This window comes from Coregonus lavaretus (genome assembly GCF_964263955.1).
Source record: "Coregonus lavaretus genome assembly, chromosome: 17".
Taxonomy (NCBI): domain Eukaryota; kingdom Metazoa; phylum Chordata; class Actinopteri; order Salmoniformes; family Salmonidae; genus Coregonus; species Coregonus lavaretus.
In genome coordinates, this window is record NC_140004.1 from 21073959 (window position 1) to 21186049 (window position 112091).

The window sequence follows — 112091 nt, forward strand, 5'->3', positions numbered from 1 at the left end:
AATAAGGATAGAGAGAGAATGAAGGGGGGAGGAGGGAGAGAGAGTAGGGGAGAGTGAGGGTGGGGTAGAGATGGGAGAGAGAGGGAGGGGTGAAGGTGGGAGGGGGAAAGAGGAGGGAGGGGAGAGAGAGAGTCAACAGACAGACAGAGGTAGGAGAGAGAGGAGAGAGAGGGAGAAAGATAAGAGGAGGAAGGAGTAGGGAGGGAGGGAGAGAAGAGAGTGAGAGGGGGGATTAGTAAATAGAGAGAGAGACATGTCTATCTGCCTGTCTGTTTGTCTGTGTAAGTATTTCACCAATTTACCCATTGGAATTTTATCACCATCTTTTCCAATTGACTTGAAATGTATTGTCATAAGCGTCAATTAGTTGACTTTCATATTTTCCCATTGACTGCAAATGTATTGACATAAGCGTCAATATGTTGTCCAGATAAATAAAAAAGCAGGTTGAAAAAAAAAGCCAACTCTTCTTGCTAATGCAGCAAACTTTGCACTTCTCAAAATGAGGTCCACTGTCAGAAAAGGGAGCAAATAGAAAACGATCAAGTCTCAGAAGGACAAAGACTGTTATTCTTGCCGAGAACAAAGACAAGCCAGAATGTTGGCAGCCTTGGATAGAGTCTTTCAGTCGAATTTAAGACTGAGAGAATCCGATTCTTCTCTCTTGATGATAGCCGTTATGCACTGTCAATGAATATTTCTCAGAGGGTAAAGAATAATTGGGAAATAAATGCTTCTGGTTCTATGTAGGCTACTGTGAGCATGCCACCGGTATGAGCTCAATCAGTGTATTTGATTGCTTTATAATGTCAATAAATCCTCTTCAATACCATGTGCTTTCAGTCTCTGAGTTTGAGTATGATTTGGAAAGGTGTCTCCTGTGGAGACACTTCTTCACTATGCACGCAGAAATCTCACAATTTACAAAAGCAAACAATACTGTTTAAAGATGTGATGATTACTCGAAGTATATGATGTTGCATCAGTTAATAATGACTTTACTTTGTTACAATCATTCATCAATTCCTCAGATCTGTGGTGCTTTGATGCAGAAAATGAAAAACAACAAAGTTATCATTCAGCACTATATTACTGGTGGTCAACATTATCCCAGAACACCACACTCCCAGACAAATAATAAGCAGTATAATTTCATAGTATGAAAAGAAAAACAAAATCCCAGTAAACAAATGAAAAAGCAATTTTAATGTTCAAAGTCATTTCTTCTTCAATGAGCATAAAAAACAGTTGATCGGAAAATCAATTGAAAAATAATTTTATCCTGTGATGACAGTTAAAGCTGATATTTTACATGGATTAATCTGGAATCTGGATAACACCTTGTTCAAACAGCAAGCCAATATTGCAAGTCGCCCGACTTCACATAATGTCAGACACACTCTCATACCCAGTCTACACCCCCAAATCAGGTAATGTTCAAGATCATCTGACCTTCAGATAAGGCTCCTCCTCTTCATGAAAAAGCAGAGACACTTTATTTGACACCTATTCATACTATTGAACAAGTTCATTGGGAATTGTTATTTACATATGTGTCCTTGAAGTGGCGTATGAGTATGAACCACATCCAAAAGAGGCTGCTTGATGAATACTGTAACATTCATAGTAGACTTGGGGGAAGAGGGGATACATCAAAGATGGTTACTGTAACAGTCACAGTAAACATGGGAGAAGAGGGGATACATCAAAGATGGTTGATCTACTGCGCCACAGCTGCGGAGAGCAGACAGGCACCAATATTGGAAAGTCTGGCTCAAACTGTTAAACAGTACTGAGTCTCAGTCAAAACCATCCTGTACAAAGTTATCTCCACTCTGCACTCTTAGAAAAAAGGGTTATTCGGCTGTCCCCATAGGAGAACCCTTTTTGGTTCCAGGTAGAACCCTTTTTGGTTCCAGGTAGTACTCTTCTGGGTTCCATGTAGAACCATCTGTGGAAAGGGTTCTACATGGAACTCAAAAGGGTTCTACCTGGAACCAAAAAGGGTTCTTCAAAGGGTTCTCCTATGGGGACAGCCGAAGAACCCTTTTAGGTTCTAGATAGCACCTTTTTTTCTAAGCGTGTGAGTTCACTGCTGATGTCTTGGTGAATGCCATGATCTGAGGTCACATTAAAAGGTTTCCCTTTCAGTAAGTATACATGGTATGTGAGAGACAGAGATGATCTTACAATCAGAATGAGGATTGGCATGTTTTAAAAACATAAATATAAAATAAATTGTCATTAATCATGAAAATGCGATGGATGATCATGATGAATATAAACAATATCAACACAATACTGTACAAACAATGCATTTCTGACAAAATATGTCAGCTGTAGCCTACACTTGACATGAAAACAATGTGTATATTACTCATCAACGTTCTACTTCTCATCTTGTACTAAATAAATAAAACAAAATTGCATTATAGTATAATGAACATAAAAATCACTAACATAATACAAATCTCCATTAAAATACATACTTCTGGCAAAGAAATGTCAGCTGTACACTTGACATGAAAACGGTGTGCCCATTACTTACCAAGTTTTCTCTTCTAATTGTGAATATTTTAATTTGAGCGTCTCACTTATTGAGATGAAATCTCTACGGGGGACTTGAAAATGCATAAGATCTCTGACTAGCAGTGTTATTTGAAAAAGCAGCACAAAACCTTTCAGCTCTGTTAGTTTTTAATTTGTTCTGCTATTCCATTGCTCACCCTGCTGTTTCCCCAGTAAAATGTATTGCATTTTGTATTTAACTTAACACAGGGAAGGTGCCAAAACGGTGAGCAGCTGAGTCAATAAGTTCAATGAGAGTAATGAATCATGTAATTATTTCAATTTCTCCCCATGATGCTGGACAACATTTCAGTAGCAGAAGGAATGTGATACTGTAATTTGACTATTTTCAGTAATATTGGACATTAAACGGTCATATACAGAAGTTTACATACACTTACGTTGGAGTCATTAAAACTCGTTTTTCAACCACTCCACAAATTTGTTGTTAACTAACAACTAGTAATGACACAAGTCATTTTTCCAACAATTGTTTACAGACTTATAATTCACTGTCTCACTATTCCAGTGGGTCAGAGGTTTACATACACTAAGTTGACTGTTCCTTTAAACAGCTTGGAAAATTCCAGAAAATGATGTCATGGCTTTAGAAGCTTCTGATAGGCTAATTGACATCATTTGAATCAATTGGAGGTATACCTGTGGATATATTTCAAGGCCTACCTTCAAACTCAGTGCCTCTCAGTGCCTCAGAACAACAGCAAAGGACCTTGTGAAGATGCTGGAGGAAACAGGCACAAAAGTATCTATTTCCACAGTAAAACAAGTCCTATATTAACATAACCTGAAAGGCCGCTCAGCAAGGAAGAAGCCACTGCTCCAAAACCGCCATAAAAAAACCAGACTACGGTTTGCAACTGCACATGGGGACAAAGATCATACTTTTTGGAGAAATGTCCTCTGGTCTGATGAAACAAAAATAGAACTGTTTGGCCTTAATGACCATTGTTATGTTTGGAGGAAAAAGGGGGTGGCTTGCAAGCCGAAGAACACAATCCCAACCGTGAAGCACAGGGGGTGGCAGCATCATGCTGTGGGGGTGCTTTGCTGCAGGAGGGACTGGTGCACTTCACAAAATAGATGGCATCACGAGGAAGGAAAATTATGTGGATATATTGAAGCAACATCTCAAGACATCAGTCAGGAAGTTAAAGCTTGGTCGCAAATGGTTCTTCCAAATGGACAATGACCCCAAGCATACTTCCAAAGTTGTGGCAAAATGGCTTAAGGACAACAAAGTCAAGGTATTGGAGTGGCCATCACAAAGCCCTGACCTCAATCCTATAGAAAATTTGTGGGCAGAACTGAAAAAGCGTGTGCGAGCAAGGTGGCCTACAAACCTGACTCAGTTACACCAACTCTGTCAGGAGGAATGGGCCAAAATTCACCCAACGTATTGTGGGAAGCTTGTGGAAGGCTACCCGAAACGTTTGACCCAAGTGAAACAATTTAAAGGCAATGCTACCAAATACTAATTGAGTGTATGTAAACTTCTGACCCACTGGGAATGTGATGAAATAAATAAAAGCTGAAATTAATCATTCTCTCTACTATTATTCTGACATTTAACATTCTTAAAATAATGTGGTGATCCTAACTGACCTAAGACAGGGAAGTTTTACGAAGATTAAATGTCAGGAATTGTGAAAAACTGAGTTTAAATGTATTTGGCTCAGGTGTATGTAAACTTCCGACTTCAACTGTACACTCTGCTATCTTGTAACAGTGCTCTCTAATTTCCATTAATGAATATTTTCATTTTCATAAGTGAAGGTATAAATGAATTCTCCCTATGAATAACAGGTTCTCCAGTCAGAATGTTATTCCTCAGTGCAGATTTGCAGCTGTTCTCCCTCACGATCTGCAGCAGTATACAGTACTGTAGCAACACCATGCTCAGTAGCCTAGATGGAGAGGGGAGTGCTGGTATGGTCTCCCTGTCTGCACAGGTCACTGTTGGGGGGACTGGGGTTCCGTGCGCATGAGTGATGCGGTGGGCGTAGAGGGGAGACCAGCTGTATGACCTGTACTGCAGCCCGGTGGCCTCAGACAGCCCTGTGGCTGGAAGGGGGGCTCAAAGCCCATGTTGAGGTGCAGCGCCCCACGGGCCTGGCAGTAGTCCACTATGGGCTGTTCATACCTGTACAACGTCAGAGCACTCAACTGCTGTGGTACCTGAGAGAACAAAGGAAAAGGATAGGGGGACGGAAAGAGAGAGTAAGATAGAAAGAGAGGTTTAAAAACTAGAGGATTTCTTTTTACGTTAGGGTGCAAAGTGAAATAGGCTGGAGGTTTACAGATAAATTGCATGCAAAAATCTCATAATGAGAGCAATCCAAAAATGTTAGGCTAGTTTACAGTAGTATAAGGTCCCAATTCAAACAATCACAGATAAAGGGAAAACCGCACTGCAGATTCACTGAAACAATGTTTACGGTGTATTTGAGGGACAGGTGTGGTTTTGCGTCAACACCCAATGAAACTGTCTGTGAGAGGAACAGCGTGCAGGGTGTGTCAGTTTTAATGCAGTTAACACCGCCTACACAGTGTTTCCTTTATCTGCTAGTCATTGACCATTGAAATGAATATCAGATTTTCTGGCAAACCTAGAAAATCGGATTATTGCATGCAATAATTGTGCTCTACTGCATAAAACACATTAACATTACCTAGCTCATTTGTGCAAGGTCATAACTGATTTATCTCAATCTAAACACTAAAATAACATATGTACTGTATGTACCACATTGCAAAATGCACTAACAGTAGTATGTAGGACCAACAACTTGCATCAATAGTAATAGGGCACCCACTCAGCTAAACTGATCTACAGTATATGCAAGATGAAAGCCTTAAGCAAGAGTGCATACATACTTGCTTTTACTCTTTTAAATGGAGTCTTGACTCCATTAAGCAGGGGGCTCTTGTTAAATTACAAGCACTTTGCTGATTCAATTATGTTCAATTAAAACAGATCAAACGGTATAAATGTGGCATTAAATATTGAAACTAATATCACAATATTTAAATGATTCTGTTAGTAGTGCACACACACACACACACACACCATAACATAAACAAAACAAAATCTTCACTGCTTTATATTTTATAAGTTTTTACTTCTGAGCTGGTCAACCTTCCTTTTCAAAGAAGGAAACTAAACAGTCTCGCAATGGCCCCAAAAACGGAATGAATCACATTTTTATAGCATTGATTTTCGCTTCCCCAGCTCTCAAAACTATTTATTTACAAATCCGGATGTCTATTGAATGTAAATAGAATATGATCTCGATTGCAATAAGATTTCCTCTCTAAGTTGATGCACTATGGTGAGGGCTTGAGATCTCTGTTCCCAGAATTAGCTTATGTGGATTAAGCCGTACCTTCTTCAACTAGAAGTAAAATATCTAATATATGGACATACACTTTACAATGTTGTTGTGGAGAGATTATTGATCATTTGATAACCGCCTAAATTGGTCTTCAAGCATTTTCAGTCTTCAAGCTCCTCAACCTACAGTGGGGAAAAAAAGTATTTAGCCACCAATTGTGCAAGTTCTCCCACTTAAAAAGATGAGAGAGGCCTGTAATTTTCATCATAGGTACACGTCAACTATGACAGACAAATTGAGGAAAAAAAATCCAGAAAATCACATTGTAGGATTTTTTATGAATTTATTTGCAAATTATGGTGGAAAATAAGTATTTGGTCACCTATAAACAAGCAAGATTTCTGTCTCTCACAGACCTGTAACTTCTTCTTTAAGAGGCTCCTCTGTCCTCCACTCGTTACCTGTATTAATGGCACCTGTTTGAACTTGTTATCAGTATAAAAGACACCTGTCCACAACGTCAAACAGTCACACTCCAAACTCCACTATGGCCAAGACCAAAGAGCTGTCAAAGGTCACCAGAAACAAATGAATGGGGCCATGTATCGTGAGATTTTGAGTGAAAACCTCTTTCCATCAGCAAGGGCATTGAAGATGAAACGTGGCTGGGTCTTTCAGCATGACAATGATCCCAAACACACCGCCCGGGCAACGAAGGAGTGGCTTCGTAAGAAGCATTTCAAGGTCCTGGAGTGGCCTAGCCAGTCTCCAGATCTCAACCCCATAGAAAATCTTTGGAGGGAGTTGAAAGTCCGTGTTGCCCAGCGACAGCCCCAAAACATCACTGCTCTAGAGGAGATCTGCATGGAGGAATGGGCCAAAATACCAGCAACAGTGTGTGAAAACCTTGTGAAGACTTACAGAAAACGTTTGACCTGTGTCATTGCCAACAAAGGGTATATAACAAAGTATTGAGAAACTTTTGTTATTGACCAAATACTTATTTTCCACCATAATTTGCAAATAAATTCATTAAAAATCCTACAATGTGATTTTCTGGATTATTTTTTCTCATTTTGTCTGTCATAGTTGACGTGTACCTATGATGAAAATTACAGGCCTCTCTCATCTTTTTAAGTGGGAGAACTTGCACAATTGGTGGCTGACTAAATACTTTTTTTCCCCACTGTAGCTTGATCTTTGGGGAACTTAATATTCACAACCATGCCCAGAATGTTAATGTATTCAGTAGGGGGTCTGTATCTATGAAGGATTCACACAAATTGTCAGCAGAATGACTAGTTTTAGGAAAAAGTTTCCTAATTAGTGTAATGGGAAGACGCAAATGTCTGTGTTTAAGCCTTTAAATTAGCTTATGGCCCTATAGTGTTGAGAAAATTGCCCCCTTTCTCTGTTAACAACAGCACAAGACAGGAAGGGGGCCAAAGCTTAAAACAGCTCTTTAAAAACATGCCTGGTCTCCGGTAATTTTCTAAATGTGCAAATCCCAGTATGTGAAGTTGCCACGATACTATTCTGGCAGCTCAGCAACTTGGATTTCCCAACAGGACTGTGAACTTTTTTAGAGTGTTGATTAGACCTACATTTCAATGCATCTGGTCAATGTTCATGTTGCTTTGTGAGAATAGATACTGTACTCCACACTGTAACAGTTGAGAGGCAACTATCAGGGAAGAGCACTAAAGTGTGGGGGAGCACAAGTAAACATACTTTGGCAACAAGGCCTTAAACCTGTTGTGATTAACCTAACTGATCAGAAGTCCTACATGTGTTCTGTGTCAAACTCTGTTTACAACCATAATGTGCTCGCACTACGCACTAATGCAGAAAAAAATGTGGCAATGACATTTAGCTAAATGCGATTTAAGTTGAACCACTTGACTGTCCTCAAACACAAAAACACTGGGACCTCAGCTCTAGGATCTATTCGAGAAAAAATCAAGACAACACTGACCAGACAGTCTTTTTTCTTTTACTTCGTAATGGATTGAGCGATTTGATGTTGTCTTATGAAAACATCCTCCAGTGTGGTACTCAGTTTGAGTATCCCCTTCCCTGCGCCCCTTTCTGAAAATAGGATTAAATCCAGGTCTGAGTGATGAATATTTAAAAAATAAAAGGGTTTTTGGCTCGCCGGTGAGAGTGTCCATCCTGGTTTAATCAGGTATATTGGGAAGAAGCTGGCTGTTATGGTGGGAGCTTTTAAAGGCATGACTCGTAGGGCTAGCATAGCCTGGGCAGCAGCCAACACCATGCATTAAAGGCTAAACAGTGCAGACAGAGGAGTGTGCGTTAGGCCTCCTTGACGTCTTCCCTCAACAGAACATGGCTGAAAAATTATTCTCCTATTCACATTATAACACAGCAAAAACATAAATAGCCCTACATAAAGGAACACCCTGGAAAACTATTCTCTCTATTAATAGCTATATCTAAGCCTGAGCCTCTCCTTTTCTTTTAAATTCAAATAATTTACTTTTTAACCATTTTATTTGAGTGGGGTAGCCCAAATGTGTCTCCTTACACTGACAACTAGGCTACTCTGGTCCCTAGTACACTGACTAGTATATTCACCTGGTCTATCATCAAGATAGGTCCTATATGATCATAACAAACCATATCAAATAACTCAATCCAAGCACTCCAAGATGCATACTGTAGGTAGGATATAGCAAGATTTGTTCACCAAGATTCAAACATCTTGCAGAAAAGCTGAAAGAGGAAAAGTTAAAAAATGTAGAAAATTAGGAGTTCTTCATAATTAAAAGTAATAACAGTTAAAAATCCTAGTTATGTAGCTCCATCAATGGACTTATACAAAAACCTGAAGGCCACTTCTCTGTCACTCTCTCCCTTAGTCCCTTTTTGAAAAGCCAGACAAACTTAAGTAAGAAGACGAGTGCTGAGGATACCAAAGAGAACAGGCTATCAACCCTTATGTCAACGTGCACCACAATTAATTCAATTTTCCAAGCTATTAGGTTTGGATTGCTTATCAAAGTATTCACTCAAGTTGTTCCCCCTTTGCACTGCTCTGAATTGGGGTCAGGCTGCAAAGGAATGATTTCCCATTAGGATACAGACAGCTGCAGTGTGCCAGCATGGCCCAGCGTCAATCTCAGACTGCCGTGGATAGCATGAGCCCACGTTGGCATATTAACAACATCGTCAGGCTGGGCCTTCTCCCCGTCAGCTGGATAATTCACTCAGTGATTTATGTGACCCAAACATAGAGCATGGACAGGCTGCTATTATGTTCATTACATTGGCCCTGAATGGCATGCTAATGACCCAAGGGCCTGTGCTTCACTGCTTGCTTTCCATAGATAAACAGCATAATGAAATGAAGGTAGTCTAATTAGAAAGTTTATGATACATTTTGACTCAGTGTAGGACAGGTAAGACCACAGACGTTGTAACTTCACTAATTATCACAGGATATCATGGTTCTGCTAACAATTCAGATTATAGTTTGATAATAATCAGTTAGGGCTGAATCCTATGAACATAATTAAAATTATCTGCACAAAAAGCATGCATGCATTGACATCTAAGATACACACAAGTAAGTAAGAATTTGGCCTTTAAAGTTAATCAATTGAGTATTTCAAAACTACAAATAGACATTCCATTTTACATAAATGTGCATAACTAAATACTGTAGTTGTTTTTGTCTGACATCTATCCAGTTGTTAAACTGCCTTACCATAAGAAAAAATAAAAGCAAAGCCAAATCAGTACAGCAACTTTTACATCATAATACTGCAAGCTCTGAAGTTTCTGAAAAATCCTCTTTTTTTTAACTTGAAATTCACCATGTAATTACATTTTTATTTGAGAAGCGTTTTACGTACATAATCCTTCAGATGTAGGGATTTATCTTCCCCTAATGCTGCTCATCCCATTTGCAGCTCATCAATGTTGGCAATGCATGCTCAGATGATCTGGAGCTGACCATCGATGCTATACTGGTTCATTATGGGTACATTTCTGATGTCTGAAGCCGGACATGTCAAGAGAGATAAATGTGCTGATTTAATCCAGGTACATTGCATGCTTCTTGCATACATAGAAACACACTAATACACACACCTAACCCGGACCACTGAACATACCTATACACGCACGCACGCACGCACTCACAAACACTCACTCTCAATATATCTGCTGTCTTTTTATCAAATAGTAATGAAAATAGTCAAAACCCTGATAAATATTTCATTAAGCAGGTCATGGCAGCTATCATTGTTATAGTTTAAAAGGGTCCCAGTCAAATAATTCCAAAGGGTGTTCTGTGGGAATGAACTCTCTCTAATGCTGCTCATCTTATTTCCAGCTGACCAACGATGCTTACAGGACGGATGTCTTCGCTTCATTATGTGTACTTTTCTGATGTCTGTCATCAATATACTGTAAGATTTGAAGCCAGTTGCTATAAGTGTTTTGAATTAATCCAAATACATATTGCATGTTGTCTTTCTTTCTCTGTTACACACGCTCACACACACACGCTCACACACACACACACACACACACACACACGCTACTAGAAGACCAATGCTGACCAACAAGACCTAAATAAGCAAATTGTTATTAAAATAGCCTCAATCCTCAAAACCCTGATGAATATGTTATTAAGCAGGTCATGTTGGCTATTGTTATGGTGCAACAATAATTCAAAAGGGTGTCAGTGAGTATTCTGTGGGAATTAACTTTTGGATTGATTGCAACTGGAAGGAGGATTGCCATTGATTAATATAGTGGGGAATGAGCTGGGAACTACTGAATAAAAATATAAACGCAACATGTAAAGTGTTGGTCCCATGTTTCATGAGCCGAAATAAAAGATCCCAGACATTTTCCATACGCACAAAAAGCGTATTTCTCTAAATTGTTGTGCACAAATTTCTTTAAATCCCTGTTAGTGAGTATTCCTCCTTTGCCAAGATAATCCATCCACCTGACAGGTTTGGCATATCAAGAAGCTGATTAAACAGCATGATCATTACACAGGTGAACCTTGTGCTGGGGACAATAAAAGGCCACTCTAAAATGTACAGTTTTGTCACACAACACAATGCCACAGATGTCTCATGTTTTGAGGGAGCGTGCAATTAGCATGCTGACTGCAGGAATGTCCACCAGAACTGTTGACAGAGAATATAATATTAATTTCTCTACCATAAGCCGCCTCCAACGTCGTTATAGAGAATTTGGCAGTACGTCCAACCGGCCTCACAACCGCAGAGCACTTGTAACTATTCCAGCCCAGGACCTCCACATCCGGCTTCTTTACCTGCGGGATAGTCTGTGAGCAGCCACCCAGACAGCTGATAAAACAGAGAAGTATTTCTGTCTTTAATAAAGCCCTTTTGTGGGGGGAAAAATCATTCAGATTGGCTGAGCCTGGCTCCCAAGTGGGTGGGCCTATGCCCTCTCAGGCCCACCCTTGGCTGCGCCTCTGCCCAGTCATGTGAAATCCATAGATTAGGTCCTAATTTATTTATTTAAATTGACCAATTTCCTTATGAACTGTAACTCAGTAAAATTGTTTAAATTGTTGCATGTTGCGTTTATATTTTTGTTCAGTATAAAAATCAATACGAACATGGCCAATATATCAAGTAGACTGTACGTTTTAAACAGGTGCATAGCACACCTTCCTAAGCACCTATGCATTATTAAAACTCACAACAAATAGATAAGTAAGAAAGCTGGGATATCCCTGTGGACATCAATGACAGATACTATTTAGCCTAGATACAGTATAGCCTGTATCTTTAAAGCTGTTTTCCATGAAAACAAACATGATGCACCATGTGGACAATGATGATAGCAGAACATATACTCAGTACTGAGAAGTGAATGCCAATAGAAGGGTTCATACACATTTGCCAGCCTTGTTGCAATTCCAACAAGCTATGACAAAATTCATTATATTTCCCCTCTAATTATTTTTCATGTCCAAACATAGGGCAGAGAGGCATGCTGTGCTTGCCCTACCCTCTCACTGTCTGAAATTGAGCACTAACAGAGAGTGAGAAATTACAGTGTGCCATTCAGAAATTATGCAAGCACATGCTGTTATTCTATTCTCGGCTTATTGCTGTAACAGCATGAGCCAACCATTCTTGAGTTGTGTTAATGTGATATTACAAAATGTTGAACGACATAAGTAAAATCCTTTGACATGAATATAAATGTTATTAATATTATTAATATCCTGAATAGCGGGTGATATTTCAGTTCATCATACCAAAAAAACACACAATGAAATGATACAAATCATGTAAAACAGATCATCTGTTTTACATTATTTGATACAGACCTTATTTCAAATACTATTTCAGGTATCTCAATTACTTTTCAATACATTTCAAAACAAGTATTCGGATAACCTTAATTAAAAAAAAAAAAAGTAGTTGAATATTGGAATGTATTTGGAAATAGACTTGTATTTGAAAATACACAAATACACTGACTCAAATACACTCCCATGCATTTAACCCAGGTATTTGAAAATAGTATTTGAAATTAGTATTTGAAAATACTTTCAAACACAATTTGGTTGACTATTTGGTTTTCACAAATAACCATTCAAATGCTCAAATAAAGGTACTTGTTTTGGAGACACTGATATTACAATATTACAGTACATGGTTAGAGAATAGCTTTGTTTTACATTCTCCAGAAATTATACTCCTTCACCCGCTCTCAGTAAGAAATAGAGTAGGATTCAATACTTTCGGAGGAAACAAGGGGTGAAGGTCTGTAGTGTATGCATGGAGAGAAAAAAAGCTTAATGCACGTTAGTGTGCCAGGAACATACCATTTCATTTCCTAATGTATTTATTTGATTTATCAGGCTGGCTGTCTCTGGATGGGATATCAAGCTAATGTTGCAAAACAGAGATACTTTAGTAAGTGCAAAAAGATAAGTAAATAACCAGTAGAAAAATTAACTTCTAAGGAATAATATTAATGCAATCACCTCTGTTCTGGCTGAAATACCACTGGTTGTGGTTGACTATGATCTGTACTTGTTCAAAGAAACGAGGCAATATCTCTCATATGATAGAAGCTTCTCTAATACAGTATACAGATATAACCCGGATCTGCAGCTCGTCACAGATGAAAGATGCACTGTCAATAATCACCCTCTGGATAAACCTTAGAAAGGCTCTATGATTGGTCAGTAGGCAAGGTTCATGAACATGTCTGTGTCTAAACACATGGGTCAGAATATCTTGGGGAAATCAACATGAACATCACTGTCCTCTGAGACAAGAAAGGCTGTTGATTGAAAAGAGAGAACAGTGAAAAGATAAGATTAACTACAAGTCATTGAGTGCTAGAAATTAATTTGAAAACAGTGGTGCCCACACATGACTTCTTTAGAAAATAATCCCTTTCAGCTGCAGAGGATAGGGAATGACTCTCTGGGTGACTCACCAGCACTAAACATATAGCTACAATACCAGTGCTCTCGCAGTGTGACAGGCTCAGGCAATTCCTCAGCCTCATCACATATTATTTACTGAGCGCAAAGGGGTAAGCAAGCTAAACTCCCATGCTCTAGGATTAATCTAGGATAAGGCATGCACACACAAAAAATTGAATGAACAGTTAAAGAGATTCTCCGGTACTTTTGTATACTTTTTAGCCAGTACATCTGAAAGTAGCACTCATGAGCCAAAAGTGGTCCCCAACAATTGCGTACTATGTCGCATACAGTGGGGAGAACAAGTATTTGATACACTGCCGATTTTGCAGGTTTTCCTACTTACAAAGCATGTAGAGGTCTGTAATTTTTATCATAGGTACACTTCAACTGTGAGAGACAGAATCTAAAACAGAAATCCAGAAAATCACATTGTATAATTTTTAAGTAAATCATTTGCATTTTATTGCATGACATAAGTATTTGATACATCAGAAAAGCAGAAATTAATATTTGGTACAGAAACCTTTGTTTGCAATTACAGAGATCATACGTTTCCTGTAGGTCTTGACCAGGTTTGCACACACTGCAGCAGGGATTTTTGCCCACTTTTTTGCAATACGGACTTTCAGCTCCCTCCAAAGATTTTCTATTGGGTTCAGGTCTGGAGACTGGCTAGGCCACTCCAGGACCTTGAGATGCTTCTTACGGAGCCACTCCTTAGTTGCCCTGGCTGTGTGTTTCGGGTCGTTGTCATGCTGGAAGACCCAGCCACGACCCATCTTCAATGCTCTTACTGAGGGAAGGAAGTTGTTGGCCAAGATCTCGCGATACATGGCCCCATCCATCCTCCCCTCAATACGGTGCAGCCGTCCTGTCCCCTTTGCAGAAAAGCATCCCCAAAGAATGATGTTTTCACCTCCATGCTTCACGGTTGGGATGGTGTTCTTGGGGTTGTACTCATCCTTCTTCTTCCTCCAAACACGGCGAGTGGAGTTTAGACCAAAAAGCTCTATTTTTGTCTCATCAGACCACATGACCTTCTCCCATTCCTCCTCTGGATCATCCAGATGGTCATTGGCAAACTTCAGACGGGCCTGGACATGCGCTGGCTTGAGTAGGGTGACCTTGCGTGCGCTGCAGGATTTTAATCCATGACGGCGTAGTGTGTTACTAATGGTTTTCTTTGAGACTGTGGTCCCAGCTCTCTTCAGGTCATTGACCAGGTGCTGCCGTGTAGTTCTGGGCTGATCCCTCACCTTCCTCATGATCATTGATGCCCCACAAGGTGAGATCTTACATGGAGCCCCAGACCGAGGGTGATTGACCGTCATCTTCAACTTCTTCCATTTTCTAATAATTGCGCCAACAGTTGTTGCCTTCTCACCAAGCTGCTTGCCTATTGTTCTGTAGCCCATCCCAGCCTTGTGCAGGTCTACAATTTTATCCCTGGTGTCCTTACACAGCTCTCTGGTCTTGGCCATTGTGGAGAGGTTGGAGTCTGTTTGATTGAGTGTGTGGACAGGTGTCTTTTATACAGGTAACGAGTTCAAACAGGTGGAGTTAATACAGGTAATGAGTGGAGAACACGAGGGCTTCTTAAAGAAAAACTAACAGGTCTGTGAGAGCCTGAATTCTTACTGGTTGGTAGGTGATCAAATGCAATAAAATGCAAATTAATTACTTAAAAATCAAACAATGTGATTTTCTGGATTTTTGTTTTAGATTCCGTCTCTCACAGTTGAAGTGTACCTATGATAAAAATTACAGACCTCTACATGCTTTGTAAGTAGGAAAACCTGCAAAATCGGCAGTGTATCAAATACTTGTTCTCCCCACTGTATGTGCAGATATGTGCACCACGTCATTGCTTTCTCTCTCGTTCTGCTGTGTGTGCATCTTGCTAGCTGTCACTCAAATGGCAAGGGGCTGAAGCTCATTGGCTAGAACTCAAAGCACAGCTTTGTGAAAAACAGTTGCTTTCAAACAAGGGAACAGTACTTTTGCTTATAGATTATGCATGTATGAACTACACATTGACACATCCAGCCCAAAGCGGGAGGTTTGAAAAATACTTAGTAGTCGCCAAAGTTCTCAGAGTCTCTAAGGCATGCACACAGAAAACTTCCACTACCAACTAACCAACTACCATTGATACTGAGTGGAACGGACTCAGTGATATACAAAGTGATATTTATAGGTGTTAGAACTTATTTTTACCAGTTTCTCACAGCAGGAAAATTATCCTGCAACATCAGGAAATGTGAATTATTGTGTGCATTATAATGAATGGACATTTTTGTCGAGGTTGATACATTTTTAGTTAAGGCAAATCAAGTCTGAAATGTTAAAGTGGAAATTACAAATGTCAAAAGCCTTTTTAAACCTTGAATACACTACAAGTTTTTAAATTTCCTGCAACAACAGGGTAATCAAATTAAGATCCTACATCTGTAAAGTATTTATAATCACTGCAAACTTGTTTAACAGATTAAATAAAACTAGCTTTTTCAAGAGGGCACAAACACATTGCTTTTTCAATTTTGGTTGATTCAATCTGGCCCGAAGTACAATGACTCTAGTCGATAACTCTCTTGTAGAGTACATTCTCTAGCCAGCCTGCCACTATGTTGAGAGAATAGCTATTACAGAAAAATCATTTGTTGCTGCATTTTTGTGTTTTATAACCACCTGCCCTGCAGTGGAGATACATTTAGAAGAACGGCTGGTTTGGGCCATTTCCATGGATCAGTGAATATTCTGTAATCTAAAAGTGGCAGTATCATGACATGCTGAAAAAGTGTTCGATAGGGCAGAATGGGCATATTTGGTTGCTTTCTTAAAAGAGTTTGGTTTTGGTCTGGTATTTATTTCCTAGATTGAGCTATTGTATAACTCCCCCAAAGCAGCTACAGTGCCTTCAAAAAGTATTTATTCCACATTTTGTTGTGTTACAGCCTCAATTTAAAATGGATTAAATATGTCTTTTCTCTAACCATCTACCCATAATACACCCTAATGACAAAGTACAAACATGTTTTTAGAAATATTTGCAAATTTATTGAAAATGAAATACAGAAATATATAATTTACATAAGTATTCACACCACTGAGTCAATACATGTTAGAATCACCTTTGGCAGCGATTACAGCTAAGAGTCTTTCTGGGTAAGTCTCTAAGAGCTTTGCACACCTGGATTGTACAATATTTGCACATTATTATTTTTAATTCTTCAGGCTCTGTCAAGTTGGTTGTTGATCATTGCTAGACAGACATTTTCAAGTCTTGCCATAGATTTTCAAGCCAATTTAAGTCAAAACTGTAACTAGGCCACTCAGGAACATTCAATGACATCTTGGTAAGAAACTCCAGTGTATATTTGGCCTTGTGTTTTAGGTTTTTGTCCTGCTGAAAGGTGAATTTATCTCCCAGTGTCTGTTGGAAAGCAGACTGAACCAGGTTTTCCTCTAGGATTTTGCCTGTGCTTAGCTCTATTCCATTTCCTTTTATCCAAAAAAATTCCCTAGTCCTTGCCGATGACAAGCATACCCATAACATGATGCAGCCACCACCATGCTTGAAAATATGAAGAGTGGTACTCAGTGATGTGTTGTGCTGGATTTGCCCCAAACACTTTGTATCCAGGACATAAAGTTAATTTCTGTGCCACATTTTTTGCAGTTTTACTTTAGTGCCTTATTGCAAACAGGATGCATGTTTTGGGATATTTTTTTATTCTGTACACTTTCCACTCTGTCAATTAGGTTAGTATTGTGTAGTAACTACAATGTTGTTTATCCATCCTCAGTTTTCTCCTTTCACAGCCATTAAAACTCTGTAACTGTTTTAAAGTCACCATTGGCCTCATGGTGAAATCTCTGAGCGGTTTCCTTCCTCTCTGGCAACTGAGTTAGGGAGGATGCCTGCATCTTTGTAGTGACTGGGTGTATTGACACACCATCCAAAGTGTAATTAATAACTTCACCATGCTCAAAGGGATATTCAATGTCTGCTTTTTTTTTTTTTTTACCTACCTACCAATAGATGCCCTTCTTTGCGAAGCATTGGAAAACCTCCCTGGTCTTTGTTGTTGAATCTGTGTTTGAAATTCACTCCTCGACTGAGGGACCTTACAGATAATTGTATGTGTGGGGTACAGAGATGAGGTAGTCATTCAAAGATCATGTTAAACACTATTATTGCACACAGAGTGAGTCCATACAACTTATGTGACTTGTTAAGCACATTTTTACTCCTGAACTTATTTAGGCTTGCTATAACAAAGGGGTTGAATACTTATTGACTCAAGACATTCATTTTTTATTAATTTGTAAACATTTCTAAAAACATAATTCCACTTTGACATTATGGGGTATTGTGTGTAGGCCAGTGACACAAAATCTCAAATAAATCAATTTTAAATTCAGGCTGTAACACAACAAAATGTGGAAAAAGTTAAGGGGTGTTAATACTTTTTGAAGGCACGGTATAAGAACAAATGAACAAATCTCATTGAAGTTATCAACATGGACAAGACAGGGATGCCCTCTGTCCAGATATTTATTTTCTCTAGCCACGGAACCCTTAGCATCAATAATTAGAACTCATGGCTCAATCCGGGGAATAGAGATTGGTGGAGAACAACGTGATATCATTGTATGCAGATTACATTTTGAAGTGGCTATGTTGAACGTAAAAGTGATCCTTTGAAACAGGTTCTATACACTAGATTTAGAGTTATTTGGCAACTTTAGTTGTGAATGATACAAACCTTAGAATTTCTAAGAAATCAAAACATACAGTATATGCCTGCATGATGCGACTATAGGCTATTGATGATTGGAGAAAGTCGCAAAAAAAAGCTTGCACTCGGTTCCATGCCTCAGGTTGCACAGCTGTTCTCTTCAGTGATCATATTTTCACCCATCAGACTATTCTCAATTTAATCTTGTCTTTACTAATATGTAAAATTAGTTTAGATTTAGAATGGCACATTATCAAATGTGCAGCAACACTGGCAAGAGGAAAAATACATGTCATCCTTATGCACTCGAATAGCGAATGGAGGCCGCAAGCTTTTCCACAGGTCAATGTTTCAATGATGCAGGGTAGGCTACTTCGGTTTTATAGCCGACCTGTACTTACTTAATATGAGCAGCTGAGAAAATAAATATAATAATACTTATTTCACTCCACACATCAACCACTGTTTGAGGAGCATGCTCTTGCTGCGCGACAGGTGATATTCCACCCAAACTCTGTATGTCATGGGCTCTCCAACCCTGTTCCTGCAGCTACCCAGTGCTTCATTTGGGAAACCAAGTGAAATCTGTTCGGGAACATCTGTAGTAACATGTTTTCTTAACAAAACATATTTCACTAAACTGTTGGCAGCCGCTCTGCATGCTCGGAAAAGGAACAAATGAGAGAGGAGGAGATGGAAACACATGGTGGTGAGATATTCTGTATAGCTAAAGGTAATGTGTCACCCAATTAAATATGAAAATTAAAAAAAAATCCCTATTATTAGGCTATTCAAACTCAAATACTAATTGTAGGCTAAATGTAAGCCGCCCAGCAAAATCAATGAACCAACAGCATCACCTAGGGCTATGCGTTCTCTCCCAGACATTTTTGAGCATAAGGTAAAACATGCAATCTAGCATGCATAATAATACAGTCCACACTCAAAGGCAACTACTCAAATTTGTTTCAAATGAGTATAGGCTAGACCAATTAAGTACCAAATACATTTTAAATCAGTTTTGTTTTATGTTTTTCTTCTATGCATAATATGCAGTAAGCTATGTATTGTATAACAGCACAATCATCATTTTAATTCAGTTATTTTTTCGGCCTTGGCCTTGCGTATGGGTGTTTGGAATTAATCATGACCATAGAAAGCGCTGTCCATTTTGTTGTGTTTGGTGATTTAACGGTTACATGGAATTTTACTGTGGTAATGACTCATGACTGCCGGTGTGGCGGTAATACGGTGTGGCCTGGCACCTACTACCATACCCTGTTCAAAGGCACTTACATCTTTTGTCTTGCCCATTCACCCTCTGAATGGAATAAATACACAGTTCATGTCTCAATTGTCTCAAGGCTTCTTCTTTAACCTGTCTCCTCCACTTCATCTACACTGATTGAAGTGGATTTAACAAGTTACATCAATAAGGGATCATAGCTTTCACCTGTATTCACCTGGTCAGTCTATGTCATGGAAAGAGCAGGTGTCCTTAATGTTTTGTACACTCAGTGTATGTGTATTGAAAGGCGGAGCTACTATGTATTTTTGTGTGTTCATGGACAAGTGTGGGGGTATGTATCAGGTATGGTGGTTGTGTTGTTTTTGTGTTTCTGATTATTTGAGGTTTTGTTTTGCTTTGTTGTTTATACTTATATTTTCAACAACTAACAAATATTAAAAGAACAAACAAAAAAACTAAGCTACATAACTGTAAAGAACAAATAATACAATATTTTATATTAAGAGAGAGTTGGGAGAAAAGTTTGTGTGTTGAACAAATCCCTCTTTCATCTTTCTGTGATGCCATTGTCAGCTCCCCAACACTACCAGGTCTTTCACTATGCTTCAGTTTCCATGCTGATAACAGCACAGGACTATACATCTTACTCCGAGGCTGTAGAAAATTGTATGTGTGACAGGGGATGAGGGTTAGATGGGCTTCTAACATTCTCTTAAATTATCCTCAGGTTCTGAACACAGATGAACTGAGCTTTACCTAAAATATTCAGAAAGGATGATGGTTCTTTCGGAGAAAACTGCCATAATTGCTATGTAAAACATGCTACTGGTTCACATTGTAGGGTGTCATTCATTCTGTCATCATCTGTTTCTCTGTTATCTCATACAGAATACAATTTGCAGCAGAGACCATGTGTGAAAATGAATCACTCAGTCAGATCAGATTTTGTTGATCCTGAGGCAACTTATTTGTGCTTGTTTCTTGGAGCAAGAGCAGGAGGCCAAACAACTGTGTAAGTGCTATGAGACGGGCCCTGGACTTGAGCACACTCGTTCAATATTGATGTGGTTGAAAATGTGAGCAGACAGGAGATGAGGCAGCAAGCTGTTGGCCTGATAAAATGTTACCACAGAAGAATGGTCTGACGCTGATATAAGGAGGCTCCCACTGACAGCAGGCTACATCAGCAGTGATGGCTGTTGAAATGAGTAACCTGCCAGGCTACTGTGGAAGCTCACTTTAAGCAGTATAAGGACAACACCCAGATAACATGCTACAAACCAGTAATAACGCTGTTCTTAGAAACATAGCAGGGTTTTGGCGAGAGTGAAACTTCTCACTTCGAGAGGTTTCTCTGGTGTGGGGCAGACACAGAGAGGGAGAGGGAGAGAAGAGATGGAATAACACGCGATTGAGAGACATAGGGAGCAGTTGCTTTGCGAGGTATCTCTACCTGAAAATATATGATTTAATCTAAGTGATTGATAGTTGGTATTCAGCAGTCATAAAAGTATGCCTTATTTACTTTGAAGAACTACTAAAAAAGTGATTTTATCAGACAGCATAGGTAGCAGCTCTATAGAGATGAGATGATGACTTGGAATTTAATAATAGTCATCAAATAAAACAAATGTAATATACACAAAAACGTACATATCTTATTAAGGTATGTAATGTGAATAAATGATGGTTAATAAGTGATAAGCAGTAATGGGCAGTCACTACCATCATGGGACTTTTATTAATTGTTTTATTCTATGTTGTTACAGCATTCATTCCACATAATGCATAGTGCATTTAATGTTATTTTATTTTTATTGAAACCGATTATTTTTTAAATAATAGAACCGAAACTGAACTGACCTCAAAAAGCACTAATTGCTCTGCACTACAGGGGACTACAGCCCAATAGAAAGCTCAACAAAGACAGCTTTTAGAGCTGTGACTGCCCCTGTTGTAACCATTGACACAGACAGAAGACAACTTATGGGGTTCTCTGACTAGCACACAGGACTGGGTGAAGAGGGAAGGCGGGAGGGGAAAGCAAGAGAATTACATGCTGACTTTACAAGAATGTTGGTAGGAGTCAGGGTTGGGGTCAATTCTATTTCAGTTCCAGTTAATTCAGAAAGTAAACCAAATTCCAATTCCACATTTTCCTAATTGAAAAGCATGGAAGACAATTAGAATTTCAGTGTACTTCCTGAATTGACTGGAATTGAATGGAATTGAGCACAACCCTGGTAGGAGTCACAGAATATTGGACTTTGTTAGCCTGCATGATGGCTGTGGAAAATACTTCCTCCTGCCTAGCCATGGCCTGGGTATCAATAATATATAGGAGTTATAAGGGAAGGATGAGAATAGCTATCTTTTGAACAAGTAATTTCCTATAAATCAAACCACATGACATTTGAATGAGGATAATTATACACAAATCACTGGCAATGTATAGTGGGTATCATAAGTATTCACCCCCCTAGGATTTTCTCACATTTTGTTGCATTACAAAGTGGGGTTGAAATCTATTTAACTGTGATTTTTTAAACTGTTATTGTTCTACACAAAATACTCAGTGAATGTCAGTGAAAAGAAATGTGATTTTTTTAAACAAATGTATTTAAAAAACTAAATAAATAATAATATAAGTATTCACCCCCTTTGTTTAGGCAAGCCTAAATTAATTCAGGAGTAAAATTAGCCTTAACAAATCACATAAGCTACATGGACTCACTCTGTGACTACCCCTTCTTCTGTCCCCCATACATACATCTGTAATGCACAGATTCAACTACAAACACCAAGGACATTTTCGAAAGCCTCATAAAGAAGGGCAGTGATTGGTAGATTGGTAATAATAACAAATCAGACATTGAATATCACTTTAAGCATGGTCAAGTTAATATTTATGCTGTGTGTGCTGTATTAAACCACCTAGACACATCAAAGATACAGTCATCCTTCTGAACTGAGCTGCAGGACAGGAAGGAAACTGCTCAGGGATGTCACCATGAGGCCATTGGTGATTTTAAAACAGCTATGGAGTTCAATGGCTGTGATTGGGGAAAACTGAGGATGGATCAACAACATTGTAGTGACTTCAAAATAATGACCTGTGAAAAGTAGAATAAAACTACACAGGTTAAAAAATATGCCAAATGCTGTATGCAACAAGGCACAAAAGTAATACTGCAAAAAACAAGGCAAATTAATATACCTTTTGGCCTAAATGCAAAGCCTTATGTTTAGGGCAAATCCAACACAACACATCACTGAGTTACTGCCTCCTTATTTTCAAATGTGGTGGCTGCATCATGGTATGGGTATGCTTGATATCAGCAAAGACTGGGAAGTTTTTCAGGATATAAAGAAATGGGATGGAGCTAAACATAGGCTAAACACGGGCAGAATCCTAGAGGAAAACCTGCTTCAGTCTGCTTTACACCAGAAGCTGGGAGAGGAATTCACCTTTCAGCATGACAATAACCTAAAACACAAGGCCAAATCTACAATGAAGACAGTGAATGTTCCTGAGTGGCCAAGTTACAGATTGAATTTAAATCTGCTTGAAAATCTATGGCAAGACTTTAAAATTGCTGTCTAGCCATGATCCCCAACATCTTGACAGAGCTTGAAGAATTATGAAAATAATAATGGGCCGATATTGCACAATCCAGGTGTGCAAAGCTCTTAGAGACTTACCCAAGAATACTCACAGCTGTAATTGCTGCCAAAAGTGTTTCTAACATGTATTGACTCAAGGGGGTTAATACTTATTAAATCAAGGTATATTAGTGTTTTATTTTTCATTAATCTTTAAAAAATGTGAGGATGTTTCTTCCACTTTTACATTATAGAGTGTTTTGTGTAGATGGTTGACAAAAAAAAGGCAATTAAATCCATTTGAATCCCACTTTGTGACACAATAAAATGTGAAGAAATCAAAGGGGCGGTTAATATTTATGATACCCAGTGTATGTAATTTAGCTGTCAAATAGGAAGGGATGTAGAGGATGTCACAGCCACCAATAAATCAGATGACAAAGGGAGGGCTTTATAGCTTTATGGTGAGGAGAAGAGAAGGGAACAGAGAGGGCCTATAGCTAGCACCTGGCAATCATCTTCAAAAAGATCCCTTTGAACATGCTTATTCAGGAGCTGTGTATTCTGGTGTGGCAGTAGTGGTGAGGCTCAGGCTGGTGACTGGCGTTTGGGTGAAACACTGCTCTACATCAGTTCTTTCAGCCATGCAGGATTGGGGGCACTAAATGTAATTGATTACAAGGTTGAATGGATCCATTTTGCCACAGTTTGATTATCCAACAGGGCTTTCAGAAATAAATAACACAAGCAGATTAGGGATTGACCGTTAATCTCCTCTCCTCAAATTGACATTTTCTCTATCACACCCACACACACAGAAGCCCCCGTCATTATCCTAGCCTATATAGACAAAGAAATATCCCAACATTATACTGACATTTCAAAAAGTTTAGGAATACCACTCCCTGGCATAGCTATTGGTTGTTAGCATTGTGTCCATACTGTAGCGAGGCAGAAAGGATTTGAATGGGTCTATTGAAGAGATCACTACAATTGAACATGTGATCAGGACTGAAGATCCATTTCACCATATCATAGCTAAGCGAACCCCCTACCCCCCCCCCCCCCCACCCCACACACACACACACACATTACTATTCTGATGCAGCCTCCCCCAAGCAGTAGCCGGTGCCAGCAACTTAATTTGTAATTTATTGCTGCGTGACAACTGAAGTAATTGAACTTCTTGCCCACGGAACACCTCTGCCAGCCTGGTGGACTTTTTCCTCATTGTGGCCGAGGCAGTGTTGAGACGACCTCTGTGAAAATAAGGACACAAATCAAATTTTCCTCACCCAACATTACATCAGACCACCGTTGAGGACACATTTACAATTGTAGCATTCATGTTGTCAAAATAACCAAGCCAATGCAGTACAAGTAAATTCAAGCAAAGGAAATGGAGCCAAAGCAACTAAAAGAGTCCTAAACAACACATTGCTGGTTTGTATTCAGGTGCTGCTTCATTTCAGTGTCTTGTTTGAGAGCAACAGTGACATGGAGGTCCAAGTATCAAATATCAGTGCAAGTGCACATTTTGAAGTGCAAGTACAAAAACAATCCAAAACAAATTTAGCATCATTACTCTTTTATGTCAGGCTCTCTGAAACACAATCCAATGTCAAAAAGCACAATGTTTGCTCAGCTTTCAGCCTGTTTGAACTCCCTCTGTTTGTCTGACACATAGTATTTATGAACCACGGTGTAAGCCATGAACTTAACATCTCCCCAGAGCCAGCTACAGGCCCCCGTTTGTAGAGCTGCACTCTGGGTCCTGTCTGCTGATTCACAAGGAGAGAGAGAGAGGAGGAGAGAGAGAGCGAGAGAGAGAGAGAGAGAGAGAGAGAGAGAGAGAGAGAGGAGAGAGAGAGAGAGAGAGAGAGAGAGCGAGAGAGAGAGAGAGAGAGAGAGAGAGAGAGAGAGAGAGAGAGAGAGAGAGAGAGAGAGAGAGAGAGAGAGAGAGAGAGAGAGAGAGAGAGAGAGAGAGAGAGAGAGAGAGAGAGAGAGAGAGAGAGAGAGAGAGAGAGAGAGAGAGAGAGAGAGAGAGAGAGAGAGAGAGAGAGAGAGAGAGAGAGAGAGAGAGAGAGAGAGAGAGAGAGAGAGAGAGAGAGAGAGAGAGAGAGAGCGAGAGAGGAGAGAGCTGTATAACTCGGTCTCTCCTGAGGAAGTTACAGTCGTACCCAGGCAGGTTGTCAATTCTAAGGCTAGTCTCAACTCAGTCGGCTGGTTTCATTAGGTCCCAGTGTCTGGGCCACCAGCCATTAACTCTTGACACTACCTCACCAATATTTAGCTCCAAATCTTTCCTCCATACTATGTACTGTAGGTTTCAGATTTAGAACCTCAAAATTCTGTAATGGGTGCTAGCTGATGTGTATTCAGTAATGCATACTCATAATTATATTATAAAACAACAGGCCTACAACATTATGGTTGAGATGCTTTAATTCAACTATAGACAACCTCACCTCTCCCACTTCAGTATGTTTTGATCAAAATAATTGAGAACGAGGTTGCCATGAGCACCTGTCTACGAGGGCGGCATACCCAAAAAGTCAAAAGTCCCTCCATGAATCAGCCTCATGGGATCTGACAGCATTTTGAGTGGCATCTTGTGTCTCGCTTCTCCCAAAGCAATTCTGTATAAGCTTCAAGGCTACCCCCTGTCTCATGAGCCATTACCCAACCTCTCGCCGTGGGCACTGCTAATTTGGCATGTCCAGACAACCTTGACATCAATCACTGGAGAACGACCAATTAGCCTTTTAGCCTTGGCTCTCACAGGGCTCCATTACGTCTCTGCGGTGGCACACTCTGCCAATCTGCAACAATACATTTCAATCAAATAGTTTCTAAGAATATCAGAACAAGGTATGTTCAAGAATTGGCCTCCAACTGTGAATGAAATCAGACTCAATATCAAGATGACACAATAAAGACTTTTGCATAGGCAGAGCCTCGATTCCATAGACAACCATATATATATATATACACTACCAGTCAAAGGTTTGGACACACCTACTCATTCAAGGGTTTTTCTTTATTTTTACATTGTAGAATGACAGTGAAGACATCAACACTATGAAATAACACATATGGAATCATGTAGTAACCAAAAAAGTGTTAAACAAATCCAAATATATTTTATATTTGAGATTCTTCAAATAGCCACCCTTTGCCTTGATGACAGCTTTGCACACCCTTGGCATTCTCTCAACCAGCTTCATGAGGTAGTCACCTGGAATGCATTTCAATTAACAGGTGTGCCTTCTTAAAAGTGTATTTGTGGAATGTCTTTCCTTCTTAATGCGTTTGAGCCAATCAGTTGTGCTGTGACAAGGTATAGAGAAGATAGCCCTATTTGGTAAAATACCAAGTCCATATTATGGCAAGAACAGCTCAAATAAGCAAAGAGAAATGACAGTCCATCATTACTTTAAGACATGAAGGTCAGTCAATACGGAACATTTCAAGAACTGTGAAAGTTTCTTCAAGTGCAGTCGCAAAAACCATCAAGTGCTATGATGAAATTGGCTCTCATGAGGATCGCCACAGGAATGGAAGACCCAGAGATACCTCTGCTGCAGAGGATAAGTTCATTAGAGTTACCAGCCTCCGAAATTGCAGCCCAAATAAATGCTTCACAGACACATCTCAACATCAACTGTTAAGAGGGGACTGTGTGAATCAGGCCTTCATGGTCGAATTGCTGCAAGGAAACCACTACTAAAGGACACCAATAAGAAGAAGATTTCTGCTTGGGCCAAGAAACACGAGCAATGGACATTAGACCGGTGTAAATTTGTTCTTTGGTCTGGAGTCCAAATTGGAGATTTTTGGGCCCAACCGCCGTGTCTTTGTGAGACGCAGTGTGGTTGAACGGATGATCTCCACATGTGTAGTTCCCACCGTAAAGCATGGAGGAGGAGGTGTTATGGTGTGGGGGTGCTTTGCTGGTGACACTGTCTGTGATTTATTTAGAATTCAAGGCACACTTAACCAGCATGGCTACCACAGCATTCTGCAGCAATATGCCATCCCATCTGGTTTGGGCTTAGTGGGACTATCATTTGTTTTTCAACAGGACAATGACCCAACACACCTCCAGGCTGTGTACGGGCTATTTTACCAAGAAGGAGAGTGATAGAGTGCTGCATCAGATGACCTGGCCTCCACAATCCCCCGACGTCAACCCAATTGAGATGGTTTGGGATGAGTCGGACGGCAGAGTGAAGGAAAAGCAGCCAACAAGTGCTCAGCATATGTGGGAACTCCTTCAACACTGTTGGAAAAGCATTCCAGGTGAAGCTGGTTGAGAGAATGCCAAGAGTGTGCCAAGCTGTCATCAAGGCAAAGGGTGGCTATTTGAAGAATCTCTAATATAAAATATATTTTGATTTGTTTAACACTTTTTTGGTTACTACATGATTCCATATGTGTTATTTTATAGTTTTGATGTATTCACTATTATTCTACAATGTAGAAAATAGTAAAAAATAAAGAAGAACCCTTGAATGAGTAGGTGTGTCCAAAGTTTTGACTGGTACTGCATATATATATATATATATATATATATATATATATATATATATATATATATATATATATATATATATATATATATACAGTGAGGGGAAAAAGTATTTGATCCCCTGCTGATTTTGTACGTTTGCCCACTGACAAAGACATGATCAGTTTGTTTGGAGGAGGAGGAATGCTGCCTATGACGCCAAGAACACCATCCCCACCGTCAAACATGGAGGTGGAAACATTATGCTTTGGGGGTGTTTTTCTGCTAAGGGGACAGGACAACTTCACCGCATCAAAGGGACGATGGACGGGGCCATGTACCGTCAAATCTTGGGTGAGAACCTCCTTCCCTCAGCCAGGGCATTGAAAATGGGTTGTGGATGGGTATTCCAGCATGACAATGACCCAAAACACACGGCCAAGGCAACAAAGGAGTGGCTCAAGAAGAAGCACATTAAGGTCCTGGAGTGGCCTAGCCAGTCTCCAGACCTTAATCCCATAGAAAATCTGTGGAGGGAGCTGAAGGTTCGAGTTGCCAAACGTCAGCCTCGAAACCTTAATGACTTGGAGAAGATCTGCAAAGAGGAGTGGGACAAAATCCCTCCTGAGATGTGTGCAAACCTGGTGGCCAACTACAAGAAACGTCTGACCTCTGTGATTGCCAACAAGGGTTTTGCCACCAAGTACTAAGTCATGTTTTGCAGAGGGGTCAAATACTTATTTCCCTCATTAAAATACAAATCAATTTATTAAATTTTTTACATGCGTTTTTCTGGATTCTTTTGTTGTTATTCTGTCTCTCACTGTTCAAATAAACCTACCATTAAAATTATAGACTGATCATTTCTTTGTCAGTGGGCAAACGTACAAAATCAACAGGGGATCAAATACTTCTTTCCCTCACTGTATATATAATGTCAAATTCAGTTCAATCTCTAAGCAATTTAATTTAGTTATGAAAGAGCCTTTGTTTGTTCTATTTCACACACACACACACACACACACAGAAAACAGCTTGTCTCTTGCTCATCTCATTCTTGATCATTAGTACACAGATGGTCGCACTGTATTTCATTACGCCTGTTTATTTGTGTGCAAATGTATTTATTTTAACAACTTAACTTCTTCTTTAACTCTCATGTGAACACTGGATAGTCTACCATTCTCTTGCTAAGCATGCCCTCCATACTTCCTGGATGCTGGCCTTCAATCACCACAGAAAGAGATGGGGATTGACTGAGATCCAAAATAATTGCCAGAAACAGGGAGTTCAATAATGTCAAACATGCATAGGGAGAGAGATCGATGCAAAGTTCTGATCTCCAATTGATTAAATGCTTCTGTTCTCAGGTCCAAGGATAATCTCACCCACTGATTTATTTGTGCGGAGAATGTTTTACAGAACATGCAATATTGATCTCTCTCACTTTCCTCCTTATCCACCTCCATCCACTCTCACAATGGCTGCGTTAAGACAGGCAGTCCAGTTCTGATCTTTTTTTCACTAATAGGTCTTTTGACCAATCAGATCAGCTCTGAAAAATATCTGATGTGAAAAGATCTGATGTGATTGGTCAAAAGACCAATTAGTGTAAAAACAATCAGAATTGGGCTGCCTGTGTAAATGCAGCCCTTGTGTCAGTACAAAACGTAATGTAACAACAAAACTAAATGGAGCACATGACAACGACATGGATGCAGCGCAGAAGAGCAATAATGTCACATGAGGTACTTGAATGCCACAAAAAGCTGAAGATGTCAGCACCACTGATGTACAAAACCTTATCAAACTAAATTATAATGTGAATGAGTGACAACAGGTTTACTGGTACCCATAATTAAAGTTCTGGTTCCGATTCTGATTCTTCCTTACAAAAAGAGTTGTAAATATAACATTTTCCATTGACAAAAATGTGATCTATTGATATACTATAGGCTGTAAGAAGCTGTAACAGTGAGGTTAAATTAGGTAAGAATGCTAGACAACAATGTGTACCTGTAAACAATTGGTGCCTAATTATCAGTCAAATAGATTTCCTTTCAAGAAAAGTGGTCAGTATCTAGGACTGGGTGATGACATCTCCATTCAGATTAAAAGAGTAATCTGAATAACAGTATCATGAACTAGTCATCGAGTTCTGTTGAGGAATATTTGGAGGATGCTGTCCATCTGTTTTACCAAGGAGATCACTCTGTGTCTGATTCAGCCATACTCATAGTCTAACCAAATTTCTATAAATAGAATCAACGTCTACAATACAGAAACACTTTCCTTGATTGCAAAGTGATACTTGAGATAGAAAAAGACCAGGGGAGCCAAAGAGGATGGAGAAATTCTGGCCTTTTCTCTATCATTAAATCTCCCTCTGTACTGAATTACTCCCCAATCCTTGAGTTAGCATCTTGAAAACACTAACTGCCAGCTTTTACATTACATAGCCAGATGGAGGGCAAAAGTAGAATGTAGCGACAAGAAAGTAGGGCTATTGGGGCTTGAAATGTTTCCACCAGGAAATGGAATGTGCCCAACATGTCATTAAAATCTTAATTGTCTCATATTAATAGGACATGTCTCCTATGTTTAAACTCACTCACTCTGCATAGTGATGTTTGGCATATAAGATAACTACAAAAATCCTATTACATTTCCAACTGCTCTGGCTGCCCCTTGAGGAGAGAGGACAAGCGATAAAAATGAGGAAAAACCTCTGCTCTTTTCATCTGCAGGGCTATTAGTTATTCTAGTCAGCAGAAACCCTGAGTAAGTCTTCCATTTAGTGTTCCCATACCACATTCTCATATGAAAGCTAGATTGTGAGGAAGTCCTCCTGACTAGAAACTGTTATGCACCTGTGCACTTAATAATGGATGACATTACTTTTAACATGCCAGAGGTGGCACCAGAGGTCCCAGAGTGGTGGGGCAAATTGAATTCTCTGGTAATCTAACCAGGTAAAACTCTGGGCTGTGGCGGTCATGACAGTCGGTTATTGTCATGCAAAAGACTGCAGATCTCATGGTAAATGACAGTTAATTAACATAAACAAGTTTAGCATCTCCACGCCTCCATGCATAGGCTTACAAGCTGCTGATGCGCGCCTTTGGAACGTCTACATTTCAAAAAGTATAATAAATCATATTAATATGTGGTCCTCTGTAGCTCAATTGGTAGAGCATGACGCTTGTAACGCCAGGGTAGTGGGTTCGATCCCCGGGACCACCCATACGTAAAAATGTATGCACACATGACTGTAAGTCGTTTTGGATAAAAGCGTCTGCTAAATGGCATATTATTATAATATCCACCATTAGAGAATATCGCAAAAAAAGCTTGAGCTCTGTTCATGCCTCAGACCGCAGAGCAGTTCTCTCATCAAGTGATCATAATGTAAAACTTGTTTCAATTTAGAATAGCCCATTATCAAACAGGGGCAGGGGAAAAAGACATGTCATCCGTAAGCACTAGAATAGCGAATGGAGGCCGTGCGCTTTCCACTCGGTTCGTTTTTCAATGATGCCCTTTGTTTTTAAAGCGGGGCTGTGCTTAATATGAGCAGCTGAAAAATCAGTGGCAGGTAGCTTAGTGGGTAAGAGTGTTGTGCCAGTAACCAAAAGGTCACTGGTTCTAATCCCTGAGCCGACTAGGTGAAAAATCTGTCGATGTGCCCTTAAGCAAGGCACTTAACCCTAATTGCTCCTGTAAATTGCTCTGGATAAGAGCGTCTGGTAAATGTAGGCTAAATTATTGAGGGGTGTCCCATCCCTGTTCTTTGTTTATGTGGTCTAAGGCTGTGCCACTAGAGATCCTGGTTCGAATCCAGGCTCTGTCGTAGCAGGCCGCGACCGGGAGACCCATGGGGCGGCGCACAATTGGCCCAGCGTCGTCCAGGGTAGGGGAGGGAATGGCCGGCAGGGGTGTAGCTCAGATGGTAGAGCATGGCGTTTGCAACGACAGGGTTGTGGGTTCGATTCCCACGGGGGGCCAGTATGAATTTTTTTTATGTATGCACTCACTAACTGTAAGTCGCTCTGGATAAGAGCGTCTGCTAAATGACTAAAATATAAATATAAGAACACTTATTTCACTCCATGCATCAACCACTGTTTGAGGAGCATGCTCTCGCTGCGCAACAGATGATATTCCGCCCAAACTCTGTATGCGATGGGCTCTCCAACCCTGTTCCTGCAGCTACCCAGTGCTTAATTTGGGAAGCCAAGTGAAATCTGTTCGGGAACATCGATAGCAACATGTTTTTCTGCAATGAAGCATAAAACTGTTGACAGACCCTCTGCACGCTCGAGTAAGGAATAGAGGAGGAGGTGGATGGTGAGATATTCTGTATAGCTAAAGGTCATGTATCACCCAATTAATTATGAAAATATAATTCAAAATCAAATACACATTTCTTATAATTGTAGGCTAACTGTAAGCCGCCCAGCACAATCAATGAACCAGCAGCATCGCCTAGGGCTATATGTTCTCTCCCAGACTCGTGGACAGAATTTTTGGAGCAGACCATAAGGTAACCATCCATCCAGTATGCATAATAATACAGTCCACACTCAAAGGCGATTACTCAAAAAAATTTAATTTTGGAGTATAGGCTAGACCAATTATGTACCAAAGATATCTGAAATCAGTTTTATTTTATGTTTTTCTGCAATGGGTAATATGCAGTAGGCTATGTATTGTATAACAGCACAATTATTTAATTCAGGGTTTTTTTCAGGCTTGGGCTCATAAGCTTATGCATAAGCTCTAATATGCCTATGAGTGTTTTGAATTAATCATCAACTTAGAATGCACTGTCCATGTCGTTGTGTTAGGTTGAACTTCTTTCTTCAAATTGATCATCACAATGAGTTTTTTTAAAATCATGATATTGTTTTGATGATAAGTGTTTGATGTGATTTTCGATTGTATTTGCATTGATGTCAGAGTGGTTAGAGGGACAATAGCGCCCTGAGTACCAGGCCATTAGGACCTGATGGTCATTAGCAAGTTGGATACTACCAAAGCATGTCCAGACTCAACGGTCAAGTGGAATTGTACTGCGGTCATGACTCATGACTGCGTGTGTGGCGCTAATATGGTTACCGCAACAGCCCTACTCTGGACCCAGTAGGGTATGACAGTGATTAATCAGTTGTAAAAAAGTTAGATATGGGCTATGATGGGACCAGAGTTTTTCTAATCAGGTCACATGGTTTTATAAAACTCCTGAAAATACTCCTGGCCCTGTGGAGCTGAAAACAGCTAGCTATGTTTTTTCCTAGTTGGACCTGGGTTTACAATGTATCCAATTTCAGTTTGTGTGGTTGTTGGTTTAGCTTTCTGTAACTTGCAAGTATGGTCTGCATGTGTAGGTGCATATTGCTTCATGATTGCAAGGTGTCCCAATATCTTTTCCAACTGTCCCATTATCAGATTTTAATGTCCATTCTAGAATGCCCTTCTAGCCTATCAGAAACGAGTATTCAATAATGCTGCGTTATAATTAAGCAAAAAGGCCTGAGGGGGTGTGGTATATGGCCAATATACCAAGGCTAAGGACTGTTCTTAAGCACGATGCAACACAGAGTTCCATGAATACAGCCCATAGCCATGGTATATTGGCCATATACCACAAACCCTGAGGTGCCTTATTGCTATTATAAACTGGTTAACAACGTAATTAGAACAGTAAAAATACATGTTTTGTCATAGCCGTGGTATACGGTCTGATATACCACGGCTGTCAGCCAATTAGCATTCAGGGCTCGAACCACCCAGTTTACAATTCCAGTTAATCATTATGGATTGAAAAGGTCAAGGTTGCCTAGCCAGCCAAATTTGATTACATTTACATTTTTTCCGAACCAGTGTTGGGGAGTAGTGAACTACATGTAGTTTAACTAGTAATTTAACTACATTTTACAGTAGGTTGGTGGTAGTTTAACTAAATTAAAATCTTGGTAGTGTTTTTAATAGTTTATTACTTTTTTGTCATATACAGTAGTAGTGTAGTCAACTACTGGAACTCACACTACTTTTTTGCAAAAATAAAATAAAATATCCGTTCAGACCCCAGTCCTACCTACCTACAGGTTATGGAAAATGTGCTCTTTTAGTATTTCTCCAGAAGGTTTCCTCAAGGAGAAAGCCCCCACTTCTATTTGAAAGATAATGAAACGTAAATACTTAAATACTACAGTTCGCAAAATCAATACAGTAATTATTATAGTATATACTGCAGTTTTTTTTTACTACAGTGTTATCACGTTTGCTAAATAAATAGGCCTATTGGAGGAAAGTGGAGAGTGTGCTTTGAGCTTTAATAGAAGTGTGTTGTGCCTGGCCCCTGCGACCTGTGATTTCTATCATCTGATTGGTCAAGACATGCACAGAACCTGCAGCACTCCGATGTGAATGACAGATAAATTGTGCGCGAGTTAACAAATCATGAGGCAAATCAGCAAAAAAAAACAGTACTTTGTCCCTCTTTTTAATGCTTTTGCATCAATATTTTTTATTCAACTAAATCAAAAGTGGTGGGGCGCTGCTAGCCTATTACCAGACTGATTACTACTGTAGCGAAACAGAATGTAAGCTCAAGAGACTTCCGGATGGTTGTACTAGGTTAAGGCGCTGCCCCACCTTATAGAAAAGCCCTGGGGAAAATGCCAGCTCGCCACATCTTTGCCGGCGTCCCTGAAACGTACATCTACAATACATTTGTGCTTGCTCCTTCGGTACGTTATGTAGGATTTGTGATACTTGAGGAGGAAATTGAGAAAAACATACTGTAACGAGGCAAAGTACTGGTAAGTGGTGCTAAAATATTATAGGAAATAGAAACTACCTTCTATAATATTGGGCAATTCATGAGCAACCTTGCTCCACTCCAATGTGCATGTGCTTTTTGGCTACCAAAGGGAACACTGAGTCTGAGAGAAAGGTGCAGACTCAAGTGGCACTCCCTGGGCGACTTCCTCTCTCAATCCCTACACTCTTAGAAAAAAGGGTTCTTCAGCTGTCCCCATAGGAGAACCCTTGTTGGTTCCAGGTAGAAACCTTTTCGGTTCCATGTAGAACCCTCTGTGGAAAGGGTTCTACTTGAAACCAAAAGGGTTCTACCTGGAACTAAAAAGGGTTCTTCAAAGGGTTCTCCTATGGGGACAGCCGAATAACCCTTTTAGGTTCTAGATAGCACCTTTTTGTCTAAGAGTGTAGCTGTGGTCCTGAGAAAAGGTAATGCAAAAAGAAGAACAACTATGCAGCATGAATTTCCATCTTCAGTAGTCAAAATATGAATGCCATGGCTTTACTTTTGATAAGTATTATTGCATGGTATACTGTAATACTGTAGCTGTAAAGTCACATGAGCCAAATAGACTGGCTTAATCTGATTAGATGCCTTGTAATTCAGGGGGCCAGACATAATATCAGTTTACATTATTGCTATGCTCAATTTGTAAGGCTTCACAGTAAGTGATTTGCTGGGGCTTCCTATGTCAGAAAAAAATAATCTGGTGCTGCTATTACACAATGTAATAAATCAATGAATTGATGACAATAAATCTGATTACTCTTTTATCAAATGAGGCTTTGAGAGACATCAGAGGAAATACAGGTGTTTGGCTACAATAGTGGTAAAATGTTGAAGGGTAGAAGTAGTATTGGGAATACCTTTGAAGTCCATGAACCTTCTTTCCACTTTCCTTCTCCTCACTACCCTTCCCTTCCCCTCCCCCTCTACCTCTACAGTATACATTCCTCTATGACTCAGTTCTAAACCACTCAGTGTAGCTCACTACACATGTTGGATAAAAATGCACACTGACGGCCTCTCGCTCAGTCTCAGATCTCCAATGAAGCCTTCCAATTTACTGTAATAAAATCAAGGTCCTTCTTACTGTAAGAAAACAGCCTGACTGCCGTCTTACAACATCAAGGGCCTCTGTGATGGCTTCTGGCCTCTGCTTACTGTGGTTCTGCTTTGTCAACAAAAACCTGCCTAGCTTTGCTCCTCTTTGGCTAGAACCAGAAACATCTAATGACAGAGGCATAGCGAGAGAGCAAGAGAGAGAGAGACAGGGCCAGGTTTGAGATGGTAATGTAGATAGAACTTATCTTAATAGAAATAGACTGTTTTGCACTGAGGATCTTCTGTACTTGATAATTCAATACCTTTACTGAGCTTTATTTTCATGTAATACACCAGCCATTAGACCCGAGAGGTGTTAAAGGTATAGCCTCTGTCTATTTATCAAGACATTAATCGATTTATCACTATCAAGAAAGTAAGAGGGAGAGAGTTCAAATAAGACAATAGTGACATTCAGTTCACACTATCACATAAAAATAAGGAAAGCACGTGGGAGAATCCCAACATTCTTTGAATGCAATGTATAAATAACAAACAAAGGAGTCACCAATCAAGATTCACTTGACTCAAGTTTTTACCACAACCAAAGCCGTCGACAAGGTATGCTGCTGTAGCAAATACACACGATAGGAAAAGAGTCACTGCAAAGTGACTTGATCTGGCACGTCTCACTTTTTTGATGAAGTCATCATTCTATTTTGCCTTCAGACATGAATTCAAACAGAAGTGCAAGAAAACTTGAACTCGAGCTTCACTCTCTAACTCTCAATCAATTCATGGTGCTTCTTTTTTGACAGAGAGGTAAACTGTACTTTAAATGATCTGGGATTATCTGAACTAGCCTGGCATGTAATGACTCAAGTCACCATGCACTGACTCATATTTCCTATCCAACAAACAGACACAGAAAGAGGAGAAAAAAATCTAACATTTTTTTAATCCCCAAAATCATCGAGAAATTTACCTCTTGTGCCTCGCAGTGGAAATGGATTTTAGGAGGGTGACGGATCATACCTCACATTCTCTGGATCCTGAGATTGTGTATGTGTAGGGTCCAGTCCCATTAACCAGCACATCCATAGTTTCAGAGTTTGCAGGTTTGTAGTCCACATAATACTCTTGCAGAGGCAAGCTGAGGGTGCGTTCTGTTTCCTGCACCTTTTTCTGCTGCTTTTTAACCATGGAGCGCTGTTGGAGCTGCTTAATGCTGCTGGGGTAGCGCTTCCAGGACACATAAATAACCAGGAGAATTATAGCCACCGACAGGAAAAGTGCCACACAGCCAGCAATAATCTTATGGAAGGATACATACTCAAAATCCTGCTCTGGGGTGGTAGGGGAGACCCCGGAAGGGGAGGGGATGGCCGTGCCACTGCGGGTCAACTCCTCCTCAACCCTGGACAAAGTGGGAAGGGGCAGGAGCTCAGACTGAGATGGGGTGTTGAGGGAGGCTGTGGTTGAGACAAAAGAGGTGGTGGGAGTGACCTTACAGATACTAAATGTCTCTACTGCATCGATCACTTTCTCTCCCTGGGACTCCTTAGGCCCAGCACAAATCATAGTGGTCTCCTTGTTCCCCTTGAAGTTCCTCAGCCAGGCCACTAAGGGGCAGATGCTAGGGCTACAGTACCACACATTCCCAGCTAGGCTGATGGTGGTGAGGGAGATCCAGGCATCCACTGTCTCCTGGGACATGTTACTAAGCTTGTTGGAGTCCAAGTTCAGGGTCTGTAGGTTGGGGAGACATTGGTACGTACTGGAATCCACTACTTGCAGTTCATTTCCAGAGAGGTCCAGCTTTTGCAAGGCCGTCCATGTCCAGGTTAGTCCCTGGCTTATTGACTTAATTCGGTTCCATTGCAAATAGAGTGCCCGCAGGTTGGTGAGGCGGGGAAAGTGAGAGAAGTTGATCTTGGAGAATTGGTTGTGTTCCAAATGAAGCTCGATCAGCTTGAGCAGCCCAGCAAAGGCATTTCGAGTGAGGCTTCGCAATCGATTATAGCCAAGATCGAGAAACTCTAAATTGCGCAAATCCTGAAAAACCCGCATTGGGACAGTTTTCAGAGAATTGGACCGCAAGTGGAGACTGAGCAACTTCCGCAAGCCCAGAAATTGACTGGGCTGGAGTGCTTGCAGCTTGTTGTAAGAGAGGTCAAGATTTCGTAAATTAGGGACAGTATGGAAAGTGTTGTTTTGTAGCTGTGTGATCTTGTTAGAGCTGAGAATCAACTCCTTCAGCCTCTGTACCCCATGGAAGGCTTGGCTGTCCACTGAGTTAATGTAGTTGTGGTCGAGATAAAGCCAAACAAGCTGACTGAGGCCTGAGAACTGACTAGCGCTGAGATTCACTAAACTGTTGTAGCGCAGAGAGAGGCCCTGGCATCCCACAGACACATTGTTTGGCACGTCCCGAAAGGCATTGGATTCACAGTATACTATTTTCCCATCACATCTACAGCTTTGAGGACAGGGGCGCTCACGAACACTGATTGGAAACGCTAGCAGCCAGCACTGCATCAACAATGGGATCATGAGCCATCTATGTCGCATCAGGGATCCTGCAGAAGGGGGGGGGGGGGAGATAGGGACACTCAAAAAGTGCATACATTTATGTCAGTAAGCATACTGTAAGTCAAAATGAGCATGCTGAGAATAAACATTTTGACACTGTGAATGAAGTGGGCGGGGAAATGTTATCTACAGTACATGTTCAGCACTATTTGCTTAAACCTGCCTTCTCAACTTTTTTAGGGGACCAGCAGGCTGTGGTCCTTCCTGCTTGGAGAACCACTTACATTCAAACTAGCACTTAAGATAAATCAGTGTCATCTCAGATGTTTTGACACACACTGAGGTGCATGTCGTCGGTCAGAGTTTGAGAAACACTGATCTGAATGAAAGTACCGTACCTAGGGGTTGTTTAGGGGAATAGTGGAGAGTGGTTGTGGTATTTTCTGGTGAAAACTTCTAACCTAAATGGAAGAGCTGCATGCTGCAAGAGATCAGCTGCTAGTGTGCTTTTTCACATTAATTAGAAATGACATCCATCAGCGTTCAATTCCTGTGGGTGATATTGAGAGTAATGTGAGGTAATATGAAAGGTTAGTAGTTCAAGAGGGATAGCAGCTATAAAGGAATCATGCTCTTTAATTATTTTCAATAAACTATTATGATTAAGACAATGGCCAAGCAGGAATATCTGTAAATTAAAAGATAATTGATGGGGATCTGTAATTTCAAAGAATCTATTAGCCAAATTTTAAAACATGTTATAAAAATGGTGACCTTCAGTCTCACATACCATAATACTTTCATTGCAGCAATTGTACATTTTATGTAGTACTATATCATGGGACAATAGGACTGCTCAGTTGTGTATAAATGCAAATAAAAAAACTGAGACAGAAAAAGACTAAAGAAGTCTAGGCTTGCAACGTTTCTAGTTGGTAATTAAATAGAATCAAAGCTATTCAAATCAGCCCCTGATTCCTTTGACTTCTTTATTAATTTCGGTCTTTATGTAACGCATTGCATTATGCTAACGAGAACAGTGTCAAAACGGCATCCCATGAAGGCAGATAGAACACTGATGAGACCAAAAACATAGGAAACCTGTTGATCAAAGTGAAGACTATTTATTTATATAAAAGCTGTTATGCCTACTGACCATAGCCTGTCCTCGTCAGCAAATGGAGTTGCGGTTACAAACTCGAGAAAACCCTTAAAGTTATCAAAGCTATAACTTAATAGCAATACCTTTGAGATGCAGACAGTTCAATCTTGCTGTCTGCCTGGTAGGCTAATTTTAGAAAGGCCGCTATCCTAGCCTACAACTGCGGCGCATTCGTATTAGCATGCGGCAGATTGATAATAGTGTTCATTTCATGAGGGTCTGCATGGCATATTATGCCTCTAGGGATTTTTATGTATTTTGTTTGAAAATGATAGGACTTTCAATTATATTCCAATAGCATAGGAAATACATAACACATGGGTTTTGTCACAATAGCCTAATGTAATCAATGTCGTGATTCGTTTGTCTTTGAGCGGTTGCCTTGCCTTCCATGAGAACAATGTATGTGGGCAAATGGAACACATTTGTATGATCTTCAACATACCCATCATGTTTGCGTGGTGTCGGCTCCTTTTCACAGGTTAGAGCCTTCTGATGCTTGACTCCAATGCCCGCATGTCGCGCGCAGTCCTCATTTGGTTGGACAAATAGCCTAACCAACACAGCTGAACTAGCCCGCTCAACGAAGCAAATGCAGCCACTTAGCTCCTCAACCAAACGCACAGCACTGCAAAGCTGCCGCTTTGCTCCAAAGTCTTGTAAGTATGGAGTAGCCTTATCTATCCTTATTTCAGTTGCATACCACGACTCAAAGTATATAAGCAAAGAAAAAGCACTGTAGTCTATTCAACAGCTGACGACAGAAAAAGCCCATAAACATCATTTAGTCTACCATGAAAAAAATACACTTTAAAAACAAGTTTATATATTTTATCTGTGGCTTGAATCTAGACTAGAACAAGCCACAAAATAAGCTGATATTCCCAGTGTAAGCGTATATTCCAGTCAGCAAGCGCCAGTGTAATTGGTGGGATTCAGCCAAGCGGATTTCTGTTCATGGTTTTTGCTGTAGCCTACAGTATTTGCCGTGTTTCGCCTTTCTCGCGCTGTAGTCTAGTCGCAACTGGTCCTGATGAGAGAAAATGACTATTCTAGTGCTGGCAAATGCTCGTGCGCTCAGCCTGCACAACAGGGATATTCGGGATGCCCTCTCCCGGTCATAACTCTCCCGGTCATAACGCGTGCCTCAGCAGTGTTGCCATCAAATGGATGGATAGGCCTACACAACCTAAATGAATTTAACATTTTGGTATGTTTTTGCACAATGAACTATACGCTACTTCTTAGGGATGTAGGTTTAACGATTCACCGATAGGCCTACGCATCGGTCCCGGGTTCAAATGTTTTGATCGGCTGAGTGCATCCGGGACCTCAAACCAATCCAAATGTAGCATGCATCATCAGAAAATGATTGAAACGTTACGAATCGCCCTTCACGATTTTTTGTTGTTGCTCAAATTACTTTCTTTCTACCTTCTGAAAATACCTCTCATATTTTGTGACAACTGCGTCCTATCCTTCAGTGTCAAACTAAACATGTCAATATGTTTACAATCATTGATGTACAAGTCATTTTGTATGCCGGACAACCTCAGGCAATATCTCTAGCCTAGTCAAACTGCGCGCAGTGCCAACGAGCACTGACCAATGAGAGGTAGGCCTATTTCTAAATTGGCACATCATTCCAAGAAACACACCTGCTCCAAAAGGAACTCACATAGAATAGAGAACCATTTGTACAAACTGGCTGCTTTTTCATCAAGCCCAAACAAAACTAAAGGTGTAATCATAATGATACATAAGAAACTCTGAATCACCATCTTGGGTAAAGGCAAAGACCAAGAAGGCAGAATCACTTTCCTTAAGTGTATCCATGATAGAAAGAAAATGCCTTTATTAATGTGTATGTTCCAAATTCATATGATTCTAGATTGTTTGATTCTCTTAACAGGATATTGTTAGAATGAACTAAATACCATCTGGTTATTGGGACAGACGTCAATGACATTTTGGACATGCGGGACATTTTACATTTTAGTCATTTAGCAGACGCTCTTATCCAGAGCGACTTACAGTTAGTGAGTGCATACATTTTTCATACTGGCCCCCCGTGGGAATCGAACCCACAACCCTGGCGTTGCAAGCGCCATGCTCTACCAACTGAGCTACACGGGGCCCACGGGACAAATCTAATAAGACCAACTACAATCCACACGCAACCAAGGCTCTCCAGCATATACTCTCTGATTACAACCTCATTGATGCCTGGTGAGCACATAATCCTAAAGCAAAAGAGTACACTTTCTACTCAAACAGGCATAAATCATTCTCACAAATTGATTTCATACTATTATCTACACCTCTATTTTCTTTAATCACGAAAATAGAAATTCGACATATGAGCTTGTCTGACCACCACGCTTACTACTGCGAACTTCACATTTCAGAATCTCCTAAAAGAGCTAAAAGATGGCATTTCAACGTTTCATTACTACAAAATGCTGCATTCAATTCAATTTGAAATTGAACTAAATAATTAAAATTGAACTAAATTCATTCACAATGATCAATAACAATGTGGTCGATGACCCCCGGATTCAATGGGATGCCACCAAATGTTTTATAAAAAATAATTTCACTGCATTTGCATCTTGGTTGAATAAATCACAATTAAAGAAGATATAAGAATTGAAATTGAACCCCAACTCCCAACGGTTCACTGTGTCCCCTAAATCAGGTACAGTGAGGGAAAAAAGTATTTGATCCCCTGCTGATTTTGTACGTTTACCCACTGACAAAGAAATGATCAGTCTATAATTTTGAAGGTAGATTTATTTGAACAGTGAGAGACAGAATAATAACAAAAAAATCCAGAAAAACGCATGTCAAAAATGTTATAAATTGATTTGCATTTTAATGAGGGAAATAAGTATTTGACCCCTCTGCAAAACATGACTTAGTACATGGTGGCAAAACCCTTGTTGGCAGTCACAGAGGTCAGATGTTTCTTGTAGTTGGCCACCAGGTTTGCACACATCTCAGGAGGGATTTTGTCCCACTCCTCTTTGCAGATCTTCTCCAAGTCATTAAGGTTTCGAAGCTGACGTTTGGCAACTCAAACTTTCAGCTCCCTCCACAGATTTTCTATGGGATTAAGGTCTGGAGACTGGCTAGGCCACTCCAGGACCTTAATGTGCTTCTTCTTGAGCCACTCCTTTGTTGCCTTGGCCGTGTGTTTTGGGTCATTGTCATGCTGGAATACCCATCCACTACCCATTTTCAATGCCCTGGCTGAGGGAAGGAGGTTCTCACCCAATATTTGACGGTACATGGCCCCGTCCATCATCCCTTTGATGCGGTGAAGTTATCCTGTCCCTTTAGCAGAAAAACACCCCCAAAGCATAATGTTTCCACCTCCATGTTTGACGGTGGGGATGGTGTTCTTGGGGTCATAGGCAGCATTCATCCTCCTCCAAACACGGCGAGTTGAGATGATGCCTAAGAGCTCCATTTTGGTCTCATCTGACCACAACACTTTCACCCAGTTGTCCTCTGAATCATTCAGATGTTCATTGGCAAACTTCAGACGGGCATGTATATGTGCTTTCTTGAGCAGTGGGACCTTGCGGGCGCTGCAGGATTTCAGTCCTTCACGGCGTAGTGTGTTACCAATTGTTTTCTTGGTGACTATGGTCCTAGCTGCCTTGAGATCATTGACAAGATCCTCCCGTGTAGTTCTGGGCTGATTCCTCACCGTTCTCATGATCATTGCAACTCCACGAGGTGAGGTCTTGCATGGAGCCCCAGGCTGAGGGAGATTGACAGTTATTTTGTGTTTCTTCCATTTGCGAATAATCGCACCAGCTGTTGTCACCTTCTCACCAAGCTGCTTGGCGATGGTCTTGTTGCCCATTCCAGCCTTGTGTAGGTCTACAATCTTGTCCCTGACATCCTTGGAGAGCTCTTTGGTCTTGGCCATGGTGGAGAGTTTGGAATCTGATTGATTGATTGCTTCTGTGGAAAGGTGTCTTTTATACAGGTAACAAACTGAGATTAGGAGCACTCCCTTTAAGAGTGTGCTCCTAATCTCAGCTCATTACCTGTATAAAAGACACCTGGGAGCCAGAAATCTTTCTGATTGAGAGGGGGTCAAATACTTATTTCCCTCATTAAAATGCAAATCAATTTATAACATTTATGACATGCGTTCTCTGGATTTTTGTTGTTGTTATTCTGTCTCTCACTGTTCAAATAAACCTACTATTAAAATTATAGACTGATCATTTCTTTGTCAGTGGGCAAACGTACAAAATCAGCAGGGGATCAAATACTTTTTTCCCTCACTGTAGGAACATTCCTTCATATGATGTGGAAGTGCCCTGCAGTTAAATGCTTCTGGGGCAAAGTTACAAAATTAATTCAATTATGTATTTTTTGACTAAGATGGCAACCACCTCACTCTCTCCCATTTAACCAGTGGATACAGTTACTATTAGAAGTTATAACATTAGAATCATCATTAGAATAAATGGTGCTAGTCAAGAGGGGGGGGACTGAGGGGTGGAATAGGTCAGGGTTATCTTTGTATGAATTTAATTGATTGTTTTTGTACCTGTATCCCCCCCTGAAAAATAAAAATGACTAAACGAAATAAAAAGTTGGTCAACCAAACAACAACAAAAACATGACACCAATCAAGCCAATTCATCAGCACAGCCCGATCGAAGGATAACATTGGTCCTGTTCCCCTACTTAGACGTTGTATGCATCAACCAATGGTCGTGCCCCAGATTGCTATACCATATGATGTGGTTAGCTGATACGTAAAATACCTATCCAGGAGTTGTAAGATCTGGAATGCGTCAGCAACATCTGAGCAGAGGAACACGACCATTGTGATGCCATCATGTGTTTTATTTTACTGTACTACTGATATTGATTACTGCATTGTTGGGAAAGAGTTTGCATTAAAGGCATTTCACTGCACTTGTGCACGTGACAATAAAACTTGAATAGTTATTTATTTTTGTACTTTTTACCCCTTTTTCGTGATATCCAATTGGTAGTTACAGTCTTGTCCCATCGCTGCAACTCCCGTACGGACTTGGGATAGGCGAAGGTCGAGAGCCATGCATCCTCCGAAACACGGCCCTGCCAAGCCGCACTGCTTCTTGACACACTGCTCGCTTAACCCGGAAGCCAGCTGCACCAATGTGTCGGAGGAAACACCATACAGCTGGCGACCGAAGTCAGCATGCATGCGCCCGGCCCGCCACTAGGAGTCGCTAGAGCGCTATGGGACAAGGACATCACGGCCGGCCAACCTGGACGACGCTGGGCCAATTGTGCGCCACCTCATGGGTCTCCCGGTCGCGGCCGGCTGGGACACAGCCTGGGATTGAACCCAGGTCTGTAGTGACGCCTTAGACCGCTGTGCCACTCGGGAGGCCAAAACTTGAAACTTGAATGCAGAAAACATAGGTCGTGTTCCTCTGCTCAGACGTTGCTGACGCATGCCAGATCTTACAGCGCCTGGATGGGTATTTCACTTATGCATCAACCACATAATATGTTATAGCAATCTGGTTCCCGACGGCACAGTTGATGACGTGGCACGCAACCATTGGTTGATGCATGCAATGTCTGAGCAGGGGAACACAACCATATACAGGGGAACTGATGACCCAGGATAGATGACACATTGGAGTAATAACCATGAATTGGCGAGGGACGGAGAGGAATGGAGTTCCATCACAATACGATGTCCAAATCCAAATTTTACACTTATAGTATTCAACCACATTTCGAACATCATAATACTTACTTACATAATAAACATATTGGAGACAAATAACCAACATATTTTAGTTCATTTAGTTTCTTTTGGAAACCAGGGTTTTAAAAAGTCTAATTCAGCTCATGTAATCACATCTCATTCTGGGATTGGAGCCCAGAGCAAATGGAAGATTTATACCCTGACAATTGGAAATTAAAACATTGCAAGTAGTCATGCTACCAGTGTATGAGTTGGTGCAGAGAATAGAGCAAACGTAAAATCTTTACAACATTTTCCCTCTGACATGAAAACATGCCTTAAAGGAACAATATCAAGACATATTATAAGAGTGAATGTGAACAACAGTATTCAGACAGAATAGATTCAGAGATTCAGATATTTTCTGCTCTAATCTTTATCAGCAAAGTATTACAGTAAGCTGCCGTTGAGTATTTATTATCCCATGTAAAACCAAATACACACAAAGTTTCAATTACCTCCCTAGTGTAGCCTGTGTTCCCATTTATGCTGTAGAAAAAATCTTACATGACCCATTTTCCACAAGGCTATTTCTGCGAACATGTGATTTGGCTGTTAAGAGGATGCAAGGCATGCAGAATGATCAAAGTTATATTTGTGTAATGTTTTTATTTCCCAAAACAAGTGTTATTTCTAAGTGTGCATGGGGAGGAGTAACTTGTTGCCTGTTATTTTTTAGGCACTGGCAATTTACATTTCTAAATATGACAAAGTACCCAAAAGGACCACTAGATGTTTTGTGATAGATTACATAAAATCCTTGAAAGATACCAAAATTCTAGTAGTTTAATGGTAAACTTTGAAAGTTTCCAGTAATATACCCTCCCTTTGCAACCCTACTCAAGAGCATTCCTGACAATTTTGTGGATGTTCCTCAAACAGTCAGACAGCAACTTATTTATCAAGTTATTTAAGTGATCTATCTGGCTATCTTTAAGAGAGATAACTCTCAGAGTGACATGCCTAATCAAATACATTTGATCAACATACAATACCACCTGCTAGATTCTGGGTTAATAGTCCACAAATGTAATGATGAATGTACTTTTATTCCACGTGTCACTTAATCCTCAGTCACAAGTTCACAACAAACACTTCTAAAGGCAACAAGGCCTTTTTTGTTTCCCAAGCGACCATGCATGCTCACACTCCGCGACCAGCACTGCCTCCAAATTGTCTCTCATGAAACTTTAATGTCTGTGACTGAGCCCTAAATAATTGAACAAGGGAAAGACCTTTCCTCGATAATGAATCCCACTGTAATACATTGTGTAAATATGTAAATAAGAATACAATTAGGTAAAATAAAAGAACTGTGTGCAGCACTTGGAGAAAAACAATCTCTCCAAGTTAACCACTCTTCATTTAAATGTGAAGCCATGCATAGGAAGTGACCAAAATAATGTAGCCATGGGGCAACTACTGAGACCCGAGTCTAAGTAGACCGAGTCAGGCCTCCTGTTTACCTGCACAAATAGGCAAATAGTTGTTTAGATTAATTCAGAGTTGAATTCTGGCATGTAGCTTAAAAGAGTAGTTCAGGATGTTTGAACTTGATGTTAGATGGTTCCTCACCCTGAAAGTAAGCATTCTAGTCCATGGTTAGGTTCTTTAAAACAGCCACTACAACTAACTTCAGCCACCACAAATGTACAATCAATGGAAGTGATAAGGGCATGTACAGTGCCTATAGAAATCTACACCCCCATTGAACTTTTCACATTTTGCTGCTTTAAAATAGTATCTAAAAAGGGATTCAATTATCAATATTTTTCCTACAGATCTACACAACCTACTCCACATTTTCAAAAGTGAAAGAAAGTTATAGAACATCCCCCCCCCCCCCCCCAAAAAAAGAAGAAATATCATAATTTGATAAGTCTTCACCCTCGAGTTAATACTTGGTGGAACCACCTTTGGCAGCCATTACAGCGGTGAATCATTTTCATTAAGATTCTACCAACTTTGCACAACTCTTAGGACAACGTATATATCCATTGTTTTTGTAAAAAGATGCTCAAGCTTATAATATTTGGTTGGGAATCATTGACAAACACAAATATTCAACCTTGTCTCTGATTTTCAATAAAAGTCCAGTCAGGACTAAGACTACACTCAGAAACACAACACCTCTTTGAAAGCCATTCTGGTGCATCTTTGGCATAAAAATGTGTGTAATTGTCTCGCTGAAAAAAAAAGGGTCTTCAGAAGACTGAGGCGGGTTTTCCTCTAACTTTTTACCTGGGATTTGCTCCTTTCATATTTATTTTGATCCTGACAATCCCCCCAGTCCCTGCCGATGACAAGCATACCCATAACATGATGCTGAAACCACAATACTTGAAAAATACAAATGGAAGCGCTCAACAACTTCTGAAAACCTAACCCTGGGATAGGGTTTTATTTTTCTGCGGGACAATTACAAAAAATAAAATGCAAAAGACAACAGAATGGCTTTCCAAGAGGTGTTGAGTGTTCCTGGCACAGAAGGCTGCTGAAGGGAGAATGGCTCATAATAATGTCTGGAACAGAGCAAATGGAATGGCATCAAACACATAGAAACCATGTATTTGATGTCATTCCACTCAAGCCATTACCACGAGCCCCTCCTCAATTAAGGTGCCACCAACCAGTGGTGGAATAAGTACATAATTGTCATAGTTCAGATAAGACGCCTTAATAGAAAATGACTCAAGTAAAAGTCAGCCAGTAAAATACTACTCGAGTTAAAGTCTAAAAGTATTTGGTTTTAAATATTACTTAAGTGCCTCTTGGTAGGCCGTCATTTTAAATAAGAATTTGATCCTAACTGACATGCCTAGTTAAAAAAGTATCAAAAGTAAATGTAATTGTTAAAATATACTCAAGTATCAAAAGTAAAAATCAATTCAAATTCCATGTAATAAGCAAACCAGATGACACCATTTTTTTGTTTAAAAAAAATGTACGGATAGCCAGGGACACACTTCGACATTTACAAATGAAGCATGTGTTTAGTGAGTCTACCAGATCAGAGGAAGTAGGGATGACCTGGTATGTTCTCTTGATAAGTGTGTGAATTGGACTATTTCCTTGTCCTGCTAAGCACTCAAAATGTAACAAGTATTTTTGGGTGTCAAGGAAAATGCATGGAGTAAAAAGTATACCATTTTCTTTAGGAATGTAGTGAAGTAAAGGTTGTCCCCAAAAAATGAGAAATGTACAAAAACAATGTCTGTTGACCTAATAGTTGTGCAAAGTTGGTAGAATCATAATGCAAATAATTCACAGCTGTAATGACTGCTTCCACCAAGTACAGTGGGGGAAAAAGTATTTAGTCAGCCACCAATTGTGCAAGTTCTCCCACTTAAAAAGATGAGAGAGGCCTGTAATTTTCATCATAGGTACACGTCAACTATGACAGACAAATTGAGATTTTTTCTCTCCAGAAAATCACATTGTAGGATTTTTAATGAATTTATTTGCAAATTATGGTGGAAAATAAGTATTTGGTCAATAACAAAAGTTTCTCAATACTTTGTTATATACCCTTTGTTGGCAATGACACAGGTCAAACGTTTTCTGTAAGTCTTCACAAGGTTTTCACACACTGTTGCTGGTGTTTTGGCCCATTCCTCCATGCAGATCTCCTCTAGAGCAGTGATGTTTTGGGGCTGTCGCTGGGCAACACTGACTTTCAACTCCCTCCAAAGATTTTCTATGGGGTTGAGATCTGGAGACTGGCTAGGCCACTCCAGGACCTTGAAATGCTTCTTACGAAGCCACTCCTTCGTTGCCCGGGCGGTGTGTTTGGGATCATTGTCATGCTGAAAGACCCAGCCACGTTTCATCTTCAATGCCCTTGCTGATGGAAGGAGGTTTTCACTCAAAATCTCACGATACATGGCCCCATTCATTCTTTCCTTTACACGGATCAGTCGTCCTGGTCCCTTTGCAGAAAAACAGCCCCAAAGCATGATGTTTCCACCCCCATGCTTCACAGTAGGTATGGTGTTCTTTGGATGCAACTCAGCATTCTTTGTCCTCCAAACACGACGAGTTGAGTTTTTACCAAAAAGTTATATTTTGGTTTCATCTGACCATATGACATTCTCCCAATCCTCTTCTGGATCATCCAAATGCACTCTAGCAAACTTTAGACGGGCCTGGACATGTACTGGCTTAAGCAGGGGGACACTGGCACTGCAGGATTTGAGTCCCTGGCGGCGTAGGTGTTACTGATGGTAGGCTTTGTTACTTTGGTCCCAGCTCTGTGCAGGTCATTCACTAGGTCCCCCCCGTGTGGTTCTGGGATTTTTGCTCACCGTTCTTGTGATCATTTTGACCCCACGGGGTGAGATCTTGCGTGGAGCCCCAGATCGAGGGAGATTATCAGTGGTCTTGTATGTCTTCCATTTCCTAATAATTGCTCCCACAGTTGATTTCTTCAAACCAAGCTGCTTACCTATTGCAGATTCAGTCTTCCCAGCCTGGTGCAGGTCTTCAATTTTGTTTCTGGTGTCCTTTGACAGCTCTTTGGTCTTGGCCATAGTGGAGTTTGGAGTGTGACTGTTTGAGGTTGTGGACAGGTGTCTTTTATACTGATAACAAGTTCAAACAGGTGCCATTAATACAGGTAACGAGTGGAGGACAGAGGAGCCTCTTAAAGAAGAAGTTACAGGTCTGTGAGAGCCAGAAATCTTGCTTGTTTGTAGGTGACCAAATACTTATTTTCCACCATAATTTGCAAATAAATTCATTAAAAATCCTACAATGTGATTTTCTGGAAAAAAATCTAAATTTGTCTGTCATAGTTGACGTGTACCTATGATGAAAATTACAGGCCTCTCATCTTTTTAAGTGGGAGAACTTGCACAATTGGTGGCTGACTAAATACTTTTTCCCCACTGTATTAACTCTTATTCAATTATGATATTTCAGTGTTTATTTTTTTGTTAATTTGGAACATTTTCTATAAATGTAGATTGTGTAGAATGGTAGGAAAACAGAATTAATTTAATCCCTTTTTAGATTTAATTTTAAGGCAGAAAAATGTGGAAAAAGTGAGGTGTAGACTTTCTATAGGCACTGTAAGCAAATCACCTGAAATCAACTCAATATTTGGTTAGCTGTAACTTAAAGTTGATTTGGTCTTGTTTTATTTTTACATGCACCTATCGCTTCCATTGATCGTTATCTTGTGGTGGCTAAAGTTAGCAGAAGTTGTCATGGCTATTTAAAGAAAACCGAACCATGGATTAGTTTCTCCTGGCCCATAGACTACTTTCAGGGTGAGGAAACATCTAATTTTACATGTACATCTAATATAGTGGAAAGATCCTGAACTACTCCATTAATTACCCTAGTGATCCTCCATCTCTGAACATTTAACTGATATCCCTTTTGACAATTCCAAACTGTGTGGAATTAGAAAGCACTTCCAATAATGAGTCATTAATGGACAATCTCCTCAATCAAAAACTGCCATCTTTGGTTAAAAATTAAAAAGCATAATAGTCTGACAATTATTAAAATGGGAGAAACTGAACATCAAGACCACCTTGAATGGAGATCAAGTTTAAAATCCTCCATTGTCAAAATATAGACAATCTCAAACAAAATGGTGCAAGCATGCCATCTGCTGTTATGTCAGAACATTTGAAGTCCTTTACAAAAAAGAAAGCTGGTTGAGTTGAGTCTTATTCAAGAAACAGCTCTTTATTTTAAACAATTTTAAGACAGTCAATCAAATTGATCAAAGCTAAAACTGACTGACAAATACAATTGAAAACATTTTCAACATTGAAAAATAGACAGACAATGATTAGTAAAATGTAGGTAAACAATTTACTGTTGTTTGCATAAATCAGCTTGCTTTGGTGACAGAGGCCACCATTCCTCCTTTTTATCCACACTTGCATCTGAAAAGATAAAATAAAGACCAAAATCAGCCAAAACAATACCAAGTCAAACAATGTAGAATCAAAGCAAGCCTGGTGTAGGTTAAAATTCCAAAGATAGAGTTAGCGTTAGTAACAGTGATGAAGTGTTAGCACAATTTTGTTACCAACCCCTATGATACCTCACTCTATTACACCAGTATGTGACAAGTGACTAACAGCCAGAAGATGTGTTTATATAAATATATGTTAAAAAAAATTGTAAAGTGGTTGCCACTGGTGAATGCACCAATTTGTAAGTCGCTCTGGATAAGAGCGTCTGCTAAATGACGTAAATGTGTTTGTGCTCCAATTAGTAACACCACCACACTGTGTTTTATCCCAAACACAGGGGATAACATTCCACCAATTACCCTCTTCTGCACTTCCATCAGCCTCCATATCTGATATGGGAATACCCGCAACCTCTGGTAAAACATGTCATTTCATTAAGGCCAACTGCTGTTGGGTGACTGGACACAAACTGAAATTGTAAGGTAAAGTCAGGTAAATTTGACTGTAGTTACCTTGAATGGTTCCAAGGTTGGAGTTATCAAAAAACTGCTTGGGACAGTTGATCGACATGGATTCAGAGCCTGGACGGACATCGAAGAACTTGCTCTTGGGAGAGTCGAGGAACTTCTTGGGAGAGTCGAGGAACTTCTTGGGAGAGTCAAGGAACCTCTTGGGAGAGTTGAGGAAGTCCTCAGAACTCATGGGAAGGTGTCGTTTTGTAGGAGTACATGGAGACAGAGGCTTGTCTACCAGGTCCCTCCTCTTCTCCTTCAGCTTAATTGCTCTAGCCTTCCATTTTGTGATCTCACCCTGCTGAGTGGACACAAGGCTGTCAAAACAGAGACAAAATGGCAGAGGTCAGTGATATGATCTCGCAAGAAACGTCAAAGCAATACAGTAATCTTACAGATCCATCTTCACCTCTCCAATTCTGAAATGTTGCTCTGTAGCCTTTTCACTTCCTCCTCAAGTTTGTTCTTTTCAAGGAGAATGTTGCTTTGGACCGTGCGTCCTCTGGTGGTTGTCAGTCTGGCATGCAGATCCTGTCCCTCATTGACTGCAATATAATTAAACATCTCAAATTAGAGCTCATCTAACTATTAACTTGCTGTTTTGTGGTCATCTCAAATTATATTACTAGATTTACATGACTGTTCTCCCTCCTGTCGTGATCTTCTCAGAGTCTCCTTCAGCGTCCTCAGAGCGTCCTCCTTGTGGTTCAGGACCGTGGTCATCCTCAGTAACCTAAGGGGAACAAATGCAGAACGTCCTAAACATGACTCAGGGAGAGATACTTTAAACATTGAACAAGCCCTGCTCAAATTCAGCTGTGATACAATTCCGACAAGCAAAGAAAGAATACACATTTAAATGGCATAGCTCATGATTAAACAAATTAAGCCCTACTCTTCTTGGTGTTTAGAGGATGATGCAGTCGTCTCCAACTCCATTTTCACAACTTTAGCCTTCAGCTCTTCAAGCTCAAGAGCACTAGGTGATGCTCTTCTCTTAGCCAGAACCTATACCCCAAAAAATAAAACAAGTTTATACAGTATTGAACACATCCCACATAAAATACAAAATAAAAGATCAGGGGTGAAGTTCCACCTTGCTCCAACCCTTACCTCCGTCTCTCTGAGTTTCTCTTTTAGGATTTGAATGGAGCCCTCCCTGTCCTTGACTTTGGCACAAGCATCCTGAAGCTCAGTTTGTAGGAGCTGGGTGGCTTGTTTGTGGTTCGAGACGCTATCGGCAGCTTTGATCTGGTCCTCTTCCAGCTGCTCAACTCGCATCTGCATTTCCTGCAAACACAACATGTACACGTTGTAAACTAATCATAGGTTCAGCTAGAAAAATGGAAATCATCCATGAGATTGAAAACTGGTTAAAATGGTACCTTGATTTCTCCATCCAACTGCTGACGTTGCAGGGCAAGTTGCTGGTTGTCCCTCAGCAGGTCAGCTTCAGTCTTGACGGGGGCACGCTCCAGTATCTGCAGCAGAGTAGAAGTCTTACTCCTCTCTTCTTTCAGCTGACTGTCAGCCTGTGCTCGGACCACACCTAGCTCTCTGAGCAGACCACAGCGCTCATCTCGCAATCCCTGCAAGGCAAGAGGAAAACCATTCACAGACAAACCATGATCAACCTCAGCGATACAATTGACATTCCGTATGTGGTAACTAAGACTGGAGATTATTGATGGGGTTAACTACCTGGAGAGCCAGTGTGTTGGCCTGTGCCAAAGCAGAGCGCCGGGCCAGCTCTCGCTCCAGGAAGCTCTCCACTGCTGCTGAGTCAGGTGAGTGGACCATGCATAGAGCACTCAGCTCCTCGTTGCTCCTCTCTCGCACACTCAGCTCCTCTGACACTGCTGCTGGGTGAGCGGCCAGGCTCTCCTCAAGCTTCTTCAAAACACTGTTCATTTTCTGAGAACATGATATAACACGATTAGTTTCACAACATACAGTATAAAGATATATATTTTCTGTTGTGCAGTAATGTGAAGCCAACCCACCTGGAGGTAATCTTCTCTCCTGTCCAACAGTTCTGACAGTCTCTCGTCCCAGACTCCAAGGAAGTCATTCTCAGCCACCTTGACTGAGTGACTGGGTGCCTGGGCTCTACAGAGGAGCAGGTCCTGGAGTCTCCTCTCCTCAAATACAGCCAAGTCATTCTGGACCAGGGCTTCAAAGTGGGTTTTGTAATCCTTGGCACACAGCTTCAGCAGCACCTAAAATGATTTGACTCAATTTAGCAAAAACTGTTTACTATTGCAGTTAAACATTAAATAGAAACGATGACGAACATGTGATTATTCGTACCTTTGTATCCCACACCGTGTTAGTGATCTGGACTGTAGATCTATTGACATTGCTATGGATCTTTTTTGTGGGCTTTGGAAGAAGGGGCAACAGTTTCAGTATCATGACTTCTTCAACTCGTGTGACATCAATCAGGGGCCCATGTCCAGGCTTTGAAGCACCATTGATAACAAGCTGGAACCTCATGAAGGACACCTGCAATGGGATATAATCATTGTTTTTATTATGCTGTCATCGAATGAAGCATTTGTACAGATTGAAATACACTGAACAAAAATATAAAAAGCAACATGTAAAGTGTTGGTCCCAGGTTTCATGAGCTGAAATAAAAGATCTCAGAAATGTTCCATATATGCACAAATACCTTATTTCTCTCAAGTTTTATGCACACATTTGTTAACATCCATGCTAATGAGCATTTCTCCTTTACCAAGATAATCCATCCACCTGATAGGTGTGGCATTTCAAGAAGCTGATTAAAACAGCATGATAATTACACAGGTGCACCTTGTGCTGGGTCAATAAAAGGCCACTCTAAAATGTGCAGTTTTGTCACACAACAACGCCACAGATGAGGGAGCGTGCAATTAGCACGCTGACTGCAGGAATGTCCACCAGAGCTGTTGCCAGAGAATGTAATGTTCATTTCTCCTACCATAAGTCGCCTCCAACGTCGTTTTAACGAAATTGGCAGTACATCCAACCAGCCTCACAACCGCAGACCGTGTATATGGCTTTGTGTGGGCGAGTGGTTAGCTGATGTCAACGTTGTGAACAGAGTGCCCCATGGTGGGGTTATGGTATGGGCAGGCATAAGCTACAGATAACGAACACAATTGCATTATATCGATGGCAATTTGAATGCACAGAGATACCGTGACGAGATCGTGAGGCCCATTGTTGTGCCATTCATCCGCCGCCATCACCTCATGTTTCAGCATGATAATACACGGCCCCATGTGGCAAGGATCTGTACACAATTCCTGGAAGCTGAAAATGTCCTACTTCTTCCATGGCCTGCATATGTCACTCATTGAGCATGCTCTGGATTGAGTGTATGACAGCGTGTTCCAGTCAATATCCAGAAACTTTGCACAGCCATTGAAGAGGAGTGGGAAAACATTCCACAAGCAACTCTATGCGAAGGAGATGTGTCACACTGCATGAGGCAAATGGTGGTCACACCAGATACTGACTGGTTTTCTGATCCACGCCCTACCTTTTTAAAAAGTATCTGTGACCAATGGATGCATATCTGTATTCCCAGTCATGTGAAATCCATAGATTAGGGCCTCATTTAAACTGACCGATTTCCTTATATCAACTGTTACTCAGTAAAATCTTTGAAATTGTTGCATGTTGCGTTTATCAATCAAATGTATTTATAAAGCCCTTTTTACGTCAGCAGATGTCACAAAGTGCTATACAGAAAACCCAGCCTAAAACCCCAAACAGCAAGCAATGCAGATATATTTTTTGATCAGAATAAAATCAAGTGCTAGCCCACCTGGAGCTGCTGAGTAGAAGCTTCCAGTCTGGAGCACAGTCCCTCGCCTGCCCTGGTGGTACAACAGTTGGTGCTCTGCTCCAGGTTATTGATCTGCTCTGTCAATATGGAGATGGTCGCATTCGCATCACTAAGCATCTGGAATGGGGGAAAAAGTTCATTTGAAAAATGCCACAGCAATTTCAGACACAGCAGAAGGAACTACTTGTTATCCAATACAATGAAAAACAAACCTTATGTGAGGTTTCTGCTTCGACTTTGAAGTGAGACTGTCCTTCTTTGAAACCTTTAAATTCCTCCTCCAGCTGCTTCATCTGAGGGCAATGCAAAGTAAACATGTAAAGCCATTTTAGCCAAAACCACCTGTACCAAAACCTCATTCTAAGCTTGGTTCTTGGCTCACTCACGTTATGAATCTGCTTCTCTGAGTTCAGAACAGTAATACAGACTCTCACCATGTCCATGTTGTACTGAAGGTTGCTCTTCAGCTGGCTCCTTTCATCTTTCACCATCTCCAACTGCTCTTCAAGATGCTGGACCTTTAAAATAGAGAAATGTTCAAGGAAATAAAATATATTTCAATAATTGTCTAACGCCACCAGCTATGTATATGGTTTAACTATGACTCACTTGTTGTTTAAGTTGGGCCTCTTGTTGTTCGCTCTCAGCCTGCTGTTGTGAGTTCAGATGTCGCTGCTGTTCTAATGTCCTCTGCATTTCTATGACCTGGGGGGAGATTTCGCTTAAATTATTTATATAAAAATGCACATTTTAAAACTAATACAGGCCTATAAAAAATTCAGACTCACCATCTCCATATTTTCCTGCAGGTCTCCCTGAATCTGGGTCCTCTCATCTCTCATGTATGTGCATTCTTCCTCTAGCTGCTGCATCTGAACAAAATGTGACAAAGTACAATGATCAAAACAGTAAACAAGCAACTATGAGACACCATCACCTGGATGAGTAGAGGCTTTTACTGACTTGGGCTGTTTAATGTTCTGTCTCAGCCTGCTGTTCAGAGTTGAGATGTTGCTGCCATTTCAACTCCTCCTGGACTTTGATGGACTGGTTCAAAGATATCACATCATATTCATGGGTCAAATAAATAATAATAAAAGTCAGACTCACCATCTCCACATTCTTCTTTAGGTCTCTCTTGAGTTGGTTCCTCTCCTCTCGGACTCCCTCCAGTATCTCCTGGAGCTGGTCTCTCTCTTCAGTTAGTGAGGTCACAGTAGAGAGCAGCTTCTCCAACTCCTTTGCATGATTCTGAGGGCTGTCCGTCTTCTCAGACAGGAGACGCTCTCTCTCAGCTCGCACAGACTCAAGCTCCTCACTCAGCTGCTTAGCCTTTATCAGGGGGGAAACAGGTGAAACGTTTCATCAATATGCATGTGATCTGAAAAGCCTACACATCAAAAAGGAAGAAAGATTAGGCTATTAACCTGCTGTTCTAGAAGAGACTCCTTCTGTAAACTTTGGCTCTCAAGGTCAGAGTTCAGTTGTCTCTGTTGTCGGAGCTCCTCTTGGATGGAATGGAGAAGTCCCTGAGTCTCTGCAGCCTAGAATAAAGATAGCGTGTTAGATTTGGAGCAGTAGAAGCATCATGGCACTCACAGTGAACACACTTCAAAATCACAGTTGGTTAACTGGAAAACATTTGGCCATGGCCTCACCATCTCCAGATTTTCCTGCAGGTCACCCTTCAACTGACGCCTCTCCTCAGTCATGGTTTCCAGTTCCTCTCCTAGCTGCTGTATCTGTACAAAAGTTTAAAATACAAATAAAACTTATCCAGTGTTTCAACAATGTTCTAACATCACCATATAAAGTCATAGACCGAGACTAACTTGTTGCCGAAGTTGAGCTTCTTGATGTTCCCTCTCAGTCTGCTGCTCTGAGTTCAGATGTTGCTGATGTTTCAACTCATCCTGGACTTTGATGGACTGGTTGAAAGATATCACATCATATTCATGATTAAAATAAATAATAATGATTTATCAACAATGTGATTGTAGAAGTCAAGACTCACCATCTCCACATTCTCCTCTAGGTCTCTCTTAAACTGGTTCCTCTCCTCTCGGACTCCCTCCAGTATCTCCTGGAGCTGGTCTCTCTCTTCAGTTAGTGAGGTCACAGTAGAGAGCAGCTTCTCCAACTCCTTTGCATGATTATGAGGGCTGTCTGTCTTCTCAGACAGGAGACGCTCTCTCTCAGCTCGCACAGACTCAAGCTCCTCACTCAGCTGCTTAGCCTTTATCAGGGGGGAAACAGGTGAAACGTTTCATCAATATGCATGTGATCTGAAAAGCCTACACATCAAAAAGGAAGAAAGATTAGGCTATTAACCTGCTGTTCTAGAAGAGACTCCTTCTGTAAACTTTGGCTCTCAAGGTCAGAGTTCAGTTGTCTCTGTTGTCGGAGCTCCTCTTGGATGGAATGGAGAAGTCCCTGAGTCTCTGCAGCCTAGAATAAAGATAGCGTGTTAGATTTGGAGCAGTAGAAGCATTATGGCACTCACAGTGAACACACTTCAAAATCACAGTTGGTTAACTGGAAAACATTTGGCCATGGCCTCACCATCTCCAGATTTTCCTGCAGGTCACCCTTCAACTGACGCCTCTCCTCAGTCATGGTTTCCAGTTCCTCTCCTAGCTGCTGTATCTGTACAAAAGTTTAAAATACAAATAAAACTTATCCAGTGTTTCAACAACGTTCTAACATCACCATATAAAGTCATAGACCGAGACTAACTTGTTGCCGAAGTTGAGCTTCTTGATGTTCCCTCTCAGTCTGTTGTTCTGAGTTCAGATGTTGCTGATGTTTAAGTTCTGTCTGTACTTGTATGATCTAGGGGGGAACGCATATTCGTTTTACATCCCCACTCACAGCTTGATGCTCCAATCTACTCCCAAAAAATGGCCTTCCTAAGGGTACAACAGTTATGACTCACCATCTCCACATTCTCCTCCAGGTCTCTCTTGAGTTGGTTCCTCTCCTCTCGGACTCCCTCCAGTATCTCCTGGAGCTGGTCTCTCTCTTCAGTCAGTGAGGTCACAGTAGAGAGCAGCTTCAACTCCCCTGCATGACTCTGAGGGCTGTCCGTCGTCTCAGACAGGAGACGCACTCTCTCAGCTCGCACAGACTCAAGCTCCTCATTCAGCTGCCTTATCTGTGGGGTTTGGTTTAATTTTTTTTTTTAAATCTTCAACCAGCACATTGGTTGCATTTAGGTAGCACATCATGGCGACAACTGACTAAGAACCTCACCTGGTTTTGCAGCTCTCCTAGACAGGATGTATTCTCTGGACCATTTATGTTGTTCAATCTTGTCTCAATATCAGCATTCTGAGTCTTAAGTTGTTGGATTTTCCCCTGTAGCGATTTGATCTTCTCTTGAGACTCCCTTAATTCCTCTTGATTCTCAATCATCTAAAACAATGGTTAAAATATGAATTGCATTAACATGCAAAAATATCCAAAAGTTGAGTTTAAGAGCAGATTACTGATTCAAATCTTTGTGCAACAAGCAGATTTCAATCTCACGTCTCTTATGATTAATGCAGTGTGTGTCTAACATTCCCTCACCATCTCCACATTGTCCTGAAGGTCAGTCTTCAGCTGGCTCCGCTCCTCTTTAACTGCTTCCAGTTGCTCCTCTAACTCCTTCACTGCCTCTAGTTGCATCTACCGGCAACAATGTAAAGCAATAATGAATAAACAAATACAGTTGAACCATGGTGTTGGACATCACCAGAATATACACGAGTGTACAAAACATTATGAACACCGTCCTAATATTGAGTTGCACCACCCCCCGCCTCAGAACAGCCTTGATTCGTCGGGGCATGGACTCTCCAAGGTATCGAAAACGTTCCTCCTATAGCTCAGTTGGTAGAGCATGGCGCTTGCAACGCCAGAGTTGTGGGTTCGATTCCCACGGGGGGCCAGTATGAAAAATGTATGCACTCACTAACTGTAAGTCGCTCTGGATAAGAGCATCTGCTAAATGACTAAAATGTAAAATGTTCCACAGGGATGCTGGCCCATGTTGACTCCAATGCTTCCCACAGTTATGTCAAGTTGGCTGGATGTCCTTTGGGTGGTGGACCATTCTTGACACACACAGGAAACTGTTGAGCGTGAAAAACCAGCAGTGTTGTAGTTCTTGACACAAACCTGTGCGCCTGGCACCTACTACCATACCCTGTTCAAAGGCACTTAAATATTTTGTCTTGCCATTCACCCTCTGAATGGCACACATACACAATCCATGTCTCAAGGCTTAAAAATCCTTCTTTAACCGGTCTCCTCCCCTTCATCTACACAGATTGGAGTGGATTTAACAAGTGACATCAATAAGGGAATGTAGCTTTCACCTGGTCAGTCTGTCATGGAAAGAGGTGTTCCTAATGTTTTGTACACTCAGTGTATAAACAATTACTTACCTGCAGACGTAGGTCAGTCTCCTGATGTTCTCTATGGGGCTGGTGTTCAGAGTTCAGATGTTGCTGTTGAACAAATAAATGTATTCTGTCAATCAACATGGATACACAAAATATGATAAAAGCAGAAAATATGGATTTCATTAGATATAAAAGTAACTCAGACTCACCATCTCCACATTCTCCTCCAGGTCTCTCTTGAGTTGGTTCCTCTCCTCTCGGACTCCCTCCAGTATCTCCTGGAGCTGGTCTCTCTCTTCAGTTAGTGAGGTCACAGAAGAGAGCAGTTTCTCCAACTCCTCTGCATGATTCTGAGGGCTGTCTGTCTTCTCAAACAGGAGGCGCTCGCTCTCAGCTCGCACAGACACAAGCTCCTCCTTCAGCTGCTTCATCTAAAGAGTATGTTAGCATTCATATTAGAATATACACTTCGATTGATGTGACAATGAATTCTGTTGAGCAAGTAAAAGCACATTTTACCTGACTTTGCAGCTCCTCTAGATTTGCAGTCTCCATAGTTTTCATATTTTCCTCTTGATGGTGTATCTTTTCAAGTGCCACCCGTAACTCCTCCTGGTTTTCAATCATCTGCAAAAATATGAAACGTAAACTTGTAGAATAAAAAGCTTCTACTGATTGCAATTAGTGTGTGCATTTTCTAAATATTGTTTTTAAAATCGATCAATCACCCACCATCTCCACATTCTCCTCCAGGTTTCTCTTGAGCTGGTTCCTCTCCTCTCTGACTCCTCCCAGTATCTCCTGGAGCTGGTCTCTCTCTTCAGTTAGTGAGGTCACAGTAGAGAGAAGCTTCTCCAACTCCGCATGATTCTGAGGGACGGTTGTCTTCTCAGACAGGAGAAGCTCTCTCTCAGCTTGCACAGATTCCAGCTCATCACTCAGCTGCTTCATCTTTGAGGAGAAAAATAGCTAATTGTATTATTATAAAACAATTAAAGAAACGTACTATTAAAATCAAACAGTCACATAAATTAACCTGCTGTTCTAGTAGTGTCTCCTTCTGTAAACGTTGGTTCTCAAGGTCAGAGTTCAGTTGTCTCTGTTGTCTGAGCTCCTCTTGGATGGAATGGAGACATCCCTGAGTCTCTGCAGCCTATACAGGAGAGAATAATATCACATTAAAATAACTGACACTTTGACACTTTTGTTTACAGTTAGCTACACCGTCAAAGTGCAGCTGTTGTATGACCAAAAACACTTGGACATGGCCTCACCATTTCCATATTTTGCTGTAAGTCACTGTTCAAATGGCACCTTTCCTCTGTCACGGACTCCAATGCAGCCCGTAGTTCCTGTATCTGTGCAAATGAGAAATATCACAATTAAAATGTTCCATTTAAAAATGATCCCAGGCCATAACTTATGTATAAAGACACTGACTTGTAGCTGATGTTGATCATCTTGTTGGGCACATGCCTGCTGTTCCGAGTTCAAATGATGTTGCCGTTTTAGTTCTGCCTGGACCTGTATCAACTCCTCACTCAGCTGCCTTATCTGAAGGACAAATTAACCAAATTAATTATTGTAAATACCTACTGTAGGGAGATGGCTGAAATTAGCTGTTTGGAGAGGCACTGCACCTGATCTTGGCGTTCCTGGGATAAATTGTCATATTGTTCCTTGGATGATTCACTGTCAGCAAGCTTCTCCTCCAACTCTTTCATGACTTGTTGCATTCCACACAATTGATCTTCAATTGATGCTCGACGCTCTTCATTCTCCTTCAGCTAAATAAAAAAAGACATTGTTGGAGGACAGCCTTACAGAAGATTCAACAAACACATTCAAGGTCATGTGATTTGACAAGGACCAAAGACCAATTTACTCTCAGGCTGGACTCCTCCACAGTAGTAAGAAGCTGACTGTTCTCCACAGAAGAGCGCTCCAAGTCCTTACGGAGAGTCTCCAGTTGCTCAGTGATGTCAGCACACTGCTGGGTTAGGTTGTTTTCCCTTAACTCTGCTTTGCTCAGGTCATCTAGCAGTTTGACTAGCTGCTCCTGGGAGCTCTGGACATTTTCTCTGAGTTGATGAGCTTCTTCCTCACTGCAGGCCTTAGCAGACACCAGCATGTCTTTCTCTTGTTGGACTGCACACAGCTCCTCAGTGAGATCACATACCTGAACAGCCAGAGGAGATTCATTAAAAGATAAGACTTCTCTTAAAAGACAAGTCTCTGTTGCTCTACATCAGGGATCATCAACCAATTTTTTTCTTGAGCGGATGGTCAGGGGGCCGGAACATAATTTGTAGACTGCAAATTGACCGCCAGAAGACCAAACAATCATTTCAAACCTTGATTACATTTGTATACGTTCACATACATCTCTCTATTATGCGTGGGAATATATTGGAACAGATTTCCAAAATTAAAATCAGTTGGAGATGATTTACTGGTGTTTTTACTGTATTTTATGTCTAACATTTTTATTTCAAAACTTGAGCGGCCAAATTAAAAATCAGTTGGGGAACCCTGTTGGGGTACCCGGTTCCACATCGTATCAAACAGGTTTACCTGCTTCATCAAACTGTCCACTTTATCTGGAAGATCCTGCAGTGCACTCAAATCCTCGATCTTAGCTTGTAGGGTTCTCTCATCTTCATGAGACTTCTCCAGCTCTTTCTTCAGGTCAGCAACAGTTTTCTCAAGTTCAAAGCGGTCTATGAGATCTATGCAAAAAGAGGAGACCCCATGTTAGATAACTTATTCAATAACTACAGGGCAAATAAATGAAAGGCTGGAGAAGAGGGGAAATACTATACAAAAGACAACCAACACCACAAACTTTTGGGAACTTTTCCATCCAGAAGAGTAGTAAGCTTGGTGTTCTCCTCAAAGGCTCCCTGTAACTCCCTCTGAAGGTCAACCTGCATCTTTTTGAAGCGAGATTTTTCTGTCTCCAACTGATAGCGAAGGCCATTCACCTCAGCTTCCATCCTTTCATAGCCAGCAGTTATTGTCACCTGAAAGTAAGGCCAAAGCATAAAGTTAGGACTAATACAACTTACAACATGATAATGGTCAATCCATTGAGTGCAGTTTGCATTTAAATACAGGCTGCAAACTGGAGATATTGGCACTGAGGTAGGGGACACTTACAGCCCTCTCTTTGAGTGAGATATTTTCACTGCGCAGGTGGGCCCACTCCTTCTTAGTGTCACGGCTCAGCCCCTCAGCATCGTCCAGAGAGCGTCGCAGCTGCTTCACTTGTTGGACCAAGTCAATGTCACTCTGAAAGAGAAAAGTATGATTGCTATGTTACACCAGGGCGGTGCTGCAACAGCACCCATTGTGAACACGTCAAGAACAAATCAATTAGCTAAAATTAATGTACCGATCTTTGTAGTTCCTCTGCCCAGTCGCCTTTCTTTTTCAGCTCCTCTGACATTGACAGCAGATTAGCCTAGAGATGGATCAGATTTGGCAAATCAGTCAAAAGCCATGCAACCCAGCACTCATTGACAAAACACACCCACATACAATACATCTTGTTAGCCTCCCATCTTGCTTCTGCCTAAACATTTCGTAGTTTTACCTCAAGCTCTTGAGATTTGCGTCCCGAGGCCTCCATGGCCTTCTTTAAGGAGGAAATGTCATTCAGTAGTTCTTTCTGTAGGGTTATACAAAAGCCAATGACTGCAAAGCTACAAGCCAGCAAGGGAGCATTTCATATTTATGGACTTGCAATTGGCTTATTCCATACATAGTACATTCCAATTTTAATAACTACTACATTGAAATAAGTTGGTTATATAACTTTTTACATCTCTAGGCAATCTATGCAGCAGTCTATTACCTCATATTCTCTTTTGCTCTCCTCTTCCAGAGAATTGAACTCATCTATCTCCTTCTTCTCCTCCATCTCCTGAAGAAGTGCAGCCTTTTCTTTTTTCAAGTTTTCAGTCTGTTCCATTAGGATGTTGAGCTCCTGCTTGAGATAATCACGCTCAGTAGCAACCATTTCCTGTCAACAGACCACATGGTGAGGTGAGAGTATTCAGAAAATAATATATATATATATATATATATATATATATATATATACATACATACATAGCTATGAAAAAGTATTTGCCCCTTTCTAATTTTCTCTACTTTCGCATATTTGTGATCCTGAATGTTATCAGATCTTCAACCAAAACCTAATATTAGATAAAGGGAACAAATAACAACAATTACATATTTATTTCATAAACAAAGTTATGCAACACCCAATTCCCCTGTGTGAAAAAGGAATTGCCCCGTACACTCAATAACTGGTTGTGCCACCTTTAGCTGCAATGACTCCAACCAAATGCTTCCTGTAGTTGTTGATCAGTCTCTCACGTCGCTGTGGAGGAATTTTGTCCCACTCTTCCATGCAGAACTCTACAGAGCAGAATTCATGGTTCCTTCTATTAAGGCAAGTCGTCCAGGTCCTGAGGCAGCAAAGCATCCCCAAAACATCACACCACCAAGCTTGACCTTTGGTATGATGTTCTTACTGTGGAATGCAGTGTTTGGTTTTCGCCAGGCATAATGGGACCCATCTCGTCCAAAAAGTTGACTCAAGTTTGCCAAAAAGCACCTGGATGATCATCAAGACTCTTGGAAGAACGTTCTATGGACAGATTATTCAAAAGTATAACTTTTTGGACGACATGGTTCCAGTAATGCCTGGCGAAAACCAAACACTGCATTCCACAGTAAGAACATCATACCAAAGGTCAAGCATGGTGGTGGTGTGATGGTTTGGGGATGCTTTGCTGCCTCAGGACCTGGACAACTTGCCTTAATAGAAGGAACCATGAATTCTGCTCTGTATCAGAGAATTCTACAGGAGAATGTCAGACCATCAGTCTGTGAGCTGAAGCTGAAGCGCAGCTGGGTCATGCAGCAAGACAATGATCCAAAATCAAGTCTACATGAAAATTGCTAAAAAGCAACAAATTGGAAGTTTTGGAATGGCCTAGTCAAAGTCCAGACCTAATCCCAATTGAGATGTTGTGGCAGGACTTGAAACGAGCAGTTCATGCTTGAAAACCCACACGTCACTGAGTTAAAGCAGTTCTGCATGGAAGAGTGGGACAAAATTCCTCCACAGCGACGTGAGAGACTGATCAACAACTACAGGAAGCATTTGGTTGGAGTCATTGCAGCTAAAGGTGGCACAACCAGTTATTGAGTGTAAGGGGGCAATTACTTTTTCACACAGGGGAATTGGGTGTTGCATAACTTCGTTTATGAAATAAATATGCAATTGTTGTGTTCTTTGTTCACTTATGTTCCCTTTATCTAATAATTAGGTTTTGGTTGAAGATCTGATAACATTCAGTATCACAATATGCTAAAGTAGAGAAAATTAGAAAGGGGGCAAATACTTTTTCATAGCACTGTATATAAAATAGCTATATACCTTCTCAGACACCAACGTCTCACAGAGTTGAATAGTCTCTTCAAATCCCTTTTTCATCTGTAAAGAAAGATGATAGTTGGAACATTTTTGCATTTAGATTCGACATTCTGCACAATAAAACAGTGAGAAGGAATTGGTGATCACTAACTTGCTCCTGTGCATCAGTAGGCATTTGTGACTTTTCTTCTAGCTGCGTCTCCAGTTCAGCAACCCTCCTCTCAAAAGTCGCCACTTTCTCCATGGCCTCCTGCGCCTGTGCATTGGCAGGCATTTGTGACTTTTCTTCTAGTTGCTTCTCCAGTTCAGCAACCCTCCTCTCGAAAGTTGCCACCTTCTCCATGGCTTCCTGGTTCTGCTGAACTTCAATTTCCAGCTGTGCATCAGCGGGCATTTGTGACTTTTCTTCTAGCTGCGTCTCCAGTTCAGCAACCCTCCTCTCAAAAGTCTCCACTTTCTCCATGGCCTCCTGCGCCTGTGCATTGGCAGGCATTTGTGACTTTTCTTCTAGTTGCTTCTCCAGTTCAGCAACCCTCATCTCGAAAGTTGCCACCTTCTCCATGGCTTCCTGGTTCTGCTGAACTTCAATTTCCAGCTGTGCATCAGCGGGCATTTGTGACTTTTCTTCTAGTTGCGTCTCCAGTTCAGCAACCCTCCTCTGAAAAGTCTCCACTTTCTCCATGGCCTCCTGCTTCTGCTGAGTCTCATTTTCCAGCTGGAGCTCCAGACAAGACACCTTCTCAGACAATTTGTTCAGCTGGTTTGGAGAAAAAAATTCACTAGAAAAGAGGGGAATGCAGGAACATGAGTATGAAGGACAACAAGCAGAAGGGAATGTGGTGTAAAGATAAGATGGCAATAGTCCATGTTCACCTTTCTGCAAAACCACGCACGGTCAGACTGCTCTGGTTCATCTCCATGTCAAAGGTAGAATCTAACTCCTCGCCATCTGTGAATACACAAACAACAAAACAAGCAATTGAACATGATATATGTACCAGTATGTCCTGTGCTTGACTTGGACTGAAATAGGTTCCGGTACTAATTTTGGGTGCTGGTACTGTTTATATTTTAGGCGCAGGAGCGCCACAATATTTTTGATCTAATATTCTATAAGAGGAACAGGAGCTCAAGCAATAGAACATTTTAGGTGCCGGTACTCCGCTCCGTTGCGTTCCTGCCCAAGTCAAGCACTGAGTATGGCAAAATATAGCAGAGTAAAAGCTACCACTGAGATTGGTATTAAGTATATTTTTCCTATGCGTACTTACCTTCATTCTGCTCTGTCAAGACAGACATATCAGCTTTTCTCTTTTTGAGAAAAGGCTCAGCAAAGCTTAGGTCAGACTCTCCAGCATGGTGGAAGGCTGGTGATGGCAGTTTTCCACCCCACGTAACCCTTCGTTTCGGCATCTTTACAAATATAAAGACATGGTTAAACATAAGTAAAAAATTAAATTAAAAAAGTACTAAAATAAAGGAATAAAGCATCGGATACTTATCTGTAAGGCACTAAAAGTCTACCTTTTTGATGGTAACGAAGTTTGACGAAGTGACTAGAAGTTTGGTTAAATTCTTAATCCGGTCCTCTTGTTCTCTTTGGAGCTGATCCTTCTCTTGCAAAATCTGGGACAGAGTCTCCTTCTCTGTCGCGGTTGTTTGAGTGACTGAGGAGACCTAAGGTAGTGAAAAAAAAGTATTTTTTATTTATTTACAAATACTTGAAGGAGAGCCGGCAATATTTCTAAAGAACCCCAATAGCCGGTACAGCTAGACTTGCCTCATGAAGTCGGCGCTTGAGGTCAACAATTTCATTTCTGTATCTTCTCAGAAGGGCTCCGTCATCAGAAACCTCTGTGACATGCGGGTCATTCTTCATGTTCTTTGCTGCACTAGCAAACTAGATTGTAGAGATGGGCAGTAACTTGATTAGATAAGAATGTAACATTTGTCTGATATTAAACATTTAAAATAAGGATTTAATATGGAAGTCTGACAAAAAAGTCACCCACTTGAAGAGTGCTAAGTGTTTCTTCCAGAGTAACTGGGGTGATGGTGCAGATGATGACAGTTTTTGCATTTCCACCCAAGGAATTTTGGAGGATGCGGGTGAGTTTACTGTCCCTGTAGTTAGTGAAACCCCTGAATGTTTGGATAAAATGACATTAGTGAACATTCAACAAATAGCATAAGTTTAACAAAAAAAAGTATAAGTCACTAACACCTACTTCTGGGTTTCATCAGACAGTTTCTTGATCACTTGACCGAGTGTGAACAGGCTGCGATTTATATTACATCCTTCTTTGAAACGTGTACCTAAAATATCAGATGTCAAAAGTCACAAAATACCACAAGCAACTGAAATCGACCACCAAACAAAGGTTGTTCAGATTCCCATATATCACAGGTATGAAACCACTTACCTTCAGCACCTGTTTGACTAGCTCGCTCAGCCCCAGCCAGGTCAACCAAATTCTACATTAAAATGAATGAAATTACTTGTAAGAAAAAATACAAAATGGAGGACACATATCTGAGGTCACAAAACACACTTGACTGTGGCAGCTTACCAAATGGGACACAATAATGGCTCCGTCTGAATTTTCACCGGATGCAGAGTCACCCCTGTCACGACTCTCCAAGATCTGAGAAAAAAACATCAGAATTATCTCCAGCACACAGATACCAGAAATGCATTGTCTATTGTGATGTATAATAAAGTGTCTCACCATGCGGAAAATTGTGTGTGAACGACTGCTTCGCTGGTTCATTTTTGTCTTTCCATAATGGCGATTCTCTAGGGGATACATTTAACATCAAATAGAATAGTGTCAGTATGTTATTCAAGCAATACATAGATTATACTTAATCTAGCATGATGGTTGAAATAAGGAAGAGTATTTTACTTTCTCCTTTTCTAATCCAAGCAAGGGCTTGCTCAGGAGATGTCACCAGCTCCTCTGTTAGGTCAGCTACATAGACGTTTTTCTGCAAAGACAGGCATTTCACCATTTATTCCACCATTCAAAACACCAGGGGTGTAAGCATTAGTCCAAACAGTTGCAAAACGTTTTGCAACTAAAACAAGAGTTTCTATTGGAGAAATTCAGTTGGGTCCTAGCTCTCGAAAAACCTTATCTGGAGGTGAGCTACAATTATGACGCTGTGTTTTAATGTCTGGAAACGTCGATAATCGTCGCTTGCAAAACGGTTTACAAAATATGCTGATATGTCCCTTATCTTTTATATCAGCGAGAAAGAATCTTTCAAATAAAAAGATACACCTACTGAAGCAGTTTTGCACAGATCAATATGCTGTGTGCCTCCAGTTGATGAAGTACACTTCCTCCCCAGTTAGCTTACACAGGTGTTCGGAGCACGCATAACCACTTAGCACAGGTGACGGCCTATGCCTTGTCTGTCTTCCATAAACAAGTGCTGTAACATGGAGATGTGGCCATGTGGGAACACTAACCCTAAAAAGGTGTGTAGTAATTTAACCTTTTTTTTTTTTTCCTGATATGAAAGCTATGTTCCTTATGTTTCCAAAACTGTACTGCAAGCAATGCGTTAACGTTCAGAACGAGCGTTGGGGCTCTTAACAAAACTCCCCCGGCCAGAAGAAACTATCGTCAATAGGCGCTAAAGATAGTTTGCATTAGGTAGGTCCGTCCCTGTTGCGTTCAGTTTGAGAAACGTTTTTCCCAACAGAATCGGTGTAATGAATACATCCTATTGTCTAACACAGTTCTATTGTCTTACAATGTCTCCATCAAACTTACATTGTTCCCCTCTCGGATTTCTAGAGGTTTCCTTTTCCAACTGTCACAGAGCAAATCTGTCACTGTTTCATTGTAGATCTCCAAGTATGACACCCTCAGGAGGAACTCCTTTTTTGGACACTAAAGTAAAAATGAAAGCAAACACTTACAACACTATAAAACACATGCATATGATAGAAAATAAACAATCTACTACTCACATTTTTTATAGTCTGGAAGACATCCTCCATGGCAAGGGGTATAACTCCTGGAGTAAGAGAACTCCCCATCATAGTGAAAGTCTTTCCAGAAGAAGTTTGTCCATAAGCGAATATTGTTCCTGAGAAAATAAATGTATGCCACTTAATATATATATATATATAATGTCAACAAACAAGTCAACCCAATAGAGATTTCAAATACAATTATTGTTACTAAATAGTGTTCATATAGTGTTATATAGTCAAAATACTATAATCTAGAAGATAAAGTATTGCACTTGTTCACAATCCCTTCCTTACCATTATAACCTTCAACAGTGGAGACAACAAGAGGCTTTGCAAGTTCCTGGTACAGCTGCAGAGTTGTTTCTTCAGCACTAAATACACGGTCTGTCAGGGAAACAAATCATACACAGATGTGATTATTGCCTGCACGTTCAGACAGTTTGACAGACAACATTCATCCTCGCCTTTGTGAAAGCTCACCGAAACTGAAGTTCTTGGTAAAATTTCCATCATCAACCTGATGAATTGTCTGCTTATCAGTTTTCCAATACAACTTGACTGGCTCGGCACTTTCTGCAGCAGTTTCCTCCCTACGACGAAGATAAACAACGTTAGACAGATATCCACAGATAAAGCTAGGCAACTTGTAAGCCAATTTCTCAACTTGATCAATTAACAGTTATTATATAATGTAGCTGACATAAACCATAACATTATCCAACGTTGGCTTTGTTAGCTTGCTAGCTAACGTTAGATGAATTAGCTAGCTGCCAGAGCTAACTAGCTAGCTAATGTTACTCACAATTGCTAGATTCTTCTTTACTAACGTTAGCTAGTAAGCCAGCTAACTATATTTAAAAAGTTTAGAAAATAGACTCACCTTTCTATCAGAGGTCGAACCCGTACACAGACTTTGACAGCAGATTCCTCTGCCATTGTGAAAATGTCCCTTTCTCTGCCAGCTAACTAGATACCTTTCACTCGATGAATAACGTTAGCTTTCTGGCTAGCCTCAGCAGTTGATTTTGAAAATGTGCGCACTGTCTTATCCTTTGTTTTCATTGGACGGCGTCATAATTCGGAAGGCTGCACATTACGGGGGTGGGGGTTCCGAAGGTAGCGTGCTTGTTATAACGCGCTCATTGCATTTTAAAAATATATATTGATAACACTAGTTAAAATATTAAGCTATTAACAAATAAGATGAAAATAATAGCGTTACTTACTCACAAGATAGAAAGAAAACATCACCTCTTAATTTTTGAAAGTGGTCAAGCCTTCTTCTGGTTTATCAAAAAAGCTACCAACGTCATTTTAAAGCGACTGTAAACAGGAAAAGACCTCCGGTCTCTAAATATCTCTGGGAAAACACACGTGTGAAACAGCAGAGGGGGATTTAAAGTATAATATATGGTGGTTGAATAGCTGCTAGCTAACGTTACATTATTGAAGTTGTGCCCACATCTCAATTTTGCCCCTTTCAACATTTGAACAATGGCTCTGTTCCTTATTAATAGGTATGTTCGCTGTTTGTTGTGTGCTAACGTTAGCTTGCTTCCTTAGTTCTGGATTGATATAGTCAGCTAGCTAGGTAGCTATATGAAGTGTTTATGAAATGTTTATAAAGTGTGTTTATTGGGGACCTGAAACTAAGTACACTGACGACTATGTTTTTCACAGATACCTTGGGGATGACGGAGATGATGGCTCTAGCAACGAATCTCGAGCCAAAGCGTTGTTGGCTAAGCTTCAGAGGAAGGCCAAAGTCAAGGAGCAACAGAGCTTGTCATGCCAAGGTGAACACCAGTCAAAAACAACAGTTGAGAGTGACAGGGACACCACTGTGAAGAAGAAAAGAAAAAACAAGGGAGACAACCTCGAGGAGACTAAACGCCCAAAGAAGAGGAAAGAGCAAGTAAACCAGGATGTGTCCCCACCTGACCCTGAAGAACTTTCCGAGGGTGATAATGCACGAAAGAAGAAGAAGAAGGATACAAAAAAGATGCAACCGACAGAAGAGAACAAAGGTGTGTATCTATTATTTTATATCACACATTTACAGTTGAAATTGTTACATCGCTTGTAACGCCAGGGTAGTGGGTTCGATCCCCGGGACCACCCATACGTAAAAATGTATGCACACATGACTGTAAGTCGGTTTGGATAAAAGCGTCTGCTAAATGGCATATTATATGATTATTATTACATTCATAAGAATGTATTTTATATTAGTATTCCTTATTTTGTCTTTGCTTCTCTCCTTGGTCTTAGATGGGATGAAGCAGACATCTGTCCACAATAAGAATAGAAACCTGCAAGAGGCCACTGCTGCTGACAAAACAGAGCTGACAAAAAATGATGATGAAATGGTGGAGAAAATTCTGTATGACCAGTCAAAACAAGACACAGGATCAAGTTCCACTCAGACTGGTTTCACCATACTGGGAGGATTTGAGAAAAAGATTCTTCAAAAGGTACAATCTTTTGGTGAAGTGCACTAGTGCATTGATATAACTTGTAGTGGGAAATGTCTTTACAGTATGTTCATGATACATTTTATGTATTTAATATGTTAGGTAAAAAGAGTCCTGCCCAAGTGGCTTGCTGAGCCAGATGTAATCCAGAGAGACATTACAAGCAACCTAGTCCCCATCAGTGACGTCCCAGGAATTTGTACTAAACTCCAACGGAAACTTGAGAGCAATGGAATTCAACACCTCTTTCCAGGTTAGCAGGCATGAAGGATTGGAAGTTGAAATCTGTTTTACTGTCACAATATGGGGGATGGGGGGGGGGGGTGAAAGTACTCAACTTCTGTTGTGTCCACTTTGCAGTACAAGCGGAAGTCATCCCAGCCATTTTAGAGAGTGTGTCTCATGGTCTATTGATTGGAAGAGGGGGCTATAAACCCAGAGACATTTGTGTGTCTGCACCAACGGGGAGTGGCAAAACTCTGGCATTTGTCATACCTGTTATTCAGGTATGAATTAAACCATTACCCATATATATTTTTTTATGGAAGGTGTGTGTTTTCTTCCATTAGATAAGTCATCATTTTCTATTTTTTTTATGTCATTAGGCACTGATGGAGCGAGTTGTATGTGAAGTCCGGGTTTTGGCAGTGTTGCCCACCAAAGAGCTTGCACAGCAGGTAACTAGGGTCAAACCTTCAATCTCCATGATGGAGATAACTTGTGATTATTTTGCTTGAAAAACGTTTAAATGTTTTCTCAAACAGGTTTGCAAAGTATTCAGTTCATATGCGGAGGGCAACAGCTTGAAAGTGGTCATGCTAGCTGGTCAAAAGTCCTTTGCCGCAGAGCAGGCATCGCTCTCAGAAAACAGGTAAAGACACATTATGGTCTTTCTTCCTTGGTGGATAATGAATTATTCTATTTGTTTAAGCTTAGTTTCCTTTCATTCAAAATAGTAATTTGTGCGTAAATAACACCATGATTTTAAAGAGAAAATCAATCTGAAAGAAATATACATTTTGCTCTTTTTGCAGAGGTGGAATAAGCCACAGTTTGGCAGACATTGTTGTCGCAACCCCTGGGAGACTAGTTGATCACATCAATAAGAATGATGGTTTCAGTTTGGAACACCTCCGCTTCCTTGTGAGTCACTAGTACAGTGTCATTTTTATTTGTATGGGTGTTATGACTAACAGTATTTCAATAAAGGATTCATATTTAATTTGGTCAATATCAAACCTTCTCTGCAGATCATTGATGAGGCAGACCGGATGATTGACAGCATGCACCAGTCTTGGCTCAGTCAGGTGACCAAGGCAGTTTACAGACCCAGGAGTGGTTCTGAAGCAGTCTCAATCTTCAAGAGGACAGAGCCTGCGCCTATCACAGCAGCGAGGTAAGACCTCACTTCTCAGGATTCTTTCAGACAGTACTGGAAAATGCAGGAGGGATTTGAGAAAAATATTATTCAAAAGGTACAATGTGGTTTGTTTGTTAGTGAGAATACAAACTGTTCTGCACCAATGGATTGTGTGCTTTCATACATTATTCTAGGGTATATGCATTTCAGTGATGTAATACATCTCTGTTTTTACTTTGTGACAGCTTGTCACCGCCTCAGATGCCTCTGCAGAAGCTCCTGTTCTCAGCCACACTGACTCAGAATCCAGAGAAGTTGCAGCAACTAGGCCTGCATCAGCCCAGACTCTTCAGCTCTGTCCACAGTCAGTCAGCGACCAACCCTGAGTCTCAAGAGAGGTTCAACTTCCCACAAGGCCTGACAGTAAGTTACAAAACATCCCAAATATATTTTTTATATAATTTATCCTATATCCCAGAGCATTGTGCCATTGTTGTCTCTTTTCTAGGAGTACTATGTGCCCTGCACTCTGAGTAAGAAGCCCCTCCTCATCCTCCATTTCATATTGCGCCTGAAGTTTAGTCCCATTCTGTGCTTCACCAATTCCAGAGAAGCCGCTCACAGGTTGGTGAATCTTCACAGGCTTTCTCCTTACTGCGTTATTGAATGACGATTACATGTCCACAGACATTTGATTTGCTTTCTGTTCTCTCTGACAGACTGTACCTGCTAGTGCAGCTTTTTGGTGGAGTGCAGGCAGCTGAGTTCTCCTCACGACTCTCCCCCAATGAGAGGAAGAGAACCCTCAAGGAATTTGAACAGGGAAAGATCCAACTGTGAGTATGAGTGTCTGTGAGTGCGGATAATTTAATGTCCTATTTTCTTTGCCATTCTTTGCCAAATATTTATACACTGCTCAAAAAAATAAAGGGAACACTTAAACAACACATCCTAGATCTGAATGAATGAAATAATCTTATTAAATACTTTTTTCTTTACATAGTTGAATGTGCTGACAACAAAATCACACAAAAATTATCAATGGAAATCAAATTTATCAACCCATGGAGGTCTGGATTTGGAGTCACCCTCAAAATTAAAGTGGAAAACCACACTACAGGCTGATCCAACTTTGATGTAATGTCCTTAAAACAAGTCAAAATGAGGCTCAGTAGTGTGTGTGGCCTCCACGTGCCTGTATGACCTCCCTACAACGCCTGGGCATGCTCCTGATGAGGTGGCGGATGGTCTCCTGAGGGATCTCCTCCCAGACCTGGACTAAAGCATCCGCCAACTCCTGGACAGTCTGTGGTGCAACGTGGCGTTGGTGGATGAAGCGAGACATGATGTCCCAGATGTGCTCAATTGGATTCAGGTCTGGGGAACGGGCGGGCCAGTCCATAGCATCAATGCCTTCCTCTTGCAGGAACTGCTTACACACTCCAGCCACATGAGGTCTAGCATTGTCTTGCATTAGGAGGAACCCAGGGCCAACCGCACCAGCATATGGTCTCACAAGGGGTCTGAGGATCTCATCTCGGTACCTAATGGCAGTCAGGCTACCTCTGGCGAGCACATGGAGGGCTGTGCGGCCCCCCAAAGAAATGCCACCCCACACCATGACTGACCCACTGCCAAACCGGTCATGCTGGAGGATGTTGCAGGCAGCAGAACGTTCTCCACGGCGTCTCCAGACTCTGTCACGTCTGTCACATGTGCTCAGTGTGAACCTGCTTTCATCTGTGAAGAGCACAGGGCGCCAGTGGCGAATTTGCCAATCTTGGTGTTCTCTGGCAAATGCCAAACGTCCTGCACGGTGTTGGGCTGTAAGCACAACCCCCACCTGTGGACGTCGGGCCCTCATACCACCCTCATGGAGTCTGTTTCTGACCGTTTGAGCAGACACATGCACATTTGTGGCCTGCTGGAGGTCATTTTGCAGGGCTCTGGCAGTGCTCCTCCTGCTCCTCCTTGCACAAAGGCGGAGGTAGCGGTCCTGCTGCTGGGTTGTTGCCCTCCTACGGCCTCCTCCACGTCTCCTGATGTACTGGCCTGTCTCCTGGTAGCGCCTCCATGCTCTGGACACTACGCTGACAGACACAGCAAACCTTCTTTCCACAGCTCGCATTGATGTGCCATCCTGGATGAGCTGCACTACCTGAGCCACTTGTGTGGGTTGTAGACTCCGTCTCATGCTACCACTAGAGTGAAAGCATCGCCAGCATTCAAAAGTGACCAAAACATCAGCCAGGAAGCATATGAACTGAGAAGTGGTCTGTGGTCACCACCTGCAGAACCACTTCTTTATTGGGGGTGTCTTGCTAATTGCCTATAATTTCCACCTGTTGTCTATGCCATTTGCACAACAGCATGTGACATTTATTGTCAATCAGTGTTGCTTCCTAAGTGGACAGTTTGATTTCACAGAAGTGTGATTGACTTGGAGTTACATTGTGTTGTTTAAGTGTTCCCTTTATTTTTTTTAGCAGTGTATATATACACAGTACCAGTCAAAGGTTTGGACACCTACTAATTCCAGGGTTTTTCTTTATTTTTACTATTTTCTACATTGTAGAATAATAGTGAAGACATCAACACTATGAAATAACACATAAGGAATCATGTAGTAACCAAAAGTGTTAAACAAATCAAAATATATTTGAGATTTGAGATTCTTCAAATAGCCACCCTTTGCCTTTATGACAGCTTTGCACACTCTTGGCATTCTCTCAACCAGCTTCACCTGGAATGCTTTTCCAACAGTCTTGAAGGAGTTCCCACATATGCTGAGAACTTGTTGGCTGCTTTTCCTTCAATCTGCCGTCTGACTCATCCCAAACCATCTCAGTTGGGTTGAGGTCGGGGGATTGTGGAGGCTAGGTCATCTGATGCAGCACTCCATCACTCTCATTCTTGGTAAAATAGCCCGTACACAGCCTGGAGGTGTGTTGGGTCATTGTCCTGTTGAAAAACAAATGATAGTCCCACTAAGCGCAAACCAGATGGGATGGCGTATCGCTGCAGAATGCTGTGGTAGCCATGCTGGTTAAGTGTGTCTTGAATTCTAAATAAATCACAGACAGTGTCACCAGCAAAGCACCCCTACACCATAACACCTCCTCCTCCATGCTTTACGGTGGGAACTACACATGCGGAGATCATCCGTTCAGCCACACCGCGTCTCCAACCGCCGTGGAGACGCGGTGTTCCAACCGCCGTGGTTGGAACCAAAAATCTCCAATTTGGACTCCAGACCAAAGGACACATTTCCACTGGTCTAATGTCCATTGCTCATGTTTCTTGGCCCAAGCAGGTCTCTTCTTATTATTGGTGTCCTTTAGTAGTGGTTTCTTTGCAGCAATTCGACCACGAAAGCCTGATTCACACAGTCCCCTCTGAACAGTTGATGTTGAGATGTGTCTGTGACTTGAACTCTGTGAAGCATTTATTTGGGCTGCATTTTGAGGCTGGTAACTCTAATGAACTTATCCTCTGCATCAGAGGTAACTCTGGGTCTTCCATTCCTGTGGCGGTCCTCATGAGAGCCAGTTTCATCATAGCGCTTGATGGTTTTTGCGACTGCACTTGAAGAAACATTCAAGTATTGACTGACCTTCATGTCTTCAAGTAGTGATGGACTGTAATTTCTCTTTGCTTATTTGAGCTGTTCTTGCCATAAAATGGACTGGGTCTTTTACCAAATAGGGCTATCTTCTGTATACCTTGTCACAACACAACTGATTGGCTCACTTTAACACTTGGTTACTACATGATTCCATATGTGTTAATTCATAGTTTTGATGTCTTCACTATTATTCTACAATGTAAAAAATAAATAAATAAAAACCCTTGAATGAGTAGGTGTGTCCAAACTTTTGACTGGTTGTGTGTGTGTGTATATATATATATATATATTTTTTTTTTTTTTCAAGTTTGATCAGCACTGATGCTGCTGCCAGAGGCATTGACATCAATGGGGTGAAATGTGTTGTGAACTATGATGCACCACAGTTCATCAGGACTTACATTCACCGGTAAGCTAGCCTATGTTTTATTTGACTGTTACACTTGTAACTGCATAGGTTGAATTGTATTTGTTGTAGCTTTTGTATACAATGTTCTTAGATGTTTTGCCTTTCTGTGCAACAATTTTTTGTTGGCACAGGGTTGGAAGAACTGCAAGAGCTGGAAAATCTGGACTGGCCTTCACATTTCTGTTGGGGGTACAGGTGAGATGGATGTATTTTTCAAACATAAGACACAAAGAGCAATGCAAATATGTGAATGTGTGGCCAAGGCTGGAATGATAGCATTGCAGAAAAGCAATATTCTCTAAACTGCATTGCTCCTGCATAAATACCATTCACATTTCAATTTAAGTAAATGTGAGTTTTGTTTAGTTGTGATTACATTACATTTTAGTCATTTAGCAGACGCTCTTATCCAGAGCGACTTAGTTAGTGAGTGCATACATTTTCATACTGGCCCCCCGTGGGAAACGAACCCACAACCCTGGCGTTGCAAGCGCCATGCTCTACCAACTGAGCTCCACGGGGCCTCACTGCCAAAACTGCCAGACAAGTTTTAATAGCTATAAAATTGCTGCTTTAGTTAAAGAACTACAGTTCCTGTATGCTAATTCTGGTTGATGTTGGTCGTTGCTATTCTATAGGAGAAAAACTTTCTTCAGATGGTGAAGGATGCAGGCAGCCCTGGGATCCACAAACAGATAGTCAAGCCTGGTAGTCTGAAGAGCATGGAACCCCGCTATCAACAGACGCTACTGGAGTTGGGGAATACCATAAAGGTAGTGTAGTAGACTCAGATCACTCAAATACACTGTGAAATTCAAACGAACGGCGTGAGGACAACTATTGATCTTGTCCGTTACTTGTTGCTCTAGCATTATCGTCATCATTATGTCGCAAGTTGTCATTACTTTTAACAGTACATCTGTTTTATTTTTTTTCCCCAGGGTGAAAAGGCCAAGAAGCACGTCTAACACAGTGACTTGAGCCAATATACTGTAAGATTGTTCCTTCTACTGTTGCAGGCAAAACCAGCAGTCAGCGCGCACACAAGATTTGGTTCCCGGTGCAGACTTTTGTATGAAATTATTTTTTTTCTCAAATAAAAATGGGACATGTCAATTAATCTTTGTTTTTGATAAAACAATCCATTGGCTAGATGTTAAACACTGCTGAGCATTGCTAGCAGAGTTCACATGGCCAACTGTGTGAACAATGACCTGTTGCAAAATGATAGTGACATGATTGATGTCAGTCACCAGCACATTTGTTTTCTTGGAAGTTGTGGGAACATATGTTTTTGGTTTCACATTGATTGTGGGAACAAAGCCATACGCTTCCTGACCGGTAAAACAATGTTTTTTAAACGTTCTGAGAACAGAAGTGAAAAATTACCTGTTTTGATAATGTTTATTTTCAGGTTGCATGGAGGTTCTGAGAACATTTTACTTTGGTTCCTTGAAAGTTTTCTTGGGAGGTTTTGATAATGCTCTGAAAAAATAAATTCTAGGTTATTTGAATGACTTCCTTAACTTTCACTGAATGTTAAGTAAGTGGTCATGACTTTACCACTGCTAGCTTATTTGAACTCCAAGCACAGTTCAAATGCATGGCAATTCATTTCCTTGGGCATTAATCATGCAGACATATCTTTTTTTATTGTGACAAGGCATCAGTGAGATACGAACCTATGATCTTTTGTTCTCTAGCCATAGAATTAGTCCAATGCACCACCAGGAAGGAGCTAGCATGCCATGTTATTTTTAGTCTATTCAAACAGACCCCATTTCAAAGGAACCAATCGGTCATTATGATCAGGTGTGGCCAATTAGTGGGCGTGGCCAACACACCTGAGCACACTTAACAAGATAGAGGACAGTTTTGTTGATGCTGAGAATGGATTGTATGTTTTTAAATAACATTCTTATAACGTTCTCTGAATGTTACTCAAGGTTTCTTGGGGTTTTCATGGAAAGTTTTCTTAATGTTCTTGGAACAATTTGGGAACATTACTTTAAATAGAACCATGAGGAAACGTTATTCTGAAGTACTGAAATTACCTCAGAAGAACGTTGTTTCTTAACATTCTCGGAACTATTTGAGAACATTCCCAATGTTAAACCAGTCGGAGAACATTACCAAAATTGAAATGAAATGTAACCATGATTGACATTTTAGGAAACATTCTGTTAAAGTAATGAAATATCAAGAAAATAAAGTTTTTTTTTTTTGTCAATTTCCTTAAATGTGCTGAGAATGTTCCAAAGCCAAGCAACTATCCTGCACCATTCCCAGAAAGTTATGGGAAGGTTGTATACAAAATAACCATAGGTCAACCACACTCTCACCAAGCTCTAAGAAACATATGGTTCTCAGAACTTTATGTGCTAGCTGGGTAGGGACATAAAAACAAAAACCCAATCTTATGTCTGACTAATAAGAAATCACAAAATGCCAAAATACTGAATTATTTCCTTTTATCCTGCCATCAGTTTAAACAGCACTGATCTGATTTCCCAAAGGCATTGAGGTATTAGGAGAGATTGTTCTCACTGTTATTGCTGAACTGCACATGTACAGTGGGGAAAAAAAGTATTTAGTCAGCCACCAATTGTGCAAGTTCTCCCACTTAAAAAGATGAGAGAGGCCTGTAATGTTCATCATAGGTACACGTCAACTATGACAGACAAATTTAGAAAAAAAATCCAGAAAATCACATTGTAGGATTTTTAATGAATTTATTTGCAAATTATGGTGGAAAATAGGTATTTGGTCACCTACAAACAAGCAAGATTTCTGGCTCTCACAGACCTGTAACTTCTTCTTTAAGAGGCTCCTCTGTCCTCCACTCGTTACCTGTATTAATGGCACCTGTTTGAACTTATTATCAGTATAAAAGACACCTGTCCACAACCTCAATCAGTCACACTCCAAACTTCACTATGGCCAAGACCAAAGAGCTGTCAAAGGACACCAGAAACAAAATTGTAGACCTGCACCAGGCTGGGAAGACTGAATCTGCAATAGGTAAGCAGCTTGGTTTGAAGAAATCAACTGTGGGAGCAATTATTAGGAAATGGAAGACATACAAGACCACTGATAATCTCCCTCGATCTGGGGCTCCACGCAAGATCTCACCCCGTGGGGTCAAAATGATCACAAGAACGGTGAGCAAAAATCCCAGAACCACACGGGGGGACCTAGTGAATGACCTGCAGAGAGATGGGACCAAAGTAACAAAGCCTACCATCAGTAACACACTACGCCGCCAGGGACTCAAATCCTGCAGTGCCAGACGTGTCCAGGCCCGTCTGAAGTTTGCTAGAGTGCATTTGGATGATCCAGAAGAGGATTGGGAGAATGTCATATGGTCAGATGAAACCAAAATAGAACTTTTTGGTAAAAACTCAACTCGTCGTGTTTGGAGGACAAAGAATGCTGAGTTGCATCCAAAGAACACCATACCTAGGGACCAGGACGACTGATCCGTGTAAAGGAAAGAATGAATGGGGCCATGTATCGTGAGATTTTGAGTGAAAATCTCCTTCCATCAGCAAGGGCATTGAAGATGAAACGTGGCTGGGTCTTTCAGCATGACAATGATCCCAAACACACCGCCCGGGCAACGAAGGATTTTTTTTTCTCATTTTGTCTGTCATAGTTGACGTGTACCTATGATGAAAATTACAGGCCTCTCTCATCTTACAGGCCTCTCATCTTTTTAAGTGGGAGAACTTGCACAATTGGTGGCTGACTAAATACTTTTCCCCCCCACTGTATGTTTGAAGGGCCCCTTGTAGTACTTTACATTGACAAACTCTGCATCTTTTGTTTTTACTTATATTAATCTGTAGCCCAAATGTTGTTACAACACGTTTAACTATTTTATTATGATGCTATTTATAGATACTGTGGGCAGTCGGCCTACTATAGGCAACAACAGCGAAATTAGTCATTTCATTTTTTATGTTTTAACCAAATTAGGGATGCCAGATTGTGGAGGCTACTTTTCCTTACTCATGAAAATTCATCATGAATAAGGTAGCTTTTGTACATAAATATAGATCGTTCATAAATCAGAGTATGTTGAACTTTGATCTTTCAACTTTCAATAAATGCACAGTTTTTATCTATTTTAGTAACTCGAATGTGACCGATTCTTATACAATTCAAAGGGCTTTATTGACATGGGAAACATATGTTTACATTGCCACATCAAGTGAAATAGATAATAAACTACATTGAAATAAACAAAAAAATGAACAGTAAACATTACACTTACAAAAGTTTCAAAGGAATAGAGACATTTAAAATGTAATATTATGGCTTTGTCTCTCTCCCTCTCTTTTCGCGAGTGTTCATGCATGTGTATGTAGAGAGCGAGAAGGCGCAAGGTGCTGCATTTGCACTGGGTTGTGCAATTCGACATGCCTGAACGGAATTCTTTATTGCGCATAGCCAGTATTTCCATTTCTTTGCCGCGTCCGAGTGAAGTCACTACCAGTCCAGTAGGCTATTTAGGGATGAGTGCATTATGATCCTCCGCGGATATATTGAACTGTTGGAAGACTGCTTATGCTCTAACTTGTATTTTATTCAGATTTAAAATCTTATTGTCGGTGATGTATACATTTAAGAGCATCACTTGAAAATCGCGAGGCAATTCATGCAATATTTTCAGTTTTCTAGTGGTAGAGCATGCGTGTGTCGAATGAAAGGAGTTAAATGAATTATTTGGACAGTTCCATGGTGCTGAAAGTATTGCTCCTATTTCACTAAGCCGCAATGGGTAAGTGACTACCAATGAAACAAACATTATAAAGATACATATTTCTATTTCATGAAAGTTATGGCGATTTGAAGCTTTGTTTCATGAAATTCCTTGATGCTTGCTTTTCCTATGCAGTGTTCAACCAGTATTGTATTATATAGGGTTTCTAATTATGTTTGAAGTGGGGGGTAGCTTTTATAAGGTAGTTAGGCTACTCTAAAACCCAACAAAAGATTGGTCACTGAGTAATATATCTGCCCTTTTATATATTTCTGAATATACATTATACATATTTGAGCTCACAACTGGTACGAAATGTGAAAGTTATTCAGTGTCTGTTCTCTGCTGCTGTGCATTTATGTCTTAGAAAGAAACACCCATCACTCATAGTTTACAGGATTTTCATTGCCACTGCTAAAAGAAAATCTGGCTGAAAAATCAATTGACTCTGTCATGGACATTGCACAATGACAGGGCACACATATTGAAATGGGGGTGTGCTTTTGTAGCCCGTTCACTCAAATCTTTTCTCATCAACAGGTTCCCTAGTTTGGGATAGTCGGCTTTCATGTCTTCTTCTCCTGGCGTCTTTTCTTCTGCTGCTCAGCAAGGGGGAGAGGATGTGCCCAGCAAGTTGTCGCTGTGAAGGGAAGATTGTTTATTGTGAGTCTGGCATCTTTCAAGACATCCCAGAAAACATCTCTACTGGATGCCAGGGTCTGTCCCTGCGCTACAACAGTCTACTGACTCTGCTGCCTTACCAATTCGCTCATCTCAACCAGCTCATCTGGCTCTACCTGGACCACAATTCCATCACCGTCATAGATAGCTTAGCCTTTCAGGGCGTGCGTAGGCTCAAAGAACTGATTCTCAGCTCCAACAAAATTACACTTCTACAAAATAAGACTTTCAATGCTGTACCAAACCTACGCAATCTTGATTTGTCCTACAACCAGCTACAGTCTCTGCAGCCAGGTCATTTCTATGGTCTGCGTAAGCTCCAAAACCTTCACCTACGATCCAATGGTCTCAACAGGATACCTGTACGCACTTTCCTGGAGTGTCGCAACCTGGAGTTCCTGGATCTGGGTTACAATCACCTACGCACCCTTACCCGCACCACCTTCTTGGGGCTGTTCAGGTTGAAAGAGCTTCATTTGGAGCATAATAAATTTTCAAGGATACATTTTTTTCTTTTTCCACGCCTTACCAATCTACAGGTCCTCTACTTGCAATGGAACCGCATACGAGCCATCAATCAGGGCCTGCCTTGGATCTGGCATACGCTGCAGAAATTAGACCTCTCAGGAAATGACATCCAGATCTTGGACCCAGCTGTTTTCCAGTGTATGCCAAACTTACAGATACTCAATCTTGAATCCAACAAGCTGAGCAACGTGTCTCAGGACACGGTTTCAGCCTGGGTCTCCATCACCACCATTAGCCTGGTGGGTAACGCCTGGGATTGCAGCCCTACTATCTGCCCCCTGGTGACCTGGCTGAAGAACTTCAGAGGCTCAAAGGACATCAACATGATATGCAGCAGCCCCAAGTCAGTTCAGGGAGACAGAGTAATGGACATAGTGAGGAACTACACAATCTGTGTGGACATAACCGTTGTAGACCAAACCACAGCAATGATCATGAGGCAAACCACAGCCTCAGTTGTGGACACCAAAAAGCCCACCACACATCTCTCTGCCACGACCACAATAAACCAAGGTCTACCTGCATCAACTGTACAAAGACTCACTCCACAACCTGTCTCTCCCATTGTGACAGACAAAGACACAACAGAATCCATACTCATGACCTCAATCTCTCCAGAATCGTCCTCATTTTTCCCAGAGCCAGAGTTTGAGCATATGGCCTTCCATAAAATCATTGCAGGCAGTGTAGCCCTATTTCTGTCTGTGTCATTGATCCTGCTGGTAATTTATGTCTCGTGGAGGCGCTACCCCAATAGCATGAGGCAGCTGCAACAGCACTCAGTCAACCACAAGCGCAGAAAAAAGGCCCGGAAGCAGGAGCTTAACCTTAACTCTCAGTTACAAGAGTATTATTTGACTTACCATTCAAACTCTGAGACCATGGATGCATTGGTAAATGAGACAAGGGCCTGCACCTGCACGATCTCAGGATCCAGAGAATGTGAGGTATGATCTGTCAAGTCCATCCTAAAAACACGCTCTGCCTGGGGGTCAGAGGTAAATGTTTTCCACAGGATGCACTGTAAACCTCTGAGTGAACGGAGACTGAGTTAAACGTCCATCCTCTGACTCTGTTTTTACTGTTGTTTTAAATTAAAGTTATCCATCCTAAAAACGCAGTTTACAGCTGCTTGGGAGTCAGAGCTAAATGTTTTCCACAGGGATGCACTGTACAGCTCACCATGTGCATGGTGAATGATGAAACTTACATCCTCTGTTTCACTCTTATTGTGGTTTTAAATTAACGTTAGCACATTAAGAACAAATTGATTGGATTCATTAATCCTGTTTGTGAATATAAACCTAAACCTAGTTTCTCTCAGCAGGAAAATTATCCTGCAGTAACAGGAAATGTGAATTATTTTGTGGATTATAATTAATGGAGATTTTTGTAGGGGTTGATACAAGTTTGAAACAAGTAATAATAAACTTTAGAAGCCTTTTTAAACCTTGAATACACTACAAATGTGCATTTCCTACAGTGCAGGAAAATTCTCAGCAACAAAAGAGTGATCAAATTGAGATAGCTGTTGATTACAGATTACCCCACTTTCACTTTTGTTATCCTTGAGTGATATTGAGATCTTAGTGTTAATACTTTTATACAAGCAACTGATATACTTTATGTGTAGTCTTTTCCAATATTTAGCTCTTGTTCATTTTATGGAATTATGGTCACTGTATGTGAAATTGAATTATGTCATTAAACTTGTGAATGGTAGTTGCTAAATAATGGGTGTCATAAACATGATTACAATATTTTTTTCCTGTTTTTAATCTTCATACTGGCATGCAATATACCAAAAAGGCCAACAGCATTAGTATGCTTTCTATTGAGGCACTTCACCATGACATGAAACATGGTGCAACAAGACAATTTCAAATGTTATGACAAATTACATTTCTATGAAGAATGCATAACATTTGTTTTATCCTGTCTGATCCAGCACCTTGGACAAATGTTTTATGGATGTGTGGGGTATACCACCCCACTAAGGCTATGAAAAATGCAGCCATGGACATTTGGGTTACATACTGCCCCCCCCCCCCCCTCCCTCTACTGGCAATGCCTAATTCAGCTCTCTCCATGTGGTGTCTTTTTGTGTTGGTGTGGGAGGGCCGTGTGTTCCAGCTGTGTAACAGACAAGGGAAAGAACAAGGGCAACAGCCGCTCAGCAAACATGGTCCCAAGGGTCAGGGCACTTTTGCTATTCGAAAAATGCCACCCGCCTCCGTCTGTCTTCTCCTCCCTCCCTAGTCAACTCAATATGGTCAACTCCCTCAACAGAAAGGAAAATAAATTAAAGTGGGCAAGGTGGCATGTGTGCATGTGTTAAGCCAGGCAGGATTAGGGGAATTTGGTGCCAGCGTTCAAAAGCTATTTATATCGGTGAGCTATCCTACCTAATCAAAAAGGGTTGGAATTCAGTCACAATCTTTAATTTGAGGATGATAATCCACTGCGTATTATCATCCTTCTACTGGTCCTAAACTAGAAACATGTCATTCCTCAGACTTGGAGACTCTCCTCCTGTGTGTTGTTGTGTATAGGCTGGTATAAGCAGCTACTGGACAGCTTGGTGTGTATAGAGTGTAATATTCATAATGATCACTGCTCTTGAGGCCAATAGAGACAGTTATAGCGATCTAACCACAAGTTACTCATACAAAACAGCATGTCTATACAGAAAAGTAATATAGTGAAATATGGCAGGAGGGTGATGTGTCCATGGCCATCATGTGATGTAAAGTGAATGCGAACAAACATTGAGGATGGTTGATGTCCATTTCATAACAAAAGGATTTAAGTGCCCCATCACTTATTTCACTTTCTCAGTATGAGTCATGTTTTTTGTTGTTGTCTCTAGACGAGGAGGTACTGCTGGCAGCAAGATTGATATACCCATTTATTATGCTTTCAGCTGCTGCATTTATGATGAATTCCTGTTTGGAATGCAAATGGCACCTTCGTATTTGTAGAAAAGAGCAATGTTGTAATTATGTGCATTTTAATCTGCCTTTTAAAAATTCTGATAGATGAAACACATGGTTTAGGTTGTCTTGAAAACTCCAGATGGTTGTAGCACTGTATGGCTGCTATATCTGGGAAGGAGGCAGTGAAGAGAACCATCTGAGGTTTATGAGTTAGGTGTTTTACTGTAGATGGGAAACACTAATTGATGCACAGTTAATCTATGCTAGCTATGATTTCCAATTTTAGTCAACCTTTATGTGCTTAAATTATCCAGGCTATACTGTAATAAGCCTATATAGATTTTCCCTTCTTCTTCTTTGTATTACTGATTGTGTAGAGCTGGTGTTGAACATGTATAATTAATTACCCTAGACAATACTCTGTTAAAAGGCAGGATTTATTATCTTTTGTGTCGAAAACATTCATTCACAGCCTCCAACTTGTGAATCGAAAATGTTATAGATAGAGCATTCAATTTACACTTGGGGCAAATACAGTTTGATAGGCTGTTAGTAAATGGAGAACTGTATTTTTAGAAAGGGAAAACAATTGTATTTCTCAACAACTGAGTAAGATGAACATTCCATTGCATGTTGTGGTATACTCTGGTCATATATCTTTCCTTCCAGACCTACCCATACTACAATATTCTTAACACTCGCTGCAGATGACATGACAATTAGCATTCATAATACTGCTTGTAATTAATGTAACGTTGCCTAAACACTATATCCATTCCAGAGGACTCCGAATGCCACCACGGAACCATTACATGCCCAAACCTACTGTAACCTTCATTTTAGACTGTACTACATAGATTCCAATGTCCACATGAAATCATTTGGCAGAAAATCAGTCAACGTGTCCAATGTTTCATATTATGAACTAATGTTGTATCACCATAGGATCTCTGGAGTTTGGAATTGTTTTAATTTATTTTATTAACCTCTGTTTAATGGGGGGTTCATACTATATGGAGCAACATCATGCCTCCTGGTCACCTCTGTGGCATTCACCACTCCAGAGGTTGGAAATGAACACTCTCCACTGACGTACTGTAATTGCAGCACAGAGGCCCTGGTTTTGGTCCAGTGGATCTTCATCTTCATCTCCAGCACAGATTTTGCTGTTTGTTGTTTCTTTTTGTGTTGGGTCAAACATTGTTTTTGGTTGCAGTTGTTATTTTTTTTACGTCTTAATGGGATCTGAAGTGAACAGGACACCCTGATTCCCCACTTTCTTATGAACCACTGGGATCTTTCCAAAATAGTGACTCACATTTAATTGAGACTACCTCCCTGATTTAAAGACCGACAACATGATTCAGTCCTACAGCCTTGCCTTCTCTCCCATCTATTTATGAACTGTGTATTGTTGTGGCTTTTTTATGTTCAGGGGGTGGAGACAGGGTTTCTATCACCAGGTCTGAAAGTGTATCATTGAAGTAATTCCTCATTGGATGACACAGGTGTTGTTAGTACAATCATGATGAGGGCAGCAAGCATGAAGTAAATTACCACATGAAAGGCTTGAACAATTAGTGTAAGATAACCATCCCTCTTGTAAAATACCCCCCATATTTGTCATTTATTATAGCACAAGGTTTTGTTTGATCAATATACACCCACCATTCAGTGAATATAATGCATGGTCTGTGTCAGACATGGGCAGAAAATAATTGTATTTTGTAGTTTATTTGAAAATACCAACTCTTCAAATACTCGAGGTAGTCGAATATAGTTTATATAGAGTTTCAACTAAAAGGCAACTATTTTCTTTCATATTCAAATACAGGTCACAGAAAAACTAATAATATTTGAAAGTATTTTGAATACCTCTCAGGAATTCTAATAATATTTGAAAACAAAAAATATATATTTGATGGCTGCCAGTACCAAAAACTTCAACAGTTAGTTGAATTAGTCAAAATATACTATACATTAGCACATGGTTTGGAAGGCGCTCAGATATTAATCTTAATATAGCATAGAATTAAATACACAAGGGACATGGAATCACCTCAACATTAGAGTAGACCACTTTTGCAGCTTCAAAATAATTAACAAATATATTTTAATAATTAGTGAGGCATAAGGTAATACAGTAAAACTTTATATCAAGTTCTTATACATGTGTAGTAACTTTGTGATTATTACAATAGCAACATTGTCGTTACATAGGACTTTGGAAATTGCTTTATAATTGCATAATAATGGAGTTATTACATAAGTGGAATAAGGAACAGTCACTATTCCTCGTGTACAGCAGTTACAAAAACTCTCAGCTCGTTGCTATGCAATTAAAATGCAATTACCAGACTATTATGTAACAACATTCGAATAAAATGTTGCTCCTAAAGTAATTACAGTTTTATTACACAGGCACAATAACAGTTTAATGTTAAGTGTTACTGAGAATGCTAACAGTAACAAAATATGGCCTTCTTGAATCAACTATAGCCAAGGTAGGTGGAAAATCACGTTAGTTTGTATTCTGAGTAAACTATACCTTTAAAGATGGTATAGTGTGTGTTTGAAACAAGAACACTTCCCTTCAGATGGAAAAAGAGGTTCAAAATTATTCTTTGCTAAGCATCCAACTTGCTGTTTGCAATGTTTGCAATGACTTTGTCCAGTATTTTCAGGTATCATACAGTTATTTGCAGCTTTCAAGTGGCATGTTGAAAGTACAGTAGTTGACCATCACAAAGTATTTATACTTATCTGTACAAAATATAATTGGTTAATTGGTTTGACTTGATTATGTACTGTACACCTGAGGCAATGGACATTCAGGAGAACGGACATTTACAGAATGTTCAGATAGAAATGTATTGTGTAGAACAAATATGACTGTCAGATAGATTGGAATAGTATAGGAGATTGTGTTCTATTCATTCAACATTAGTTGAAGGCAGCCAATCCAATAGTTTCTGAAAAGTAGTCACTTCCTGAGATCTGTATTCAAATATATTTTAAAAAGTTGTTACTTTCTGAGATCTGTATTCAAATAGTTTTAAAAAGTAGTCATTTTCTGAGATCTGTATTTAAATAGTTATAGTCACCTCCAAAGTAACTATTTGTTCCCCCCAAAAAAAACTTTACACAAAGCATAGTTAAAACTATAGTTACAATTTGTATTTGATTTATTCATACCTGTATAGCATTTTTATATTACAATTTCACAATTTGCTAATTTCCATCAAGTCTACACTTACTGTAACGGCAATGACAATGTCATCATCTATGACACATTATGACAAAATAGCAGAAGATTAAAGTGGTATAAAATAAAATACATCAACTTGTTGAGAAGATAGTCAAGATGGCTACATTCATAGAAAGTCCATCTTGATTGTTGGACTATGACAACTCTGTGCAATTTCCTTGGTATTTTACAGTTTTTAATGTGCTCACTGACCGTAATGATTTGATCATGTGTGTGGTCATGTAGAAAGTAAAGTTGGCATAGCAAATTATAGGCTTAGGTTAAAGAATAATTCTGATTGGCCATTCATTATGCTTTATTGTATGAAATGTCAGAGAAAATAAGTTGCTGTTATTGTGTTGTATTGAAGTTTCTAAAGCGACGCACGTCGATATCAATTCTTTATGAACCACATCTGCAGTGAAATGTTTGATCCCACCCTACCAATAAGATTGAGTAAATTTTCCATCAGGTTTTAAAGTGAGGAGTATCTGCCAGCCAGCCATGTTACAAAAGACCCAGCTCAATTTGAGGGAATTAGTATTGTTGTATTTAGACTGTAGCACCAAGACTTGCTCGCTTTTGTTATACTTTTGAATGAAAATGCCTTGTGAAGTGGACTGAAATTCATGATGCAATCTCTTTCTCTGAGCAACTGTATTAGTATAGAATAATATAATAAAAATATATATGTTTTGCATACATATAGCTCAGTATTTGAATTCTTTATTTTATACAGTCTTTTTTGCTCATCTTTATAAAGGGTGCTTCAAATGTTTTACCTGACTGTACCTGAAAGCAAATCAGTCTTTCAGAAAGTATTCACACCCCTTAACTTTTTAAACATGTTACAAAGTGGGATTAAAATGTATTCAATTGTAATTTTTTTGTCAACTATCTACACAAAATACTCTGTAATGTCATAGTGGAAGAAAAACCTTATATGAACAATTAAACACTAATATACAGTATCTTGATTAGATAAGTATTCAACCCCCTGAGTCAATACATGTTAGAATCACCTTTGGCAGCAATTACGGCTCTAGTCTTTCTGGGTAATTTTCTAAGAGCATTCCACACCTGGATTGTGCAACATTTGCCCATTATTATTTTCAAAATTCTTCAAGCTCTGTCAAATTGGTTGTTGATTGTCACGACTTCCGCCGAGGCTGCCCTCCCTCCTGGTTCGGGCAGGCTTCGGCGTTCGTCATCACCGGAATACTAGCTACTGCCGATCCCATTCTCATCACTCCACTTGTCATGTCTTGTCAATCACACACACCTGGTGCTCATTCCCCTAATTAGTATGTGTATAAGTGTTCCCTCTGTTCCCCTTTGTGAGTGATTGTTTGTTGTGAGAGCGTGTAGCTCGGTTGAGCTACTATTCACTGTGTTTATGCCAAGGTGGATGTTTTCCCTTGTAATAGTTTTGTTTGACGCTTGGGGCATTTGATTTATGTAAACGGAATAAACTCTGGACTTCGGTATTTTACCTCCTGCGCCTGACTCCTTCATTCACACCTCGTCACAGAATCACTCACCTGATCTGATATGGAGTCAGCAGGAGAAGACCGCATGCCTGGAGTTGTGGCAAGGTTCCAGGAGCATTCCTCGATGTTGGCCAGCTTGGGGGAAGCGATGGATCGGGTACTTCAGGTGGTAGAACGCCTGGAGAGGAGAGGATCCAATCAACCGAGACCAGCTGGTCAACCGGATCCAGCCACCTACACCCCAGCCCCTGGAGGGATCCATATATCCCGGCCACCGGCGTTTGATGGGACGGCAGCGCGATGTAAGGAATTCCGACTCCAACTGGAGTTGTATTTCTCCAGCATCAGGCCAGAGCCCCGGGAGCGGGAGAAGGTATCCGTCCTTGTTTCCTGCCTTTGTGGGAAAGCCCTGGAGTGGGCCAACACGGTGTGGAACGAGGGAGGTACCGCGTTGGAGGACTACGGGGAGTTTGCTCGCCTCTTTCGGGCCGTTTTTAATCACCCGCCTGAGGGTCGAGAGGCGGGCGAACGACTGGTTCATCTGAGGCAGGGGATGAGGACCGCTCAGGACTACGCGCTGGAGTTTCGGACGCTGGCAGCGGGGTCGGGGTGGAACGAGCGGGCCCTGATCGACCATTTCTGGTGCCAGCGTCTATACTCTTCCCCTCATTCCTTCAGTGATTGAGTCAATGCATGGGGCCCGCTTTTTCACCAAATTAGACCTCAGGACTGCCTACAACCTGGTGCGTATTCGGGAAGGGGATGAGTGGAAAACAGCATTCAGCACAACCTCGGGGCATTATGAATACCTGGTGATACCCTACGGTTTGATGAATGCTCCATCCGTTTTCCAGTCCTTTGTGAACAAGGTGTTTCGGGACATGCTTGGTCGCGATGTGGTGGTCTACATCGATGACATCCTGGTGTATTCCGCTACACGCGCCGAGCATGTGTCCCTGGTTCGCAAGGTACTGGTCCGACTACTGGAAAATGATCTTTATGCCAAGGCAGAGAAGTGTGAGTTTTTCCAGCAGTCAATCTCCTTCCTCGCATATCGCATTACCACCACATGTTTTGAGATGGAGGGAGACTGCATTGCAGCCATGCGTAATTGGCTGACTCCAACCACGGTAAAGAAGGTGCAGCGCTTCCTTGGCTTTGCCAACTACTATCGAAGGTTTATTCGGGGCTTTGGCAAGGTCGCAGCTCCCATTATCTCCTTGTTGAAGGGTGGGCTGTCCCGTCTCCGCTGGTCTGCTGAGGCTGATTTGTCCTTCAGTAGATTGTGGGGTCTGTTCACCTCAGCCCCGGTACTGGCTCACCCCGATCCATCACTATCGTTCGTAGTGGAGGTGGATGCGTCCGAGGTAGGGATAGGAGCTGTCTTATCCCATCGCTCGGGCACACCACAGAAGCTCCGCCCCTGTGCCTTCTTTTCGGTGTGGAGACATTGGCTCGAAGGGGTGAAACACCTTTTCCTCGTCTGGACAGACCACCGTAACCTGGAGTACATTCGGGCAGCGAGGAGGCTGAATCCTCGCCAGGCCAGGTGGGCCCTCTTCTTCACCCGGTTTGATTTCACACTCTCATACATTCCGGGTACGAAGAACGTAAAGGCAGACGCACTGTCTCAGCTGTATGACACAGAGGAGAGGCCCAGAGACAACACCCCCATACTCCTGTCCTCATGCATTGTGGCGCCGGTAGTATGGGCGATGGACGCAGATATAGCGCAGGCATTACGCACAGATCCATCTCCACCGCAGTGTCCAGCTGGGCTGCAGTACGTGCCTGCGCTTATCCGTGATTGTCTGATCTACTGGGCACACACGTCACCCTCCTCTGGTCATCCAAGTATCGGTCGTACATGCGCTGCCTGACCGAGAAGTACTGGTGGCCTACCTTGGCTAAGGACGTGATGGTGTATGTTTCCTCATGCTCAGTGTGCGCCTAGAGTAAGGCACCTAGGCACCTCCCAGCGGGTAAGCTACAACCTTTACCAGTTCCACAACGACCATGGTCTCACCTGAGTATTGATTTTCTCACTGATCTTCCCCCCTCCCAAGGTAACACCACTATCCTGGTCGTTGTGGACCGCTTTTCAAAGTCCTGCCGCCTCCTTCCTCTGCCCGGTCTCCCCACGGCCCTACAAACTGTGGAGGCTCTGTTTACTCACGTCTTCCGGCACTACGGGGTACCAGAGGATATAGTGTCCGACCGAGGTCCCCAGTTCACGTCTAGAGTCTGGAAGGCGTTCATGGAACGTCTGGGGGTCTCGGTCAGCCTGACCTCTGGATTTCATCCCGAGAGTAATGGGCAGGTGGAAAGGGTGAATCAAGATGTGGGTAGGTTCCTGCGGACCTACTGTCAGGACCGGCCGGGGGAGTGGTCGGTGTTCCTGCCATGGGCAGAATATGCTCAGAACTCTCTCCGCCACTCCTCCACTAACCTAACACCCTTCCAATGTGTTTTGGGTTACCAACCAGTCCTGGCACCGTGGTACCAGAGCCAGACCGAGGCTCCTGCGGTGGATGACTGGTTTCGGCGCGCGGAGGAGACTTGGGACGCTGCCCATATATTTCTACGCAGATTTAAGTCCAAACTACTGTAACTCGGCCACTCAGGAACATTCACTGTCTTCTTGGTAGGCAACTCCAGTGTAGATTTGGCCTTGTGTTTTATTGTCCTGCTGAAAGGTGAACTAATCTTGCACTGTCTGGTGGAAAGCAGACTGAACCAGGTTTTCGCCTGTGCTTAGATCCATTTCGTATCTTTGTTATCCTGATAAACTCCCCAGTTTTGTTGTGGATCCATCCAGCTTTCTCCTATCATAGCCATTAAACTCTAACTGTTTTAAAGTCACCATTGGCGTCATGGTGAAATCCCTGAGCGGTTTCCTTCCTCTCCGGCAACTGAGTTAGGAAGGACACCTGTATCTTTGTAGCGACTGGGTGTATTGATACACCATCCAAAGTGTAATTAATAACTTCACCATGCTCAAAGGGATGTTCAATGTCTGCTTTTTTTTTTACCCATCTACCAATAGGTGCCCTTAATTGCGAGGCATTGGAAAACCTCCCTGGTCTTTGTAGTAGAATCTGTATTTGAAATTCACTGCTCAACTGAGGGACCTTACAGATAATTGAATGAGTGGGGTACAGAGATGAGGTAGTCGTTCACAAATCATGATAAACACTGTTATTGCACACAGAGTGAGTCCATGCAAATTATTATGTGAGTTGTTAATCACATTTTTAGTCCTGAACTTATTTAGGCTGTGATGAGGTGGTGTTGAAGAAGTCAGGCGCAGGAGGGTAAATCACAGAATAACAGGCTTAATCCGCAAAATACAGGTTTATGCGTCAAACACACTCCAGGGCACAAAACAGGCGCACTGGAAAATACAAGGCACCCTCAAAAAACATAATTCCACTTTGACATTATGGGATTTGTGTGTAGGCCAGTGACATTTTTTTATCTCAATTTAATACATTTTCTATTCAGGCTGTAACACAACACAATCTGGAAAAGTCAAGGAGTGTGAATACTTTCTGAGGGCACTGAATATGGCTTTAGCAGAGTTATACTCAAAGTTTAAAGCAAGCTCTATATAATATGGAATTTTACACTGTAATATCCTTTATTTACATGGATGTAAAATTGTATAAAATACTAGGGCATCTTACTCAACATTGTTTTATTCAGATTATTCTTAATTTGTAATTATGTAACATTTGAGTTACTTTTAGTTTGTTTTGTTGTGATTGCCATAATGGTACAACTCTAAAATGCATCCAATAAATATTCACACAATTGGAAGCCCTGTCAACCAAGCACAGAGGACTAGACTCAACAAAATGATAAATTGATTTAGAAAACGGTAATTACTCTTGATGAAAATTGCCTTCATTAATGTTGTCGTACATTGTCACTGTATGTTGTTTGCACACTGAAAATAATTATACAGCACAACAGAATACATTGAGAATACACAAAATAGTTATTAAAAAATATAAATATCTTCATTTTATAATCCTTTAGACACACCTGAAAAGCAAGTGACAGTTTATACTATTTCCAATATTTAATATTTAGTTTGGAATAAAATAGAGTTCTGCATTCTCAATTACAATAACAAGAAGACTATGGACACATAATTTAGTTTGTGTTGGAGCTTAAACAGTTCTACATTGTGCAACATGAGCTGCATTCAATAACATGGAGCCACTTTCATATTTAGTTGTTGCCAGATGTCCCACATTAGTTGGCAGTGGTCAATGACAACAAGAACATTTTAGCTAGAAATAGGAAACAAAATGCCTTTTGCAAACGAGAAGTAAAGAGGAATACACTTATTAGTGAGCCAACCATTTTACATGATTAATTAACCGTCCACTTTTCAACATACTCCTTCATATCTGTGACAGCCATGGTATTTTGTATCTTCCTACTTCCTTCCCCTTCTCTCCTCCTAGCAGGGCTTGGGAGACTACAATCTCCATGGACCCTCCCTCTCTGCCAAACTATACTGCCTTTGGCAGACTAAGCATACCCTCTTAGATTATGGTGTCCACCATCTCAGCTCAAATACTGTAGCTGGAGACAATGTGTGTGTGTGTGTGTGCATGGATGTTTGTGTTGTTTTTGTGTTTATTTTGATGTTAGTTGAAATAGAAGAAGAGAAAAATAGACATTGGCAACTAATTTCAGAGCAGAGCTTTTTTGTCAGAGGTCATCACGTCTCGTGAACATACTGTATAATGTATGCTTATGATAAGTGTTGATTTTTACTACCATGTGGTTGAACGTTGAAATACTGTTCTTACACAAAAAGTGATGGAACATAAAATGCATGAACAATAATAAGGTTCTTGCATTATGGGGCGGCAGGTAGCTTAGTGGTTAAGAGCAGTGTGCCAGTAACCGAAAGGTCGCTGGTTCTAATCCCCTAGGTGAAAAATCTGTCAATGTGCCCTTGAGCAAGGCACTTAACCCTAATTGCTCCTGTAAATCGCTCTGGATAAGAGCGTCTGCTAAAATGTAAATGAAAATGTAATGCATTTTTGTTCACTGCCATCTTTGATCATTTAATAAATAAATATTGATGAAGATGTGTGAGGTAAACATTTTTAGAGGGCAAATAGACTAGAGGTCTGTAAGATATAACCATCCTGAATAGATGCAAAACCAGGCCAGTGGAGCGAAAAACAATCCATACGGGAGAGTGGAGTGGTCCATATGGCATGTCTTTTAAGATTTGTGACTTTTACTTATTCCAAATTACCACAACTTTCCAATTTCTGTCCTTCGTGACTTGTTTGGGGAGGATAAGGCTTGGCACACATTCTGGGTAAAGCTCAGAGTAATCTCATCTGATGAGATAAAAACAACTCAATCGATGTCCATGCAGTCCTTAAAACACAAGGGAAGCAATTTATTGGCACAGATAAACACTATTTGTATTTCCGCCCCTTATTCAATTTACCTTCTCCTATCTTGTAAAATTCTACTGGCATAGCTGAATACATAGGTACAATGAGATTATCCTTCAAAATACATCAATCAACAACAAGCATTACATGTTGCAAAATAGTTTGTACTGTTCAGAAGAAGCCTAAACTCTCCTCCTCCACATCTACATACCCTGCCTTCACCCTCTTTTCTCTACTCACCCCCTCTTCCTTATCCTCAATCAGGAGCATCGGGGAGAGGGAACAATAGACTTAAATAATTTAAAGGGAACACCTTAGAATGAAGGGGAGAATGTTTTAGGAGGAGTTAAGACATCAATATCAGGTCTGGTATTTTAGTGGCTGTGGAAGAGGAATGACTTCATTTCCCTCTTCCCCCCTACATTGTGTCAGGGAATGCCACTCTAAAGCTTATGATCAGTCCTCAAATCAGATCCAGTGACCTTTATGAAAAGCCTTGAATAGGCACACATGATGACTGATACTGAAGTTTACCTACTTTGTGATTGTGAAAGCCAACTGGATATCAACATGATCAGGATTAGTGTGTCTAGAGCAATGACTAGTAATCCACCATCTATAGAGACTTATTGTTCCATGCTGTTTACTTCAGCATTCCTGTCCCTGTCATACTATTCTGTGTACAGCTGGTCCTGCGTTTCATATACAATGCTCCCCTTTGCTGCAGCTGTCTGTACCTCTGAGATAAAGAAGTCACGGAGAGGGAAAAGAGCTCTGAGCTTGTACTTGGCTGCTGATAATTGGTTTTATAATGTGGCCACATGGATACCACACAGTGTGGGGGCACTAAATGAGTCACCATGGCTGGAAAGGAGACAACTGTCATCATACAGGAGAATTAGCTCCACAGAGAGAAGGTTGAGGTGAGATTGATGATGATAGACAGCCGACAAGACAATGATGCTGCTTCTGTGCATATTAGAGCATAATTGTAGGTAAAAAGGCTCCCGGGACTAGCTTATAATTATGACAGTAAAGTGGTCTCTTGATGACGTCAATTTGCAACTCACAGGAAAAGGAATATCTCGAAAACAAATAATCGCTGCCGGAGGTGCCATTTAATTGAGTGGGTTTGAATACACAGATATGAGCAAGCCTGAGCGTGCAGAATTCCAGTCACGTAAGTCATTGAGGCAGTGATTGACTGCAGCCCCTTGGCAAGGAGCTCCCTCCTCGTCTCAGTGACGTCCCACCTTAAAAAGACAAATATATGTGCTTAACTGCCTCTCTGACATTGACTCACCGTGACTCAAGCTGCCATGCTATTTAGGTATGGCTGTTGGCAAGGCCCATGTTTCTGCAGCCTCCCCGGCTTCTCCAGTTTGGTCATTTGTTTGCTTCCCCTGTTTGGTTGTTTACTTGTAATTTGGACATCTGTCATGGTGGCTTGTTTGCTACCATGGAGTGTCATTAGGGCCCACCCTGCAAAATGTACTAAGATAGATGGTGTTATCAGAGGCTTGGCAGGTGGACAGATTCACTTTGGCTGTATTTAATCTGTTAGGCCTGGTGAACAGGAGTCTCGATGCCATAGAAACACAGTGCAGGCAACAACACAGCAACACACACATTCATGCATTACAATACTATCACCCATTTACTTTATGTATAACCCATTTGCTGTATAATGCTTCAGTTTTAAAAGTCTTGATAATAAGTCATTTAAGTCCTTTGTTGAACTGTTCCAGTGCTGTGCCCTCCCTCTATGCTCATTCTGTCCTGTCACATGCTGTTCAGCCCACAACAATCTGTTGTCCGAGACCTGTGTTACACCAGGGGGAAAGACTGGGGCAGTTAAACACCTGCTCTCATGATAGTCAGAGTCATTCACATGCACGCACACACACGCATGCACACAGGCGCACATGCGTACGCAAACACACACAAACTTTGATAAGGTCTTGCTGACCAAACTCTTATTCCACTAAGTTGAGAGGAGAGTGTGTGTGTGTGTGAGTGTGTGACAATGTGATTTAAAGAGAGAGACACATATGTAGTACCTATAGAGATAAAGGGGAGAAGAAGAACCAGAGAGAGTCTACGGGGATGTGTACAATCCCATCTAAATTCTGGTCATGTTCGATGCAGCATCTGAAAAGTTACTTCATTAATGTTGTTATTCATTCTAATTAATATGCACAGATATGATGGCATTGCTCTAGCACTTTGAGAGTTCCTAATGGCCAATATCCTGTTCTGAAGCCATAGTGTGATCAAGTGAATGCATTCCCTGTCGATCGATGCTGCATAATTTTATGTTATCCTCAGCCCTGACCAATTTAGTCCATTGGCTTATATCCCCCCTCTCTCTACCTAATTCACCCATCATCAACCAGCATGGTAATCAATCAACCCTGTACCCAACATCATCAGAGCCACAAATCACATCAATCCATCTTTAAACAGTGAAGACAGCCATATGACAGTCTGATTTCTTTCTGTTTCATTACACTACGATCAAAGCCGGCTGCAGACGATGATTTGCTAGGGGGGAAACAAATTTTAAACATTTTGATGCCATATTTATAATTATATACAATATATGCAATGAATTTTCCACCAACAGATTTCTGTGCCAATGCACCACACAACCAATTAACAAAGCATACCTACTTCGGGCACGTCAATATCATGGTTTGCGTTTTCAACACCACAATAAATAGACTATGTCAAGCTCGACAAACAGAAAATACCTCCCTCCCTACCTTGTAGGCTTACCCAGTATTGAAGGCTTGGCTTGATAATCTCCAAATATCATTAAACTTTTTGGTGTTTTGTAACAGATGTCTCTTTCCATTCATCAATTGGCCGCTGCACAGTTTGGATTGATTGAAAATATACACAAAGATTTTTTAAAGTGACTGTGATTGCACAATAAAGTCGGGGACTCATTTCCATTGTGGTCCCTATTTCTTTACAGAAATACATATACACTTACATAGATACAGGCACATTACAGAGATTGAGCATTTTTTCGTCTCTATCTCCAGATGAGTATCAGGGAGGAGTTTAAGTAAAGTTCTTACAAGCTTGTTTGGCTGGTAGCTTATTCTTTAGATGTTTGGGGCTGCTGGTAAACCATGATGTGAAGGCATAATCAAAGTGACACTGGACTAGCGTCTTTAGGGTGTCTGCCAGAGTCTTTAGGGTGTCTACAGCTAGGTTTCATTCCAATTGGCGACAGATTTTCATGTGAATATTATAAAATCTTCATAAAAAAACAATATGCCATTTCAGAGTTTCCTTTAGGAAAATTGGCGCCAGACAACATCACATGGAAGATTTTAATTTACTGGACATTTTAGAAATGTAACAAATCAAATCAAATCAAATTGTATTTGTCACATGCGCCGAATACAACAGGTGTAGACCTTACCTGTCACCTATACTCCCTCTCCGGCGTTCGAGGTCACCGGTCCTGGGATTCATCATTTCGCGCACCTGGACTCAATCACCTTCCTGATTTCTTACACGGAAGCAGATTGAACAAAATGGGGAGGGACCTACCTGAATTTGTCCAATAGAAACTCTTGTTTTAGTTTCTGTTTGGCTAATGATAACACCCCTGTTTCAGAGTTTCAGGTGAGAGCAACTGAAGAGAAGGCAAGCAAAAGTTTTGTTCTGGTTCACTCTGTCAGGCCACTTGGAAACTACATTACCTTTGGAATATTGCTGTGCAGAAAGGTAATTTGGATTAATTCATTATGTGATTGTTGTATTGAATACTGCTCAGGAATATTATGAATATGTGCTGATGTACTCGAGAGTTGAAAGTACAAATTCCTGACTCACTCAGCAACAGCCATTAAGTTGGAGATGAGAACTTGCTGAAAATACAGTAGGTAGGTATTGTTGAGGATCTATTCTATCCTCTAGCCCTGGACAGAATGGGTTATATATTTCATTCTGTCCAGGGTTGTCTATCCCCCTTGAAAAGCTTGAGCGTATGTTAAGGGAAAACAAGTGTCCCTTTATCATTGTAGTTTCAGTGCATGATAAAGACTACCTTTTAGCTGAGTAATGTTTCCTAGAAACTAGATTTGAAATCCCAATGAGGAAGTACATATTCAAATGACTCAGGTAGTCATTGTAATCACATTTCTCTTAATGTGCCATATAGGTTTATCAACATGGTCACTTTGGGAAAGTGCCTTACATGCTCAAGACTACAGTTAGCTGTGATGTTTGTGGTAACAGTTTATCTGAATACAGGTGAGTTATCAAGTAATGAAACGTTTCCTAACCTAGTCGCCCTATGACATCCACTATTTTGGGCCCTTCTAAGCCCAGACTGCACCAGACAAAAGTCCACTTTTAAACTGATTCATTTCAAGGTTCATTTCCATTTATCTTTGTCAGGGGATGTAAAATGTGCCTGTGTGACAGCCATTGATTATATACACATATTTACACAAGGTTTATGTCGCTCGATGTAGCCGGGTGGAACCCAGGAAGTGTCCCAAGCCAGGTCATAACAACGTCAGTCTCTGTTGCACCCATTAGCTGGTGTCTGTCCTACAGTCGTGGTCAAAAGTTTTGAGAATGACACAAATATTGGTCTTCACAAAGTTCGCTGCTTCAGTGTTATGAGAGATTTTTGTCAGATGTTACTATGGTATACTGAAGTATAATTACAAGCATTCCATAAGTGTCAAAGGCTTTTATTGACAATTACATTAAGTTTATGCAAAGAGTCAATATTTGCAGTGTTGACCCTTCTTTTTCAAGACCTCTGCAATCTGCCCTGGCATGCTGTCAATTAACTTCTGGGCCACATCCTGACTGATGGCAGCCCATTCTTGCATAATCAATGCTTGGAGTAACTCCGAATTTGTGGGTTTTTGTTTGTCCACCCGCCTCTTGAGGATCGACCACAAGTTCTCAATGGGATTAAGGTCTGGGGAGTTTCCTGGCCATGGACCCAACATTTCGATGTTTTGTTCCCCGAGCCACTTAGTTATCACTTTTGCCTTATGGCAAGGTGCTCCATCATGCTGGAAAAGGCATTGGTCGTCACCAAACTGTTCTTGGATGGTTGGGAGAAGTTGCTCTCGAAGGATGTGTTGGTACCATTCTTTATTCATGGCTGTTGTCTTAGGCAAAATTGTGAGTGAGCCCACTCTCTTGGCTGAGAAGCAACCCCACACATGAATGGTCTCAGGATGCTTTACTGTTGGCATGACACAGGACTGATGGTAGCGCTCATTTTGTCTTCTCCAGACAAGGTGTTTTCCGGATGCCCCAAACAATCGGAAAGGGTTCATCAGAGAAAATGACTTTACCCCAGTCCTCAGCAGTCCAATCCCTGTACCTTTTGCAGAATATCAGTCTGTCCCTGATGTTTTTCCTGGAGAGAAGTGGCTTCTTTGCTGCCCTTCTTGACACCAGGCCATCCTCCAAAAGTCTTCGCCTCACTGTGCGTGCAGATGCACTCACACCTGCCTGCTACCATTCCTGAACAAGCTCTGCACTGGTGGTGCTCCGATCCCGCAGCTGAATCAACTTTAGTAGACGGTCCTGGTGCTTGCTGGACTTTCTTGGGCACCCTGACGCCACCTTCACAACAATTGAACCTCTCTCCTTGAAGTTCTTGATGATCCGATAAATTGTTGGTTTAGGTGCAATCTTACTAGCAGCAATATCCTTGCCTGTGAAGCACTTTTTGTGCAAAGCAATGATGACGGCACGTGTTTCCTTGCAGGTAACCATGGTTAACAGAGGAAGAACAATGATTTCAAGCACCACCCTCCTTTTAAAGCTTCCAGTCTGTTATTCTGACTCAATCAGCATGACAGAGTGATCTCTAGCCTTGTCCTCGTCAACACTCTCACCTGTGTTAACGAGAGAATCACTAACATGATGGCAGCTGGTCCTTTTGTGGCAGGGCTGAAATACAGTGGAAATATTTTCTGGGGGATTAAGTTCATTTTCATGGCAAAGAGGGACTTTGCAATGAATTGCAATTCATCTGCTCACTCTTCATGACATTCTTGAGTATATGCAAATTGCCATCATCAAAACTGAGGCAGCAGACTTTGTGAAAATTAGTATTTGTGTCATTCTCAAAACTTTGTCAGTAATGCATTTACACTTATATGAACTGTGTAACAGATGTCCAACAATTGGGGTGTATTCACAAGGAACCAAACAGAACCAAATGGAAGCAAATGAAATGGGAAGGGACCAACCTGAATTTGTCCAATAGAAACTAATTTTCGTTGCAAATGGTTGGAATAGTGATTACACCCATTGTGGAGGTGAAACTACAGTACCTTCAGAAAGTATTCATACCCCTTGACTTATTTGACATTTTGTTGTGTTACAGCCTGAATTCAACATTTATTAAATATATTGTTTTTCTCACCCATCTACACACAATACCCCATAATGACAAAGTGAAAACATGTTTTTAGAAATGTTTGCATATTATATATATATATATTGTACCTTTGGCAATGATTACAGCTGTGAGTCTTTCTGGGTAAGTCTCTATAGCTTTTCACAACTGGATTGTGCAACATCTTCCCATTTTATTATTTTCAAAATTCTTCAAGCGCTGTCAAATTGGTTGTTGATCATTGCTAGACAACAATTTTCAGGTCTTGCCATATATTTTCAAGTAGATTTAAGTCAAAACTGTAACTCGGCCACTCAGGAACATTCACTGTCTTCTTGGTAAGCAACTCTGTGTTCCATTGGATTTGCCCCAAACATAACACTTTGTAATCAGGACAAAAAGTTAATTGCATTTTTTGCAGTATTACTTTAGTGCCTTGTTGCAAAAAAATGTTATATTTATGTTCTGAAATATTTGTATTCTGTACAGGCTTCCTTCTTTTCACTCTGTCAATTAGGTTAGTATTGTGGAGTAGCTACAATGTTGTTGATCCATCCTCAGTTTCTCCTATCACAGCCATTAAACTCTACCTGTTTTAAAGTCACCATTGGCCTCATGGTGAAATTCCTGAGTGGTTTGCTTCCTCTCCGGCAACTGAGTTAGGAAGGACGCCTGTATCTTTGTAGTGACTGGGTGTATTGATACACCATCCAAAGTGTAATAATAATTAATCATGCTCAAAGGGAAATGCAATGTCTTCTTTTTTAAATAGGTGCCCTTCTTTGCGAGGCATTGGAAAACCTCCCTGGTCTTTGTGGTTGAATCCATGTTTGAAATTCACTGCTCGACTGAAGGACCTTAGAGATAAATTGTATGTGTGGGGTATAGAGATGGGGTAGTCATTCAAAAATAATGTTAAACACTATTATTGCACACAGAGTGAGTCCATGCAATTTATTATGTGACTTGTTAAGCAAATTTGTACTCCTGAACTTATTTAGGCTGCCGTAACAACAGGGTTGAATACTTATTGACTCAAGACATTCCAGGTTTTCATTTTTAAATAATTTGTTTAAAAAAAATTGAAAAACATAACACTTTGACATTATGGGGTATTTATTGTATGTTGGCCAAAATCTAAATGTTATCCATTTTAAATTCAGGCTGTAAGAGTCAAGGGGTGTGAATAATTTCTGAAGGCACTGTATGTTGTTATGGTCACAGGACGTTGTTAGAACACATTGCTGCTAATGCAGGAACTTGCTTGAATCCCTGTCATAGGGACTCCATGTTCTTTGTAAGTTTCAGTCCTGAATGTGTGTGTTTCTCTGAACCCTAAGATGTCACAGTGGCTATGCAGATAACATCCACAGGGTCTCAGACCATTCAGAGAGCCCAGGGGGAGACAGTCATGCTGGGGTGCACCTACACCCCTGCCCCCTCTGACACAGGAGAACTGGACATTGAGTGGTTGAATGTCCATCCAGACATGACCCAGAAAGACCAGCTGGTGAGACTACAGAGCAGGAGACAGAGGGGGGGTCTTATTATGGATAACTTAAGGGGAGGGTAAAACAAATGTTAGTCTGAACATCCACTCATACCATTTCTATGTCAGACTAGTCTTGGATATTTTGTTTAGCTACAGGCGATCTTATCCTCATTGTTGCAGTAGAAAAACCTGTTCTTAACATTTGTTCTCAAGACTTGTGGTGTTTTTGTCATTTAACCAAATCTCTACCTCTCAGGTCATATCTTATACAGGAGGGCAGAAATTGCATTACGGGGACCCCAGCTTGTCTAAGAGGATGGACTTCACAGGAGACCCTGCACTGGGAGATGCATCCGTCTCCATCTCTACAGTGAAAGCCTCAGACACAGCCACCTACCAGTGCAAAGTCAAGAAGGCACCGGGTGTCGACATGCGAAAAGTCACTCTGGTAGTGATGGGTGAGGAATGCCGCCCCTCCCAGACTGGTTTCTGTTTGACCAGTTTCATCATTCTACTGTCCTGTGTCCTCTGTTTTTAAACCTGCTTTCTCACTGAAAAGGAATGTTAACACCCTGGTGCTCCTTTTGTTCTTCTCTATATACTTATTTCCCTGTAGTGGAAATGCACTTAGAAGGAATCAGGACATTTACACAATGGCCCATTTTGTAATTGGTCGCAGAGATGCATATGTTAAGTAAAACAAAGGAAATGGTATTCTTCCTCTACACACTCTTTTATGAAGTTGTTTTCCTGAGACAGTTTTACCTCTTCTCACACACCAGTCCCTCCATCAGTGCCTAAGTGCTGGGTTGAAGGCGGCGAGGTGAAGGGAGCCGATGTCTCCCTCCGATGCAAGTCATCCGTGGGATCCATCCCCCTTAACTATGTCTGGACCAGAGAGAGTGGAGGGGCCATCCCGCCCACAGCAACACAAAGTAGGAAACAGGAACTAAAGTCTCTAGATAAGACATGACACACACAACCATAGATCTACTGTACATGTTGATGTACTGAGGTGAGGTGTAGCTGGCAGTGTTTGTCTTTGTTTCATTTAGACTCTCAGACTGGAGAGCTGATGATAAGAAATCACTCAGAGAGCTACATGGGAAATTATCTGTGTGTGGTGTCGAATCCTGTGGGCAAAGAGCAGTGTAAATACACCCTGCACGCATACAACCGTAAGTTTAAAACAACAAAGATTTTTAAGCCTGTTATTTGGGAGAAAGAAAGTGAGGAACAGTGCATATGTTTGGACCTATTCCTTGGAACCTGTCTCTGAATATCATGACTTCCTTTTTAGCTCCCAACAAAGCAGGGATCATAGCGGGTGCTGTGATTGGTGCTCTGCTACTGTTGCTCTTCCTCCTGCTTCTCATCTGGCTTCTGGTCTGCTGCTGCCACAAGCGTCGCTATGAGAAGGAGGTTGCCCATGAAATCAGGTATGAAATATGACATTCCATACAGTCCAAGAATTACATGCAGCAGACAAACCGGAAAATGTGTTTAACTCCTACCGTTCTATGCCTCTCTTCCATGGCCTGGCCCTACCCACCAGGGAGGACGCCCCAGCCCCAGAGAGCCGCCCCGCCAGCAGGAACTCCAGCTTCCGCTCTGTCCTAGACTTCCGCTCCAACCCTGGGGCGGTCTACAGCTCCGTGAGAAAAGGCCAGCCCAAGAGGACAGAGTCAGACCGCAGGAGCTTCTACACAGACAGTAGCTTAGGCACGGCCGCCCCCAGCAAGCTGAAAGCCCCTCCTTTACCACCTGTGCTGAAATGTGACAGCAGTTATGGCTACCCTGTGTAACAATGTTTTGGGTTGGGGTAAGGATGAGCATGAAACCTCTTATCACATTTTTTAAGTGGCAGTTTTAGGACATTTTGCCAACCTTTAGTATAAACAGCTATATCACATGCAGGCCCGGCATTACAGGATATGTATAATCTCATTACCCATGCCACTTCCACCCTGCACTTTGTGCAACAGACTGGGAACTATTGGTGCAATAGTGCAACTATTGGAGAAATGGTGCAATGGATAATGTTTTAGTCACGTGAAGCTCAATTGAGGATTTTGCCAATGAGAATGAGTGAGAAAGAGAGATTATATTTGTATGACAGATGTGAATGTTTCTTATTCTATGTATGACATATTTTGCCTAATAGACAAGTAACCAAAATGTTTGTCATCTTTTCTATAATTTTACAATGAAAACAGATATTTTACTAATAATTTGTTTATCAAGCACGTGATTCTGAATCAGTTGTATCCTGTATATCTATTTGTGTCACCAATCGAAAAAGATAATGACCCTACCCTCAACACACCAGGCCAAATTCACGAGGCAACTCATTTTGACTACGGTAGTGCTGCAGATTTGATTTTGAGACTGTTTCGTTGAAAATTATTTTCTATGATTGTTAATATGGAATGACATTTTGTGCCAGTCAGATATGTGATTAAGATATTGATTTTGATATAAAACTTGTTAACAACAGTATGAAATCAGACTGGCCTCAGAAGGCAGACAGTTCAGAGAATAAAAGCTTGAAGAAAGTCTATGATCAAAGGATTTTTTTCCAATCGTAGTACAGTGGAATGTCTACAATGATTGAGTTGGATGCAAGGATTGCTTTCTCTTTGGTTTGCATCATAGTATAATATTGATCTACAGTGGGGGGAAAAAAGTATTTAGTCAGCCACCAATTGTGCAAGTTCTCCCACTTAAAAAGATGAGAGGCCTGTAATTTTCATCATTGATACACGTCAACTATGACAGACAAATTTAGAATTTGGTCACCTACAAACAAGCAAGATTTCTGGCTCTCACAGACCTGTAACTTCTTCTTTAAGAGGCTCCTCTGTCCTCCACTCGTTACCTGTATTAATGGCACCTGTTTGAACTTGTTATCAGTATAAAAGACACCTGTCCACAACCTCAAACAGTCACACTCCAAAATCCACTATGGCCAAGACCAAAGAGCTGTCAAAGGACACCAGAAACAAAATTGTAGACCTGCACCAGGCTGGGAAGACTGAATCTGCAATAGGTAAGCAGCTTGGTTTGAAGAAATCAACTGTGGGAGCAATTATTAGGAAATGGAAGACATACAAGACCACTGATAATCTCCCTCGATCTGGGGCTCCACGCAAGATCTCACCCCGTGGGGTCAAAATGATCACAAGAACGGTGAGCAAAAATCCCAGAACCACACGGGGGGACCTAGTGAATGACCTGCACAGAGCTGGGACCAAAGTAACAAAGCCTACCATCAGTAACACACTACGCCGCCAGGGACTCAAATCCTGCAGTGCCAGACGTGTCCCCCTGCTTAAGCCAGTACATGTCCAGGCCCGTCTGAAGTTTGCTAGAGTGAATTTGGATGATCCAGAAGAGGATTGGGAGAATGTCATATGGTCAGATGAAACCAAAATAGAACTTTTTGGTAAAAACTCAACTCGTCGTGTTTGGAGGATAAAGAATGCTGAGTTGCATCCAAAGAACACCATACCTACTGTGAAGCATGGGGGTGGAAACATCATGCTTTGGGGCTGTTTTTCTGCAAAGGGACCAGGACGACTGATCCGTGTAAAGGAAAGAATGAATGGGGCCAAACCTCCTTCCATCAGCAAGGGCATTGAAGATGAAACGTGGCTGGGTCTTTCAGCATGACAATGATCCCAAACACACCACCCGGGCAACGAAGGAGTGGCTTCGTAAGAAGCATTTCAAGGTCCTGGAGTGGCCTAGCCAGTCTCCAGATCTCAACCCCATAGAAAATCTTTGGAGGGAGTTGAAAGTCTGTGTTGCCCAGCGACAGCCCCAAAACATCACTGCTCTAGAGGAGATCTGCATGGAAGAATGGGCCAAAATACCAGCAACAGTGTGTGAAAACCTTGTGAAGACTTACAGAAAAAGTTTGACCTGTGTCATTGCCAACAAAGGGTATATAACAAAGTATTGAGAAACTTATTTTCCACCATAATTTGCAAATAAATTCATTACAAATCCTACAATGTGATTTTCTGGATTTTTTTTTTCCTCATTTTGTCTGTCATAGTTGACCTGTACCTATGATGAAGATTACAGGCCTCTCTCATCTTTTTAAGTGGGAGAACTTGCACAATTGGTGGCTGACTAAATACTTTTTTTCCCCACTGTATGTCTAGACGCCTCATTCCAGATTCAAGCCTGCCACAAATAATTAGGCATGTTTTCGTTGTGGTCTTGCCAACCAGAATGCTTTAGAAGGTTGACACCAGAGCACTAACCCTGTAAAGTGTTGAATTAACACAGAACATGAAGGTGAGTCAAAGGCAGGTTGCCCCCTTAATCACATGTAAATCGACCCTGTGGCCATAGCTCCAGGAAGGACATTTGCATGGGAACTGGACCTTCCGCATGAGAGGTTTTGTTCCGTGTCTGTGGTTTGGCAAACATGTCATGCTGCAATTCAACGGGTACAGTAATTCCACCGGATAGTCCCCTGTAGCTCAGTTGGTAGAGCATGGCGCTTGCAACGCCAGGGTTGTGGGTTCGTTTCCCACGGGGGGCCAGTATGAAAATGTATGCACTCACTAACTGTAAGTCGCTCTGGATAAGAGCGTCTGCTAAATGACTAAAATGTAAAATACGCTGAGCAAATTGGCCATTCAATTTCACTGTAAGAGAAATGTAAGCTACAAATTGAAGGAAACGAACACGTAAGTAACAGTTATAAACATATGTGGATATTAAACTGAGAAAAGCCTGTGTCTCCAAATTTCATCCCTGTAAATGATGAGGGCATACAATAGTAATTCTGAATAACGGCACAGCTATTTATAGCCTCCTTCACTTTGGAAAAGGGGCTGCAATACATGTCCTGTTTATATGATTTTCAGTTTGTTTCCATATGACTGGTTTCACATTCGTCTCCAGGGATCATAAGGAAAAAAATAATCTAAAAAAATTGCTATGTGTATTTACAATCCCCGTCTCTTATCAATAGCTCTCATCAATTTATAAATTACAGTGCATGGAGATTCTATCGGAAAAAATAAAGTAGATGCTTGTCCCACTTGGAACCGGTAGGTTCGCTAGACCTTATTCATTGTTTCCTCGCATATAAAGGTGGTGGATTATTAGGGAATCAAGTCAAAGTCAGAATATGGCATATCTATAGACACCTCCGCCACACCTTCATTTCTTTGATCTCCCCCCAAACGAATAGCGAGCAGAATACGTGTAGAAGGGGAATTACGTTCAATTTACGAGCGCTTAACTCGAGTCGGAATTCCCACACTAATGAGCACACATCTTCACCCCAGGCCTATGGAAATGCACTGCAACCACTGCCTTTTGCCATCAACACCAATGCAAATAGTATTGTGAATAGAGTTTGATGCTTCTCTATAAATTCCAGTCAGGCGACTCTGAAATCAAAGGTTCTGTGCCTCAACTTGATGCCATTCTCAGTCAACATCTTCAGGCTACTTCTAAAAGCCAACCTTTGGGGGGAAAAAAATATATATCTTCAATGCTAAGGTATTGAATTGTTTCAAGTTGTACTAAAATAACGAAGAGAAAACAACATCAGATGCAAAGGGATCTTTGTCTGAAGTAAAGTTCCATCCAAAATAACCACATTCAACATGGTGTAAGTGCTTACCTCAGCCTTGTGGACTTTTAAATGTTTTTTTTCGATTTGTACATTTCTTCCACAGAGAAAAGAAAGTCCTGGCTATGTGTCACTCTGATTCAAATGAAAACCCTGGTAAATGTCTGAGTTAAAAAGTGAAGAATTTGAAATATGATATTTGAAACATTTGAGCACTAATTCCACCTCAACCTTGAACACTTCAACATCACAGAATTTTAAGAGTGGAATAACAATATTCATCATATTCTACTATCAACATTTCTGGTTTTATCTTAGAACAGCTAAATAAGCTGGTGGACATTGTTTAGAGAACCAACAGCACCATGCAATGAGCCAATAAGGTGGCTATCTAGACCATAACTGGCCTGATGTCTGTCAACCTGTACATCTTCCTGATGTCTGTCCTCACAATGTATGTCAACCTGTACATCTTCCTGATGTCTGTCCTCACAATGTCTGTCAACCTGTACATCTTCCTGATGTCTGTCCTCACAATGTCTGTCAACCTGTACATCTTCCTGATGTCTGTCCTCACAATGTCTGTCAACCTGTACATCTTCCTGATGTCTGTCCTCACAATGTCTGTTAACCTGTACATCTTCCTGATGAGCCTAAAGAGCTACAGGCAGAACAAACACTGGACCCCCTGTGAGACCATCAGCATAGCCCTGTCCGTGGCCAGTGGTGCCCACCAGCTGCTCTGCAGACTCTGGATGGTCCTCTGTAGCTCAGCTGGTAGAGCATGGCGCTTGTAACGCTAAGGTAGTGGGTTCGATCCCCGGGACCACCCATACACAAAAAACTAATAATGTATGCACGCATGACTGTAAGTCGCTTTGGATAAAAGCGTCTGCTAAATGGCATATTATTATTTTATTATTATGACTATGGACAACATAGACAGAGACTACCGACTGGAACAGCTGTTCTACACGTTAATGATACTGACAGTGTTCAGCCTCAAGTTCACCATCATGTGGACCACCGCCTCCCTGACCTTCTGATTGAGCCTATCCACTGTGACACCAAGATCCAGAGGCCATCCTGAAGCACTGTAGTCCTGGCCATCCCTATGTGTGGTCTCAGCACCTGTCTGCCCATGCTGACTGTCCTCGTCCCTGAGAACAACACGTGAAAACAAGAACTGTGGTGCCATCATGTCTAATGACACCCCGGGCATGATCTAGATCACCGTTTATCTAGTCCTCTCTGACATCCTCCCGGGAGTACTGATGGTAAAGGGTTGCATATCCATCTCTGTTCATGTGGCCATCCATCTCTAGCACATGAAGGCCAGTACCAATGTTTCCCACACGCCCATGCTGGGCTCTGAGATGCGGGTGATAAACCTGACCTTCGCACTTGTGGTTGCTCTGTGTACTATCAGGTAACGGTGAAGAAAGAGAATGCCATTGTGCTCTCTTTTCTCTTCTATACCACTTTCAGTGCCTTGGTTCTTATCTATGGTAAGAATGCCTTCTGGAAGGCTCTCCTCCACTCTTACAATGTCTGCCTGGATGAGTTTTCTTGTCTATCCTGCCTGAAGGTGCTGGAGACCAAACGCAAAACCAGCTCTGCTCACACAGTCAAACACGGAGGTCAGACCAGGGTAGGAAAAGTGGCCTGGGGGTACATTTAATGTGTTTGGATAGTATGGGTTTAGAGCCATCTGCTTGTCTGACCACTTCACTTCATCATTAGGTTCAATGCGTTTGTTTTTCCAGTCATAAAACTATAATAGACAGCTTAAAGACTTTTTATCCACGTTATTTTATATAATATCCCCGTCTCATTTGTTTAATGTTCTTATCAGTTTAATTAAGCAGTTTTTATTATGTGGTGTAGTTAAGTCATGATTATAAACTGAGTAGTTCGAGCCCTGGATGCGGATTGGCTGAAAGCCATAGCATATGAGACAATATGGAGGCGAAAGAAACCTGTTTATAATAGCAATAAGGCACCTCGGGGGTTTGTGCTGTTTTGGCCAATATATCACGGCAAAGGGCTGTATCCAGGCACTCTGCAAGAATAGCCCTTAGCGGTGGTATATTGGCCATATACCACACCCCCTCAGGCCTTATTGCTTAAATAACCTCCCGTGTCTTTTGCCATTATAGATATTGATTAAAAAATTTACAGGCCTTATTAATATCATGGCCTTTGCCATAGTCTACAATAAATGCCTCTAACTCACCTTTGTTGTTTCTCTGATCTCAACAGCTAATATCCAGTGTCAGTTTCTGAGAGCATAGCGAATGGGATTCAAATGGTTCTGTAAATTGTTCTGACATCTATAACCAGGTCATTAGCATAACAACCAAACAAGACACTCCACCAATCAAACTGCATTTGGAAAGTGTAGACAAATATTTTGCTGAAAATCTGTGCCATGTATAGTGGATGAGTACATGTTCTGTAGAACCTCTGCTCACAAATCATCTAAAATATTAAAGGAAAATATGTGACAGCCATATGATCTTTCATAATTTGGCAACACTGACAATACCCCACTGCTACATTCCCTCTAGCACCACCTAGTGAAGTCTAATATGGGAGATACACAGGGGCATTTGTGATCATTCAACTGCCCTTAAAGGAAAACTCCACCCAAAAACTATATTTTGGTATTTGTTTCATTAGTCCATTGTTGATATAGGACCAAAATGTTTTGCTTGT

General features: G+C 41.1%; 5 protein-coding genes across 5 annotated transcripts; 3 read left to right on the forward strand and 2 right to left on the reverse strand.

Annotated features, from left to right (window-relative positions):
* Window positions 1–36386: 36386 nt before the first annotated feature.
* LOC311144601 (leucine-rich repeat transmembrane neuronal protein 4-like) lies at window positions 36387–37931 on the reverse strand (the record flags this gene model as incomplete). The annotated part of the gene is made up of 1 exon (XM_084180638.1): window positions 36387–37931. Exon 1 carries the CDS (start codon window positions 37926–37928, stop codon window positions 36387–36389), a length of 1542 nt encoding a protein of 513 aa, XP_084036764.1. The 5' UTR covers window positions 37929–37931.
* Window positions 37932–50510: 12579 nt separating this feature from the next.
* On the reverse strand, window positions 50511–69939 carry cenpe (centromere protein E). The gene is made up of 58 exons (XM_084180215.1): window positions 69819–69939; window positions 69419–69528; window positions 69233–69322; window positions 68933–69051; window positions 68733–68852; window positions 67857–67938; window positions 67680–67747; window positions 67521–67595; window positions 67374–67425; window positions 67179–67266; window positions 66963–67092; window positions 66731–66850; window positions 66475–66627; window positions 66222–66363; window positions 65824–65899; window positions 65102–65729; window positions 64954–65010; window positions 63355–63522; window positions 63094–63168; window positions 62893–62961; window positions 62658–62789; window positions 62344–62521; window positions 62073–62227; window positions 61384–61677; window positions 61139–61285; window positions 60939–61052; window positions 60773–60856; window positions 60535–60651; window positions 60231–60449; window positions 60018–60125; window positions 59708–59929; window positions 59541–59603; window positions 58681–58779; window positions 58363–58524; window positions 58046–58264; window positions 57847–57942; window positions 57673–57756; window positions 57442–57558; window positions 57125–57346; window positions 56943–57038; window positions 56769–56852; window positions 56538–56654; window positions 56221–56442; window positions 55899–55982; window positions 55720–55815; window positions 55545–55628; window positions 55323–55403; window positions 55090–55227; window positions 53583–53777; window positions 53276–53491; window positions 52974–53186; window positions 52658–52861; window positions 52386–52562; window positions 52168–52280; window positions 51908–52005; window positions 51682–51817; window positions 51273–51589; window positions 50511–50727 (listed from the first exon to the last, which is right to left on the reverse strand). Exons 1-58 carry the CDS (start codon window positions 69872–69874, stop codon window positions 50654–50656), a joined length of 8055 nt encoding a protein of 2684 aa, XP_084036341.1. The 5' UTR covers window positions 69875–69939; the 3' UTR covers window positions 50511–50653.
* Window positions 69940–70249: 310 nt separating this feature from the next.
* On the forward strand, window positions 70250–79040 carry LOC311144602 (ATP-dependent RNA helicase DDX51-like). The gene is made up of 16 exons (XM_084180639.1): window positions 70250–70455; window positions 70619–70965; window positions 71210–71412; window positions 71515–71665; window positions 71773–71918; window positions 72018–72089; window positions 72177–72283; window positions 72447–72555; window positions 72663–72808; window positions 73018–73195; window positions 73281–73396; window positions 73492–73608; window positions 76705–76806; window positions 76938–77001; window positions 77445–77579; window positions 77748–79040. Exons 1-16 carry the CDS (start codon window positions 70433–70435, stop codon window positions 77772–77774), a joined length of 2043 nt encoding a protein of 680 aa, XP_084036765.1. The 5' UTR covers window positions 70250–70432; the 3' UTR covers window positions 77775–79040.
* A 2545-nt stretch (window positions 79041–81585) lies between these two features.
* LOC311145066 (leucine-rich repeat transmembrane neuronal protein 4-like) lies at window positions 81586–83733 on the forward strand (the record flags this gene model as incomplete). Its single annotated transcript, XM_084181250.1, has 2 exons — window positions 81586–81589; window positions 82112–83733. 2 exons carry the CDS (start codon window positions 81586–81588, stop codon window positions 83731–83733), a joined length of 1626 nt encoding a protein of 541 aa, XP_084037376.1.
* A 15787-nt stretch (window positions 83734–99520) lies between these two features.
* LOC311144209 (coxsackievirus and adenovirus receptor homolog) lies at window positions 99521–106332 on the forward strand. The gene is made up of 8 exons (XM_084180216.1): window positions 99521–99629; window positions 100066–100157; window positions 103623–103792; window positions 104031–104232; window positions 104557–104709; window positions 104830–104952; window positions 105075–105213; window positions 105330–106332. The coding sequence occupies exons 2-8, from the start codon at window positions 100076–100078 to the stop codon at window positions 105577–105579; spliced, it is 1119 nt and encodes a 372-aa protein (XP_084036342.1). The 5' UTR covers window positions 99521–99629; window positions 100066–100075; the 3' UTR covers window positions 105580–106332.
* Window positions 106333–112091: the final 5759 nt, after the last annotated feature.

Coding starts and splice junctions, on each gene's coding strand:
- LOC311144209 (XM_084180216.1), top strand. CDS start 100,076: ATGGTCACTTTGGGAAAGTGCCTTACATGCTCAAGACTACAGTTAGCT. Junction 104,710..104,829: donor CCCGCCCACAGCAACACAAA/GTAGGAAACAGG, acceptor TGTTTCATTTAG/ACTCTCAGACTGGAGAGCTG. Junction 105,214..105,329: donor GAGGTTGCCCATGAAATCAG/GTATGAAATATG, acceptor CCTACCCACCAG/GGAGGACGCCCCAGCCCCAG.
- LOC311144602 (XM_084180639.1), top strand. CDS start 70,433: ATGGCTCTGTTCCTTATTAATAG. Junction 71,413..71,514: donor AGAAAAAGATTCTTCAAAAG/GTACAATCTTTT, acceptor TTAATATGTTAG/GTAAAAAGAGTCCTGCCCAA. Junction 72,809..73,017: donor GCGCCTATCACAGCAGCGAG/GTAAGACCTCAC, acceptor ACTTTGTGACAG/CTTGTCACCGCCTCAGATGC.
- cenpe (XM_084180215.1), bottom strand. CDS start 69,874: ATGGCAGAGGAATCTGCTGTCAAAGTCTGTGTACGGGTTCGACCTCTG. Junction 60,126..60,230: donor TGGAGGAGAATGTGGAGATG/GTGGGTGATTGA, acceptor ATATTTTTGCAG/ATGATTGAAAACCAGGAGGA. Junction 56,853..56,942: donor AAGCTCAACTTCGGCAACAA/GTTAGTCTCGGT, acceptor ACTTTTGTACAG/ATACAGCAGCTAGGAGAGGA.